Source organism: Panthera leo, chromosome A1, assembly GCF_018350215.1.
Source record: "Panthera leo isolate Ple1 chromosome A1, P.leo_Ple1_pat1.1, whole genome shotgun sequence".
Lineage (NCBI taxonomy): Eukaryota > Metazoa > Chordata > Mammalia > Carnivora > Felidae > Panthera > Panthera leo.
Genome location: NC_056679.1, coordinates 206,035,011 through 206,179,189, shown reverse-complemented (window position 1 = coordinate 206,179,189; position 144,179 = coordinate 206,035,011). Strand labels below are relative to the sequence as shown.

The 144,179-nt window shown below is 39.1% G+C and overlaps 4 protein-coding genes, 1 long non-coding RNA gene and 1 other non-coding gene across 20 annotated transcripts; 2 read left to right on the top strand and 4 right to left on the bottom strand.

The window, feature by feature from the left end:
• Positions 1-9,254: 9,254 nt before the first annotated feature.
• Positions 9,255-22,722, top strand: PTGER4 (prostaglandin E receptor 4). Its single transcript, XM_042951456.1, has 3 exons — positions 9,255-9,868; positions 10,326-11,247; positions 21,108-22,722. The coding sequence occupies exons 2-3, from the start codon at positions 10,369-10,371 to the stop codon at positions 21,696-21,698; spliced, it is 1,470 nt and encodes a 489-aa protein (XP_042807390.1). The 5' UTR covers positions 9,255-9,868; positions 10,326-10,368; the 3' UTR covers positions 21,699-22,722.
• Positions 22,723-35,511: 12,789 nt separating this feature from the next.
• TTC33 (tetratricopeptide repeat domain 33) lies at positions 35,512-75,101 on the bottom strand. 6 transcript variants are annotated; one of them, XM_042951403.1, is made up of 5 exons: positions 74,744-75,101; positions 70,038-70,259; positions 43,184-43,265; positions 41,601-41,732; positions 35,512-37,525 (listed from the first exon to the last, which is right to left on the bottom strand). In XM_042951403.1, exons 2-5 carry the CDS (start codon positions 70,256-70,258, stop codon positions 37,172-37,174), a joined length of 789 nt encoding a protein of 262 aa, XP_042807337.1. In that variant the 5' UTR covers position 70,259; positions 74,744-75,101; the 3' UTR covers positions 35,512-37,171. The 6 variants fall into 6 exon arrangements, with proteins under 6 accessions (XP_042807337.1, XP_042807344.1, XP_042807332.1 ...); XM_042951410.1 differs by having other exon boundaries at positions 74,948-75,100; XM_042951398.1 differs by having other exon boundaries at positions 74,720-75,098.
• Positions 75,102-75,160: 59 nt separating this feature from the next.
• Positions 75,161-95,609, top strand: LOC122227152. The gene is made up of 3 exons (XR_006205911.1): positions 75,161-75,300; positions 80,874-80,923; positions 95,497-95,609. It is a non-coding gene; the product is annotated as an uncharacterized LOC122227152 (long non-coding RNA).
• PRKAA1 (protein kinase AMP-activated catalytic subunit alpha 1) lies at positions 78,121-123,986 on the bottom strand. 10 transcript variants are annotated; one of them, XM_042951336.1, is made up of 11 exons: positions 123,842-123,986; positions 113,167-113,298; positions 112,787-112,877; positions 97,185-97,326; positions 95,481-95,574; positions 91,397-91,541; positions 89,037-89,124; positions 87,226-87,450; positions 85,434-85,920; positions 85,195-85,321; positions 78,121-81,053 (listed from the first exon to the last, which is right to left on the bottom strand). In XM_042951336.1, the coding sequence occupies exons 3-11, from the start codon at positions 112,797-112,799 to the stop codon at positions 80,809-80,811; spliced, it is 1,566 nt and encodes a 521-aa protein (XP_042807270.1). In that variant the 5' UTR covers positions 112,800-112,877; positions 113,167-113,298; positions 123,842-123,986; the 3' UTR covers positions 78,121-80,808. The 10 variants fall into 10 exon arrangements, with proteins under 10 accessions (XP_042807270.1, XP_042807260.1, XP_042807287.1 ...); XM_042951326.1 differs by having other exon boundaries at positions 113,175-113,298; XM_042951353.1 differs by lacking the exon at positions 112,787-112,877.
• A 15,320-nt stretch (positions 123,987-139,306) lies between these two features.
• On the bottom strand, positions 139,307-142,916 carry RPL37 (ribosomal protein L37). The gene is made up of 5 exons (XM_042903093.1): positions 142,884-142,916; positions 141,841-142,161; positions 141,070-141,205; positions 140,744-140,828; positions 139,307-139,422 (listed from the first exon to the last, which is right to left on the bottom strand). The coding sequence occupies exons 1-5, from the start codon at positions 142,914-142,916 to the stop codon at positions 139,353-139,355; spliced, it is 645 nt and encodes a 214-aa protein (XP_042759027.1). The 3' UTR covers positions 139,307-139,352.
• LOC122203013 lies at positions 139,504-139,583 on the bottom strand. Its single transcript, XR_006195017.1, has one exon. It is a non-coding gene; the product is annotated as a small nucleolar RNA SNORD72 (small nucleolar RNA).
• Positions 142,917-144,179: the final 1,263 nt, after the last annotated feature.

Below are 144,179 nucleotides of genomic sequence, written 5' to 3'. Positions count from 1 at the left end.
ATATAGTCTTCCTCCACACCTTATAGGGGTTATCAACTTACAGAGTGAATTTTTATTCTATAGAATGTGTTTTGTTCTCTTGTTCAAAAATATTTATTAACTAGAAAGCTGTATTCTTCTGAGGTTCCCCACCAAACACCGGATGTCAGGGAAACATTCAGGAAGATGATTCAGCTCTTGTAAGTGACCATACTTAAGACTGATGCACTGCAACATAATCAGCTTGAATAAGCTCAATTCTCTGGAATTTAAGGTAGGTAGAAACTGAGACTAAAAATGGAGTTTTCTCCTCTCTCTGGTTCTAAAATTAATTGTGCACCGTACTACACTTATAATGAGTAAATAAACAGCATTTCACCCATTTGGTAAAGGAGGTAAACAAGAGTTCAACTTGTATAAATACGATTAAAACTATGTACTCTACTTGATACAAGTGAGAATTGTTAAAATACACCAAGAGTAAAAGATAAAATAGATATAACTAATAAATGTTTGATCCTTTAGGGAAACATTCCCCCAAAGGGCTCTAGTATTTTAGCAAACTTCTATGCATAGGTTTTAAATGATTTAATTTTTCAAATATTCATTTTTGTGTACATTTAAACATCACAATACCAACTGAATAATGTAAAGTTAGGTTTTAATGATCGCAATTCATCTTTTTTTCAATCATTTACTCCTTACTTGGGTCCCAAAATTCTATTTGAGTTATTGGAAGATTTAGCTAGTTGGAGCTGAAAACATTAAGATATAAATGCTGGTTTGACCCAAGAACAAGCTGTTCCTGACTCTTCAATTTGTCTCCTGCTGCTCCCTGACTTGCAAATGTGGGTATTTTGCATAAAGTCATTTATTATACTATGAGACACATTCCAGACATTCTTAAAGCATCTAATAGGTGCTTTGCACATATGCTGCTTTGCAAGACCCTCTATCCTGAGATTTGTTTTTCTAGTTACGTATTTAATGATGATGATCGCTCTCCTGCTGTACCCACTTCACATTCTCTTCATACAAAGTTTGCCCTCCAAAGCAAAAAGTCCTGATAAAAGATTTTCATAGCCCTTCCATAACCTCCTAGGCAAAAAGGACCACAAACACATATCATCACAAATTTACAAAAGCACCATCTATTAGGGTCTCTTCAAACCAACTCTGTACACGTCATATGTTAGATCAAGCATGACAAAGGAGTTTCATTTCTTGTGCCATTGCTAGTAAATCAGTGGCGGACCCTTGAAGGAAAGAGTGATGTTATTAGCAATGTTTGCAATGAGTATAGAAAAATAAAAAGGGGTAGATGATGTATTTCTCCTTCCACCACCATCCCTGAGTTTATGTTTACTTTCTTGATTATGCCCATTCCCACACCATTTCCCCTAAAAGAGATATGCCAAATGAATGCAGATTTTTCGAGCTGACTTTACACCCTGACAGACCTGCAGGTGCAATAATGCCAACTCCCTTGAAGAATTACCATAAACTTATCAAAGATAAATATAAAGGGTTTAGTATAAGCCAAGTTATAAACTATAGCACACAGTTTATACTCGATTGATGCTTTTTCATGTCATTGACAGCACTCTCCACCTATAGGCTCAACCTAAGCAGGAAAGTTGATTTTCACTGTGTGTCTGTGAACAAAATAAGCCAGAGCTTCATAAGGAAGTATTCGATCATTTAAATGTCATAGAAACTGTTAACGATCCCCTTGGTAGTTGCAGAAGTTGTTACCTACTCCACATAAAATTGAAAGTTAAAATAAGTGGCTATAAACTCAAATCAGAAACACTGTGCATTTTCTACTTCTTATTTTGCACCTGCTTCCTAGGGGCACAGGGATAGGTGGTGGGTGTCTAGACTGAATATATCATTATTATTCAGAGAAGTTTTGCCTGTATCCTTTATTAAAATGTAGCGGCCTTGTTTCCTTTTGCTTTTTTAAGGGATAGGCTGAGGTGTTTAGGAGTGGGCCCCTGCTCAGTGCTGGGGAAGGAGACTCTGTAATTCTGTGGTCAGTAACTTGCATGCTCTGTCACAGCATTTACGAGCTCTGTGACCCTGAAAAAATTACTCAACTTCTCTCTGCCTCAATATCCTAATTTGTAACAAACGGCAAAAAAAAATTCACCCAAAGCATGATGCACATTGCCTGGTACATGGTAACTACTTAATAAATGTTAGTTATTGATATCGCTGATACAGAAATGGAAAGGGTGAGGAGAAAAAGAAAGAGGGGAGATGTGTGTGGCTTTGCTTCGTAAGTAATTTTACAAGGTGTCTGGAATCCTGTTTGTCTAGACCCAAGGGTTTGTGGACTTAAAGCTCAACAGGTCTGCCATTCTAGAGAAGAGTGGTGGGGACCCATTGTTGCAGAGCAGGGACAGGGTGTGGAAAGGGAAGTTCTCAATAATGAGGCTTAATGTGAATGATAGGAAAGCTTTTATCATTATTATGGATGGAAGGGGGAAATGAGATATTAGCATTTGCCCAAAGTTTAAAATGCCACTACAATTAACACATTAGCTCAGGGATTACAGAGTTGATGCTGGCTCTGTAAGGGAAATGATTCCCTCAGATTTCTAAAAATAAACAAGAGCCCCACAAAGCTCCACACGGCAATGCAGGGGTTACTTGGGCAGAACTGATAAATTCCTGAAACAAGAATTTCGGATAAACACAGCTTTTATAAAGCTACAGATCTCAGGCCCCTTTCTCCAAAAGTGGTGTTTGTGGGAAATCTCTAAAACAGTAGATGCAAGCCTCTAACTCTCTTGTACAGAGCCCATCTTAGAAAAACACAGGAGAAAAAGTCAATGCAAAAACACACTTTTGTCAAAGTCCTAGGAGAGTACACTAATCCTTAAAAAAAAATAGCAAAGAGACATTTTTGAAAAATACAAATCACGGTTTAAAATATACTTTTAAATCATTCTTAGGACTTGCCTTTGGCAAAAGCAAAACCATTTGATTTGGGGTTAAAAGCTGAATCATCTGCCATCTAAGCCAAAAGGAGAGACCCCTGGACTTCCTTCGACAACCTAGGATTTATGGACACTTCATAAAATGGGCATTTCTAGCACCACGCCTATAAGAACCCAAAGCAGTCTGTAAACAGGATCTCCAAAATTATGGGAGTCCAGGGAAAATCGTATGTAGCATATGTCTTCCTCCTCAAGAGGAAAATATATTTTATTTTTATTCTTTTGGGAGGATTTTTTTAAAGTGTTCAATTTGGGAAACAAAAGAGGAGCTGCACGCCAGGAAAAGGAAGACAAAACTAAATAATACTTTTTCTTTTTATGATTTGCTTGGCTGTAAAAAAAAGCAAAAAAACAAAAAAACATTTTAATCAACAGGTAGAATACTCAGGTAATAAGTAACTGCTATCAAAGTTTAAATTAGGGGCGCCTGGCTGGCTCTGTCTGTAGAACATGCAACTCTTGATCTCATGGTTCTGAGTTCGAGTCCCACATTGGGTATAGAGATTACTTAAAAATAAAATCTTTATTATTTTTTTTAAGTTTATTTATTTATTTTGAGAGAGACAGAGACAGCACAAGTAGGGGACGGGCAGAGAGAGAAGGAGAGAATCCCAAGCAGGCTCCGCACTGCCAGCACAGTGCCTGACACGGGGCTCAAACCCACGAAACCATGAGATCATGCATGCCCTGAGCCAAAATGGAGTCGGACGCTCAACTGACTCACCCACTCAGGCACCCCAAAAATAAAATTTTCAAATAAAAAAAAGTTAGAGGCACCTGAGTGGTTCAATCAGTTGAGCATCTGACTCTTGATTTTGGCTCCGGTCATGATCCCAGGGTCGTGGGATCAAGCCCCTGGTTGGGCTCTTCAGTGAGCAGGAAGCCTGCTTGGGATTCTCAGTCTCCCTCTCTCTCTACACCTCCCCCACTCAGACTTTCTTTCTCTCTCAAAAATAAATAAATAAGTAAATTTAAAAGAAAAAAATGATTCTCCCTCTGCCCCCTCCCCTGCTCTCTCTCTCTAAAATAAAAAAAAAAAAAAGTTAAAAACTAAAGTTTAACTTAAATATATATAGTTTAGAGTTAGTTGCATTTTAGACAATGCACTGCCAATATATCTTTTAAAAACACCACAGCACTGTTGTAATATGATCAGAGATGCAGACAACTCATTAACACAGCAAGACAATTTTGAAAAGTGTATTCTGCTTTTTCAGCTACTAAAATTTCACAATTTTTTTTTTTTTACTTCTTAACAGTTGACACCTTATACTAATTCAAGATTCAGAGAAGAAAAAAATCCATATTTGATACTCAGCCCTCATATTAGACATCCTCAAAATGTACTTGCTTTTCCTTTACTAGATTAGATGAATGAATGTTTCCACCAAAATGCTTTATGTATATTTTATAGCTCTTTTTAACACATAATCTATTATCTTATAGGAAAATACTCTAAATAACTTGGTATCAGAAAGTCATACTTAAAATTGCTGTTTACATGAAAAATCAAATCTCATTTCTTGTTAGATCCAGCAGTGTAGCTATTTAAAAAATTAAAATAAAGGGGCGCCTGGGTGGCTCAGTCGGTTGGGTGGCCGACTTCGGCTCAGGTCATGATCTCGCTGTTTGTGAGTTCGAGCCCCGCGTCGGGCTCTGTGCTGACCGTGCAGAGCCTGGAGCCTGTTTCGGATTCTGTGTCTCCCTCTCTCTCTGACCCTCCCCAGTTCATGCTCTGTCTCTCTCTGTCTCAAAAATAAATAAACGTTAAAAAAAAAAATAATTAAAAAAAATAAAAATAAAAAATAAAAATAAAAATAAAAAGATTAAGTTTTCCTATAAAATTAGCTGTCCATCTGGTTCATTTACTCTGAAGGAACTGACCTACCTCAGACTTCCATATCTTTAGACCTTCATAAACTACAGCAGAGGTTCAACTTGTAACTTTAGTGTGCTTTGCGATCAATACCCATTACGCTGGAGGTTAAGGAGCATGTCAGGGAAGAGATGAATTTTTGGATTGGATTTCAACAAATGGCAATCTACTTCATCTCTCCCTCTGCTCCCCAACGAAGAGCTTCAAACTTCTGTTGCAGGGGTTCACTAAGCATCACACGTAGCCGAATGACCGATTCTCTCAAGTCGTAAGTTCCTCCTTTCAGTTGGCCTAGACTTTGTCTAATGCCAGAGAGATAGGTGGGTGTGAGAAGAACCTGACATATAGTCCGAATGTCTGTCTTCCTAGAAAAGAGACTCCTGAACTAGTAAGGCCTCCCTCTCTACCACACCTTCAAAGTGGACAACAAGAGGGGAAAAATTAAAAGGGCAGAAAGCTATCACTTTGAGGGGTAAAACTGCTGGACAAGGAAGTAACCTGAAGTTTCAGTTGGTGGCAACCAGCCTCCACAGCAGTCAATTTATCATCATATGAAGATGTTGGGGACTTAATCACAGTACTAACATGTGTACAAACTCTAGGCACTAGACTCAACATAAAATTCACCCTCAGAAAATGATAATAATTGGGAGACCACACATTTGAAATGCACCACTAAAAAGGGAGGGCAATCATTTGACGGCCAAAGCCACAATTGTGGACCTCGCCTCATGCCCACGGTCAGGTTAACGCCACATTTTATGATCCACCGAACCACTGGGTGAATGCGTGGAAAGCAAATGCATCCAAGAGCACTGGGTTATTTACACCAGCTAGATGCCTTTTTCACTGTTTTTAGCATCCGCATGGCCTGTCATGAAAGACGGAGAGCAAACACAACTTACTCAGGCTTGCTACATGAATGTTAGTGCTTTAGGAATGCTCTAAGGTCTGGCCAGGTTAGGCTCTGCAAAGGGTCCAGACCAGATCTGTTTCATCTTGCTGTCTTCCTCCCAAGAATTATCCTCTTTCTTACCCATCCCTTCGATCCAAGGAAGATTCAACTTAGTCAAGGGGAATGTGGTTGATAACCTCCAAGCAGCCTTTGCTTTTGAACAGGTTCCCACCTTCAGGTGTTTACTCAAAAAAAGTTGTCAAATAACTAGCTAAAGCAGAGCAATCAAACTGATCAGTCAGGCAGTTCTTGGACTAGGTCAAACCTTCAAAGACGATTTAACAACAGTTCTAAAGAACTGAACCCAGTTCTTCCAGTGCAGAGAAGTAGGGATTGAAGTGAAAACTGCAAGGGAGGATACAAAACAATGTTTAGAATAAAAACCTTTTCATTGAAATATACAAATAATGACAAGAACTGTCCATATGCTCATGGCAATTCTTCATTTCCTTTTGCAATGTAGATTCCTAGCAGAGTGTGAGGGAAATTGAACTACACCATCCCGGTTTTTCAAACTGAGAAAGTAAAATAATTGTTTCCCTAACCTTCAGATTCTACTTCTAAAAGCTAAACTTAAGTTGTTTTGTTTTAATGTTTATTTTTATTTTTGAGAGAGAAAGAAAGCATGAGTGGGGAGGGGCAGATAGAGACATAAACAGAGTGTCTGAAGTGGGCTCTGCGCTGACAGCAGACAGCCTGATGTGGGACTTGAACCCATGAACCATGAGATCATGACCTGAGCTGACTGAGCCATCCAGGCACCCCTAAACTTAAGCTTTTAGAAACATACACCAAAAGAGGGTACAGGTAAACCTTATTAAAATTTTTTAATCGTATGTCCTGGTTTCTCACTTATGTCAATCTTCCTAAAGCTACTGTGATGATAAATATTTAAAGGACCAGTAAGAAAAGATAGCTCTAGGGGTGCCTGGGTGGCTCAGTTGGTTAAGCATCCAACTTCGACTTGGGTCATGATCCTATGGTTCATGGGTTCAAGGCCTGCGTCGGGCTTTGTGCTGACAACTCAGAGCCTGGAACCTGCTTCAGATTCTGTCTCCCTCTCTCTGTCCCCCCCCGAATCTCAAAAATAAGTAAACATTAAAAAAAACTGGGGAGGCGGCTGGGTGGCTCAGTCAGTTAAACATCTGACTTCGACTCAGGTTATGACCTCATGGTCTGTGAGTTGGAGCCCTGTGAGCCCCGTGTCAGGCTCTGTGCTGCCGGCTCACAGCCTGGAGCCTGCTTCAGATTCTGTGTCTTCCTCTCTCTGCCCCTCCCCAGCTCGCGTTCTCTCTCTCTCTCTCTCAAAAATAAAAGTAAACATTAAAAAAATTTTTTTAAAAAGCTCCATTAATAACAAGCCCAGTTCATCAATGACGTGCGAAATCCTGCAACACTCACTAATTACTTCAGCAGTGTGCCTCAACTGTTACATTTAATATACTCTTCATCCTTAAAAATTTAACAGGTACTCAGCCTAACTGTTTTCCATGTGAGGAACTTCAAATGGAAAGAAAACTAGAAAAACTATTTTTACTAACATAAAATGAGTCTAAGTGGAACTTCCCACCTCCCCTTGGTGTGTTTACTGATAACCACCTGACAGGGTGACAGTGATGCAATTCAGTTAGGGAAGGATGGGGGTAGAATGTGCTGTTTCCTTTTTCTAGTGCCAACTTGTTTTCAATGCTAACACAACCCTAGAGGTTACTACTCAAAGAAAGCATAGACAACAGACGTGGTTATTATGGTGATAAAGGGAAAACTGAGAAACTGACCAATTGCCATCAGTTATTTTTACAGATTCCTTCTGAATCCCTGATATTCATGAGGAAATAGCATAAACAAGAGAATGTTATACTAATATATCCATATGGAATCTTTAATTATCTTTAATTTATCAGTAATTAGTTAAGTCTGGGATGCTCTGTTTCTCCTATTACTCATTTGTTGCTGTGCCATTTCACAATAACAGGAGAACCGGATCAATTCTTAGGAGGTTTATTCATAAAATCGCATTTTAAGGAATGAATGAATACCTGCTCCTCATATAAAAGAATCGAGTTATTTGCTTAATCTACGATGAGATGCAATATGTTAAAATGCATGTATCCCGCACATGGAAACAGATTTTTCTAGGAATTTAAAAGGCCCACACAATCCTACTTCATGGTTTAAAACAAAAAAATGGTGAAGCAGTTAAAACACCATGGAGTTTTGCAATCGTTTCTTTTTAGTTTTCAGTCCCGATTTTAGGAACCAGAGCACAAAGAAGTTAAATAATGCGTTTGCAAAAAAAACTACTTCCACCACAAAGTAAGTCCAACTGTAATTTAAAGAAAAAAAGAGCGACTAGGCCGATCCAAGAGTAAATCACGGAGGTAATGACTGGAGAACTCCTTGACTCCAATAACTTTCAAATCCCCGTCGCACCCTCCATCAGCCCGCCGACCAAAGGATTCGTGGTCAAAGTGTCCAAAGTGAATATAACAGGGCCGAGCCACGAAGCTCAAGACTACCGTTCTTCCTGGGAGGAGTAGTTCCCCGGAGGAGTTGAAAGATCTCCGCGGTTACACACCCCTCCCACCCTAACACTCCCACGAGGTACCTGCGGGTCACCTCCTTCCACAGCCGCAAGGCTCCGCCACCAGCGCCGGGAGAGGCTGCGGTCTCTCTCTCTCTCTCTTTTTTTTTTTTTTTTTTTTTTTTTTTAGCCTGGGGATGCCCAACGGGGCGCAGCCCACAGCCTGGGCACTGCCAACCAACTACCTTCATGGATGGATTGTAATTCCTTTCAAAGGGCAGATTCTTCGTCGTTCCCCCGCCCGCACCCGCCGGCCCAACCACCCGCCCCGTCCGATGCGCGCTCCTGACTTCGAGCCCGGGGCCGCGCGCGCGCACAACGCGAGCCTCGCCACCCTACGTCCCGCGGGGCCACGCGCGCGCGCACACACACACCTCGGCCGCTCCAAGGTGCAGTTCTAGAGCAGTTGACCTCCCTGCCTAGCGCCCAGGTGTTGCGATCCACGTGTGGAAGGTGCGAGAAACAGCCCACTCGGAGCAGGAGGCAACTAGGGAGAAGGGATGCTGGTTTCAGAGTTAGCCCCCTCTGAGTGGCTAAGAGGGTTCCCGGGAGAACACCACGGCTTCCGAGGCTCCGCGCCGACGGCGGCACTCGGCACACAAGCCTGAGGCGCGCGGCCATGTCCTTGCGACCCCAACCCGGCCGGGGCCGGGAACTCAGGGAGGAGAGGGCCCAGGCAGGGCGCGAGGGCCCGCGCAGCTCGGAGCCCCGCCCCCCCCGCCCCCCCTCCCCCCCCCCCCAGGCCGGTGCACCGCCTCTCGGCGCAGAGCACTGAGGACACGCCCCGCCCCCTTCCCGTCCGGCCAATGGGCGCCCGGGCCGCGCACTGTGTGTCCCCGCCTCCGCCGGGGAAACTTGGAGCTGGAGAAAAGTTTGTACAGAGGCTGGAAGGGCGAGAGCGGAGCTCGGAACCCTGTAGCCAAGAGGAAAAAGATGAAAGGTCCCAGGTCAGAGCCTCAGGCCGAGTGGACCTCAAGCCGCCCCCAGGGCGCCGGAAGCAGCCTCAGTGGCAGCCGCCAGCCCCGATAGCCGCCGGTGCTGCCCTGGGCTTCCGAGGGGGGGGCGACCTGATTCCGGGAGTGAGGCTCCGCGCCACCTGCGCGCGCGGCCCCCACATCTGACTGCTGTCCGCCCGGGAACGGGACCTGCGGGCTCCGAAAAGTTTGGTCCCGTCTTTGAAGGAACGAGGGAAAAAAGAAGCAGAAGAGGAAAGAAAGAAAGAAATCCAAGATCAGACTTCACTGACCCACCCGCTACCCTTCTGGTTCTCCCAAGTTTTTTGAAAGCTGGCCATTCCGACCCCAGTTCCGGAAAATTGGCAGCCGCGGAGACCCGGCTCTGAGAAGGCAAAGACTTGGCAGGCTCCACACTGAGCTGGGCGAGACTTAGGGCAGGTTGGAGGCTTATCCTGGACATCTGAGTGTTGACCCTGGGGGCTTACGCGGCTGCCACCGCCGCGGCAACCACAGGTGAGATGAGGCTTTGAGGGCAGCGGGCGGAGAGCGATGGGCGGGCGCTCCTCGAGCGGAGCCCGGGAGGAGCGAGCGCGCTTTCCAAATTGCCTTCCGTAACTTGTTTTCGGTGAGGATTTTATTGACTCAGAATCTGTCGGGAATAAGAGCGAACCACTCGCTTTTCCCTTGAGATAGGCCTTGTTCAACTTGGCAGTGGAGTGAGTTGGGCTGGAGGGGGCAGGGAGGAGGAGAGAATGGAAGTATCAACTAGCAAATATTAATGACAGCAGAGTGGGGGGCTGCTGGCAGGAGGTATCCTGAGCCTGACGATTTCGGTAGCCGAAGTTGGTAAATGGCTAGATGCAGGCGGGATCCAGTTGTTGGTCTTGTCTCATCAGCATATTTCTTGGGAGCGGGTCTGACAAGTGGTAATTTCATCTCACCGCGCCTTTGTCTCTCCTACCATCCCCAGGCCCAGCTTCGAAGGCCAAGGCTGTGTACCGCGGGCCACCACCATGTCCACCCCTGGGGTCAATGCGTCTGCCTCCTCTACCCCCGACCGTCCCAACAGCCCGGTGACCATCCCGGCGGTGATGTTCATCTTCGGGGTGGTGGGCAACCTGGTGGCCATTGTGGTGCTGTGCAAGTCGCGCAAGGAGCAGAAGGAGACGACCTTTTATACGTTGGTTTGCGGACTGGCCGTCACCGACCTGCTGGGCACGTTGCTGGTAAGCCCGGTGACCATCGCCACATACATGAAGGGCCAGTGGCCCGGAGGCGAAGCGCTCTGCGAGTACAGCACCTTCATCCTGCTCTTCTTCGGCCTGTCGGGCCTCAGCATCATCTGTGCCATGAGTATCGAGCGCTACCTGGCCATCAACCACGCCTACTTCTACAGCCACTACGTGGACAAGCGGCTGGCGGGCCTCACGCTCGTCGCGGTCTATGCGTCCAACGTGCTCTTCTGCGCGCTGCCCAACATGGGCCTGGGCAGCTCGCGGCTGCAGTACCCGGACACCTGGTGTTTCATCGACTGGACCACCAACGTGACGGCGCACGCCGCCTTCTCCTACATGTACGCGGGCTTCAGCTCCTTCCTCATTCTCGCCACGGTGCTCTGCAACGTGCTCGTGTGCGGCGCGCTGCTCCGCATGCACCGCCAGTTCATGCGCCGCACCTCGCTGGGCACCGAGCAGCACCACGCGGCAGGTCCCTTGGCCGTGCCCTGGGCCCCCTGCCGGGGCAACCCGGCCGCCGCCTCCCCCGCCCTGCCGCGCCTCAGCGACTTTCGCCGCCGCCGGAGTTTCCGCCGCATCGCGGGTGCCGAGATCCAGATGGTCATCTTACTCATCGCCACCTCCCTGGTGGTGCTCATCTGCTCCATCCCTCTCGTGGTGAGTGGCCGGGAACGGGGCCCTTCTGGGCCCTTTCCTCGCATGCACCTCCCTCCTCCGTCTAACGCTTCCTCCTTGCCCTCTCCTGCCTCGGCAGTGAACTTGTCCTCCAGCTCCAGCCTGGAATCTTGACCCTCGGCTACTCAGACCAGGCCCAACCTCCTCTTCGGCCGCATCCCTCATGAGATGTAGTAGGTGATTTTCTCCTACATCCCCGAGTTGCTTTCTCCGAAAGCCTGGTTTCCTTTCTCTCCCGGGACAGCCCCTACCCCTTGCTGCCTGACATTGGCCTTGAGCTTTCCGGGAACACCTGCCACTCCTTCAGATGTGGAGGGGAAACCGCTGTAGGGTGACTTAGCCCTGTCCTCCACAGTGAACCGCAGAAGCCCGAAACTTCGGGGGTGGTGATTTCTTTGTTCTCCCCGATTCCTTAGGGGCAGCGCGGGTTTGGTGCTTTGATTTTTGTACGGATTTGTTTTTTGCTTTTGTTTTGGGTTTTGGTTTTGGTTTTTTTGCTTGCTTGTTTTGGTAGATTATGTAGAAGTTTAGAGCTAGAGAGACTGGATGTCTTTTGGTCTAATCTAATCACCCTCACTTTACATAGGGCTTGACTTGCTTAAAATAATCGAGCAGAACCACACTGTCAGGTGAGATTCCCTGCTTCTTCCCAGGCTGTGCCCTGGGAGAATATCTCCTTGCGCATGTGGGTCACCATTCCTACCCAGGCATGGCCTAGGGTCAGGTTCCTTCATTCTTTCTTGGAACCAAGAAAGCCAGGTTTCTCAGGGGGGCCTATTAAGTTCAGACTGATGTACATGGATGACTGAATTTGAATTCTCAACAACCCTGAGAGGTACAGTGTCATTCTAAAGAAAGGAAGCTTTAGAGATGGTCATCTAATTATTGCCAAGCCCAAACCCTGCAGCTTGTGATGAACCTCAGACCCACCTGACTCCAAACCCTGTTCATATAATATTACATCACGTCTCACTCCTAGAACATTTCTAATTTTGGCCTTCGTACAGTGTGTGCATTTGAGTTTTGGCACACTTCACTTTCAGGACACCGCCTTCTTAAAATTGCCCTTGGATTAACCTTGTTATAAGCAGAAAGGTGGAAAACGTACCTAGTTCTCTACTTTGCCTGTCATTAAAACGGAGTGCACCAGAAACTGCTGGGTTCACACGCATAATACTTTATCTAGAGTTTCTACTGAAAGCAACAGGTTCTGAATTCTTTTGTCTCTCAAAACACTGCATTTCTGGAAATTCTAAACTACCAACTCAAAAAGAAATGACTTCTCTGTCTTATGCTGATTGGGAGCAAGAGAAAATAAATGTAATGAGCCATTATTCCTTTCTCTTATTAATACTGTCCAGGGATATTTAATATAAAAATATTATATCTCTGGTAAAAGTGAGTGTAAATGGAAGGAACTTAGATGTGGCTGAGAGCCAGCTTACAGTAGCTTCTTGACAATTTGTATAAACAGAAATAAATATAATTGGCCAGAAGGGCCTTTAAACCATTCCAGGACCCAATATAACTTACCAAGTTAAGTCACACTTGAGCCACATAAATATATTTTACTGTCTGTAATGGCAACTCAATACAGTGAGATTTGGAAGAAACAAATCTGCTCCAGCTGGGACTCCCTTCTTTAGCTTCTGCCTTATGTTTTACAGAACAGTAAATGACAAAGTGAGTGATTGTTATGTACAGAACATCCACTTTAAGGAGCTGAGGAATTAGAGCTAGAAGTTTAGCAACATGCACATACTTTTAAAATATGAAGGTAAGGATATGAGCTGTTGATGACTGCATAGTCACAGATGAATTGTTTTCTTGGAGCATCTAGAGATGCATTAAAAACTTCATTCATTTCATGGGCAGAAGTGGTGGACCCGACCCCTATGGTACAGGGCCATTTAGCACAAAATGTTTGAAGTTATTTGAGAAGCTAGAGGCAAGAAATTATAGGAGCTATATTTGTAGTTTGCAAAAGAGCTACATTTTAACTAACAACTACTATCCACTCTATTATATAAAGTCAGGAACGTGCAGTAGATAGTAAGTAATTTTACTCTGAAAATTGGAACTGGCTCAACTAAGAAGTAATCACATAGTGATGTACTCACATGCCTTTGAGTAATAAAGAATAACAGTAATAAAGAGTAACAGTAGCTTCAGTTTTTAGCCTTTAGTTCTGGCTACTAACCTCTTAACTTCAGATTCAATTTAATTGTAAATTAATGATAAGCAATGAGGTCATTACACTACTCACCCACCCACAGTTTGGCTGTTACTGAAAGAGTTAAAAGGGGAATTTACCCATAACTGTCGTCTTCCTTGGTTTCCTTTCGCAACTTTCATGTATTTTCATGTTTCTCATATTGAGATTGTAATTTAAGTTTAAAGCTTCTGAACTCTGACATTTGAAGCAGTCGGACCTGTCTTCAGTTCCAAGGAAACTAATGAAGCACCTTTTTTTACTTACATCAAATCAAGTTGGTGGCTAATCCTACTTGAGGAAAATCAAATCCTTCAAAACACTTAAAATGCTTTGGAAAGGCTAATAGAGCAAATATAGTTTACTTGGAATTTCAAAAAGCTTGACATAGTATATGAGGTTAACAGTCACTTGAAAGGCAAATTTTGTCTCTTGGACACTAGGGAAGAAAAAAACTACAGTGTCTCTTAGAGGGCAGTTGATATTGAGTTTTATAGAAAAAGTGAATTTTAATTTGTTTTCCAAAACATATGTCTCACAAATAGAGCTTGGAATGGAAATTGAGAAAGCTTAGGGAATTAATCGTGGATATAAGAAACTGGGCTAGACTTGAGAAACTTTCTCAAATGAGTCATAATCAACAAATAGAGAAGGTGTAAGTACACTTGACAAGGAACATTACATGACAAGATTTGGTGGTTCCTGTCATTTTGTCTATTCTATTTAAAACCAGTCTCTGTTTTTTTTTAAACCCAGAAAAAGCTGAAGAAATGAAAGAGTCTATGCTTAAATAAAAGGGACTGAATTCTTCAGAAACATGCAAGCAAGACAGGTTTCTAAGGTCCCATGTTACATGCTATAGCTGTATTAACATCTGGTGCCCAATTTTTGCAGTTACTAATGTTAAGATAACAATTAAAATCAAATCTTTTGCCGCAGGACTAAACAGCTAGACTGTAAGATTTTTGGAAAGGCATTTTCCCCCATGCATAGGCAAGCCGAGGCATATTAATAGCTTACTTGTTTCTTTCATTTTCTTTCTTCTTACTCTGAAGTAACAAGTATTCATCTCTGTTAGGGGTAGAATGGCCAATTTGATTCATCTTCTGCCTTGGACAGGTAAAACAGATGGTTAGGAAAATAGCTTCCTGTGAGTGTTTATTTGACTGTTTACTAATAAACCAGTTGTCTTGATCAAGGAAGATTTATTATAGCAGAGGAAGCTGTAAATAGTTACACTTTTGTTTACTGTAGGCAAACTGAAGTAGAGTCACAGAACAACTGATGGGATTTCAGATGAGTACAAATCACATTTAAAGGTGTAAGAGTAATGCCATAAATTTGAGTGCCATTACAGCAGAACCTGAAGGATTTAATTAGTTTTTCAAATAAATTTGGCTAAGTTAAAAATGGCAGTTCCTGGGGTGCCTGGGTGACTCAGTCTGTTAAGCCTTGGACTCTTGATTTCTGCCCAGATCATGAACCCAGGGACGTGGGATCAATCCCTGCTTGGGGGCTCCATGCTGAGCATGGACTCGCTCTGCCCCTCCTCTGCGTGAGTGTTCTCTCCTCTCTCTCTCTCTCTCTTTCTCTCTCTAAAAAAATTAGCAGTTCCTGAAAGCAGTGTTTTAGTCATAACCATGGAATTGGTAGAAACTTGAAGACTGCAGAGTAGCACATAAAAGGGATTCCCACGTACAGCATCTCATCTGAGTCTTGAAAGCTCTAGGAAGAACCCAGGGCTGGCCAGTATTTTCATTCTGCTCCTCAGTTTTCTCACCTGCAGTTGAGGAATTTATATCCTTCTGCAACTTGCTGGGGGGAGTCCCAGTCTAACAGACTGTCACCACGCTTGGCTGACCTGTCAAGCCTTGGTTTTATGGAACATCTACTAACAAGATTTTTTTCTCCCCAGAGATGAAGTGATTCTTGTAATCTCCTATTAGAATATTGAAAATTAGAGTTAAAAAAAAAAAACCTTTAGAAATAAATGTTCAACGTAGAGACTGACCTGTAGTGATTAAATAATTTACCTGTAGTAAATGGTGACCCAGAAGGAGGGAGAACTCTCTTACATCACCACACTCAAGAACTCTTTCCACTATCCTTTACTTAAAGATTTTTTTTTTTGTCACTAAAAAAAAAGTGGTAAAAATTTCTAGTAACAGCTGTGTCAATTTTGGATTCTTCACAGGGCAGTTAGATAACCGAGCACACACAGATAATTCCTTCTATATTCTTGGAACAGAACACATAGCACACACAAATTCAGCTGTAGGACCGTGTCGTTTATTGGAAAACATTTGTACTTTGACAGTCAATTACTAAATCGGTCTTATCAAAATTTCAACATTCTTTTTCAATTAGACATTCCCTGCCAACAGGTTTTTCTCACATAGGAAGTAAATGTCTTTTGACACCAAAGCTACCTCTGAGCTGTGGTTTTGGAATTATTCACACATTCCACAGTAGCCGAAATACCATGTATGGGTTACCAAAAAAGCAAGGGCAGCAGATATTTATGTTACGTGCTAGGCATTGAATGAAGCACTCTCATAATTTGTACATTAATTAGAAGGAGCAGAGCCAGGATTTGAAGAGAGGTTTGTTTCATTCCAAAGCTTGTGCATGGACCTCTACAACATACAGCCTCCCTTACAGCTCTCCTATCATCACACCTTTTGAATTTATCATATTATCTCCAAGTTCTGTTCCAATGCTCCCGAATCCTAATTTGTAGTCATCCTCTCAAGAAGCTTAGAATATTGTAACATATGCCAATATTCTAAGCTCCTTGATTCACTTTTAAAATTGCAAGAGAGTATATATGTTGTTTGCGTTGAATGAACTTTTTAAGCTGTCTTTTTCCCCTGACACAGAGATTCTGTTTTATCAGCAGCACACTCTTCCAACACTGAAAACTGCCTGAACATGTGTATTTCTGAAGCATATTAAGGACAGGAATTCCAGAAAAGTGCTTTCACCGCCCACCCCACATGACATTGGAGTACTGCTGTGGATATTCCCATATTCATCTGGACTTTCCCCTGCTATGGGGAGAGCAAACCAAGTAGCCTTTAAAGTGAGGCAGAGACAGGGGCGCCTGGGTGGCTCAGTCGGTTAAGCGTCCCACTTTGGCTCAGGTCATGATCTCATGGTTTGCGAGCTCGAGCCCCATGTGGGGTTTTGTGCAGACAGCTCAGAGATTGGAGCCTGCTTCAGATTCATTTTTTTTTAATAATTTGAGAATGTTTTTATCTGAAGTTTTAAATGTTGCTTTTCATTCTCCTCTTTATTGCTACCTTGTGAGCTCCCCTTTGCTGAAATGACATTAAATAACCAGGCTTAGTGGCTTGTATTAATTGTAAGCCTGTCCCCCCTCCATGGAACTCTAAAATAGGGCTTCCTTCATTCCCTTGGATGCTAGTCAAAATCACTCAAAACTGTGGAGGAAGTGAGACACGGAGTGATGTGATCTTTCCTTGCTTCTCATCACCTTTGATTATGAAATCTCATTAATTTTTTTTACAACACTCTAGCTTTTCTGAAAGGTCACAAAAATTTTAAAATAAAATGCTAAGTCCTAATACATTCCAGTAAATAGATACAAATTTCATTCCTTTTATATCCATTTCAACTGTTCAAAAATGTTCCTCCTTTCAGTACTAACCGTGTTTCCTTTGAGGTGGGAGAGGCAACCAGCAACAAGAGATTTCAATGTTAAAAATCTCAAAAATGCAAAGTCCAGACTTTACCAAGATTCTGTTCTGAAAGAGGGTCTTAGAGATGGCTAAGCAAACCGCTTCTTAGGGAGAACCTGTGGACCAAAAACTTCCAGGTGGAGCAACACCGCCACCTAGAGGCTATAAGTCTCCAGTCCTCACAGACCCTGTCTCAGTTTTGTTTTTTTGTTTTTTTTTTTCTAAAGACTATGTACAGGGAAGGCCTGATACTAACACATTTTAGTCCCATGTTTCTTTTACTCTTGGGAACATAGTATGTGATGTGAGTAAAATACAGACCTCATACGTTTTACCAATGATTCCATTGTCAGGAAATAATTCTTAAGCAGAAAGCCAGCCAACCTGGTAGAACAGAAAAAGGGACATGGAAGTCACCAGAAGACCTGGGGCCCACACCAGAATGAGCCACCAACAAGGTGGCTTGATAAGTTCCTCAAAACCTTCAGGTCTCAGTAACATTTCATCTGAGAAAAGGCCCGTAGACCTGAGGGCATCTCTCAGTGCCCAAATACAGCTATGGCAAGAAGAAACCAAAGTGCTTTATGTCACTAGTTTTTAGAAAATGGAAAATCAATCATGCTTTGTCTTGATAATATCATTTATCCAAGCACAGTTTCTAAAGGTATTTTAAGTCATCATATACTTCTGTTTATTCTAGTTCAGTTTTTATTTAGCTGTCTGCCAGAGATCAAGGTATTAATTTCATGCTAGTTAGAGCCATTTGGCCATTTTATTTTATTCTGTGAGATTTACAGGACAATAACCTGATTCAAAACATTTAGGGCCAGATGTGTTTTAGAATTCAGAATTTCTTGGCTTTTAGAATTTTAGTAATAGGTAATATTACATATTAACCATATGTAATATTCCCATCAAAATTGGGACAATACCTCCAAAGCAAAACCCAGGAATACTTATACTAAGTAGAATAAACGAACTATAAATAGCCTCACAGTCTAGTTCGGTTCCAGTTTTACTGCCGAAATAACTTTAGGTCAGGTTTTGCAATCAAAAACAAAACAAAACAAATGAATAACAACAAAGGAACAGCAACTGAAAACCAATAATTTCTTAACAAGGGACTATAGACCTGTATAGATCACAGTCTGAATTCCAGCTAAGGAAGAAATAGAAATACAGCTACATCTCACTAATCTAGGCTCATCTAGAGATAAGTTTCTCATGAATTGAGTTTTACAGATTAATGCACTTATTTCCTTAAACATTTTAAACTTATTTTATCCAAATTGTTATAAATCTTTCTAAACTATCCCTTCTTTCATGGTGATTCATAGACCATGAATATTAATTATTATACTGTATAATAAAGTAGCAGTATCCTCCAGTCTTGTTAAAGTTCGATATTTGCCCCTACATGGCTCCAGCTCTGCTTTTGTGGGTTCTTTCTCCTTTTTATGGTTTTTGTGCATCCTCCTTGGCTGAGACTTGCCTCTTACTTCTCCCTTATGAAAATAATTACTAAAGGCAAGTAATAATTATTAAGTAATTACTAAAGATAGAGATCATGTACCTTTTTTTAAGTTTATTTATTTATTTTGAGAGAGCAGGAGCACAAGCAGGGGAGGGGCAGAGAGAGAGAATCCCAAGCAGGCTCCATGCTGTCATTGCAGAGCCTGATGCAGAGTTCCAACTCATGAACCATAAGATCTTGACCTGAGCTGAAACCAAGAGTTGACGATTAACCGACTGAACCACCCAGGCACCCCAAGACAGAGATCACTTTTAAAGCCCCTTTTTCTATGAGGTGAGTTTTTTACATACAAGATCCTATTGGAGGGGTGTCTGAGTGGCTCAGTCTGTTGAGCATCCAACTCTTGATTTCGGCTCAGGTCATGGTCTCACTGTCCTGAGACTCAGCCCCAAGTTGGGCTCTGTGCTGGGTATGGAGCCTGCTTAAGATTCTCTCTCTTCATCTCCCTCTGCCCCTGCCCTGTTCTGTCTCTCAAAAAGAAAAAACAAAAACAAAAACAAAAACAAAATCACACCTCCTAGTGGAATTAGAAGATTTAGACAATAATAACAGTAATACTCCAAGAATAAATATAAGAGTGTACATTTAGCAAGTGCTTTCTCCTCTAAGGAATAAAATATAGTCTTCCTTAAGTTTGCATAAATTCATACTCTCTTCATTGAATCATTTGAAATTCCCAGAAGTCACTTACAATGACTTTACACAGGGAATGACCTCTATTTGAAATGTTATGTCCTTCCTTCTAAATTTAGCAAATTCCCACTCACCCATCAAAAACTCCCTGCAAGATTCCTCTTCTGCAGGAGGCATCCACTGATGCCCTCCCCTCCAGATCTGGATTAGTTGTGCCCCCATATATACCTCTCCCATTTAATTTAATCACCCTGCAGTCAGAGTTGATCTTCCTTCCTATGTTCTGTGCTGTAGGTTACTCTCTGCCTTCAAGAAGTTTGTGGTATTCAGTGGTGCCTGGGTGGCTCAGTCAGTTAAGCCTCCGACTTCAGCTCAGGTCATGATCTTGTGGTTTGTGGGTTCGAGCCCCACATCGTGATCTGTGCTGACAGCTCAGAGCTTGGAGCCTGCTTCTGATTCTGTCCCTGTCTCTCTCTCTCAAAAATAGAATAAAAACATTTAAAAAAAATTTGTGGTATTCTAAATGCAGCTTTTTGTGGCCAGACTTATCACAATGCCTAATACACAGTAAGTACTTACTATTAAATGATTAAATGCATGAAAAAATGAAAGTAATTATAGGAAGAGCAAAATTTTTGAACCGCCAAAAATAAGACCCCAAAATAGCAAACAGGTTGTTAGGGTCTCCTTCTGTTTACTTCATTTATGCCTGCCCATCCCATGGTGGGCTGGCAGATGTGCCCTTTGCCTCAAATAGCTCAAAGAGCAGTAGAATGAATTGTCTTCCCCACTGGTCTGTGCAGAGTGTGCTTTCAGCACTTGGCTTCTTTACCGGCTCTAATGCTCTATAGACACAAAGGAGGGATTGATTCTGACTGGAGTTTCAGGATGGATTCACCAAGTGGCAGTCATTGAGCCAAACTACAGTTTGCAAGCAGCAGGGGGCCACTGAATGTTTAGGGATTGAGCAGCACAATCAGATCTACTTTCTAGAAGCAATCCTCTCGTGGCAGTTTGGAGGCTGGATTGGAGAGGACAGAAACTACAGGTGGGAAAGCTACTTTGGTGGCTGATGCAATAATCCAGGTGAGGAATTCAGTGAAAGGGCAAAGATTGGAAGAGGTTTTTGAGGGAAGAGTCGTTAACACTAGATGATTCTTATAACTGGGGAACAGACTCCATAGAAAAAATAGAAACTATTCACCGGTCATTCTGGATGACAGGAGATTCAGGCATTGGTTTAAAAGTTTCCAGTATATTCTTACTGGACTCTATAATTAAAGGGATCTCTGGGCTTTTCTGTGATGATTGGTTAGTTGACTTAAAAAATGAATTTCATTTAAATATATAAAAAAAAAGCAACTGGAATAAGGGAAATCAGTGGCTATCTGGAGGGAAAAAGATACCTCATTAGAATCACAAAAACTTAAAAGCACTCACAAAAATGAATAAAATGTTTCCCAAAGAAACTTCATGCTTCTGTCTGTCGCCTGTACATACATTGCATTTTTGTATACCATCTTTGATCTAAGGAAGATATTCATAGGATAGTTACAAAAATTTTAAAGTTACACTAACTCAAAACAAACGTAATTGCACAATCGCTGGTTTTCCTGAGGCTTATCATGTAAGTTGCTCTTTCTTGGCAGTTATTAACAGAAAATAAGGCAGCTAGCTAATGTTACTAGGTTAGACATTGCGGGTAAATATTTCCCTAGTTGATTAATGGTAAAATCTAAACGTGGGCGTCTCGTTTATGCAGGTACGGGTGTTCATCAACCAGTTATATCAGCCACGTTTGGTGCCAGAAATCAGCAAAAACCCAGATTTGCAGGCCATCCGAATTGCTGCTGTGAACCCCATCCTGGACCCCTGGATATATATCCTTCTGCGGAAGACCGTGCTCAGCAAAGCAATTGAGAAGATTAAATGCCTCTTCTGCCGCATCGGCGGGTCCCGCAGAGACCGTTCCGGACAGCACTGCTCAGACAGCAGAAGGACATCTTCCGCCATGTCTGCTCACTCTCGCTCCTTCCTCTCGCGAGAGCTGAAGGAGATCAGCAGCACATCTCAGACCCTCCTTTACATGCCGGACCTCAGTGAAAATGGTCTCGGTGGCAGGAATCTGCTTCCGGGTGTACCCGGCATGGGCCTGGCCCAAACAGACACCACCTCACTGAGGACTTTGCGAATATCGGAGACTTCGGACTCCTCCCAGGGGCAGGATTCAGAGAGTGTTTTACTGGTGGACGAGGTCAGTGGGAGTAGCAGGTCTGGCCCTGCCCCAAAGGGGAACTCTCTGCAAGTCACATTTCCCAATGAAACGCTGAACTTATCAGAAAAATGTATATAGTAGCTACAGAAAGAAACACAGCACTAGTTCTGGAAGAACATAAAAATCCTGTGCAATAGACACATAAATGAAGTGTTTAGCTGTGCTCAGAAGGGCTGTTCGGGCCCTTCAACTCACATTAAAGAATATTTGGCCTTTTTAGCACTTTTCAAGCAATCAAGGTGATTCCTGCAGGACCCGATGTCTGAAGCACATTGGTTGTCACTTCACTAGGACACAGGATTTCTATCACCACTCGATGGCTGGCAAGATCTACCCTCAGTTTTTCTACTTGATAGGAGGATGGCATAAGTTTTGCTATTTTCATAACACCCAGAGCTTTATACCCGGCGTACAGCAGAAGGCCAGGTACAGAAGGGCTCTATTCCAATAAACTATGAGGACTATCTTATGACTTAAGTGTTTCACTAAAGCATGAAATGTGAATTTTATTGTTGTAAATATGATTTAAGGTATTTAAAGTATTTTCTTCTCTGTGAGAAGGTTTATTGTTAATACAAGGTATAATGAAATTATGGTAATTCCTCTCTTCCCAGTATAACCAGCTCAAGTTGCAGAAGTTATGCATTTTTTTTCATAAACAAGTTCAGGCCAAGGTGTTGAAAATCACAGTGAGACTCAGAGCTATTTAAAAAAGATACAAATTTTTAAAAGAAAGAGTTTAGGATTATAAAAGGAGTCAAGCAAAATGCTATTTTAAGACATGAATATTAGCCCAAAATGTTAAAGTTCTTTCCAAGCTAATACATGGTGAAAATTTTTAGTGATGCTACATGTATTTATCCAGAAAATGGTGATTTCAGGAGAGGCTAACCTGCTGGTAAATATTTTCTATTTTTGTCCCCTCTGATACTTTTTAAAATATAAAATTTTTAAAGTCTCACTAAATAACCCATAATTGAAGTGTATAATATAAAAGAAGTCCAAGCAACTTGTTTCCCTCTTAAAGTGTTCATAGTTTTACTTTCCTAAGGAATGATCTAGAGTATCCTTTAAAATTTAAGAGGAAGGCAGATCGTACCATGAAGGCCTTTATTTTGAGATGTGGAAGGATCACAGATTTTGTGAGTTCAACAACATAAGGGGTACAGAAGTTGGACACATGAGGGTGCCCTTCTAGTGGTTTTGTGAATTACCCAGTGATGCTGTACACATTTGAAGGACCTTTCTCAAGGAAATACTAAGCATGTTTTGTTGCTTAAAAGTGTTTTTGTGAATCGCTTGGTTATAACTAAATTCTGAGCCTGATAGTGATGTGGTTTTGAGAAGCGGTTGTACCAACTGAAATTATTTTGGAGATTATAATAAATAAATACACTCAGTCTGAGTTCCATATCATCAGTTTTGGAAAACTTGTGTGATTATTGTTTGTTTCGGGTGATCGTCTATGTCCTTTTAAATTGGAATAAATTGTTTTATTTTGAAGTAATGTCAAATTTAGAAAAAAAGTTGCAACAGTGCAAAGCCTTGGATCCACTTACTGGAGAATGATCCTTAGAAACTAAGATCTGGGTGTAAGGTGTACTCAAAGTCACATTTGTCTATGGAGAGTTTGTGGTGGAGAGTGTGGCAGAGACAGTCTAATGCCTAACTTGCTGCATGTGAAGAACCCACATATTTATTACAAAAAAATTACCATAAGCTTATGGCCCTTCCTACTTGTAAATTCTCTGAATCAGGGCTTCTCAAACTTTATCATGCATCAGAACATCTGGAGAGCTCATGAGAATGGTTTCTGATTTAGTAGGTCTGGGGTGTGTATACATTTCTGAAAGAAAACTCCCCGGTGATTCTCGTGGTGCCCTTGGAGTAGAAGTAATACCCAGGAGTGTGGTTGTGATTTGCTATTTGCAAGTTAAAAAAATATTTTTGGATGATGTCAGAAAAATAGGACTGTCATCTTCACAGACCTGAAGGCACAGTGATTCTCAGCTGAGGTCAGAATAGCTTAGAAAAGGAGGATCTGGCTCAAGCCTGAGATGTTCTATTTCACCATGCTAACCACAACTAAGAAAACAATGATTTCAGAAATATTTTACCTGTGAAAGAGGCTTTCATTTTTCTCCCATGTATGTGGACAATGAGACAACCCCCAGATTTGTATACAAATGAAATATATTTATTACTATATATATATATGTATATATACATATATATATATATATATACACATATATATATGTTTATATATCACCTGTGTTTAGGGAGGAAAAACAAAAGCCTCATTCACAAGTTAGCATTACTAATAATATTTAGAGCATAATCTCACTCATTCTTCACTTCAGGTTCACCACCCAGAATACTGATTCTAGCTTATTCTTTTTTAATTCAAATACAATTCACAGATTATGAAGCTTGCCCCATATTTTATTATGTTCACACAATGCAACCATCACTGCTGATTCCAGAACATATATATTATCCCAAAAAGAAACCCATCTACAGTTACTCCCCATTTGCCTCTTTCCTTAGCTTTCCTGGCTGTATTTCCACGGATTCTCTGATTCTGGACATAAATGGAATCATACAATATATGGCCTTTACTATCAGGCTTTTTTCACTTAGCGTAATATTTTCAAGGTCCATCCATGTTGTAGCATGAATCAGTACTTCATTTCCTTTTTCTGGCTGAATAATATTTCTGTATTACTGATAGCAGCATCTGTATACAAGGTTTTATGTGAACATGTTTTCAATTCTCTATATACCTGGGAATAACATTGCTGGGTCATATGTTAACTGTATGTTTAATTTTTTGAGGAACTGCCAAACTGTTTCCCAAGTGGCTGTACCATTTTACATTCCCACCACCAATGTACAAGGGTTTGGATTTCTCCATATCCTCTTCCATACTCATTATTGTCTTTTTCAGTTATAGCCATCCTAATGAATATGAAGCGGTACCTCACAGTTTTGATTTGCATATTCCTAATGATTAATGATGTTGAGAATCTTTGCATATACTTATGGGTCATTTGTAGATCTTCTCCAGAGAAATGTCTATTCAAATCCTTTGTGCATTTTTAAATTGGGTTATATGTCCGTATTAAGTTTGTTAGGGTTGCCGTAACAAAATACCACACAGACTGCATGGCTTTAAACAGACAGTTTTCTCACAGTTCTGGGGGCTAGGGGTCCAAGATCAAGGTGCTGGCAGGCTTGGCTTATCCTTGCCTTGCAGAGGGCCATCTTATTGCTGTGCTGTCACATGGCCTTCTCTCTGTACACATGCTTCCCTGATATCTCTTCTTATAAGGACACTACTCATATTGGATTAGGGTCCACCCTTATGACCTTGTTTAACCTGAATTATCTCTTTAAAGGCCCTACCTCCAAATAGTTACATAGTCAGGTTGGGGGGAGGGTGGCAAGGAGGATAGGGCTTCATCAATGAATTCAAGGAGATACAATTCAGTCCATGACAGTGTCTTTTGTTTGTTGAGCCTGGCTTATTAAAAGAACAACCAAAGGGGTGCCAGGTGGCTCAGTTGGATAAGCGTCCGACTTCGGCTCAGGTCATGATCTTGCAGTTTGTGTGTTCGAGCCCCGCATCAGACTCTTGTGCTGACAGCTCACAGTCTGGATCCTGCTGGGGATTCTCTCTCTCTCTCACTCTCTCTGACCCTCTCCTGCTTGTACTCTCTCTCTCTCTCTCTCTCTCTCTCTCAAAAATAAACATTAAAAAAAAAAAAAAGAAAATTAAAGAAGAAAAAAGAGAACCAAAGAAGAAAAACCAGCATTATTCATCATTTGTTCTACATCTATTTATAAAACTTACCAGCTATGTTATATGAAGACAGTTTCTTGTGGGAAACCTGTTCCTGATCATTAAGAGCTTCAAACTTTCTATGCAAGAAAGTTCTGATAGTCTAACTGGCTGGTATTATTAAATTCTACCTGGCCCCAATGGGTCATAGCTGACAAATAATTTTAGCTCCACCTCATAATCTTTAAGCCAATCTAGCCAACCAGGTCATGTGTATTAGGAAAGACTGTGAGATTCATACAGCTGTTAAAATGGCACTTTGATGAGAAGACATGGAATACCTAAGGACAAAAGTCCTTTCCCAAAGTACGGTCACCCTCTCCGTGAGTTTCTTATTGGGGTCATACACACAAAGGTCCATGGGAAAACCAAGACATAGTACTATTTACTGTTAGCTATGCCTTTGGCCTTAAACCTTAAAGACAGAAATAGCTGCATTATTTCTGTAATAATACAGAATTTCTGTAATAATGTAATAGTAAACTCCAACCATCCCCTACTTTCCCAAAGTTTGCATTACACCACTCCCCTTTTACAAAAGGTCTACGTTTCACCAACCAAAAAACTCTGAAGAAGATTTTTGCTTTTACCAAAAAAGGTGAAAAGCAAAAATAGCATTCAATGTTGGCTTTGGATCGAGCCATTCCAGAAGCAGCACAGCCCTGAGCAGCAACAGAGGCCCCGCCACGCTCCTGCCCCAGAACTACACTCAGCATCTCAGCATCAAGCTGCCAGAGCTTGAACTGTGTCTGTATCTGTGCTTTATCTGGATTTATTTTGTGCATTTTTTTTTTTGGCAAAATGTGTCCTAAGGTATCAAAAAAGTCTAAGAGAGGTTTTTGGGGTTTGAGAAAGCTCAAATTTTTTTCCTTATAAATTAATGGTAATTGCTACTTCACTTTACACCATTTCAACCAATGAAAGGTCCAACAGGAATGCTCTACTTTTGGCTAGCAGTGAACCTGTACTGGTAATAGTTTCAGAAGAAAACCAACCATGAAATGTGCTTTCTTCCACTGCTCTCCCCACCACATGCCTTTCCTACCACCACCAGATCCGAGTCTGAGATGCTGCAGGTATGATCCCAAGATTGCTCTCCAGATACACAAGAACTGGAACCAGAGAAAAGGAGACTCCTAGCAAAGAATATGTCACCCTATTGTTTAGCATGGAGCTGTCCTGGGCCACACCTGGGGCTTTAGCTGCGGGCTGGAAGCACTTTGGGAAAAAAGCAAAGAGAAAGATAGTTGGGCCTCTTATCCTCACATCAATATCAATGTCTCTACCGTTCATTCATTACCCTATCTTCACCTGTCCAGATCATCCACCGCGTTCCACACCATAGAACAGAAGAGTACACCAGACATTCAAGTCCTAAAAACTTTTAACCATGGCAAGCCCACCCGCTAAAATCTGAACAATTAGGTCAATATTTCTTTTTGGAAAGGGATGAAACAAGATTCAGTGCAAAGGAGAAGCAAAGAGAACTCCAAGAACAATAAATAATGGAAGAGCTCAAGACAACAGCTCTGTAGCAGGCTAACAGGATGTGCAACCAGACTGAGGCAGGAAAGGGGGCTGTAGAATGTCTCTAAGGTTTAAAAAATTTTTTTGACAGATTATTTCACATTTGGCAATATTGAGAGTAGTATTATATTTCTATTAGACGATCAAGGGAAAAATTCGTAATACATACATGGAAAACTAAAGAATAGCAATAAAAAAGCAATTATTGACTTCATGAGAAACAAAGAGAAGTACAAAATAGGTAAAATAATAATATACTAGGTGAGATTAACTATGTGTAATAATTACACAGTCCTATTAAATAATAAATGTAGACTGAAGCCAAAATTATAGTCAATTTTATTGGGAATGGAGTCAGAAGTAGTAAATAAATATACTGGGGAAATGCAGGAGAGCTAAACCATATTCATCTATAGTAAGAAATCAAGTTCATGTCATAGATGTCTAAAAATGAACAAGCGGTGAAATCACAAATGAAGAGGCTGCTTTTAGGCAACATGCTTGAGCAAAGGAAACCTGAGCAAGGCAAAAGGGCCCACAGGGACCACCGACCTGACAGAGGCTCATTAAGCCCCTAACTGATAAAAGGGCTACTTACAACCAGGCATAGTTCTTAAGATTACCAAAAAAGGGAAAATTCCATATGTCCCCCATACTTCCTCATTCCACCAGGTAACTATGGCCCCTCACCACCACCACCCTGTGGCAGTCTCTCCTTTGCTGTGCCGCCCACTACTCCCTTGTAGTGTATTCAATAAACTTCTCTTTTGTTCTGCCACAGGTGAATTATTCCCCGCCCCCCATGCCAAAAGCCTCCACCCAATCAGGATGCTCCACAACAAAGATATACAGCAATCATATTTGTAAAAACTTTATAGTCTGAAAACACCAAGTATGCTTTTGAAATTCTCATACTGTTGGTGGGATATAAAATTGATATATAACCATCTTGAAAAAATAAATTTGGCATTATCTTCTGAAGTTCAGATGTACACACTACCAACATAAATAATACTGTAGGAATTGAAATATATCAAATATGACTTCATAATGATACCAAAATAAGATGAAATACCTCACTAGTCACCTTTGAAGGATGCTAAGGGAACCAACCTCTTATTTGAGAAGTGCTAAATAAATGGAAAGAACAAAACCTCCACTAAAAAAACTGCCTTTATTACATAAATTGTTTTCCTGGCCACAAAATAAGGGTGTTTTTTTTTTAAGAGGTGTTGTTGTTGTTGTTGTTGTTGTTGTTGTTGTTGTTGTTTTAGCACAAAAAGACTAACAGTATTTTGTAGATGCTAATAAAATAATAGATCTAGGCAATGATAGTCAATGGCTACTGATACTACAAAAAGAGACAGCCAGAAATATTTTATTTCTGGTCTAAGCACTGAAAGCCACCTAAGCTATATTCTTGCTAAAGAGTTCAATGAACCTGATCAATTTATAAGAAAAGTAAATATAAAAGAACATTAATGACATTAGGTGGGATGCAATAAACAAAACATAAAATCTGAGAAATTCTAAAGGACATTCAGTTCCTTGAAAAATAAATTGCAAGGAAAAATAGGAAGGGAACCTATATTATAAAAGATTAAGAGGAGCATCTGGGTGGCTCAGTCGGTTAAGTGTCCAAGTCTTGATTTCGGCTCAGGTCATGATCTCACAGTTCATGGGATTGAGCCCCTCATTGAGCTCTGCACTACTTGGGACAGCCTACATGGGATTCTCTCTCTCCTCACTCGTTGTCTCTGCCCCCCCCCCCCCCCCCCCCCCCGCAAGTACTTTCTCTGTCTCAAAATAAATAAACATTAAAAAGAAAAAAAGATTAAGAGACATATCAACAGATGCAATGAATGGACTTTTCTTGGATCCTAATTTAATCAGACCATGCTATCACTCAATGTGACATAATTGACAAGACTACAGTGTGCTATTTTAAAACCGCACTTATAATTTAAAACCCTCCCTCAAAGAAAACACTAAGCCTAGGTGACTTCACTTGTTAGTTCTATTAAACACTATTGAAAGAAATTCCAAATCTACAGAAACATTTTAAGACAAGAGTAGGTGGAAATACTAAACTTTTTAAAAATTGAGGTCAGCATTATCCTGATTAAAGAACTACAAAAAAACTACAGACCAATATTCTTCATGAAGATAGATATAAAAATCCTTAATATTACCAAATTGAATGAAGAAAGATCTAAAATGGATAATCCAGCATGAATAAGTAAGGTTTATCCCAGAAATGCTGTTGATTTGCCATTTGAAAAATAAAGACAATTCATCATATTAACAGGCTAACAAGAAAAATTATAAGATCTTCTGATACATACAGAAAACACATTTAAGAAAATTTATTTACCCAGGAACTTCATCAATTGAATAAAGCGCGCACACGCACACACACACACACGCACACACACACACACACACATATAAAACAAAACTACAGGTGCCATTATACTTGATGGTGAAAGACCAAAAGATTATAACAAGGCAAGAATGTCCTTTCTCACAGCTTCTATTTAATACTATACTGGAGGTTCTAGCCATTGCAATAAGACAGATGGAAATAAAAGGCATATAGTTTGAAAAGGAAGAAGAAAAACTGTCCTTATTCACAAAAACATGATAATATAGGTACAATATTGTAAAAAATGTACAAAAAAGCTAATTCAACTAATAAATGAACTATCAAGGTGGTAGGCCACAAGGTCAACATACAAAAAATCGATTATATGTCTATATAATAGCATCAAATTAGAATATAAAAATTTAAAAACACTTTTAATAGCATCAAAAATATGACATACTTAGGGATAAACAAGGTCAAGACCTATTCACAGAAAACCATAAAACACCATTAAGAGAAATTAAAGATCTAAAAGACAGTTATGCCACAATCATGAATTCAAAGATAGGATGTTGTTAAGATGGTAATTCTTCCCAAATTGACTTGTAAATCCAATGAGATTCCAAACAAAATCCTAGCAGACTTATAGACAAGTTGATTTTAAAATGTATTATGAAGACAAAAAGAAAATAAAATTTTAAAAAATTGAAAAAAATATATATGCAAATGGAAAGAAACTAGAACAGCTAAACAATTATGGGGGATGAGGAAGGACAAAATTGGAAAAATCACAATGGTTTTTAAGACTACAATTTTTAAGCCATAGTAATCAAGACAGTGTGGAATTGGTATAAGAATAAACATATGAATCAGTATAACAGAATACGGAACTAAGACCCACAAAGACATGATGAATGGATTTTCAAGATGCCAAGGTATTTCAAAGGGAAAGAACAGTTTTTCAACAGTGTTTGAGTAAGGGGACATCAAAAAATGAACCTCAACCTTAATTATAAAAGCTAAAACTATAAAACTTCCAGCAGAAAACACAGAACATCTTCCTGATCTTGGAGTAAGTACAGATTTCTCAGCACACAAAAAGCAAAACCATAAATATAAATATAAATATAAATATAAATATAAATATAAATATAAATATAAATATAAATATAAATATATAGTGTGCATATATATAAATTGGACTTCATCAAAAATTTAAAATTCTGCTCTTCGAAAAATATCATTAAGAAAACAAAAGGGCAGAGCACCTCGTGCCTCAGACGGGTTAAGTGGCCAACTGTTGATCTCAGCTCAGGTCATGATCTCACAGTTCATGAGACTGAGCCTTGCATGGAGCCCAGCTAACAGCTGAACCATCAGTGCAGAGCCTGCTTGGGATTCTCTCTCTCCCTCTCTCTCTGCCCCTCTCCCACTCACGTTCTCTCTCAAAATAAACAAACTTAAAAAAAAAAAAATGAAAAAAGAAAACCAAAGGCAAACCATAGATAGGGACAAATTATTCACAATACAAATATCTCATAAAGAGTTTTTGTCCAGAATATAGAAGAAATCCTTACAACTCAATAATTAGATAACCCAAATGAAAAACTGGCAAAATACTTGAACAGGCCCTTCCCAGAAGAAGATACACAAATGTCAAATAAGCATATGAAGAAACATTTAACATTACCAGAGAAATGCATATTAAAACTACAATGAGGGGAGCCTGGGTGGCTCAGTTGGTTGAGCATCCGACTGTTCATTTCAGCTCAGGTCATGATGCCAGGGTTGTGGGATTGAACCCTGTGTTGGGCTCTGCGCTGAGTGTGGAGCTTGCTTAAGATTCTCTTTCCTTCTGCCCATCTCTGCCACTCATGCTCTCTCTCTAAAACAAAAAAAAATGTTTAAAAATGAGATATACTATATATACATCCACTAGTTAAAAAACAATGACAATATCAAGCTTTGACAAGGATATAGAGCAACTGAAACCTTTAAATACACTGTTTGTCAGAATGCAAAATGGCACAGATACTATGGGAAAGTTTCAGTTTCCTGTAAAGTTACACATAACTTACCATAAGACGCAACAATCCTACCTCCAGGTATTACCTCCAGGTATTTAACCAAGAGAAATGAAAACACATATCCACACACAGACCTGCAACATATGTACACAGCAGCTTTATTCATAAGAGACCACAACTTAGATGTTTATCAACAACCTAGATGTCCATCAACATATATGAATAGCTACAAATTGTGGTGTATCCATACAACAGAATACTCAGCAATAAAAATAAAACATATTGCCAATATACAAAATAGCATAGATGAATCCCAACATGAGTGGATTTCAAAAGTATGCTGAACAAAAAGTGTCAGACACAGAGTAAATATTGTATGGTTTATTTGAAGTTCTACAAAAATCAAATCTAATTTACAGTCACAGGAAGTATAGTAGTTGAACAGTACTGGTTGTTGGAGTGGAGAAGAACTGACTGCAAATGAGCATTAGAGAACTTTTTGGGTGATGTAAATATTCTATCTCTTGATGGTATTGGGGATTCTGTGGTTGTTCACATTTGTTAAAACTCCACAAACTGTAGGGACACCTGAGTGGCTCAGGTGGTTCAGTGACTAACTCTTGATTTCAGTTCAGGTCATGAACTCACGGTTTGTGGGATCGAGCCCCACATCAGGTTCCACACCAGCAACGTGGAGCCTGCTTGGGATTTTCTCTCTCAAAAAATAAATATTAAAAAAAAAACCAAAAAACTCTTAACTGTAGACTTATAACATAGGGTGCATTTTATTATATGTATATTACACTTTTAAGAAAGTTGACAGGGTAGGCAGAGAATTTGATTTATTTTACATTCTTTCATTCTAATTAAAGTGAGTCAATGGGGCACCTGGGTGGCTCAGTCAGTTAAGTGTCCAACTTCAGCTCAGGTCACGATCTCACAGTTCGCGAGTTCAAGCCCCATGCCAGGCTCTGTGCTGACAGCTCAGAATGCTTCAAATTCTGTGTGTGTGTCTCTCTCTCTGCCCTTCCCTGCTCACACTCTCTCTCAAAAATAAACATTAAAAATTTTTTTAATGTTTAAAAAATATTTTATTTATTTTTGAGAGAGAGAAAGAGTGTGAGTGGGGGAGGGGCAGAGAGAGAGGGAGACTCAGAATCTGAAGCAGGCTCCAGGCTCCGAGCTGTCGGCACAGGGCCTGACATGGGGCTGGAACTCATGAACTGTAAGATCATGACCTGAGCTAAAGTCAGACTCTTAGACCCACTGAGTCACCCAGGTGCCACCCCCCCCCCACTTTTTTTTTTTAAATCAAGTCAATATTGTGGTCTATGACAATTCCAAGTGAGTAGATCTTTTAAATATTCTGAAAATGTTTACATATTACCTTGCAATTAACATTACCTTAAAATTAACATTCCAATAACATAGAATTACCATGATTAAAAAAAATAATAAAATTAGAAAAAAATTCCCAATTTGGTTTTTAATTTATCTCATGCTTTGAAATATAATTTTCATAGGGTGCCTGAGTGGCTCAGTTGGTTAAGTGTCCAACTCTTGGTTTTCGCTCAGATCATGATCTCACAGTTCCATGAGATTAAGCCCCGTGTCAGGCTCCTCGAAGATAGCACAGAACCTGCTTTGGATTCTCTCTCTCCCTCTCTCTGCCCCTCCTCTGATTGCTCTCCCTCTCTAAAAATAAATAAATAAACTTAAAAAAAAGACTAAACAAATTTATTTCTAAAAAAAATGAAATATAATTTTCACCAATTTTTGTTGGAGTTTGAGGAAATCATAAAATACCCTTTGTCCCCTCCTGTCTTCTGAGCCACTTGAGAGACCAAGTCAGGCAAATGGAGATTCAGTATGTCAGATTAATTGCTGAAAGATCTAGGTTAAAGGATGTAATTTAGGTTTGTGCCGAAAATGGCCACCTAATAGCTAACCCAGAATTAGACAGACCTGCTCACCAAAGCATGGGCAATCCTACACAACCACAGAGCAGAGAGCCTTCACTGCAAAGTTTACATGTCTGGCAAGAGAACACAACATAGGCTCCACAAACATGATAAATCCCAAAAAAGGGGTTTGTGTGTCCAGTTCTTTATCCCAAACGCTCTTTCCCAGGGAGGCGGGAGGGATAAGGGAAGGGAGCAATTGCTTGCTTAATGGATGTCCAAAGAAGCACCATGAAAGGAGGCTACCTCTGCCCTCTGACTTCCCCACAAAGGGTAGATCAACATTTCTCCACCTTGACACACACAGCAAGTTCACATACAACACTCACAAAGGCACAGTTCATGGTACACCAGCCATAAGGCTATCCAGGGCTACCCCTTCCCTTCCATTCAAGGGGGCATATTTAATTGCAAGTGACTAAAGTGACATATTTCAGGGGTGCCTGGGTGGCTCAGTCGGTTAAGCGTCCGACTTGGGCTCAGGTCATGATCTCGTGGTTCATGAGTTCGAGCCCCATGTCGGGCTCTGTGCCAACAGCTCAGAGCCTGGAGCCTGCTTCAAATTCTATGTCTCCCTCTCTCTCTGCCCCTTCCCTGTTCACACTCTCTCTCTTTCACAAAAATAAATAAACATTAAAAAAAATTTTTTAAGTGACATATTTCATTTTAATTTACTTTGATAATGAGTAAATCACAAATTTCTGTATTTTATTACTGGTATTAAAAAAAAAACAAAACCCTTACTTTCTCCATCCTAAAATGTCATCAGTTACAAAGTACACACCACAGGCTCGATAAAAATCTCTCAGAAAAAAACACATCTAATATACCCATTGATTTAAAGATAATTATGGAACTATAGTTCTTGTGTCAACTCATAACTCACTTAGATACACATATGTCATGAAATCAAAGCTCAGAATGGCTGGTCCAGAGTCAAATTAGAAAGGTATATATATATATGGGGTGTGTATATATATATATATATATATATATATATATATATATATATATGTGTGTGTGTGTGTGTGTGTGTGTGTGTGTGTTTTCAGGCTTTGTGAAAAGGCCTCTATACACACGCATACAAACTTTTCTTACTGCTGGGAACGGTAGTGACAAGCTTTTGATGTCATTACATAAAACATAATTTTCAAACTGAAGAGGCTATCCTGGTCAGTTATAAGCATGAAAACTCTTAGCTTTCTCAGACAAAGCTTCTTTAGTTAAGTCTTCATTATAGTTTTACCAAATAACATCAATTTAAAAGTCTTTATGCTAAGACTACTACCATAAAATTTTGCACCGAGGTCCCAATTACAGATCTGGGTTCTGTGATTTATACCTTGCATGATTTTTCAACGCGTATGTAGTATTTATTAGCACATTTAGGATAAATACTCTATAATCTAAAATTCTGTCATCTACAGAATAATATATGGATTCTCAAATTATCAGGCATGACCTGGATGTGTGGTGTTCTGACTAATGAGTATCTACGCCATACAATTTTCAAACAAGAATAATATAAATTATGTTCAATACAGTGTTTAGTGTTATTTCAGAAGGTATATTAAACATCTTAAATTACATCACTGTAGCATCAACTATTTTTCTTTCAGACTCAAAATTATTTGTTAGTGAAGTTAACAGGTTTAGCAAATGTCTGTAGATCACTATTCACATCTTTACAAAATGATATATGCATTTTTCTCCTCATGCATAGAAGATACTAGCTGAGAATCTTTTGGAGCATGGATAAATGAGCTGCCTTCCCTCTCCATAATACAGAAAAAACACTAGGTTCTGTTAACAGAATTTAGTGGTTACATGCCTTCCATCCTGGGTCTTGCCTCTTTTGGGGCTGAGGCACAGATTTGATGCCAAGAACAATCCCCCCTGTTATGCCAAGAACTGATAACCATCTGTCCTATAATACTAAAAGTAGTGACTTCTCACTTTCTGATAAAGATTACAAAGTTCTCCTACCTTCCTAAAATCAGAAGAAACTGAGGTTAAATATCTCCATACTAATTCAAGTTCTTCATAGAAATAGCTAACATTTACTGAGTATTTCCTATGCAAGATACAAGGTGCTTTACATATTTTATTTTCACATAAGAAAAATTAAATAAATCAAATTTTTCAAAAGCTAACACAGAGGCAAATCTTTAAAGTGCAGAAAAAACTATTTATTCACAAATTACACGATAAACAAAAACCCACTTCTCAAAACCACATACCAAAGGGTGAATGCTCACTTCTGTATATACTCAAGTATCTACCCTGTGAGAATATCCTTTATTAAACAAAATAAAATGTAACTAATATTTGTGTTTTTCAATTACTCTAAAACTAACCTAACCACAGCTAATTTCTGATGTAACTTTGAGGGAAAATATAACACTCTGAAAAAAAAAAAAAAGAGGTAAGCATTCCACTAAAGGAAACATTTTTTAAATCATCTCAGAAAAATGTAGACCATTACTTACATGCTCCAACAGGTTAAGGTAAGATTCTTTAAAACAGCTTACTTTCATCTCTGACAAGGAAAAAATTAATTTTACAGCAAAAATAGCTTCCTGAGTGTCAGAAGTAACAGGACCCAGTAGTTCTATATAATTGTACTATAATATATGTGGTATAAAAATAACTCATATTAGCAATGACAGTATTGATTTGTGAATGCGATCGTGGCCTTTCAACGAAATATTTCTTTAAATATATTCTTCTCCACTCATGGGATTGTACTGTTAAGTCATGTTTCAGTTCCTATGTATGTCATGCCCAAGATATATACATTCACTGACACTCATAAACATCCCTACTTTTTTAGAAAGACATAATTTAGCTATTTAAAATTGTAATTTAATTGAGTAGTTCCAAAAAAGTTATCTAGAAAAAGAATTCCAAACCATCAGCTGGAACGTTAAAAGCAAAAGGTAAGTTTTTTTCAGAGTTTTTAAGCTTTTAAAAATAAGGAGAAGAAAATACTACTTTCGACTGGGCCAGTGCAGCAGTACAATTTGATTATGACATATCTATAAAAGCATTTTTCAAAAATGCACATCTTAAACATGACTCACTTGTGGTAAGGAATACTCTATCTACTTTTACAACTAAAACAATAAAACCATCATTGTGACATTGATCAGTATTTCACATATCTAATACTGAAGAAGGCAACTACCATTGTTGTAATAATTTTGAAGTCAAAATATAAGCACAAATCAGAATGAAGAGAAAGTCCAGAAAATGTTTAGAATGTACACAGTTGCATGCATTTTCAGCCAAACTTTCAAAGATTCCAAAAATAACCAAATGACAACTTTGAATCAAAATAAATGTCAAAAAATATTTGAGCTTTGGGAGACTTCCTCTAATGCAACCAGAAAAACAGAATGAATAGTAAGTAACAGGAATATTAGGAGGGAAAGAAATCACCAACTTCCTTTATCGTGAAACAAAAGCCAACGAGTCAACATTTTAATAACACTGGCCATCAAGTTATTCACTATTAGAGAATTCACTTTTCAAGTTGTGTCTTTAAAATGCGTTCACTTACATTTTTGGATTATTTTTTTAAGTTTATTAATCAAAACTCTGTACTCACTGTACTCACAATTCTAATCTTAAGAAGTTTAAATCGTAACTTATCAAAGCACAGCCCAAACACTATACAATAATTCTACCATTTAGTTTTTATATGCCTCATCTGCAGAACTCATTTTACAAACAGGAGTTTTATTCTGTCTCTCCACAGTAGATGTCCCTAGGCCTCAAACTTTAAGAGCAATCAAAAAGCCAGATTCAAAGGGTTCCTGCTACTTTTATCGGGCTTTGATAAAAACAGAGCCATCTGGTGGTGTAGCACCATCTTCCTTCTCAGTGACCGTCTCTACAGTCCCAGAGGCCGAAACAATAACCATTGTCTTATTTGCTGAAACTGTCTTCTGTTTCTCCGCAATTGCTGCACAAACAGCAACAATCTCATCACTTTCAAAGTCATAGTCGGGGATTGACTTTGGTGAGAAATGTGTCATTTCCGCTGACGCGTCACACTTCTTAATCTTCTGTGCTACCTTCTGCTGCTCCTGGAGTGTTCTTGCCCAAGAAAGGTCTTCTTTCCATATTTCAGGGTTCATTGGATAGATGTGAAGGGCTACCTGAAAACTTCGAATTGCCTAAGGGAGATAAAAAAAAAAATCAGAGTTTTTCCTTTGCTTTATTTTAAAAAATGAGTGGATTTAATAGAATCCACAATATCTCCATCTATATCTTTTTTTTACTATGTATGTATATATATGATATAATATATAATATATATTAATATGTATATATATGTATGTATGCATATAAGATATATACATATATATCTGTTTAAAAAACATATTAGAATGCAAGGACAGACATTTAGGCTGTACCCTTAACACTGCATGATGATTATGATGAAAAAAAAAAAGTTAAAGAAGTGTGAAAGAAAGTGACTGACACATCACTGCTGAGGAGTAAAAGTCCACTGAAGTACAATTAAGGATATGGTTTAAGACAGAGCGAATGCATTGTTCAGCTTCTGCAGACCAGCAAATATAAGAATCTAGGGATTTCTTGACTAAACCACGATCAGGAAGGTACCAAGAATGCCTACCTCTGAAGCCAAGAGCTTAGCTCCGCATAATGCTAACATGTATTGACTGTCACAAGAGACAAAGGATATTAAAGAATGATAAAAGGGTCAATTGGCCCAGAATATATAACAATTATAAATATATATGCATCCCAACATCAGAACACCTAAATATATAAAGTAAACACTGACAAAAGTGAAGGGTGAAATAGCAATAAAGTAATAGCAGGAGACTGCAATACCCAAATCCCAGTAATGAATACAGACAGCATCCAGAAGGAAGAGCAATACGGGAACAGAGAGCCTGAACAACACTATAAATCAAAGGGACTGAACAGACATATACAAAACATTCCACCCAACAGCACCAGAATACACACTGTTCTCAAGGACAAACAACATTTTCTAGGAAAGATCACATGATAAGTGGATAGCATCACATGTTAGGTCACAAAACAAGTCTTCTTAACAAATTTAAGGTGACTAAGATCATACCAAGTATGTCATCTTTTCTTCTTTTTGAGAGAGTGAGTGAGTACAGGAGAGTGAGTGGGGGAGGGGCAGAGAGACAGAGGGAGAGAATCTTAAGCAGGCTTCACACTCAGCTTGGAGCCTGACTCGGGGCTTGATCTTACGACCCTGAAATCATGATCTGAGCTGAAATCAAGAGTCAGACGCTTAACCAACTGAGCCACCCAGGAGCCCCGTTTTCTGACGACAACAGAATAAAACTAGAAATCAACAGAAGAAAAACTGGGAAATTCACAAACAAGTAGAAACTACACAACACAATCTTGAACAACCAATGGGTCAAAGAAATCAAAAGGGAAAAACATCTTGAGACCAATGAGAATGAAAATATAACACATTAACATTTATGGGATAGAGCAAAAGTAGAACTAAAAGGGAATTTTATAGAGATAATTGCCTGCATTAAAAAAGAATAAAGATGGGACGCTTTGGTGGTTCAATTGGTTAAGCGTCTGACTTTGGCTCAGGTCATGGTCTCAAGGTTCGTGGGTTTAGGCCCTATATCAGGCTCTGTGCTGAGAGTTCAGAGTCTGGAGCTTGCTTCAGATTCTGTGTCTCCCTCTCTCTTTGCCCCTCCCCTGCTTTCTCTTTCTCTCTCTCTCTCTCAAAAATAAATAAATAAAAACATTAAAAAAATTTTAAAAAATATCTCGATTGGTAAGTTAAATTTACATTTCAATTAGAAAATGAAGAACAAACTAAGTCATAATCATTTTCCAACAGCCAACTTTTTGTTTTGTTTTGTTTTTAATTTTTTTAACATTTATTTATTATTGAGGGACAGAGAGAGACAGAGCATGAGCAGGGGAGGGGCAGAGAGAGAGGGAGACACAGAATCTGAAGCAGGTTCCAGGCTCTGAGCTGTCAGCACAGAGCCCAATGTGGGGCTCGAACTCACAGACCGGGAGACCTGAGCCGAAGTTGGACGCTTAACCGACTGAGCCACCCAGGCGTGTTTTGTTTTTTAGTTTCAAGTTATTTAAATTCCAGTTAGTTAACATACAGTGTAATATTAGTTTCAGGTGAAGAACTTAGTGACTGATAACTTCCAATACTCAACTCTATGTAAAAACCTAAATAATTACTATTGGGGCTATCCCCAACTATTGACTTTTAACTTACTACCTGATCTATTTATGTAAGTATTTTCTTGTGTTTTTGTCCAAATATATACATATATAGGAATAATGGTTAGATGTTACAGTTTTTAGCATGTTTTCAATATATTTCTCATAGTGACCCTTCCTTTATGACATTTTAAGTATAGTCATTTTTTTCTTACCATTCTAGTCTTTCAAAAGAATCTCTTAAGTTGACATAAAAATTACACTCCGATTTTTCCAAGTAGAGCTCTAAAAAATTACATTAACTGAGGGAAAAAAAATAACACTTTTAATCCCTCTAAGAATTTCACAATTTTAATCGGCAGAACCATATCAACAGGAAAAAAAATAAGAGTTGAACAACTGGTTCCCTTATTCAAAACAACTTAAAATATTAAGCAATTTTACTTTTACCGACTGGTTGAAAGCATCTCTACTGTGTCACCTGCAAGAGTGTCTTTCTCTATTGGGCAGTCTTTGCTAAACATTACATCCTAGAGATTTTTTTCCACATTACCATAGACACTTAACAAGCAAAAGTGATAATGCTTTGTAAGTTTTTAAATAAAGGAGAAATGGGGGGAAAGTATTGTGTAATAAGCTCCATTTGTTTTCCTGTTAACCTATAGAAAACAAAATACCATGAATTTCTTTTCTCCAACTCTGGTATGATTTAAGTCTTCAGGTAGAAAAAAAAAAAAAAAAAAGGAAAATGGACTTCGGTTAAACTGGTTTCCATCAGTGTGAACCTCATTTTGGATTATCATATTTAAGTTACTTGAAACCAATTATTCTCTCATCAAAATTCCATATTTATGATTTCTGAGAATTTGACACCTTTTGGTAAATAGAAATAATATTTACAAGAGTACCAGAAAAATCTAAGTTATCTATAACTTACTAAAGCCATTGTTAGTAAAGTTAAATTCAGGTTTTACCAGTAATTCCCTTAGCCTTTAAAGAAACCATTTTTAATTTTTTATTTGTTGTTTTACTTCTACCTGTAAAAGGCAAATAGAGCCTTGAAACAATCTTAGTTAATGACAAACAAAATCTGCCAGTACTAGATTAGATTTGCAAACACTCTTGAGGAAGTCAGCTGCCAGGTATATGTAGCCCTGCCGAAACAAAAACAAAAACAGGATAATTGTCTTAACCACCTCTCATCTATTTAGCCTGTGCTTCCTACAAGTTATGGTCCAGACAAGTTGAGAAATGCATTACGTACCAATTAATAACAAAACAACACAATAAGTATTCCACTTTCATAAGCTTCTATCCTGCCCCATTTTCCCCTCACTAAGCCTGACTGACAACTTTTCCGTCTAAATATTTATCATCATTACTCTCCCATACTCTACTTTCTTCCTTCCCTTACATAATCTATTAGGGGTTTTGTCTCCATGTGCTACTGGCATCACTTTATAAGTGGAGACCTTAATGTTGCAAAAAACTAACCTAAGAGTTGCTTATTTTATATGTATTTCAGTAAGGTTTACCAAATGCCATTTTTAAAAAATTTTCATGATGTCTAATACTTGAAAAAATATTCTGACTCTAATATAATTGATGTTTAAAATGGAAAAGATGGGGGCGCCTGGGTGGCTCAGTTGGTTAGGCGTCCGACTTCAGCTCAGGTCACAATCTCTCGGTCCATGAGTTCGAGCCCCGCGTCGGGCTCTGGGCTGATGGCTCAGAGCCTGGAGCCTACTTTGGATTCTGTGTCTCCCTCTCTCTCTGCCCCTCCCCCATTCATGCTCTGTCTCTCTCTGTCTCAAAAATAAATAAACGTTAAAAAATAAAAAATAAATAAATAAATAAAATGGAAAAGATGTTCAGTAATAACTTTTATCTGTGTTTATGGATTAATACCTTTAAGAGGTAATTTGCTATTTACTCTCTGCATAGACATGATAAATAGCTATTTACTTTTTGGTTCAGCTAATCAAAAACACAACAAAACAAAATTTCATCATTATAATAACCTGACTTCATTACCAGGACTATCTCTCCTAATCCAAGCTGAGCACGTCCCAAAGTTTGCCAAGACTCCCATGAATGTGGGTTTCTCTGCACGGCCATTTCAGCTGCATGTACCGCAGGGAACATTTCATGAAGAGACATTAGGACCTATAACCAAAAAGAAGAAATAAAACCTGTCAGCAATTTTCATAAACTAGCAAACTACTAATGAATAACCATATGCAAACAAATCTTTTCATTTAAAAAAAAATATTTTTAGTCTGGTAAATATAGCACTTCAGTAGTTTTGACCCACTCCTCTGCCCATCAGGGTCAGAAACAAATATTCTTCTTCCTATTCCTAAAATAACTATGAAAATGTAAAACATCTCCTTTTCAGTCACTGAACCCTGTTGTCCATCTGGTCAAAATAAGGTGGTCATACTCTAGCCATGGTGGCTCAGAGCTATTTGAACTCTTAATTCCACTTCTGATTGTTCTATTTATGATGTGGTTGTCAGGAGATCCCAGGTCTCATTGTTAAATGAGACAAATTCAAATTTGTTCAACCACCACCCTATAAACATCTTCCTGCTACAAAAATCACTTAAACATTCCACAGGCCTCCCCACAACTGGGTTCTCCAAACCATACAAAGCAGAAAAATAGGGAGTTCTAGAACCTTCCACTTCAATCTATGGGAAAAGACTAGATTTTAACTATCATTTTGGGGACCATTCGCATTTCATAAGATTTGTAACACAACTATCATTATCAGGTTCCAAGTTAAACAATCTATTTCATACAGTTCACCACAAATACTGCCTTTAATATATATCTAGTCAAGACTGAAAATTAAAGACTTAACCAAATGAAGGTCTTCGCAGTACTTCATCCAGTGGACATAATTTGTTTGGGGTTTTCTTGGCTGATCTAAAATCAAAGTTGATAAAGAATGTGCCCTATGTTTGAAATCATTACCTGAAAGATACCTGTAAGGTGTGTAGATCAAGGCTGAAGCGCGACTACTCCCTGCCAAAAATATGTTTGATGCTCTATTAGAGACTTTTTACGTCTTTTGGATAACTTAATCCAGTTGCTCAGAGATTTTCTTTACAGACTTTCCCACAAAATATTAGAAATGTATTTTTAAAATTCAAATGTTATTTTTAAAAATAAATTGAGTCTATTCTGACCTTTTGCTAAGGACTAGGCCATTTTTAGAGACATATCATCCGGAGTCCAATCCACCCTCATTCTGAAGAAATGAAGTTATTGGTCAGTCCACTATAATTAATTTCCAAGGAAAGCAAACACATTTCATTTATTTAAGAAATCACCAGTGACTTCCTAAAAGATAGCCATCTGTTCATATCTTACCATAGGCTGAAATAAGTTAACTTCGTTGTGAAAAGAAATGAATTTCTAATGTTGTGCAAGAGGCAGAGCAATAAATATGGTGACATGTTTTCTATAAAGGAAATATTGAAAAAAATTTAAAAAGACATATTTGAGAAAGAAAATGGAAAGAAATGCTATTTTGGTTCATTTCTATTCACCAAACAAATATAAACATAGTACAATTTCATAGTGGAAGTGAAATTCTTCATAACCATTACCTGTGATTTCATCTCGTACAGGGTAGCATCATCTGGGGTTAACTGCAGTGCTTCGTCCCATTTTTGAATCGCCTCTCGATACCTGTGGTTGTGAAGTTACATTAGTATCTTATCTTCACTAAATCCTTGAGAGTACATGACCAGATGTTAAAATCAGGTACTAAGGAATAACTGTGTATCAAGAAATAGCTCTATTCAAGAACTGATGACAATAATAACAATGGTACAAAAGCAAGAAAATTAAGAGATAAAGGAAAGGGTGGCAAAAGAAAAAAAGACAAACATAAATTAAATAAAAGGTATCTTAGAAGTCTTTTTCCAATTTTATTTTCTGGGCTGAGAAATCACCACCAAAATTTCCCTCTTTTTCATCAACCTCAACGTGCAAATGTTGTCATGCATGTTAGATGTATTGCAAAGGACTTTAATGAGGAATTTATAATCCAGTTGTAATCCTGGGCTCGGCTGAGCAATCTAGGCACAGAACAATTTAAGAAGTTGTCTGGTAATTGCGTAAGGATTCTTCAGATTTAAGCTTCCTTGTCCGTAAATTCCAGGAACTCGGGGACTAGTAACGCACGGTAAGCTTATAACAAAAGGGGTCAAATGAATGATAAACAGTACAGGGATGGTGGTTTCCACCACCACCTTTTCACCGACGTTCTTCTAGTCAGGTTTCTCTTGTGAGTTCCAGAGCTGTGTGGTCAACTCACATCTCCACAAAGACGTGCCACAGACACCTCAGGCTCCCTCTGCCCAAAGCTGGTCTTAGCACGCCACCTGCCAAATCTGTGGAAGCACCGCAGCACTTCCTTTTGTAAATAAAATGAAGGCACTACTGAGTCCTTCGTGTTATCCAAAGCAGTCATTCTCACGGCATCCTTCACAAGTGATTAACTCTTGTATCCTTGAATACTGTAGGAGGAGAAAGTTCTATTTACCAGAATATTTTCCATTATGAGCTGAAACTTTCTATCTTGTACCTTTCCCCCAGTGCTACTAATTCTGCTTTCTGGCACTAAACAGAAAATATATAATCCACTAGTTTTAATTCTTGGCTACATACAGAATGATCTAGGGAGATTCTGGAGGGGAAGAAATACACAACACGACACACACACACACACACACACACACACACACACACCACACAGCTGGCCCCTGCCTCAATCAACTAAAACAGATATTCTCAGAATAGGACCCAGGCATCTATATTTTTTAAACCAGGTAATGCTAATAAACACCAAGGTTGTGAACCATGGAAAATATCTTTCATAGCATAGTAAGCCCTATCCATGTGCTGCCTTCTCTTGAATCACTCATTATTACCTGTTTTCCAGACCCTTATTTCCTCTGTATGTGTTCTTCTCCACAATTTCCTACTGGAAATGTGAAGGTCCAAACCAAACATAACGACCAAAATATGGGCTAATATGCACTGATTATTATTTAAACAGAGGGCGGCGAAATAAAGAAATAAAGGCAAAATTTGGTAGAAAATACAAAGGTGAAGAACATAAAAAAGTACGTTCTGTTTTCACCTTGCTATAGAGTTCCTTTACTAGTAGTACAAACGGACAACGTCACATCCAGGGGTCTTACGCCAGCCTGACAAATGACAAATGGGCTACCGACACCTTAAAATAAGTTTGCCACAGAGCCAACCCCATGGCCAGCAGCAGGGGTGAGGGCGGACATGATGGGAGTGTGCTTTACAAAGCCTGCCTTAGCTGCCATGATAGGTTGTAGCAGTGGCTACTGCTATTTTGTAGTAGCCGGCTATATATAACTATAAGCTGAAGATTCATCCCACAGGGCACCTGGGTCGCTCAGTCAGTTAAGTGTTCAATTCCTGACACTGGCTCAGGTCATGACCTTGTGGTGGTGAGATTGAGCCCCACGTTGGGCTCTGTGCTGAACATGGAGCCTGCTTGGGATTCTCTCTCTCCTCTCTGCCCCTCCCCCACTCAGCTTGCTTTCTCTCACTCAAAATAAATAAATAAACTTTAAAAAATTAAAACAGAAAAAGATTCACCCCGCAAAAGCTGGTAGTCTTTGTTTCCAAGCAAACCAAATGTGAACATGCAGAGAGGCTATCACAACTACTGCCTGGACCATGGTTAGTATCTTCTTCAGGGGCTCTTGCTGAGCACTGAAGAAATACCTGTTTGAAAACTGTTGAACTCTGGGTGAAAGACTACTGGAAGTTTAGGAACAGTGTGGCCATTATTCACCTCATTTTTATGACCTGCTGCCCCAATGGTCTATGTTTCTCTCTGCCTCTGCCTGCATCGCAATATTGTGTCACAAATCAAACCTCTGAGAGCTCCGTTAATTGAGAATTATTTCTTTATTAGGGATTTTCCCAAATTCAAGCATGTATCTAGAGCCAGGGTCCCCAAAGTTGAAACAGGCAGTGTCACTGGCTGCTGTTTGTCAATGCTCTTCCTTCATCTCACTCTGAGATCCCTCTGGAGTGCCCATACGTCTCTGCTTTCCACATATTCAGACACTTCTGCACGGTGTCAGGCTATGCCCGTAAGCGTGGCCGGCACAGGTGTTAAATGGCTGCCACATGACTTTCCTATAAACTCTGTGCTCAGCAGGTGATGGACACGGGTTGGTTAAACAGCAGTGTCCCACTGCTGGCTCCTAGTTACCCTGAATGGGAATCTGAGACTCACAGATATTTTTAGATAATTCATACGTTAATGTTAGCTTAGAAACTGCCCACTGAACTTCAAAGTAAGGCATTTAATGTATCTTTTCAGGTACCATTAAAATTTCTTATTTATGAATTCTCCTCTTACTAAAACACCATCAACTATCAGAATTAATTAACTAGCTGCTTCTGTAGGGTCACCACCTATCAGATCACACTGCTTGGATTCATGTGCTAACCTCTCAAGTATGCCGTTCTTATAGTCCTTCCTTTCCCAGCCCCCCAGATAAAGTAGCCTCCTTTAAGCAAAACATACTTTTAAAAAAGAATGATGGCAGAGAAGAGATGCATGGGCCTCACCTGGTACTCAAGCTAGGAAAGGAGAAGATGAAAAGGGATCTACAAAGAAGAAATGAGAAAGCCTGAACTTCACTGGTGGACTCTTAAGGGGATAAAAACAACAGCTTGTGGATAAGAGAGAAAGGGAAGGAGGAGGAAGCCATGATCCCAGCGGACCTCTTCCTTCTTTGATCCGCACACGCACATCTAGCATGGTGGCCCGGGACTCCAAACCTATGCTGGCAGCTAAAACATGTGGTTGGTTCACACAAAGCATTTGATTTTTTTTTTTTTTTTTTAACACAAAATGTTCTTAAATCTGGCCTTCCTTATATTCTATACCTGAGTAAATGACGACAGTTTTGACATAATTGTTTTGATAGAAAAAATTGCTTCCCAAACACACGAATAGAGAAGAACCAGAAAGGAAACTGCACACGTGCGTGCGCACACACACACGCGCACACACACACAGAAATTAAAGACACTCATAATTTCACCAAAAGATGACAACCATAGTTAACATTTTTATTGTATACTCTTCCAAGTGTTTTAATGTATATCATACATATGAAACATTATTTTGTCTTTAAATTATCAAACGCTTCTCTCTATAGCATAATGCTTAGTAACTGATTACTACTATTTCAATGCAAAATTCATTCAAATAAATCCTCTACTGTTAGACATTACACTTAAAGAGCTGCTAAGAGTAAATCTTAAATGCTCTTACCACAAAAAAAAAAAAAAAAGGAATTATATGAGATAACAGATGTGTCAACTTATCTTTTACTGTGGTAATTATTTTGCAATATATATGTTCATGAAATAATCACATTCTCCACTTGAAACTTACACAATGTTATACATCAATTATATCTCAGTAAAACTGGAAAAAATTACCCTTTGGCCATTACAATGATCTTTTGGAAGGAAGTGGGCCAGGAATAATTATTGAAGAAAATTGTATTTTGGAGATCAAATATACTACACACATTATGTTTGATGTAAAACTGACTGGAAATGAGATCACCTTAGAAGGAAGGTCAGTCTAACTTAAGATAGCATTTTCATTGATTTCCTTTAATTAACAAAAAGCCAATGAGGGAAGAAATAAACACTATATTTCCTTGTCTGTACTACTCCCCTTCCAATTTTCTATTGATATGACCTGCCAGCTTTACAGGAAACATAACTTCAGTTGCCAGTTGGTTTGGTTCTTAAAATTAGCCATCTTTATGCTAATCAAAAATTCAAATGGCACTAATACTCTTTGATAAGATTATGTACACCTAAAATACAAATCATATTTAAGCTGTTCAATCCTCAAAAACTAGCTTACCTGTTTAACAACTAGAATGATACTTTTAAAATATTTACTTTAGGTCTTACAGAAAAGGGGGAAAATCCTTACAATGAAACACAAATAAGCAACCCTCTCGTGTCCTCTTCTCAATCTAGCCTTCAAAACGCATGCACATAAATGAATACACTTAAAAAGCTCCACTTCAAATGAACAATGACTTTCAATTTGCACTGTGTAAACAATAAAAGAACATGTACATGAACACTATTCTCAAAACCTCTGTGAGGGACAAAGACAACTTTTTTCTCTCAAAAACTTACAAATAAAAATAACAAACCTCTAAACAAAGGCCAGTAAGGAAATGTTCTTTACAGTGGGAAAAATCAGCTCATGTGCACATGCCCCCTAAAACCCATCTGTTACTTACTTGGTTAACAATATACTCCAAGAAAAAAGGGGAGGGCTTGGGAGGGGGGAAAATGCCTTTTTAAATGCACATCCTGTTTGACCCAGCAATTCCATTTCTATAAACCTTTCTTTCGAGCTGACCTGGATGTATGCACACTTCTATCTCTGAAAGGCCAGTCACTATATCATTCATAAAAATTAAAGATGAAAACATCCTTTCTCAAAAAAGAGATGGCAAGATACATTTTAATACATCATGCAATGAAATACAAATACCCCATCATATCCAAATCTTTCTGGTTTGGTTTCTGGTTTTAGATAGAGTCTAGTTGTAGACTCTGGTTTTAGAGTCTGGATGGTTAAGGGATAGTATATGGCCTTTTTTTTTTTTTTTTTTTTTTTTTTTAAAGGCAGTTCTATACAAAATAATCTCTAAGATATATTAAGTAAAAAAGGCAAGGGAGAGAATGGTGTATATATTTAGAATATCAACATTTATGATGTTTTAAAAGATATATACATACACATGCTTATAAATCTAAAGATTATCTTTGGCAAGATATCAAAGAACTAGTAACTGGTTTCCTGTGGGAAAGTGAACTAAGAGACCAGAGGACAGGAGTAAGGGCAAGATTTAGTCTTCATTGTATAGCCTTTGTTGGTATTCATTTGCTTTTTTTAAAATCATGTACATATGTTACTGTCTTTTTCTTTTCATTACAAATTATACAAATACATTAAACAAACCATGGATTGGTTAAGTTCATACAGAGAGAGAGTAAATGAGAAAGAGAAAAGATACCAGGGCTCAAGTTTTCAAAATTCAGAGGTCAAGCAGAGAAGGAAGGGCTAGCAAAGATGACTGAGAAGTTGAGAAAGAAAGGAAGAAATTCAGGAGTGTGTGTGATTTCAAAGAAACCAAAGAGAAGCCTGTCACAGAGAGAGTGCCGGGTTGTACCTAAGAGAGATGCAGCAGCATGTCAATCATTGGTGACACTGACCAAACAGCATTCCTGGAAGGGCAGGAGTGGACGCCAGACCGCTGAGCAAAGTGGGAGTAAGAAGTAGGAACAACGAATGCTGGCAACTCATTGGGGAAGTCTGTGAATACCAAAAAGGGAAATGAAAAGATAACTAACTAGGAATGTAAAATCCAGAGAAGGTTGACACAGATCTCTAACACACGTCCAGACCGGACTTATCATCACCTCCCACTCCAGACTTACTCTATGCTTGCAACCATGGCTTAGAGAACAGCACCACCGAGTCACTGAGACAGACTCCCGGAGTCAGCCTTGACTACACTTGCCCTGCCCTAGGTTACATGAGTCGTCAGTTCTCTAACTCATCCTTTAACTCACTGTCACTGCTCCTATTTAGTGTAAGTCCTCAGCCTTCCTTGCTGGGATGATCAAAAATTCAAGTAATGATTTTTAAAAATTTTTTCAATGTTTATTTATCTGTGAGACAGAGCAAGAGCAAGGGAAGGACAGAGAGAGGGAGACACAGAATCCAAAGCAGGCCCAAACTCACAAGCTGTGAGATCATGACCTGAGCCCAAGTCAGTCGGACGCTTAACTGACTGAGCCACCCAGGCGCCCCAAGTAATGACTTTCGTTGGCCTCCTTTCGGCTGGAACACTGTTCGGCCTGTTCTTCAGCTAATTCCAATGTGTCTTTCCTGACTCTGCCCTGATGCCCTCTCCTCCCAAAAATCATCTCAAATACTCTTTAATGCTTCTATTTCCCCATTTAGTTAAATGCCCTTCTTTTAGATCATCCAAAGAACTCTCTAAATAGTCCTCTTTACTACATATCGAAACAGTTTCTGTGTATCACCCACAAAAGATGTTTATTTAATATTTTCTTTGTGGCATCCATGCTTAACAAAAATCACCGAATACGTTTTCAGTGAGTAAAAAATATACATATATAAGAAATTAATATGCCAGACTAATTTGGGTGAGGAGAGTAGAATATAAAACAACAAATGTCAAATGATGTTGAATATAATTTTATCTTTGCCAAATCAGAAAGACTTTTTAAAAAAATTTTTAGAAAGACTTCCAGACTTTACACAGCTTTAAATTTTAATTTAAAATTTAATTCGATTAGATTTTTGATAAATTGATTTAGATTTTGATAAACTTTTTAAAAAAATTTTTAGAAAGACTTCCAGACTTTACACAGCTTTAAATTTTAATTTAAAATTTAATTCGATTAGATTTTTGATAAAAAGAAAAGCTGCATATATTAAAATGTAATGTAACTCATTAGCTGTCTTCCAGATATAGTTGATTCTCATTCTTGTAGTTATGTTCTATAAAGCTGCTGTAAAGACTGAATTAGTGAATACTGAATCACGGCTCATAGGGGAATACAGGGTTAAGTTTCTGCAAGCCTCTGGTCATATTTGTATCAACTGGTTAATATATAGCCTTGTTTTATGTGCTCCTGTTTAAAGACATCTTATTTAATAAATATTGCTGATTCATTAACATTGATCTCACAGCCCACAGCACTGTAACTCATGCCTGGACGAAGCTTACTGGACAAAGCTTACTGAATGAACACATGTAGTTTCTCTGTAAGGCACATCACAGCCTTCTTGTCTTTAGGAACACTAGACAGCACTTCTGAACTATACTTCGGAGGCGTTTTAAACAGCAAAATCACCAACAAAGGGCACAAAAATGTGGAAAATATAACACTAGACAGACCCGCAAAAGGGACACTTGTTTATACAGTGTGAGAGCTGAAACAAGAAGGCAGAGCACCTGCCGTGTTGGACTCAGCTGGGAATACACACAGGAGGCACTCAGATTCTCTCAGCTCTGCCGATGTCCACTAACAACTGTGAAAGCACCGTGAGCACTGATTTGGGGGTTACCAATATATTTGTGAGTGGGTAAACTCATAAATGAGGAAGCCATGAATGAGGTTTCACTGTATTTAAGAAGAAATGTTATAGCACTTTTTCTATGTCAAATAAAATATAGCTACAAAGGAGTATCACTTTCACTAATATCATGACAGATTTCTAATTGATTTCTATCAATTTTACATCCTTATGTGGAAACATCAAAATAAATTTAAAAGCTATTTCCATACAGCTACATTTTTATCAAATCCCTAGTGAATATTAAGATTCCTCATTATTATATATTATCATTAAATAATTTTATTTCCTCCTTAAAACCTATGTCATCAAGAACTTTAAAGTTTTCACCTTATTTTATATTGTGTTTCTAATAATATTTACAGTAATTGTGCCCCATGGGCACCTGGGTGAGTCAGTCCAGTTAAGCATGACTTTGGCTCAGGTCATGATCTCATGGTTTGTGAGTTCAAGGCTCCCATGGGGGGTGGGGGGGGTGCAGAACAGACCCACTTTGGATACATTCTCTCTGGCCCTCCCCCACTCATCTCCCCCTCAAAAATAAACAAACATTTAAAAAATAATAATAATTGTACCCCAAAATGATAGAAATGACTTCTCTGGCTGAATTTATATTTTCATATTGGAAGTGGTTTTCTTTTGTTCAGGATATATTTGAAATTAAAAGTTTAGTTTGCTTCCTTGATTTTATAAACACTTTCATATAGACGTTATAATGATATAGAAAGTAGTTTTAGACAGGTTTGAGTGAAAGTTGTGTGATTTCCAATGTAGGTAAATCAGGTTCCAACTTTTAGACAATGATAAATTTTCTGAATTAAACAAAAAAATTCCTCAAGTTATTTTGAGGTTTTTCTGTCTAGAATTTGGAGTAGCATTCTGAAGAAAGCAAGGACAAAATAATGTGTAGCTAATACAACGAACATTCTAATAAGGAACCTAATTTCCATAGCTCAGAAAGAAAGAAAAAAGGATCTGCAAGAGGCAATAAAAGAGAAAAAACATAATTATTGCATATCTTCTCAAGACATACATATTTAGTGAAAGGAGGGCTGGATTGGAAAGAAGTGCTGAGATAATGCTCAGAGTAGAGTTCCTGGGTGGTTTTATTAGGCAAGGGAAAGATATAAATATACTTTAAATTCCAAACTGCTCCGAGTTTTAGTCACTATCACTTATTAAAATTACGTGGACTCAGGATTAGGCTGAATCATAAAGCCCACTTTCAGTAATAATTTAAACTATTTACTTACACAAAAGAACAAACACATCTTAAAAGTTTTTAATTTTTTATTATAGACAAGAACAAACAATTCAGAGCAGATCAACTGCCTCTGGAAACAGTAGGAAGGAGCTCTGAAATTACATAAAGATGTATGCACACTGAATAAAGGTCATTTTCCAAAGCAAATTAAAACAATGATGCCAACTTCTACGTGGTACAGGATGTTCCCTAGTTGTTCCTGTATTGAAAGCAATTGCCCTGGTCTACTCGTTGCCATACTAGACAATGAGTTTTCTGAAACAAGTAAAAAGTCACAATTTTAACCTCCCAATTTCTACTTCAGATATAGAGATCATTTAAAATTATTTTATCACCTAGGGGTGCCTGGGTGGCTCAGTCCATTAAACATCTGGCTCTCAAATTTGGCTCAAGTCAGGATCTTGCAGTTCGTGAGATGGGAGCCCCAGGTCAGGCTCTGCACTGTTGGTGTGGAGCCTGCTTGCGATTCTCTCTCTTTTCCTCTCACTCTGCCCCTCCCTCTCCCTCTCTCTCTCTCTCTCAAAACAATTAAATAAATTTTAAAAATAAAATTATTTACCCCCAGATTATTCACTCATTGAGCATACACACAAATGTCATAAAGTAATATTCACTAGAGGGGCACTTGGGTGGCTCAGTCAGTTAAACATCTGACTTCAGCTCAGGTCATGATCTCACAGTTTGAGAGTTCAAGCCCCACATCAGGCTCCGCGCTGACAGCTCAGAACCTGGAGCCTGCTTCGGATTCTGTGTGTGTGTGTGTGTGTGTGTGTGTGTGTGTGTGTGTGTGTCTGTCCCTCCCCCTCTTGTGCTCTCTCTCTCTCTCTCTCTAAAAAAAGTAAATAAATAAACAAATAAATTTCACTAGAAATTAATTCCAGTATCATAGAAGAATTTGGATCAAATTAAAACATGTAAGTAAGTGGGCAGGACTATAATAAGTGCCTTATTTTAATGATAAATATATGATAAAATCATGAAGTCTGCAAAAGGCAAAACAATAAATAGGACTCCCTTCCCCTAGCTAAACCAAATCACCCTGCTTTCCTGCTTCCTCAGACAGGCTCACTGTGACTCCCTGTTTACATTTACTTCTGTGTTTGTTTAAAAGCTCTATGCAGGGGCACTTGGGTGGCTCAGTCGGTTAAGCATCCGACTTTGGCTCAGGTCACGATCTCACGGTTCGTGGGTTCGAGCCCTGCATCAGGCTCTGTGCTGACAGCTCAGAGCCTGGAGGCTGTTTCAGATTCTGTGTCTCCCTCTCTCTGACCCTCCCCCGTTCATGCTCTGTCTTCCTCTGTCTCAAACATAAATAAACATTAAAAAAAAAATAAAAAAAAAAAAATAAAAGCTCTATGCAGACCAAGGTAAATGCAGCTAACACAATAGGACCTAACATATATCAATAATTTCTAAAGGAATAAGGCAGACACAAGTGGTCTACAGTCTTTGTGGGGTAAAGGAGGACAATATGGCCTGAACCAGAAAACAGTTGCCACTGCCTAAGCCAAAGTTTTAAATACCACAGCTAAAGATGTAGTCTTAAGCCTCCTAATGTATTTCAGTATATTTGGATAACCTAGCAATAAAAATAAAGAATGCTTTTGTCCTCAAAAAGATACACTATCTGAAAAAAGAGAATCCTAATCATCACTCCAGACTTTCTAGTCCATAAGATAAAAATCCTAAATAAAGAATAAATTAAATCCAGCAACTTATTAAAAAGTATGAAGTCCACATGACCATGTAGAAAATACCTCAGAGAAGCATTAGAGAAACGTCATATGTAACTGATAATGGAGGGAAAAAGGTACATGACACTCAACAATACTTAATACCCATTTTGACTATTTATAACTATGTCACCTAAAGAGAAAGTGTACTTCTTTATGGGTGATTTCAAGCTTAATCTCTAAATATTTCCAAATGTTATTACAGACACAACATGAAAAACTTTGGAAATTTGCTATGTTCTTCTGTCTCTGAAAAATTGACTTACTCCTTCATAATAATCCTCCTACTCGTAATACTCTAAGAAATGTAGTAGTAGCAAATTCTGCAGGACTTGATACTAGTGAGTATATTTTTTCCAGTATTAGCTTATCAGTCCAATCTGTTTTCTATGATGCCCCATCCCCACCTTTGCTCCCTGCTGGCTGCACATTCGCCCATTCCCTACCCACGTATCATGTTCCTGTTCATGTGGGCTGAGCAGTACACAAACATAAGCACATCTAGGATTTCATTCCTCCTCCTCTTCACTTATTCAAAGGCTCTCTCTCTCCAAGACCAAATTAAAATTCTGTTTATCATGAGGACCATGAGTACCACTTACATGACCACAGAGTAACACTTTTATTCCCATAGTATTTGTTTTACAAAGTACTTTCTGTACAATCACTTAAACAACTATTCTCACGAAAAGTTCATTCACTTCGTGCTCATAAGATTGGCATCGCTTGTTCTCGTTTTACTGATGAGGAAACAAAGGTAGAGAGCAGCTACAGGACAAATGGTATTAACCCTGTAAAAGCCATGATCTGAAGCTAGTTCAATTACAAGACTAATACTTTTCCAACTACCCCATTGTTGTCTTCCATTGAATTTTTCTCTAATTCTTCCATGCATTTTTATCTTCTCTTCACTAATGAGTTCAGGGACCAAAAGGTAGATTCACTTGTATCTACAACACCCAGAACATGGCCAGGCACACAGAAGGTGCTAATATTCCAGATTCTATCTACCTCATTTGTCTTACCTTCTCCAAAAGAAGTCTTAAAAGACAGCAAAGAAAAGCATGAAAGACATGAAAAGAGGAGACAAGAGCTACTATGATGAAAATACCTCAGAAAAAAAATGGAAAGAAATACAAACAAATTTTACCTTACAACAAAAGCAGAAAATAGTTTAATTCTTACTTTGTTCCATCTTACCACTCCAGATACAGAAATCACAAGAAATCCCAAGACAAGGGAAATGGGAATATGGGTAGAAAGAACCAAGAGATTAAAATTCTAGGTAGAGGGGCACCTGGGTGGCTCAGTCGATTAAGTGTCCAACTTTGGCTCAAGTCATGATCTTGCAGTTCATGAGCTCAAGCCCCACATCAGGCTCTGTGTTGACAGATCAGAGCCCAGAGCCTGTTTCATATTCTGTTACCCTCTCTCTCTGCCCCTCCTCTGCTCACGCTGTCTGTCTGTCTCTCTCTCTCTCAAAAATAAATAAACATTAGGTTTTTGTTTTTAATTCTAGGTAGAGGACTTTAAAGCCCCGGGATGTGTGAGGTTTCAGGAGTCTTTGTGGCTTTTGAGGAAGCAGCTGGTCCAGAGACCAAGGTCAGCACAGCAAAGGTCCATGAGTATTTTAGGTTTTGTGGACCATACAGTCTCCTTCACAGCTGCTCAATTCTGCTGTAGCACAAAAATCAGCCACAGAACGTCATCATACACATCATCATCTTACACAAATGTGCATGTCTGCATCCAATAAAACTTTATAAAAACAGGCTGTGGTTTGCCAACCCCTGCACTACTTGGTCCAACCACTGTTTCTGTCACATTTATCAAATATCCTTTTTACTTTCAGTCCTATTTTCTGCCTAACTCAACCAGGAACATTTATCACCCCAAGGTAGGCATTTATATCAATTTATGGAGGCATTTTTGGTTGTCACTGGAGGCCTAGTGACAAGGGTTCAGGGATGTTAACATCTGGCAAGGCAGAGGGCCACCCTGACCGACAAACACCAAACGCCTGTTGTGCCCAAAATGCTAACAGCACTACTGCTGAGAAACAGGGTGGCTTACCCCACCCCCGCCCTCCAACCCCAAAGCTGCTTACATTATCACAAAGTACAAAGTAAACTAAGAAGTTCGAGGTGACATTGACCACCACTAGTTCTGTTTCCTCTTTTCATTAGGCAGCATGTTGACACAGACACACACATAAACATATACATGTGCAAAAACAGGCACACAGATTTGAGGGGGGAAAATGTCCACTGCACCCCCCCAAACTGTGCTGCTTTTATTTTGAAGCCATTGGCATTGGCGGTAGCAGAGGCACAGCTAAGTGAAAAGTGCCTTCTGCCCACAAAACATGCAAAAGTTTAAAGGAACACGTGAGCTGTTTTCCACTGGCTAGAGAGAAGCAGCAACCGGTGGGCACTTACTTCACTATCATAAGCTTACTGAATTCCCTCTCCACCCTCATTTTTCATTTCTCTCTTTGACAGACTTCCCCTGGCCTACAAATAAAGGGTGGCACTGCCCAGGTCCTCCATTTGGGGATCGCAGGAAGCCTGGCACGTAATAACATCGATGGTCTCTCCTGGCTCCTACAGCATATCTCTTAATTCAACTTCAGTTTGGAACGCACCGAACAGACACAGCCCACTGCGGCTGTTGGATAGGAAGCATTAAGAGATAAAAACTTGGTTTAAAGTCACTATGGTTAATAAATGACCAGAGTCTGACTTGGCCAGTTTAAAGACAACCTTGACAGTGTGCTGGGGAACCAGCCAAGGCAGGAAGCAACTAGAATGGCTGCAGGGCCTGCGTAGGGGCAGGGTGAGACAATACCCTATGCTGAGGTAAGGAACAGCTGGTGAGCAAGCCAAATAAGTTAGCACACTCATTTATCAGACAGAAATGTCAAAGTGTTTAGCTACTTTGCTCCCAATTAGATTTCCAATTTATGACAGCTTCAGGTTTAATGAGCTCTATAGTCATCAGCTTATTCATTTAATAAACATTTATTAAACATCTACTCTGGCCCAGGTAGTATTCTGGGTACTGAGGCTGTAGCACTCAACAAGATATAAAATGACCCTACCATTTTTCTAGATCTTACATTCTAGAATGTTCATAGGCAGGAAGAAGGCAGGGAAAAACAACAAGCCTAAGTTAAAATATGGTAAGTGTGATTAAAAAAAAAACAAACAAGCGGGGGGGGGATGTGAAAGGGAGGTCACTGGATGGCTACTCTGAACATGTGGTCAGAAAAAGTCTCTCTAGGAAGGCATCTGAGCTGCGATCTGACTAACCAAAAGTGGTCAGCTAATTGCAGATCTGGAGAAAGTTCACTCCAGACAAAGGAAGAGCCCAAGCCAAGAGAGGGCCAAACACCCCAAGTTTTGAGGAAATGAAAGGAAACCGGCATGGCTATGGAGGAGGAGGAAGGGGAATGGGAGGTGTAGACCCAAAGCCCCGGCTCTAACTGTACGTGTGATGAGGAGTCTGCAGAGTTTTTGTGCAACAAACATACAGACTTGCTTTACATCTTGAAAAAATCAGTGAGGCCCAGAGAGAGTGGTCTGTAGGGGTGTAAGAAGGAGCACAGGGAGAGCAGTTAGGAGACTACTTGAATGATGCAGGTAAGAGATGACAGGGGATTAGATTAGGAGGACAGCCACGAAAACAGAGGAGAGGATAAAAAAGATTTAAAATATGTTTAAAAAATAAAGTCACTCTAACTTGGACTGGATATGAAGAGTAAAAAAAAAAGAAAGGAAATCCAGGATGATGTCTCAGCTTGAGTTCCCAGGGAAATAGAGCCCGGGGGCCTAAGCTTCTACTTTGTGGGGGTAGGATCCCAGGGAAGCAAGAGTGAGGGGAAAAAGAAGTGAGGCCGGAAGGAGGGAGAATAAATACAAGGCATCTGCTAGGCTGGCAACAGCTTAAAAAACAAACAGATGACTGCTAATCTTGTAAAACTTCTTCAGAAGCTTGTATAAAACCTGTGTGCCTTGGAAACTGTCCAGTGAGGGGAAGAAGGGAAAAGAATTTATCTGCAGGCTCCCTCCCATACCCTGTTTCCCATCCGTCAAATTCTACCCCACAGAGTCGTAACCCGGTCCCATCTGAGCATCTATGGGTCCAAGCTGGCCAGTGTCAAGGTGTGATGGATGGTCTTTGATTGTCAGTTAGCACCACGAACGGGGGCTGTTGGTCTGTAACAACAGCAGCCGCCGCCCAGGCTTTATGGCCATAAGAACAGCATGAAGGGCAGGGAGCTGGAGGTGACTGGGGTTGATTAGCTCTGTAATGGCACATGCACAGCAGAGTTGACCCCTGGCTTTTGGGCATAAGTAACTGGGTAAACAGTGATGCCTTTTACTGACATGGGGAAGACTAAAAAAGACCAGATATTTGTGTGTGTGTGTGTGTGTGTGTGTGTGTAGTGGGGGAATCGGGGAATCAAGACCTCTGCTTAGGACATGTTAAGTTTCAGACACTAATTAGATATCCAAGTGGGTATAAAGTAAGCACTGGAGACTTAAGAGTCTGGAATTCAGGTGGGAAGATAGCACTGCAGACATATTTGGCAGTCATCAGTATAGAGACGGCACACTGAAAGCAGGAGACTATATAAGTTTAAGAAGGGAAAAAATGGACATAGAAAAGAGAAGTACTTTCTAAATACTGTGGTCCACCAATATTTAGAAAATGAAGACAAGAAAACAGGAAGCAAAGAAGATTAAGAAGTGGGCAGTGAAACAAGAAAAACCATCAGTGTGGTGTTCTGTAGATGAGAGAGCAGCGTATTTAGGAAGACAGTGGTCAACTATGCTGAACGACGAGAGGCACAGTAATAAATGAGAACAGAGACATGATGACTGGATTTGACAACACGAAGGTCATATAACCTTTACAAGAGTGGCTTCAGGGGACCAGTGGGAACAGAAACCTGACTGGAATGGACCCAGAGGATGATTCATCAAGAAACGGAGTTGGTGGCTCAGTGGGTTGAGCCACCGACTTCAGCTCAGGTCATGATCTCACAGCTCGTGAGTTCGAGCCCCACATCGGGCTCCGTGCTGACAGCTCGGAGACTGGAGCCTGCTTCCGACTCTGTGTCTCCCTCTCTCTCTGCCCCTAACTCACTCTCATTCTGTCTCTGTCTCTGTCAAAAATAAACATAAAAAAAAGAATGGAGTTTATGGTGAAAGGGGAGCAAAGAAATGGTAGGAGTCAAGGAAAGCTTTTGGGTATGTTTGTATACCAGTGAGAAGAAACCAAAGAGAGGAACAGATGACATTAAAATGAAGATCAGTCATTAGATTCATGCGGACGCCAGTAAAATGCTTATCACAAGGCCAGATCGCCCTCATGTTCGTTTTGGTAGGTATACTTTTCTAGACAAGAGACAAAATTCATGGTAAATTCTAATGATATCTCTGCTTCACACACATACACACTAATTCCCACAGAGAAAAATCGAACTTAGCTACATAATCAAATATCACCATCTAGTGGCTGAAACCTTAAAAGCCAACATTTCAAAGTTGGGACTCACCCTGCGACTCTTGAAAAGGTGCATATCCCAGTTGGTAACAATTCTAGAAAATGACATCTGAACAAAATAACTCATAAAAAGTCTTAATATTACATGAAATGTGCCAATCACATACAAAATCCTAAAATATAATATCTGAAGTACATTTATTGAATGTTTCCTAGATGCTAGGTGCCATGTTAATCTCCTTTACATTAACTTGCCTTTTAATCCCCCAAATAGTCTATGAGAGAAGGCTCACCATTTTACATATGAGGAAATTAATACTTAAAAAGTTAATAATCTGCCAAAGGTTATATAGATAGAAATGATAAAGCTAGGATCTGAAGGGAGGTAAAATGACTTCAAACTCCACACTCTTAACCACTATACTCACAATACTGTCTCTGTTAAGCGTCAAAATTACTTACTGGTTAGATAGAAGAATACACCAGATTTTGGTTACAAAGAATCATAAACACTGTAAGGTAGAACTTCAGATCTTAAAACCCATTCTATTGCAAACTGAAGTCTTCCAAGAGTAGTTACAGTTAGTTACTAATGAAGTAAACTGACAGCAGGAGGTTCTGTAATGCTAAAGAACTGTGCTGCCTTTGAAGGAAGGGTGACATTAACATACTTGGATTGTGCTACAGTTCACGTGTTCAACAACCCTTTAAGTGTTAAATAAATGAGAAAATATCAAGCGTAAAAAAGACGAAGGAAGGAAGGACAGACGAGAGAAAGGGAATCACAAGGAAGCAAAAGTTTGTATCCTAGGAAGTAGAAATAGCTTCCTCTTGTTCATCAACCTTCCTCCCTTCCTCTAGAGGCACCCCTACTTCTCCACCACTCTAATGATTAGTACTCATGCTAAGTTCAAGCTCTTCCACATTTTGATGTACTTAATCCATGTCATCATTTTACAAAAAATCCAACCTAAAAACGGCGAGTGGATTTTTTACAACCTTTAAGATGGTAACTTGAGGAGGTGAGATTCCAACCCAACAACTGGGAATACACACAACTGTGAATTGTGTATTCCCCTCCCCGCTTCCAGATTAAGACTGGGGACTTCTGCCACTGCTTCCAGAGCACAGGAGGTAATTAAGAAGGCCAATAGGGTGATAAAATGATCGAGACCCCCATATACACAATATCGAGTCAGAGTCTTACTGAAATTGAAATCATTGTATCAATTTACTTGCAAAATAACAGCAAATACAGAACAAAAATATATCCTGAACATAGAGATAAATGAAACAAATAAAGAATTATTTTACATTTATCAAGCACTCAAGGCTGATTTTTTTAATCAAATTTACTGGAGTATAATTTAGATGACAAAACATGTACCCATTCTAAGCATACTCTTCGAGGAGTTTTTACTAATGTGTATACTTATGTAAATACCACAACCATCATAACAAAGAACGCAAAAGTTCCCTATGCCCTTTCACAGTCAACCCACCCCAATTTCTGGTTCCAGACAACAACTGATATTCTGTCACTATAGATTATATTTGTCTTTAGAAATGTACATAGATGGAATCAGAGAGTATGCCCTCTTCCTGACTTCTTTCTCTGAACATACTGATTTTTGGACGCATTAATCGTTCCTTTTCATCAGTCAATAGGATTGTCACTATAGATTAGATGTGTCTTTAAAGAGATGTACACAGATGAAATTAGATAGTGTGCACTCTTTCCGATTTCCTTCTCCGAGCATAGTAATTTTGGATGCATCAATCATTCCTTTTCATTATTCCATAGGATACTACTGGATGGATACACTAAAAGTTGTTTATCCATTTACCTGTTGATGGACATTTTGACTGTCTCCATTTCATGGCCACTAGGAATAAAACTACTAGGAACATTGTTAGATAAGCCTTTGAGTGAATATATGTTTTCCTTTCTCCTGAATAAATATCTAGGAAGGAGTAGACTGCTGGATTGTATGGTAAGGTGTATGTTTAACTTCACAAAACAGCCAGACTGTTTTCCAAAGTAGTAAAACTATTTCACATTTTCATACGCAATATATGAAACTGAGTTGCTCCACATCCTTGCTTGATATTGCCAGTCTTTTCAATTTTACCATTCCAGTGGTTATGTACTAGTATGCTGTGATTTGAATGTGAAGTTTTCTGGTGATTAATCATGCTGAGAAGTTTTTCATGTGCTTACTGGCTATTCATCTATCTTCTTTTGTAGAGCTTCAGGTCAAATTTTGTATCCACTCTTTAATTGGATAGTGTCTTACCAGTGAGTTGTGAGAGTGCCTTATATAGCCTAGGAAAACGTCTTATGTCAGATATATGTATTATAAATATTTTCTTGCAGTCTGTGGCCTGACTTTCCATTTCCTTAATTATGCCTTTTGATAACCAGAAGCTTTAACTTTGATCAATTCACTGCATAAATGCGAGTCATTTCTGTATTTTATATTCTTTATGATCTGCAGATGTCCATTCTTACACTAAAACTATAAAGGTACAGCATTCAAGAATGTGGTGATGACAGTTCGTGAGAGTGAGACCTGTGGTCTTAAGCACAGAGCCTGCTTGGGATTCTCTCTCTCTGCCCCTCCCCCACTCTGTCTCTCTCAAAATAAATAAATAAGCTTTAAAAAAAGAGAATCTTCTAAAAACAAAAACAAAATAAAAAACATGGTGACAAAATAAAGTAGTGTAAGTTCTCTAAGTCTTTTTTATTATGTAAAATTGTTTTGGCCAGTCTAGATTCTTCACATTTCCACATAAATTTTAGCATAAGCTTGTCAATTACTACAAAATCAAGATTGCTAGGGTTTTGATGGGAACTGCATTGAGTTTACAGCTCAATTTGGGGAGAACTAACATCTTTTTTTTTTTTTAATGTTTATTTATTTTTGAGAGAGACAGAGACAAAATGAGAGTGGCTTAGGGGCAGAGAGAGAGGGAGACACAGAATCCAAAGCAGGCTCCAGGCTCTGAGCTGTCAGCACAGAGCACAACACGGAGCTCAAACTCACAAGCCGTGAGATCATGACCTGAGCCAAAGTCGGATGCTCAACCGACAGAGCCACCCAGGCGCCCCGGGGAGAACTAACATCTTAACAGAACGTCATCTTCTGATTCATGAACTGGGTATATATACATATATATATATACATATATATATGTGTGTGTGTGTGTGTATATATGTGTATGTATAAATATATACATATGTGTATATATGTGTGTGCATAAATATGTACATCTATATGTATGTGTGTAAATAGATGCATGTATGTGTGTATAAATATATACATATGTGTGTATATGTGTATGTGAATAAATATACATATACAATACACATATGTATAGATATACATGTATATATTTACCTCAATGTAGTTCCTTAAATTTTTCTTACCAATGTTCCATAGTTTACCATGTATAGTTCTTATACATATTTTGTTGAATTTTTTTCTAATAATTTTGTTTGGGGATGGTACTGTAAATGGTACTTTTAAAAAATTTCGCTTTCCAATGTTTCATTTTATCTCCACCCTTGGCTTATGACCTTCTTCCTATTATTTTTGGTGGTTGCTCTAGAGTTTAGGTTCAAATAACACTATACTACTTCACATATACTATAAGAGCCTAATAACAATATAATTCCTTTTACCTCTGCCTGCTCAATTACTACTGTTGTCATGTATTTACTTCTGCACATAATAAATCTCTAATATGTTGCCAGTTTATTTTTTTAATTTATTTTTTAAATTTTATTTATTTTTTTAAATTTACATCCAAATTAGTTAGCATATAGAGCAACACTGATTTCAGGAGTAGATTCCTTAGTGCCCCTTACCCATTTAGCCCATCCCCCCTCCCACTACCCCTCCCGTGACCCTCAGTTTGTCATCCATATTTATGAGTCTCTTCTGTTTTGTCCCCCTCCCTGTTTTTATATTATTTTTGTTTCCCTTCCCTTATGTTCATCTGTTTTGTCTCTTAAAGTCCTCATATGAGTGAAGTCATTTGATATTTGTCTTTTTCTGACTAATTTCGCTCAGCATAATACCCTCCAGTTCCATCCACGTAGTTGCAAATGGCAAGATTTCATTCTTTTTTGATTGCTGAGTAATACTCCATTGTGTATATATATACTACATCTTCTTTATCCATTCATCCATCGATGGACATTTGGGATCTTTCCATACTTTGGCTATTGTTGATAGTGCTGCTATAAACATGGGGGTGCATGTGTCCCTTCAAAAGAGCACAGCTGTATCCCTTAGATAAACGCCTAGTAGTGCAATCACTGGGTTGTAGGGTAGTTCTATTTTTAGTTTTTTGAGGAACATGTTGCTAGTTTTTTAAAATCAATTATGCTTTAAAAGAATTCTAAAACTTAAAAAGTCTTCATACTTACCTATGTTTATTTATCATATCTAGCACCCATTATTCTTCTGTTTAAAAAAATTTTTTTAATGTTTATTTATTTTTGAGAGAGACAGAGACAGAATGTGAGCGGGAGAGGGGCAGAGAGAAAGGGAGACAGAATCTGGAGCAGGCTCCAGCTCTGAGCAAGCTGTCAGCACAGAGCCTGACGCAGGGCTCGAACTCACAAACCTCAAGATCATGACCTGAGCCGAAGTTGGACGCTTAACCAACTGAGCCACCCAGGTGCCCCCTTATTGTTCTGTTTAGATACAAATTTCATTTCATACCATTTTCTTCCCCCTGAAGAGTTTCTTTTAATATTTTTTGAAGCGTAGGCTTACTGGCAAGAGTTACTTCAGCTTTTGTTTGTCTGATAAAGTAACTTTGCCTTATTTTAATTTTTTTAAGTTTATTTATTTTGAGAGAGAGGGAGAGAGTGCAAGGGAGGGGCCAAGAGAGAGGGAGAGAGAATCCCTGCTGTCAGGCTCCATGCTGTCAGTGCAGAGCCCTACGTGGAGCTCAATCTCACAAACCGTGAGATCATGACCTGAGCTGAAATCACGAGCTGGACGCTTAACTGACTGAGCTGCCCAGGCGCATTTGCCTTTATTTTTGAAAGATATTTTTTGTGACATATATAATTCTAAGCCGATAATTTTACTTTCTTTCAGAACCTTAAAAATGTCATCCTATTACCTTAACTAGACCTTCACCTCCGCTGCTACCTTTGAAATCCACAGCCCCATCTGCAGCAAGGATGTTTCCCATGGGCTGTTCCCCGCACTGACTGAGAATAGCAGGTGACAGTAAGATGGGCCCATTCGCTGGAGGCCATGGGACTTCCCTTATAGATGACCTGGACTTGCAAGAGTACCCAAGGTCTTGCCTAAGATGCTTCCACTCAAATATCCTTCTTTTTCTCTTTCACTCCGGGTCAGACACCGTGGTCTGATGGCTCTCCCAAAAAACCCAGCTTCCTTCCCATTTTCTTTCACTCAGATGTTTCCGCTAATAAATCTTTGCATACTTAATCTGCTCTTGGCATCTGCTTGTCAAAGGACTCAACTAGCATAGCTGTTAATACCATTAAGTGTATTTTTATTTTGGATACTGTATCTTTCACCTCTAGATGTGCCATTTGTTTATCTTTCATTTCACTCCTGATGAGGTTCATGTTTCCTTTTAAGTATTTGAACAGTTATATCACCACTGTAAAGTCTTCATCTGCTATTTCCATCATCTATCTTATTCCTGAATCTGTTTCTGTCAATTGGTTTTTCTCCTGTTTACAAGTCAATTTTCTCCTCCTCAGCATGTCTAGTAATTTTTCATCAAATGCTATTTGTAAATATTATGCAGCTGACTGGAAATTTTTGACTACTCTGGCAGGCATTTAAATAACTTCTATATGAGTTGAAACCTTTCAAAACCTGTTTTTGAGCTCTGCTAGGGAAGGTCTATCATACCCCTCCCTCCAGGGATAGTATAGTTGTTCTAGTATGGCGTATCTCCTTTGGGGACTTTAGTGAATGTCACCGGTGACCACCAAAGACTCTCCACTCTGTGGATGAAGCGTGAATGTCTCTCTGCTCTGTATGAACTCTGGAATGATTCAGCTTACAACTCCCCAGTCAGTTTGCTGGACTTGTGGAATTTCCCCCATAGCTGAATGGCTTAACGTTCAACAAATACAGGGGACCTCATACAGATTTCTAGAGCACTTCCTCTGAGGAGCTCCCTCTTCTCTGGTACTCTGCTCCACAACTTCTAGCTGCCTCAGCCTCTCTAAAACCCCGTCTCCAGCTCCTGAATTCAGCAAGACACTAGGATCCATCTGGTTTCCCAGAGGATGATATAATAGGGAGAAGTGTGGGTTATGAGGAAAGAAATGAGACTCAGAAAAGAGCAATGATCCTCAAGTGCCATATTCTCATGCAAGAGGAGGGTAGGAAACTTCTAATCCCAAAGGCCCTTTGTGGCTGGGATATGAAATAAAAAATAAAATACTGTCTTCTAATTTGGAGTTTAAAAATGTACGTTCCTATAGCTTGGGTGGCTTAGTCCTTAAGCATCTAACTTGATTTCAGTTCAGAGCATGATCTCAAAGTTCGTGAAATTGAGCCCTACATCGGGCTCTGTGCTGACAGGGATTGGATTCTCTCTCCCTCCTCTCTCTGCCCCTCTCCCCGCTCATGCACATGCTCCCTCTCTCAAAATAAATAAATATTTTTTACAAATGTACATTCCTATAGATACAATTGAACAAATGGTAGTTAAGCCACAAAACACCTATTTGGCCACAATATAGCAAATAAAATGTAGTTTTATAAATATTTAACATATATTGACTGGGGGTCCAGTAGGTGCCACAAATTGTTCTAAGTGCTGAAGATATTGTAGAAAAGTCACACAAAGTCCCTACTGTCCTGGAGCTCACATTCCTACAGAAGAGAAACAGATAACATATGAGCAAATAGCTAAATAAGTGTATAAGGTAACTTCAAAAAGGGAGAAATGCTAACAAAAAAGGTTCATGTGATTAAAGACAAAGGGGACCTGGGGGTACTACTTCCAACTGGATGCCCAGAGAGGGGCTCACAGAGATGAAAACATGTGTGCAGAGATCAGAAGGACAAGAAGACAGACATCAGAAAACAGAAGACAAGAACTTTTCAGACAGAGGTGTCAGGAGACAAAGCTGTATCAGAACTGTGTTCAAAAACCCAAGGAAGGCTGGTGTGACTAAAATGTAGTAAAAATGAGAATGCTTAAAGATTAAGTTGATTCAAAGACAGGGACTGGGGGGGTTGTGGTTATTGTTGTTTAATTTAGCTTCACTGTCCCTCATTTTTTTTTATTCCTCATATTACTTAAATGAAGTTAACATTATCTTATGTATGCTTTTTATCTCAGATATTTTTAAAGTATTATTTTTATTTAGTTTTGGCATAGAGTAGCCAAACCATTCAATTCCACTAGATTCTTTTTATTCTGTTTAGTTCTCTCCTAAGCTGTGTATGTATACTCCAAAACAAATGCTAACCAGCAAAAAACTTAATCATCTCACCGTGTTCTCCATTCAAAATAAAGCATCCAACCCAGCTGATTTTGGTGAAATGACTCAATGTTTTGACATGCAGGCAGAAAACAAGAGTTATTTTGTTTATCTACACAGTGGATAGCTCTCCTCTACCACAGGAAATTCACAGGGACTCCCATGGCAATAACTGAATAGCTTTTCCCTTCTGCACTAGTGTGGTCTAGAGAAAAAGGCAAAAACAAAGTTAATGAACTTTTAACAGGCATTTACAGGAATTTCTAAAGATGTTTTATGGATGTTCTGCAAATGATTTCATAAATGTGGAAAATTTATAGTTGGTTTCTTCTGACTAAGACAGAATGGTCAATCTTGCAAAGTTCTACAAAAGAAAAAGTTTTTATGGCTAAAATACCACAAATGAGAATTCACAAAGTAACACTAGACTGTTAAGCTGTTAATTGTCCTTGACTGTTATTTATTTTCTATCTCATTTCCAATTTGAGGTGCTAACATACTATAGTTTAGGCACCTTTTGATATCTTCTATTAAAATATAGTAATAAAAGATTACTCCAAGAATCTAAAATAAAAACAGACCTAGACACTAAAATGCTGCTTCCTCAACTCTGACTCATTCATGACAAAAAGGATTAACAAGGGGGTGCCTGGGTGGCTCAGTCGGTTAAGCGTCCGACTTCGGCTCAGGTCACGATCTCGCAGTACGTGAGTTCGAGCCCCACAGCGGACTCTGTGCTGGCAGCTCGGAGCCTGGAGCCTACTTCAGATTCCGTGTCTCCCTCTCTCTCTCTGCCCCTCCCCTGCTCATGCTCTCTCTCACTCTCAAAAACGAATAGATGTTAAAAAATATTTTTTAAAAAATGATTAACAAGGAATCTTATAACCACCCTGACAAAATTTAATTAAGAAAGAAGAAAAAAAGAGCAAAGAAAAGAAAATTGCTTTTTGCTCAGTACTACTTCTTTTAATTTCCCAAATTCTTCTTTATCACATGGAAGATACCAAAGGCACACAAACCTGACTTTAGATCTCTGGATGATCTGAAGAATATTCTGTCCTAAACAAAGACCTATTCAGATACTACTGCTGACCATACATCTTCTCAAAATCATATCCATAGTGCAAATAAAACAACAGTCCTCATGCTGATTAATTCTCTTAATACGATTTATTTCCTTCACTAAGGATAAATGTTTCAAAATTTTATAAAAATACGACTTTCAGCAGAAATTAAACACAGCAAACTGACTGACACAGGCATGATGTCTTTCAAACAGCCGCATTGCTAACAACCTGCTGTTATTTATCTCCCAATATGATGCAATAGAAAGCACAAACATAACTCTTAAGTATTCTTGCCAAAAAGGTTACTCAGAATCTAAATCAAACCTCCACACCTCAGTTTACAAGAAACATGTGAGAAAGAGAAACAAGCTAAATGACATCCATAAGGGAACAATCAAATAGAAAATTGGTCTAGACTCTTCAAAAAGTCATTATCATGGGGGATACAGTAGAGGACCTACATAAACACTAAAGAGATATAATCGCCAAATGAAACGTATGAACTCTGATTGGATCCTGGTTTTTAAAAAATATTGTAAAAGACGTTTCAGTGAAAATTAGAAAAAACTAAATATGGGCTGCATATTAGTTTATAGGAATGTTAACATTCATAGAGTTAACAGTTATTGTGTTTAATAAAAGAATTTCCTTATTCTTTCTTGAAGTAGTCTCCATGCCCAGTGTGGGGCTTGAACTCATGACCAAGATCAAGATAAAGAGCAACATGCTCCACCAAGGGAGCCAGCCAGGAGCCCCAAGCATATCCTTATTCTTATAAGAAGCATGCTAAATTAGGAGAGAGGTGTCATTATGTTTACAACTTATTTTCAAATAGATCACCAAAAAAACTGGAAATATAAAACTATGTATGTCAGTGTGTGCATATTTACGTACAGAAAGATAACTAAATAAAGCAATTATTGGAAATTTTGAGTCTAGATAAGAGGAAATACGGGGCGGGGGGGGGGGGGGGTTGAGCTTCTTTCGACTCTAATATAGAACTGAAATTAAAAAAAGAAAAAATGTTGTGGGGCACCTGGGTGGCACAGTTGGTTAAGCGTCCAACTCTTGATCTCAGTTCAAGTCATGATCTCACAGTTCGTGAGTTCAAGTCCTGCATCAGGTTCTGTGCTGGTGGCGAGGAACCTGCTTGGGATTCTGTCTCTCCTCTCTGTTCCTCTCCTGCCTGTGCATGCACACATGCTCTCTCTCATTCTAACTAACTAACTAACTAAATAAATAAATAAATAAACTTCAAAAAAAAAAAAAAAAAAGTCCTTTCCTGCCTCTAGGTTATAAAGCTACCCTTCTATATTTTCTTTCATTAACTGTGTAGTTTTACATTTCACATTGAGATTTTCTATCCCTCTAGAGTCCATCTTTGTATGTGGTATTAGATACATTTTTTATATATATTTTGTTTTCCTATGTATTTTATTTTCCTATATATAGAATTGTGTTTTCCCATATATAAACTTCTAGCTTTTTCTACACAATCTACTAACCAATGGGTCCTCTCCCCACTGATTTGTGAAAGAATGATTTTTGGTCCCACTGAAAGACCTAAGCAGAGGCAGGGGAAAAGGAATAAGAGAATAGGAAAAAGAGGAAAGGGAAAAAAGGAAAAAAGAAAAGGGTAAAGGGTAAACAGAAAAGTATAAGAGCTTAGCTGAGGATAGGGCTGAGGATAAATGAAACTACTGTCAAATTCCTGTGCACCAACCATATTTACTGAAGTATATAAAAGCCAATGGCAAAGGATAACTGAACATCTATTTAAAAGAAACAAAAAAGTACATGTCCTCAAAACCCTTCAAGAAACATCTAATATATCTGGTATATAATAACACAAAGAGAAAGATTCCAGAAATTAAACTATCTCCTATCAAGCAATAATTTGCATTACATTTCATTTAACATATACCCTTATTTAGACAGAACAAAAATGATGGCAAAAGCAGACATTACAAGTATCTTGAAGACTCTTCTACAAACTTTCAGATTCCATGGGAATGCTAAATATGTCTTTAAAACTTATTTATTTGATGAATTTAGCACCTAGATCAGATTTTTAAAACAAAAATTTATAGAATTCTAACTCTTCATCTCATTACTGGCAGTCAGAAATGTAAACTGTTCTCTGTAAGAAAACTCCAAAAACATACCTTTTATTTTCAACCAAACTGGCTCCTTCATCCTTCAGCTGCTTACTTTTCTCAACACAGCCCTCGAGAAGACTTTCTTTCCTGCGTTTAACCGCATGAAGCCAGCTCCCTTCTTCATTCTCAACTACATCCTTCTCATCAGCAGCTTCGGCTTCAAACTGCTGTGAAGTGACCTTTGAGACCTTCTCCCCAATTCTTCTCTTCCATCCAAAGGAAGCCATTCTGGAAAATTACAAACAAACAACTTTAAAATTCAAATTTGGCCTTTAGAGAAGTATTACAAATGATAGGTGAAGACAGATAAGAGAATCAGACTGTCACCAGTTTTTTTGTTGTTGTTTTGGTTTGTTTTGTTTTGAGAGAGAGAGCACACAGCAGGGGACGGGGAAAGGGAGAAAGAGAATTCCAAGCAGGCAGGATTCGATCTCACACCTTGATCTCACAACTGACTGTGAGATCCTGACCTGAGCTGAAATCAAGAGTCAAACACTTGGGGAGCCTGGGTGGCTCAGTCAGCCAAGCGTCCAACTTGGGCTCAGGTCAGGATTTCACCATTCATGAGTTCGAACCCGTCATTGGGCTCTCTGCTATTAGTTCAGAGCCCACTCTGGATCCTCTATCGCCCTCTCTCTCTGCCCCTCTCCTGCTCACACTTGCTCTCTCTCAAAAAGAAAAATAAAACATTAAAAGAAAAAAAAGAGTCAGATGCTTAACTGTCACTTTTTAAACTCTTAATTAAATAATGGATCAAGGCAATAATCAACAAAGGGTGCTAACATCACAAAGGAACACAACTGGTCAGTAAGTATCTCCTGTTGGAAGTGGCATACTACCCATGAAGTATCCTTGCCAAAAATTAATCCTGAATCAGATCAAGTCTAACAAACTCTACCAGTTTACAGAAAATACGGAATGCAGATGAGCGTGCTAAATAACATGCCAGAGATGCAGACAGCAAATAACAAAAACTAAAAAATAAAACTGGTTTCTTCCGGAAATAAACTTCCAGGAAAGCAGACAGAGAGAGAGACAGAGAGACAGAGAGAGAGAGACAGAGAAAGATGGAGGTAAAAAGAGACTTCAAAGATTTAATAACCAAATATAATGCATGGGTTTTGTTTAGCTCTGGATTCAAGCAAGCCAATTGGGAGGAAACGTTTAGGAAATAATAGGGAAAATCGGAACACTGATTTGATACTTGATGGTATTAAAAAATTATTGCTATTTTTTTAAGGTCTGATAATAGTACTGTAATTATGTTTATAACAAAAAGATAAGCATTCTTGCTATAAACATAATTACAGTACTATTATCTTTTAGGAATGTATACTAAAATATTTCACATGGAATTCTATGATATCTAGAAATTGTTTCAAAGTGATCACCAGAGGGAGCAGGGTACAACACAGGAGAAATACAGATGAAAACATTGCTCTGAGTTGATAATAGATACAGTTAGGTGATATGCACATAGGATTCCTTGTACTTTCCTCTCTCATACATGTTTGAAATTTTTCACAACAAAAAGTTTTAAGAGTCAAACTTGGTATATAACTTCATTCACAGAACTATTGGGTAAATCTAAAAAATCACAAATGTTAGGGGCACCTGGATGGCTCAGTCAGTTGAGCACCTGACTTTAGCTCAGGTCATAATCTCACGGTTCGTGGGTTCGAGCCCCACTCTGGGCCCTGTGCTGACAGCTCAGAGCCTAGAGCCTGCTTCAGATTGTTGTCTCCCTCTCTCTCTGCCTCTTCCCCTCTGGCCCTCTGGCCCTCTCTCTCTCTCTCTCTCTCAAAAATAAATGAAACATTAAAAAAAATTTTTAAATAACAAATGTTAAACTGTTTTGTATATCAGCAATGATACACAAATGTAAAGGATAAGAAAGGACAATTGATGGAACAAAATTAAAGAAAACCATAAAAGCATTCAACAAGTATTTATTTAGAGAAGGAATTTATGATGAGATCCAAGAACTCTTACTAATTATATGGATGAGCTTAAAGATACTGAGAAACTCCTGGAAAGGCATATGAATTTCTGTTATGTCTGTGTGTTTTCTGGAGAAGAGTGTCTAAACTTTCATTCCATTCTCAAGGGACTCCATAACTCCAAAGAGATTATGATCAACTGAGTAATCAACCAGGGGGATAAAGAAAAGCAATGAAGCAGATGTTTTTATAAAATTATCAAATAATGGGCATTCGAGGAGTAAAGGAAGAAGGGAAACGAAATAGTGAATAAGTTCTACCAGGTGTCAAGGTCTTCATCACTGAGGCACATGGCTGAAATGAAATATAAGTAATCAATAGAAGGGAGGGGACAAAAAAGTAAAGGTGACTATGAGGTTATTCACATGGAAAGGCCTAAGATAATGGCAGAACTTGTAGGGATGAGAAGATTATAGGTCATGTGCCTAAGTTTCTAATGAATACTAGGAAGTCTCAATAAATTATTGCGATCAAGAAATGCACAAGCAGATATGGGTGAACCACATATTCTCCCCTGGAGCAGGGATTATTTAAAAAAAAAAAAAACAAAAAACAACCCAGAGTAGTAATGTATTATAAGCTATACTAGGAAATCAAGATAATACCAGACTCTCTACCCAGACCCTTTATAATAGAGAAGAATGAGTTTCCTATGTTTGAAGATGACTATAAGTAACTTAGGGGAAGAACCAAGAAATGGCTGAAAATGAAGTGTGGTTACTATGGAAAAGAAGGCCAGAGGCACAGAATGAAAACAACGTCAGAAAATAAATCATTAGGAAGGTCTCATAAGACATCAGGATATCAAGAAGAACTCTTGTATTTATGACTGTCCCTAAAAGTGACAAGAATGAGGATGACTACATTTCCTGCCTTCAAGTTTCCAAATGAACTCTGTTCCTAAAGCAGCAATGTGAGGAACCAGGTACTGTGGGAACCCTGTTAACAGAGGAAAGTCTGGTGTATTTACTAATGTCAAATTACATTAGAAATCATCAGTCAGGTCTATATATTATTGGAAGCAGGGTTTAAGGTGGCGAGGAAAGGAAAAAGGAACAGAGAGACCCAAATATATTTTTTAAAAATTAATGGGTAATCAGACTCCCATTACCATCCCCTATCTCCAACCTGAACCATTGTTCTAAACGTCAAACATAGGTATAGGCTAAGTCCCCAGATGGTGGTTCTCAAGCATGTGTGAAAAGCCATGCACAACACCGCCTCAGGTGTTTCTGCCATTTTCCTCCACAAATGCTTTAAGCTCTTCTAGAGACCAGAGGCTGTGGAGATCAGGAGAGAATGAGGTTACAGGGTATAAAAGGCCTGATGACTGCTAGTAACTGACAAGTTTAGCCTTGAAGAGAGTGAAAAGAATACATTCCTCTCAGACAAGAGTTCATACTGAGTGAAAAGTACAGACAAGTTCAGGGGTAGAGGGAAAAGACAATGAAGGATTTCATACCCCAAGCTTCAAATTTCCCAGAGAAATAGGTGGCTAGTCATTGGCTCCAAGTAAAGGGAAAAGAAACAGATCTGAGTACTTGAGAAGAAAAGTTCTGAGTCACTAGAGAGAATGGGAAGATAGGAAAATCAACAATAAGGGATCAATAAAGATACCAAACAGTATCAAGGGCCACTGAGGTTAAAATCCACTGAATCTGTTACCAAGGGCCATTAGCACAGTTTTGTATTTTCTTCAACTGTCTGGAGACAAGGGTATAGTCAATCCACTCCAGGATAAGTGCTATTGGAGAGTAAACAAAAAAGGATACTATGACTTCAGTGGAGACTCTTGAGGCTTCCTGGAGGGGAGGCTGACAGGTTTTCAAAAATAAAAGTCGGGTTAGTCCTAGGACACATGCAAAACAGTTTCTATCCTGAAAAACTTAATACTCAGGTATTAAGGTATCTTAATTAGTACTAGTTTGCTGTTCCTCTAAGGATATCTGAACATGAAATTAAAGCTTCTTATAAATAAGGTTTTCCTGAATCTATAGTTAGATGCACAAGGCGCCAACATCTTAGCCTTTACGTTTTTTCACCCGGATAAGAAACCATATGGGTAAACCATAATCACAGAGGTTTCACGTTAAACTCATGAAACATAAATTCATTTTACATAGAATCATAGTTAATGAATGCCATGAAACTCTAAACAACAATGTTGTGTTCTAAATTCTTTTGCTGGTGCAATGATCTCTACAGTAGGCATTCAGTTACTGTTGTCGGCTGGACAGTTTATCCAACCACAAACCGAGAATGCCTGTCTTCACTGCATAGGAGGAGGCAGCACCTAAGGCGAGAAACCACTAGGTGAACACCATTAGGAAATCAAAACAGGATCCTTCGGGTATCGGGATGTAGTCAGAGGTGAGAGATTCAAGAAGCAATTTACCCGAAAATGTCACCGCGCGAGAGAAACTTGTATTACTAAGTTCCTCTCGTTTCCAAAACAATAAAGATATGCGAAGCTCATAAAGGCTGCCCTGGACGTCCCCCGCGAGTCCACCAGGCCGCCAGCAGCTGCAGACACGCTCAACCAGAGGTGGGAAGCAAGCTCGGTTCCGCTCCTCCCACCGTTAAGGGAAGGTCAAAGCCGCACCCGCCGCCGTGGAAACGCGGAAGCCGCTCCTGCCTTGGTGTAACGGGGGGCCCGACCCCTAGAAATGCTCGTCCCTAAAGACCAACCTTAGCGTCCCGGCTCTGCCGTACCTCCGTCGCGTCTCAACTCCGACTTCTGAAGGTCCTTTCTCCCCTAACCACAAGACCCACCAGCCTCGTTTTCCTCCTCTTCCTGGGCTTCCACCACGGTCAGCGTACCCTCAGTTACCTAATGACCACTCCCCTGGTCCCGTGTTTACATTGTGCTTGCCCTTTACCGACAGGAAGCGGAAACTAACATGCCCGACCTCCTACCTGCCTGCCTTTGATGCCAGGTCTCTCAAGAAACTGGCCTGGCCGACCCGAGGCGTCGGAACCGCTCAGAGAAGCGGGTAGGGAAGAGGCGACTCTCAAAGCCCTTAAGGTCGGCCAGTCCCTTTGCCGGGACCACAAATCCCAGAAGTCGCTGCGGTAGCCTCCACCCCCGTTACCCTCTGGGATCTGTAGTCCGGGCCACCCGGACCCGGAGCGCCCTCTAGCAGCAGTCGGGGGCGTCAGGCGCGCGGACGACGGCAGTGCCGGAGCGCGGGAAACTGCGGCTGCGCCGGTTGAGGTGCGCGCAGTCAAAATCAGGCCCCGTGAGACTGCGGGACTCGTTCCGTCGCGAGGTAAAACAAACCGGGGTTGGGGAGAAGGACTTGGGCGGGAATTCATAGCATTAAAATGGGATCCTGCCTTAAAGGAGTTTACAGTCCAGCTGAGAGGCCAGCCTAGACGCAAAGGACTAAGGGAAAACTCCATTGAAAAAGGGTTCAGGGGAGCAGATGAAGCAGATCAAGGAGGCCCTTGGTTCAACTGTAGGCTTCACGTCGGAAAACATAAGTAAATTGGGCCCAGAAGAATTAAAACCTAAACGTAGGTGTAGTTTATGTCTTGAAAATAATTAAGTGGGGAAACGTAACCCAGGGGACTGTTTAGGAAATTGAAAAGATTGTTAATTTATCGACGTGGCTATCTTGTGCAAGGGAAGACCAATTTTGTAGACCATGCTTTTCCAACCTCAGCGTTGTTTGTCAAACTGCATAATCTTTGTTGGAGAAATGGAGTCTCCTGTGCCCCGCAGGGTGTTTGGCTGCATCTCTGGAATCTACCCACTAGATGCCGTTAGCATCCACTACCACCACCATTTTACCTCCAGTTGTGACAATCAAAAACGTCTCCAGTCATTGCCAAATGTTCCTGGAAGAAAAATTGTTCACCCACCCCTGCCGCATTGAGAACTGCTCTTGTACAACAATGATTCTCCAAGGTGATCCTCAGACCCCTGAGGGTTGCCAAGGCTTTTTCAAACGATTTTTATGCTCATATGAAGACCTCGTTGGCCTTTTTCACCATGTTAACTTTGCACTGATAATGGAAAAGCAGTGATGGGTAAAACTGCTGACAGCTCAGCTGGTATTAAGGCAATGATACCAAACTGTGCTAGTTGTCATTGCAGTTTCACCACCACACTCATACTACCAAAAACACAAAACAAAAACACTCAAGAATGTCCTTTAGGAAGCGGTAAAAATTATTAAAATGACCCTGGAGGAATTTTTAATCTGTATCACAAAATGGGAAGTACTCATTAAGTACTTTTGCCGTGTATTGAAGTATGATGTCACCAGTAAAAGCAATTGTGAGATCGCATTATAAACTGAGGTATACACTTTTTTTGTGTGGGATGCAACTCTTATTTAGAAAACAGCCAGCAGTCCAGCTGGTTATTCAGGATTGGGTATGTGACAGGCCTTATGAAAATGAACGAAAGGAGCCTGTTACTTCAGGAAAACAATGGACAGTGTTGCCAATTATACTGTCCTATCATAGAAGTGTTATCATTTGCAGTATATAACTTCTGACATTAATTATAAAAGATACAAAGGTAGTAGAATGTTTCTTAAGAAGGGTAGAGGTTTACATGACTGTGTTCACTGCAAACCTAAATCAGTGACAATTCATCAAGTCAAATATTTATGATTTGCACACTTTTCTGTAATGCTTCTTTAAGCCTTTAAAACACATGTGTCTCTCGGACAAGACATTAAGCAGGATTTATGCCTTTATAGTCACATTCTTAGTGCTTGGTTCATAGTAGCTATATGAGGGGATATAATTTGTAGAGTGAATAATTAAGCGGTGCTTAAAGCTGTACTCCTTTCTAGGGGTCTTTCCCAAATCTCCCAAATAACTTTACTCTGATAAAGGCTACCTCCAACACTGAGTTTTCACACTTCACCCACCACTTCCCTACTGACTTTGTCCTATGAACTTGATGTACTTATTAATATATTTAATACATTTCTCAGGCTACTTATTGACAATATGATCTTCCAAGTTGCTAGAAATCCTCTAAATTTATCAGACTTAACATTTATTGGCATTCACAATAAATAGAACAGTCTATTTACCTACAATAGAACAGTTCAATAAATATTGATTTTTCAAACAAGAGCATTTATTGTACAGTTTTATACAGTCAGGGTAAATATCTAGAGCAATTTATAAGTTCCCTAAAGAACAATCTTATGTGCTATTCATAACATTCTTTAGTACTGTTTTCTTTTGTTACAATTATCAACCTATTTTAACGATTTGGAATGCCAACAATCTGGCACAAGGCCTAACAGTGCCATACGGGATATAAGATTTCATTACAGTTGAATTCTAACAGTAGTGGAATTCTAACCAAATCTAATGTTAGCGACCAAGGAAAACTGGTAACCACTTTGGCTTTTATCGTATATATCTTAATATTTTGTTCAGGTGGTTAACTTTTAGATGAAATCAAAACTCAGTAATTTAGTTGACACAAAAATCACACGTCTGAGTGTTAAAATTTGTTTAAGCACTATATTTTATATTTAGGCACACTGTCAAAAAGGTGCACACATGGTCAGCTAGGAATAAGTGCTTTTTATTTAATTTTTCCGAAAGTTAAAAATTTAAGCACACTGTAACAGGAAAAATTATGTTTTCATCATCCACTTTCTAAATCAAAGTATTTTAAATTATATACCTAAATATACCCTGGTCGAAACATATGCGAACACATCTCAGAAATACTGTACCACAAAGATTGATCTCTACCCTATTACCAATTTATAGTTATGTTGTATGTGGAATTTCATTCATCTTGTCAGGAGAATTCACAATGAAAATAAGACTTCTGCTGTGTATGGAGGAGATGGACAAGAATTAAGGGGAAAAGATTTAAACAGCACACCATTTGTTTTTCATTCCAAGGATGCCAGTCCAAGCATAGATGCATGGAGTCCTACATCTAGCCACAGTCCACCAAGCATTCATTGAGTGTGAATGGTAAAACTACAAGGTCAAAAAGCAGGGATTGGAGGGGGGATGGGGAAGGTGAAAGCACAGGACTTTTTATATAAAATCATTTAAAACTCTGAAAAACTACAAAAGCATCTCAAGAGAAAATATAATCAAAGTAAAAGCAATGGAATTTATTTCAGTGAAATTATTTTAAATTAGATATATTAAGCTCCCATATCCCCCAACCTGGTAGAAAATTTCCTCTTGGTGAGAAATCATTTATTTTAATGGCAAAATTTTTACATATCAGTAAAATCTGTTATATTTAAAACTATGTATACAGTACATTTCTGGCAAAAACCTTATACATCTTTCAGTTGTCAAGACAAAGTAAAAATATGGTTGCATAAATCACAAAAAATATAAATTGCTGAAAAGATAATAAAAAAAGATTAAAAATCATTTGCATTGACTCCCTTACATCTTTAGTTAGTAAGAATTTGCAAACTACAATAAATTTTTGAAAATTCTGATGCAGCCTCGACATATTCAACCAAAAGTTGTCATTTCAAATATCCCAGCTTAAAAAAGAATCTGCTGCAATAATCTGTGCGTTTATCATACTATTTGTACAAGTGCAATATTTAAATATCTTCAAAATAAAACTCAGTAACTAAAAGGAATCACAATAACTTAACAAGCAGCAAAGTTTACAAAATTAACAATTTTTAGAAGGTCCTATTTAATTGGTTCCTCCTTTCAATCCCCCCCCCCCCCACTGCCCCACCACCTCCCCACAACAGCTTATAGAGACATTCTGACAATGTCTTAGTTCTATGTACAAATCTGTAACTTTTCAAAAATACAGTCTTCTGTTCTTAACATCAGGAACATAATGCTGCATTTAGAGACCCTACATTAAATCAATATCCCAAAAATGCAGGGCCACATACAAGTTATACAGTTTTGAACTTAGTATTTAAGTTGCACTCCTATTATTTTATACAGCTTTCAGATTCTAAGTTGAATAGATAAGTCCTGGACATAAGCAAGATTTTTCTTTTGAATTCACTGCATATTTCTAGGGGTACTGGAACCAAATCTACAACTATAGTTAACTGTGCAAGCTATCAAGACACTTGAGTATATTACTGTCTGGTTACAAAGGTGTTCACTGTATTTGCCAAAAATAGTCCTATAATACAAAATATTAAATGAGAAGTAAGATAGCTCTTCTGCAATGGAAAAATGATTGATACCAAAGAAAATCAATACCTTGAAGTTAAAATAGTATAAGGCAATTATGGGTGATATAGTACTTTTTATTTTTTATTAGCATACACAGGACACCAATTTTAACTGAAGTGACTTTAAATCTTCATTTACAACTATTATGGAATGCTACTAGGAAAAAGGAAGGATCAAGGAAAAGAAAGTATAGAGATCTTACAAAGATTAATTAAGCATCTTTAGGCAGTTCCCATAATGCTACTTTTTAAAAAATGATTAAAATCTAAAACAAATGTGACCATTTAGAAGCACTAACTGATTCGTTCCATTATTTTATTGAAGTAATAATGTCATACCTGGCAATGTCTAAATTTTCACTGAATCCTAGTTTGAAATAGCTATAAAAGAAATTTGGAAGACAACTGGGGAAACCTAAATATGCATGATTAGATGACTTTAGGGAATTACTAATCTGATAATAGTATTATTTTTTTTAGGAAAATGTTATTTTTTTTTAGGAGATGCTTGAAATGTTGAGGGTGATAAGTATGTCAGCAACATCCAAACGGTTCAAGGAGAAAAAAACATATATATCTATATACACGTACATATGTACACTATGTCTATATACATACATAGATATAAAGCAAATGTGGCAAAATGTTAACCAGTGTTGAATCTAAGTGGTAGATACACATGTGATCACCCTATAGCCTTTTTATTTTTGTTTTTAAAAATGGTCACGATAAAATTTGGGAGAAAAAGTCTTATCTGAGCATTTAAATGGTAGGAAATATTCTGTGTGCTAAATCAATTTAAAAGATACATAATTGAATGACTAGAAATTTTTGTATACATTCAATACTGACGGACATGAGCAGCGGAATTTGTGAGATTGACAAAAACATGATTTATTTATAGCATATGCAACTCAGCTCTTGGGACAAAAAGAGAAATTTATGTACAGAATATAGTGAGACAAATTTTAAGATTTAACTTAGTGCCTAGAGTATCTGAATATGTAAGTTCTGTGTGTTTTTGGATTTATCAAGCTAAAGAAAAAATTTTAATTATGTCTAATTTAATCTTTGATATGCTTACCGTATACTAAAGAATATTAAGGGAAGAGATATGGAAGAGTTGTCCAGCCTGTCACTACTGGAAAATACCTGCTATGTAAGAAGTTCAGGATCCCCCCAAAACAAATCACCTATAAAGGTCTCTGGGGATTCTAGGCAAATATTTATTGAATAAATTTATGAAGCAATTATAGAACATATCAACTTGTAATAATACATGAAGGCCTTTATGGTAAATTAATATTCTACAAAGCCCTGTATACATTAAATATAAAACAGCCAAAAATCAAGTGAGCCTGAGAGACCTATAATTCATTGTGAAAATTACATTATGCTATATGCCTACTGAACAATGAACAAAATTATCTTAATTCATTTTTGCACATTAGGCTTTTAACTATTAATCATGTTCCAATTCCTGTGCAAATTGCATTCCAAAAGGCCAATCCTCAGTTATAATTATGTATAACTTGATTATAAATGGAAGCATTTGGCTATGATTTTTTATGCATGCTTATTGCTATCAAAGAAATAAGCAAAGTTTTAGGTTTACTGTGCAAGAATTTTAATTAGATTCGCACACATTTCAAAAAATTCTATCGTGTGACTTCCAGGTCTTGGAGTTAAGTCAACAGGAGAAGAGTCAAGTGAGGTCACAGATGAGGTAAGTGAAGCTTCTGAGGATTTTCCTTGAGCATCAGCATCTGAATCATTCCTTTGGCAAGATCGATAGTTGCTAACTGATCCTGATCTCTGTGGAGTAGCAGTCCCTGATTTGGCTTCAGTAATTTCATCTGGGTAAAAAAAAATTTCAATTTATTATAATCCATTACACCCCATAATTTTTATTCTTTTAAGTTTTGTTTATTTTGAGAGAGAGCGCGCGCACGCATGAGGGAGGGGAGGAGGGGCAGAGAGAGAGGGAGAGAGAATCCCAAGCAGGCCCCATGCTGCCAGTGCAGACACAGCCCAACACAGGGCTCAATCTCACAAACCGTGAGATCATGACCTGAGCAGAAATCAAGAGTTGGATGCTTAACCGACTGATCCACCCAGGTGCGCTCCCACCCGCCAACAAAAGTTGAATAGTATTTAATTTGCTTCTTTGAGTGAGACCACTGACCACCTATCAAGAGCACATTTATTTTGAAAACGTTCTAAAATAGAGGTGATGAATCTGTGTTAAACCATTTGTCTTCTTTACATACAGTACGCATTCTCCTCATGCCTAATCAACATTGGGTATAGCACATAGCTACTCATCAGTATGTAGCTACTCATCAGACTTACACTCCAAAATTAATAGCCCAATAAACTAATAACATGGGGCTCAATAAACATCCTTCCCTAGCAATAAAAATTCATTTCTCTATATTAAAATCATAGAATAAATGCACTTAAAATTTGGGAGAAATCTTGGAAACCACCTCATCCAATGTTCATTCTATTGATAAGAAAACATAAACCTCAAAAAGGGTAGTGACTTGCCATAGGTAATAAAGAGGTAAATCTAGAACCTCCTTTGCCTGTCATCTCACTGCTTTTCATTCTCCCACTTTCTCTTTGTATTTAAGATCTCATGAAATGATTCCAATAAACAAATTAAGGAAAAACTAAAGTTGAAAATACAGTACACAAAAACAGTAAATGTTCATTCAACTGGCAAACCCAGGGGCTAATAAACCTAAGGTTATAAATTTGAGGCCAGTACATTACCACTCAAACCTGTGCCTTTCTGACACTAAGTAGGTACTATTCTTTTGTTTATGAAGAAGACAAAAAATTCATAGGTAAATCTAATAATTCCATAGGATCTTAGATACACAAAAGTGGTAACAGATCTTAATGGAGATGGCCAATGAAGAACTGCTAAAAACTTGTACTTAATTAAAGGCTCTGTTTATGAGAAAACATTTATATATACAGTTATACTCTTGAAATGCTAGGATAGAGTATTTACTTGATATTATGAGTCAAGTGTGCTCTGTCAGGCTTTTTAATAGATAGTGTTAAATTCGTTTTGAGAGTGTATGCATATGGGAAATCTGAATTAATATAAATTTCAAACCATGTTATAGTATCATATCATTTACTAAAAGCCTATTATAGTCTACTCATACAAACATTGGCATAAAGATATTTTTCCCATTTAAAAATAAAAATAAAGTAATCCCTATCAAAATAGCACACTACTGTTCACTGAACTAGAACAAACAATCCTAAAATTTGTATGGAACCACAAAAGACCCCAAGTAGCCAAAGCAGTCCTGAAAAAGAAAACCAAAGCTGGAAACATCACAATTCTGGACTTCAAGCTATATTACAAAGCTATAATCTTCAAGACAGTATGGTATTGGCACAAGATCATTGGAACAGAATAGAGAACCCAGAAATGGACCCACAAACATATGGCCAACTAATCTTTGACAAAGCAGGAAAGAATATCCAATGGAAAAAAGACAGTCTCTTCAGCAAATGGTGTTGGGAAAACTGGACAGCAACATGCAGAAGAATGAACCTGAACCACTTTCTTATACCATACACAAAAATAAACTCAAAATGGATGAAAGACCTAAACATAAGACAGGAAGCTATCAAAATACTAGAGAAAACAGGCAACAACCTCTTTGACCTGAGCCACAACAACTTCTTACTTGACCTGTCTCCCAAAGCAAGGGAAACAAAAGCAAAAATGAACTACTGAGACCTCATCAAGATAAAAACCTTCTGCACTGCAAAGGAAATAATCAACAAAACTAAAAGGCAACTGATGGAATGGGAGAAGACATTTGCAAATGACATATCAGATAAAGGGTTAGTATCCAAAATCTATAAGGAACTTATCAAACTCAACACCCAAAAAACAAATAATCCAGTGAAGAAATGGGCAAAAGACATGAACAGACACTTTTCCAAAGAAGACATCCAGATGGCTAGGAGACACATAAAAAGATGCTCAACATCACTCATCATCAGAAAAATACAAATCAAAAACAACAATGAGATACCATCTCTCACCTGTCAGAATGGTTAAAATTAACAACGCAGGAAGCAACAGATGTTGATGAGGATGCAGAGAAAAGGGAACCCTTTTGCACTGCTGGTGGGAATGCAAACTGATGCAGCCACTCAGGAAAACAGTATGCAAGTGCCTCAAAAAACAGAACTACCCTATGACCCAGCAATTGCACTACTAGGTACTTATGCAAGGGATACAAGAGTGCTGATTCGAAGGGGCACATGCACCCCAAAGTTTATAGTACCACTCTTGGCTATAGCCAAAGTATGGAAAGAGCCCAGTGTCCATTGACTGATGAATAAAGAAGATGTGGGGTGTGAGTGTGTATGTACACACACACACACACACACACACACACACACACACACACACTGGAATATTACTCGGCATTCAAAAAGGATGAAATCTTGCCATTTGCAACAATGTGGATGGAACTAGAATGTATTATGCTAAGCGAAGTAAGTCAGAGAAAGACAAGTATCATATGATTTCGTTCATATGTGGAATTTAAGACAAAACAGAAGAACATAAGGGAAGGGAAGCAAAAATAATATAAAAACAGAAAAAGAGACAAACCATAAGAGACTCTTAAATGCAGAAAACAAACAGAGGGTTGGTGGTGGGGTGTTAGGTGGGAGGGAGGGCTAAAAACGGGTGAGAGGCATTAAGGAAGACATTTCGGATGAGCACTGGGTGCTCATGTTATATGTAAGTGATAAATCACTAAATCCTATTCCTGGAATTATTATTACACTGTATGTTAACTAACTTGGATTTAAATTTAATAAACAAACAATAACAAAAATGTCTGCTTTCTGCAATTAATAATTTACCTCAACTTAATCAATATAAATAGTTAAGATATTCTGGCAAACTATACATAATGGTAATCAGAGATATATTTTCTAAGTATAGGTTTTCACTTTCTAACTATTAAAACAGTAAACCAATACTTATCATAATTTAACATTTCTTTAAAAATATTCAAGGAGGTACTTTTAAGATTTTATACTGAAGTAAATCATTATTTTGATGACCAATTAAAATACACCTAACTTAAAAAGTCTGAATATTTCAATTTGATCATCAGGCTGCCTCTGATTGTTTATGACTGTAGGTAAATAGAAATGCACAGCAATCTAAAATTAAGGTTAACAACGTCACTTTTAACGAATTATGATCATTATCTTGAACATTATCTTTAGTCCCAGGAATCCCTATATCATGCTTTCATACAAAAGTGGTCTATTATTTAAGAACACTTTATTAAGAGATAAAATTGGAATCATGTAACTCACAAAACTAATACAGGATGCATACCTCTGATATGTCTCTAGTGTCAGGCTGGGAGCAAAAGGCTGGATGAGAGGACAAAACTAATCATTAAGTCCCTTACCTATCCAAAACATTTCTCTCTCAGTCCCCTGTAAGAAACCTTACTTGACAAATGATTTCTTGTCCTATGAGCTACTAATCAAATCTATTCACACTGCCTTATCAATCAACTCTAAAAGGTAATAACTGTACTCTAATTCTTAAATGAAAAAAAAAATTTATTAAATATCAGATATAAAAAAATTTAATAAAAAGTCAACATTTATTTCTAAATAAAACATTTTATCTTACCAAAATGAACCACACCAAAAAACAGAAATGTGGCAGAAACTATCATTTTAGGATCGGACTGCATCTGGCTTTAAGGTAATCATAAAAGGACAATACACTGTAAGATTACAGCAAACCTAAGATTCACAAATGCTGACATCACAGAGGCACCAAATCTCACATTTAATGTTCTTTTGCTATTGAATTACTAGGAACAGTTCAAGAAGCTTCGAAAGAATCAAAGACTAAAAAGCCAAGTTAGGTCACAAAGTCTAGTTTGTCAACTAAGTTGTTTTGTGGAAGGTACATACCATCAATACTACGGAAATCCAGTAAGTACGTTCTACTATCCACTTGGTATAACTGTAGACTCATTTTGGAGTATGTACTTGTTACAGGATTCTTCCTTCGAACACGCAAATAATATGGGTTTACAACCTAGTGTGTGGTATGGACAAAAAGAAAGTCAAAAGCAGTTCTTCTATAAAACATTTTATAGACTACAGGTTTAGCAAATGTGCTTAAAGTCAGAATGCCCTTTCTTTTTTACCTTCCATTCGTAATCCAGTTGTTTAATTGCTCTACAAACTTCTGCCATGATATCATTCGGTCGACTTTGACTTCTAATTCCCAAATGCCATTTTGCTTTCCTTACACCTTGGTGTTTTGATTTCTGTGGGTTTAATTCATCGAGGGTGTGGCGTGCCCTTGGCGTTTCAGCAACCAAGAATGGTACTCTTTCAGGATGGGGCCGAGTCAAATGATGATCATCGAGAAAAGAATCAGGTGGGCTTGTTGCCAAGTAAAAATCTTTGGCCTCATTCATTATCCTCCTGTTATCTATTATGAGGTGATAGGCAACTGCCAACGGGTCCTGGTGATTTCTATTATAAAGGCAGCTGAGAACCTCCTCTTCTGAGCATTCAAATTTTTCACACACTTCTTTTAAGGCTTCATCATCAATCATGGTTGAACTATATGATGGATCCTCAGGAAAGAGATATTTTGGAAGATCTTGTTTAAACCATTCATGCTCCCTGAGACAAAGTTAGGAGGTGAGACTGTAAGTAACAGTTTGGGGGATTTAGGATATGAATTCATTTCTATTTATACACATAGGGTATTTTCATCTTTTTTAAACTGAGACTTTCTTCTGGCTCACATTTCATTGTATATATTGGGGGAAATGCTCCAACCTCCCTCAGATTTTAAGAGGGAAAAAGCAGTGCTGCACTAACTGGAAAAGAAATGTCTTCACTTTTATTTAAAGTTTTGGCACAAATGACAATGACAAATGACCAAGACCAGCTTATTTCCAGTTCAGAAAAAAGAATATATTCTGTGGCTTCATTATTATAATATTCTTGATACAATGTTAGGTGAAAAAAACAACAAAAACAGACAACTATCATTCACTGAACGCTTACTCTGTGGTAGATTTTAGGCTAAATACTTCGTATACATTATCTCACCTTATAAAACAACTCTATGAAGATAACAACTCTTCAAATATAAAAGGATATGTTTGACCTAAACTATGTCAAAAACTGCTAAAACTAAAAACATCATGAAAGGAAAAGAACAACGATTATCTTCTGGGTGATGGAATTAAAGATCATTTTCTGGTGTTTTTTTTTTTATTTTGGTTTTGTTTTGTTTTGTTTTTGGTGTTTTCTAAGTCTTCTAATTGTCACATATTGCATTTAAATTGGAAAAAAAACCATGTAAAACACAAATAAAAGCACCTTTCACTTAGATATTTTAAATTTTAAAGAATGATTTATCCTTTCCCACTGGTGGTAAAAGCATGCCCTTCCATATGAAACTTACAAATCAGTAATTCCACGTGTGATTCAATGTATAGTACCCAAAAAACAAAAGCATGTCATTGATTAAATTAAAAATTCCTCATTACTTGAGATGAACAAAAGGAAAAAAAGGAGTAATTTATGAGATAGAACTCAAATAGTAACACACAAATTTACTCCTACTGAAAAGCATTAATCCTAATGAGAATGCATAAAAGTCAAATACGAAGCATACCACAGAAAATCTTAAAGAGCCACTACAAAATTTAACATCCCACCAGGGTCTATTTTTATTTTCTTTCAAAAGAAAGACGTGTAAGTGAAAAGTAAAAGCCCTCCCTCCTACTAATCTTCCTTCCCTAAGGTAACCAGTTTACTGTGTATTTTTAAATACGAAAACAAATGTGCCTATATACTGTATTTTTTAACATACAAATGACATGACATTATACATACTGTCCTGCAACTCTTTCTTTCACTTAATTTAAATCATTGAAGCTATTAGATCTGATAATCTCCAAGTTGCATTATTACCTGATATCTTTGATTGTGGCCCTCTTCATGGGATCCACCTGTAGCATATGTTTCAAAAGGCTAATCACAGATGGATTTAAATACTGAGGGGTATAAAAGATCCCATCACATATCTTCTTAAAAAGAGTTGGCACATGATCATCATCAAACGGAAGGGTTCCACATAATAAAGCATAGAGAATAACCCCACTGCTCCATATGTCTACTTCTGGGCCTGCATACAATCTGTAACAGGAAATACCAATTGGATTAAATAATCATTAGTAACTTGAGAGTCAATTAATCAAAAGTTTTAAATATGGATACTTTACAAAGAATTATTAGAGTATGGTTTCTATAGTCATTGCTTTACACTATACAGAAAGATTCTATATAATTCTATCATCATTATCTTTGAAAACAAAAGTTAAGAATTTTTTTAGGTTAGACTATAGCTATAATTCTGTTCTTACTCCTTTACTTTGTTCCTCATGATATCAATTAAGAATGTTCTCTAGTGATGAACCCTAAACCCACTCTCCCCCCAAAACCCAAGACTTCCTACCAAGGTAAAAGGGGCCTGAGGCTGTGAAAGAAAGCCAAGCTGACTGGTTCACAAAGAAGATCCTAAACTGGTATTTACAATACACTGTAGCCAACTGACTTAACTACTGCAGACTGTTAGCACAAAGTCTGGCTTTGGGGAAAGGATGTCTGTAAACTGATCAAATAAACTGTTGAACTAATCCATAAATAGTGCTTTGAATACAAGTTCCCACTCATCCAGGGCTCACAGAAAAACCTTTCCAAACTGGAAAATTAGACTTCAGAAATGGCCCATGCATATATGCATATTTCCATTTCTTTCTTTTATTTTTTTTTAAATTAACATTGCCCCCAGAATTGTTTTTTTCCAAAAGAATTTAGATGGCACAAATGAAATAATTTAAAAACATTCTTTGAACATTAAGCTGATCTAAAAAAATAATGATGAAGCTTGATAAATCTAAAATTAGGTACTTCTGCCTTAATCATAGCCATGACTTTACCCAAATATAATTTCTCTGAGCAGGCCAGGCAAGCAAGGTTATGAAAACAGAGAGAAAATACTATACTATTTCTGCATTCTGAATTAGGATATGACACATTCAAACAAAGAAACATGGTTTGAGTGAAACGTTATTAAAAGGTAATTATAAAGACTAGTAACAAACTTAGCCATCTGTTTTCAATTTCAGTAGTACAGTGAAAAACAATTACTCTTTAAAAATTAAATTTTCCTGTCATCTAATCTATTCAAAAAGCTGCACTGTATAAAGATCCTCATGTTCTCAATGCCGGTGGTCAGTAAATTGAGAGATTAGAATTCTTATAATACTGCAGTCTCCAGAAAATAAATGAAGTCTAAAGATTTTATCATACTTCAGTCCAATCCCCCAATCACCTTATCATAAAACAAAAAGCTACTACAAAATGTCTTCTATCTGAAAAATTAAAGGTACACATTATACTTTTAACCCTTCATCTAAGTAAACCATTTCTAAATAGTAGGTATTCCTGTATAATGCAAGTTTTTAATGTCTGACCTACCTTTAAAACTTGCTAGTTTTAAACCTTCAATTTCTTCCACCACGGGGAAAAAAGAATTCTCTTCTATAAATGGAATCCTTAATTCTTATGTTTTATCCCTAAAATATAACACTTTCTGGATAAGAAAAGAATAAGCCCTAAATGTCTTTCCTTTCACTACAATATGACACCACAGACAGACAAAATCTAGGGAAAAAAAGATAATTACAAATGTATTAGTGTGGGAGGGTGTCAAATACTACCTTCCTGAAATTACTTCTGGTGCAGCATAGTTGGGTGAGCCACAGCTTGTTCTTAAAAATTCACCATCTGACATCATGTTTGAAAGACCTGAAAATGTACAAAAAATCAACTATTCAAGATTTCCCAAGGAAATAAAAACAAAACTCCATTAAACAATAAAATTGGCTTTGCATTAAAGTGATAAATCATCACTATATTCTTTGCTTAAACAAATCCTAGTCTTTACTGTTCCCAAATATTTTGTCATTATGCCCTAAAATTTGTAATCTATTTCAGCATTTAAGGTTAGTGCATTATTTGGGGGCAGCTGAGTGGCTCAGTCACTTAAGTATCCAACTCTTGATTTTGGCTCAGGTCATAATCTCACAGTGAGATCCAGCCCTGAGTTGGGCTCTGTGCTGGCAGCTAGGAGCCTGCTTGGGATTCTCTGTCTCCCTCTCTCTGCCCCTCCTCTGACTTGTTCTTTCTCGCTCTCTCCCTCCCTCTCCCTCTTCCTCTCCCTCTCTCTCTCCCCCCAACCTGCCCTCAAAAATAAACAAACATTAGGAAAATTAAGTTAGTGTACTACTGGAAGTTAATGAGTATATATTAAGCTATTTGTTGTTCTGTTTATTAGAATAAACTCGGCATGTTTAAATTTATTAATAAAGAAATTACTAGAAAAAATGTAGATGAGTAGAAAAATTAAAATTCAAAGATTCTATGACCCTGTTCTGATTCTTTTTTTTTTTTTTTTAATTTTTTTTTTTAACGTTTATTTATTTTTGAGACAGAGAGAGACAGAGCATGAACGGGGGAGGGTCAGAGAGAGAGGGACACACAGAATCTGAAACAGGCTCCAGGCTCTGAGCTGTCAGCACAGAGCCCGACGCGGGGCTCGAACTCACGGACCGCGAGATCATGACCTGAGCCGAAGTCAGACACTTAACCGACTGAGCCACCCAGGCGCCCCCCTGTTCTGATTCTTTAAAAAACAAAACAGTAACTCTGAATATCAAAGCTCCCTCCCGCATAGTTTTACTCCAAAAAGAAACCTCTGCCTTCTCAAAAATGTACTAGATAAAAATAATCATGAAAGGAGTGCCTCGCTGGCTCAGTTGCCAGCATGCAGCTCTTGATCTCAGGGTTGTGAGTTTGAGCCCCATGTTGGGTATAGAGATTACTTAAAAATAAAATCTTAAAAAAATAATCATGACAATTAAGGAATAAGGAAGTCAAATAATTTAGTCAGTTACAACAACAACAATAGCAAATCAGTAGCTCAGAGTTGACTGGCACTGCTTAGTGAATCTCTATAGATTAAAATACATATATTCAAATCTGAGAAAAATACTTATGAAATCACTTCTGATTAGAACTTAAGCTAAGCAAAATTGAGTTGCAGAGATTAATTTTTCTTAAATTTAATAAAATAATATCAATGGCAATTTATATAGAACATAAAAGGAAAATAAATTCATTTTTGACAATGTTCTTCCCAAGGTGAAATTATGCTTTTCTATCATGTAAAATATTTTACTAGTTTTTTTTTAAATAATTCTGTTCATGGGGCACCTGGGTGGCTCAGTCGGTTAGGCATCTGACTCTTGATTTCAGTCCAGGTCATGATCTTACAGTGGCATGATTGAGAGCGCCGGGCTCCAAGCTGAGCATGCAGCCTGCTTAAGATTCTCGCTCTCTCTCTGCCTCTCCCCAACTTGAGTGCGTGCACTCTCTCTCTCCAAATAAAGAAATAAACTTCTTAAAAATAAATGAATGAATGACTGATTTTGTTCATACAGTTTACCTTCTGGCTTTCAGAGTTTGTATAACTCCATTCAGTCTCTTTCATCTTGCTCCATACTTGATCAAAAGAACATACTGGAGGGGAACCTAGGTGGTTTCATTGGTTACGCATGACTCTGGATTTGGGTTCAGGTCATGAGTTCAAGCCTCAGGGCGGGCTCTGCACTGGCATCTCAGAGCCTGCTTATAATTCATTTTCATTCTCTCCCTCTCTCTCTCTGCCCCCCACCCCCCACTTATGCTCTCTCTCTCTCAAAATAAACTTTAAGAAAAAAAAAAAAAAAACTGGAAATAAAGTTGCTAACTTCTCCTTCACAAATAATAGTCTCTATTCAAATGATGTCTCTAATGCTGCCAATTTATTTACCTATTGTCCTAAAACTAAATTTTAAAGACATAAAGTTAAGAAGAGAATTCATCACTTCTTCTCCTTTCTGTATGCTCATAGGCAAAATGGTGAGGATACACTATTTTGGGATACTTTAGTCCATTGCATAGAAGTAAAACTTATCTGAAGAATGCTTTGATGTTCATTAAACATAATGAATATTTGAAACTATAAAAATCTCCTTACCAAAATCAGCTATCTTTGCATTCATGTGTGCATCAAGCAGGACATTTTCAGGTTTCAAATCTCTATGGACCACCATATGCCTGTGACAGTAATCCACACCAGAAAGGATTTGTTGAAACAGACGCCGACTTTCTTTTTCATCCAGCTACGAAAAGTAGAGAGGCATTTTAAAGGTGTGCTTTTCAGAAGAAATTTTTCTACCTACAACTCTCCAACCTATAAAACCATCAAAACGCATGAAACCTTCCAAATGAAACTCATCCTGAGATACTTTTGAAATGGGGAGATGGGTACAATCAGCACAAAGCCAAAATGCTAAGAGGATCTTGGAACTCAACTTTCTGTTACCACTCTTGTGACTACATTGCTTTCCCCTGTATTTCATGAGCTATTTCAAATAGTTTCAACTTCTCCTTGAAACTAGGTATGTTTTCTCCTATACACTGGAAACATTTAATCCTTCATTCCTTTAACAAATATTTATTGAACATCTTTAGTGTGCCAAGCAGTTCTAGGCACTCAAGATACAGCAATGAATAAAACAAAGGCTCTTAATCTAGTTGATGAAAATAGACAATAAAGAAATAAAGAGACCATTAAGGAGTATTTTAAGAAAAATAAAGCAGAATAAGGGCACAGAATTATGTTGGGGTGGGTGATACTATTTTAGACTATATGAGGAAGTAACATTCAAGACTGTTAATGAATTAGCAAGCAATCAAGTTATATGTCCTGAAATAAAGACTTTTTAGTTTTAACAAAAGAAAAACCTTAATTCATTTGTTTTATAAAATATAAAAACATGTATCTTTAGTCTGTTTTCTTAAAAAATTATCTTATGCAGGAACTAACATTTTAAAAAATATTCTTTAAGAACTTCCATTTATCCATTTATCCATATTGTCTTGTTTTAGGATTTTTTTCCCCAAAGCTATAACCATTATTTGGATGAGCCTGTACCCATGAAGTCATATTTAATAAATAGCCTATTAATTCTCTATAATATGCAATTTTCTAACAGAGGTCACAAATTAGCATTCTGAAGCCAGACTTCTACACTTTAAATGGCATGGACAATCTGGGAGAAAAGGTGAACTAGTAATTTCTTTTGAAAGCAAAATTAAAACTAATGAAGTACAATGAGACACCCTTCCTCTAGAGAAAATAACCTGCTAATAATCTAACACATTTATTTCTAGAAGAAATGTAGGTTCACTTTTTTTAACACAACTTTATATTAAATATACTAAATGAAAAAAAGAATGTGTTCTAAATGTGAAATAAAACTTAATTGATTAAACAAAATATAATAGGTAAATTAACTAAACAGACTACAAAAATGAAAATTATACCATATTAACAATAAATACAGTACAAAAGATGAAAAAGGAGAAGTCTCCAAAGGAAAGTTAGAAAAGTTAAAGCATATTTGCAGTTAAACATGGTAGACTGAATCTTTTGTCTCCACACCTTCAAACATCACTAAAAGGACATTAGCATAAAAAGACGAAAAGAGCAAGAAAAGTGACAACAGTAAAATCAGAAGGAGTCACCAAGCTATAGAGTGGATGAACGATGAAGACTTGACCAAACAGAGAAAGCGGAAACCTTAAGCCTGCAGGGTGGAAACCAATAATAAACTAGCCTGCACACAGAACTCTGGAAAAGCTTAGAAATTAGAAACCTTGGAAATTCGTGAAGGGAGAAATGAGAGGTGGACCGAAAGCAGGACAATTGGTTGAAGTTTTAAATTCACCCCTACGGGGGAATAAGACCCATGATTTGCTCTTGAGTAAGACCAAACCAGCTCTGTTCTCAAGGACACCAAGGCAGGCATGAGGCGCCCGAAGGAAAACACAGGGATTAAGTGAAAGTCAACATACTAACTACAGAGACTTGCAGGCCTCTTCCCAATTCAGCTCTCAGAGAACTGCAAGCTAAGCTAATACCCTCAAGGAAATTGGAACATTGCTTCCAGAGCAACCCTCTGATCTAAGGAAAACTATTTGAAATTACTGGTATTTGGTGCACCCTAACAAAATGGACAGATCCCTACCTATTCCACCTATGGGAAGGCTCACCAATCATTAAGTTCCACCTACATGAGCTTGGCATTTAGTACCTCACTAAAATATAAGTGGACAACCAAGAATCACCAGATATCTGAGGAAGGGACTTTACAAAAGACAGAGACCAATAAAATGAACAGGAAAAAAAAAAAAAAAAAAAAGAACAGGGAGCACAAAAGGTACAGTAACAATGCAGGGAACAGAGGAAAACTTAAATAATAAATAAATAAATAAATAAATAAATAAATAAATAAATAAGTAAGTAAGTAACTAAGTAAGTAAGTAAGTAACAACTGTTGACTCTTAGCTACAGAGAACAAACTGATGGTTACCAGAGGTGGGAGGAATGGGTGAAAGTGTGATGGGGATTAAGAGTACACTTATGTTGAGCACTGATTAAGTAAGGTACAGAATTGTTGAATCACTGTATTTTACACCTGAAACAAATATAACACTGCATGTTAACTACATTGGAATTAAAATTAAAACCTTAAAAAAAAACAACTAATTATTATCCTTAGACAGATAAGGTTATTATATCTGTGGAGCAGAACTGGCTATTTAAAAAAGAAAATTTCAGAGGCGCCTAGATGGCTCAGTCAGTTAAGCGTCCAAGTCTTGATTTCAGCTCAGGTCAAGATCTCACTCATCAGGCTCCATGAAACCTGCTTAGGATTCTCTCTCTCCCTCTCTCTCTCTGCCCCTCCCACATGTGCATACCTGCACACTTGCTCTCTCTCTCAAAATAAATAAATAAACTTTAAAAAAAAATCTAAAGAAAAAAGAAAATTTCAGAAAACAAGATCTTTGAAATAGAAAATATGACAGCTGAAATTTAAAATTTTTTAAATGTTTATTTATTTTTGAGAGAGAGGCAGAGACACAGCGTGAGTGGGGGAGGGGCAGAGAGAGACACAATCAGAAGCAGGCTCCAGGCTCTGAGCTATCAGCACAGAGTCCGATGTGGGGCTCAAACTAACCAGCTACAAGACCATGACCTGAGCCAAAGTCGGACACAACTGACTGAGCCACTCAGGCACCCCAACAGCTGAAATTTTAATATACCACAGAAGAAAAATGACCAAGAAATGACAAATGGAAAAGATAAGAAAACAAGATACCAATCCAACTTGTGCCTGTTTCCATTTTTCCAGGCATAGCATAGCATGGGGGGAGGGGGTACACTGTATAGAGAAGTGGAATACCTGCAAATTGAAATGAACCATGTTAAAAAATGGTAAAATCAAAATTAACTTGGTTAATGAGTTTGATTTTGATGAAAGTAAATAGATATGCTACATAGAACAAATGAGTGAATGATATAAAGAACTTTAGATTGAGAGGGAAAAAAAATGGCTTCTCACTGCTAGACACAGCTCTTCTAGAAAGAGGTTTTAGCCATACCACATAACCTGGGTATGAGAAAAACATGGGCAGGAGGGGCAGTGTTTACTTTTTATGTCCGTAACTTAAGAAACTGTTCAAAATATCTTCTAAAGTTCCTTCCAACTCTAAATTCTTTAAGTCTAATTCCTACCTCCTTCATGGAGCCTGTTCTTACTACTCCAGGTACATAAGATTTCTGAAACCAAAAAATGAATGCAATTTAAATGTGGCTAGGGTTGACTAGCAAGGCCTAGATCTTTAATATGTTTTGTAAGGATTAAATATATACTTCAAGATATATATTACAAGTATTTGTATACCCCAAAAGCATGAGTTGGAGGATCATGAGTTCTGGGGTCTCAATCCAATTCTGTCATTAATAAATCATGTGACCTTGAGTAAATCTATAAATCGTGAGTCTCAGCTTCCACTTCCATGTAAGTAGACTAAGGAAATAGTCTTTAAGGTCTTTTCTAACTCTAAATCGTCTATGATTCTAGACAAATATATGACTAAGGAAACTGGTTATTAAGTAGACCTCTTAACAAAATTGCTCTCTGACATCTTGAAGCTAGTAAGGAATAAGGGGAGTTACAAAATATATACAGGATTAAATCAGAACTGCTTACCCTTCCATTTTTACAGATATAATCAAATAGCTCTCCTCCTGAGACATATTCCATCACCATGAAAATATCAGATGGTGTACTGATGACCTGGTACCTGGTGAGAGAAAACATTTATCTACCAATATTAAAACATGTATATTCATCATTCAGTAAATATTTACTAAGTGCCTATAATATAGCAGGCACTGTGCTAGAATCCGGGAAAAGCTGCAGGGAACAAAACAAATTCTCTGCCTTCATGGAGTTCATGTTCCAGGAGCCAGGAAACAGACACTAAATAAAAAAGCAATATCTCAGGTGGTAGAACTTGCTATGAAGAGAAATAAAACAAACTACGAGGAACCTCTCACACAGGGCATTTAAGGAAGGACTACTGTCCAATAAAGTAACATTTGAGCAGAACCTGATGGAAGGGAGCAAACCATACCACAATCTAGGAAGAAGGTGAGCCAGCAAGTGCAAAGGCCCCGAGGTACAAGTCTGTCTGGCATGTTTGAGGAATGGTAAGAAGGCTAGAGCAGAGTGAGCTGGCAGAAAGAAATAGGATGTGGACTCAAAAAGCTAACTGGAGACCAGAGGACAGAACCTTACAAACCACGATGAGGCCTGACTTCTACTCTAAGGGAGATGCAAAGCTATTAAAGGTTTTAAGCAAAGTAGTCATGTGATCTGATCTCTTAAAAAGGAAACTTTAATTTATGGCAACAACATGAAGAACTGATGGGATGGCAAACGTGGAAGCAATAGTCTACTGCAGGAGTCTGTGACAGAGATGACAGTGGCTCAAACTAGGCTGATGGTAATGAAGGAATTGAGGAACACTCGGATTCTAGATAGATTTTGAAGAAAGAAATGGAATGGATGACAGGAAGTTCAGGATGGTTCCTAAGTCTCTGCCCTAAGGAACTGGATATTCACAGAGGGTGACAGCTGTGGGAAGAGCAGGCTTGGTGGAGGGTAACAGAAAGTTCAGCTCTAGCATCCCCATGGGGATGTGAAGTACGCAGTGAGTGAGGGATCTGGAGTTAGGGGAAGAGGTAACAAAGCAGGAGATGTGTATGGAGAATCATCAGCATATGGACAGCACTTAAAACTACAGCACCTCAGCAAATGAGAAGAGAGGAGAGTGAAACAAATTTTGAGTCAGCTCATTCAGTACAAAAGCTAAGCAGTTGTCACTGACAGCCCGCATGAGAAAACTGAGCAATAAGTAAATTATATGGAGACCCTACAATTGGCCACTGTAAAACAACCATAATATCACTGCCCTTCTGAAATACTGGAGTCCTAAAATTTTATCGGTCATTATTTGTTTTCTCAGATATAAGCAGTACAGGGGAACACCCTTTCTACTGGCTAAGTGACATCATGTGGAAATTTGGATGTCAAGAGTTTTTACTAGCAAATCATTGTTGGTTCTACAGCAACAGGGACACAGAAAGTTATCTATCAGAAAGGCATGTCCAGAAGACAAGAAAGAATGAGAAAGGTAACAGCTGATAAGCACAAGGGCAAAACATGAACACAGGCTTAGGTGACCAAGAACAGGGTTAGATATAGATAAATACATGAACAGGCAAAAATCTTTAAATCTTGAGGGAAGATTCAAGAAATGTCAGTCATCCTTCTCACTTGTCAGAGTAAGTTGGTTAACAAAAATTATTTTAAAATGATATGACTACATTTCATACAATCAGTTCTTACAGTTTAATTATATGAGGATGCCTGAAAAGCTTGAGGTTCTGAATTTCTCTGCGGATTTTTCCTACCACATCAAGGCTTCGAATCTTCTGTCGATTGAGTATCTTCACAGCAACTTTGTGCCCAGTCAATTCATGTTTGCCAACTGTAGGAGAAATAATTTTACCAGTTAGTGCCAGGCTTGATTAATAACATATTTACATGTATTCGAAGAGTTTGCACTCTCAGAAAATACTGAGCAAATTTAAGTTCCTTTCAATTCTACCTGATTTGCCTCTAAATGTTGTTTACATGTTCAAGAGTGATTAAGTGGGAGAATACATAAGAAACTGGCAACAGTGGTTTCTTCCAGAAAGGAAAACTGGAAAGCTAACACAGAGAGAAAGAAGAGACTTCCTTTTTGCTATATACTTTTTTGCACTTTTAAATTCTGATTTTTTAATTCTTAAGCTATCATACATACAACTTGAACTTTAAAAAAAAAAAAAAAACTGAACTTTTTGCTTTTGGTGAACAGTTCTATGAAGTTGAACATATAGTAACTGGTAAAGCCACCATTAGAATCAAATACAGAATAGTTCTACCATCCCCCAAAATGCCCTCATGCCACAAACACACTCCCCCTCCCTCTCCATAACCCCTTGAACCATTCAAATTTCAGTTCATGAGCATGCCATTTCTATTTTTAAGAATAAAATTTAAAAAAAATGTTAATGTTTTTATTTTTGAGAGAGAGAGAAAGTGTGCACAGGGGCGGGGCAGAGAGAGAGAGGGAGACACAGAATTTGAAGCAGGCTCCAGGCTCAGAGCTGTCCGCACAGAGCCCAACACAGGGCTCAAACTCATAAACCATGAGATCATGACCTGAGCCAAAGTTGGACGCTTAACCAACTGAGCTACCCAAGTGCCCCAAGAATAAAAAATTTCAGTGATTTTCTTTCAATTCTGAATGCTATGCCCAGATAATCAATGGTAATAATAGGATTTAGTCTCCAAAATTTTAGCTTTTATTTACCCTTTCCCTAGAACCTACTAGAGAATATATATTCTATCAAAATTAGGAAGAAAATGAAGAAAGATAATATCCACTAAAGAAGGGATCAAATATAGGAGAAAAACTAAGAGATCTCCAATATGGTAATGAAGCAAAGTCCTAGGTAACAGATGTGTAGAAGGCCTAGAGGCAACAAATCCAGACAGAAATGTGACAGAGGAGCCAAGATTGGGGGGGGGGGGGGGGGGGGGGGGGAGGGGAGGGGGCAGATAAATTATTTTATAGGTTTGAAAGTTTGGAATGCTGTATTGAGAGAGATTTTACAAAAGCATTTGAAGATACAGGAAATTTAGCCTCAGGTTTAAAGAAAACTAAGAAAATGGACAAACCAAGGTTAACTTAATAACTCCAGGAAAAATGAAAAGTAATGTAAGAAAATATAGTCACAGGGCACCTGGGTGGCTCAGTTGAGCATCCAACTCTTGATATCAGCTCAGGTCATGACCTTGGGGTCATAAGATCAAGCCCCACAATGGACTCCACACCGAGCATGAAAACTGCTTGGGATTCTCTGTCTCCCTCTCTCTCTCTCTACCAGCCCCCTCTCAAAATAAATGAACATTTAAAAAATATATATAGTCACAGTATTGCCTTGGCAATAGTTTTTACACAGTCACAATTATGAAATGCTAAATGTAGGGTTTTTTAATTATGATATAATTTTTACACAGTTTTTACACAGTCACAATTATGAAATGCTAAATGTAGGGTTTTTTAACTATGATATAATTATTAGGAGAATGAGGGTGTAGAGGAAAAGGTGTAAGAGAACTGAAATCCATATCTACTCTAACAGAAACTCAACAACAACAATAAAAATCTGACAAGAATTAAGAAATAGTTTGTACACATGCATGGATCAATTTGAAATATGGAGGTTTAAAAAAAAACAACAACCTAGAGATAAATACAAGAAAAAACAGCTAAGAGTTGAGAGTGTGGGTAAGGAATTGTTTTATAAATACACCTCTTAGCACTATTTGACTTTTTGAAATATACATGTATCAATTTTTTTTTTAATAAGTGGTTTAGGGTTTTAGCTTTTTAGGAAGAAAATGCTGTCTTCTAAAGTAGAACATAGTTTGTAAGACCAAGACCAATAGCTGAGAGCTTTCCCTGGTGATCTTGGTAATTACCAACTGAAAGGCAAAGGTAATGATAAATAAGAAATTCCTTCTTAGTTATTTATGTATGTTATGTGCTGAATTGTGTCTCCCCCCGAAATTCATGTTGGAACCCTCCCTCTCAGAATGTGACAGTACGTGGAAATAGGGCCTGTAAAAAAGTGACTGTTGAAATAGATCAGGTAGGTCTGAATACCCCCTGACTGGTGTATCTTTATAAGAGTAAATCTGTACACAGAGAGAGAGAGAGAGAGAGAGCAGGGGTTCACACGGGAAACCCTGGGAGGACACAGGGAAGAGGCAGCCATCTGCAAGCTAAGGAGAAAGCCTCAGAAGGCATCAACCCTTCTGAAACCTTGATCTCCAATGTTTAGCCTCCAGACTGTAAGAAAATAAACTGCTGTTCAAGCCATTCTGGCTGAGGTATTTTGTTATGGCAGCCCTTAGCAGGTAATTATGATACTTTTTATCATTTCCAAGTTGAAAACTCAATATTGATAATTTAAACTTCTTGTGTTTAGGGGTGCCTGGGTGGCAGTCGGTCAAACATCTGACTCTCGATTTCAGCTCAGGTTGTGATCTCAAGATCGTGGGATCGAGCCCCACCTTGGGTTCTGCACTGACAGCATGGAGCCTGCTTGGGATTCTCTCTCTCCCTCTCTCTCTCTGCCTCTCCCCTGCTCATGCATGCACACATGAGCGTGTGTTCTCTCTCTCAAACTAAATAAGTTTTTTTAAAAAAGATTTAAACTTCTTGTGTTTAAAACATTATTTTAAACAAAGACTTTTTCTCACTATTCCAATCTAAATAGGCTTTCCTGCTTGATCTGGGATTTGGGATGGAGTTGAGCTTGCCCACCCTTTAGAAACCCTCAAGGATTATGAACCACTGCATGTTTTTAAGCAGGGGAGCAACAAGATAATTAAATTAGCTTTCTAAAGACAAAACTCACTGATTGCTCCTCACTTAATAGGTGCTCTTGGTGACTTAACAATAAAATTTTAGAACTAAAGAGAACTTTACAGATCATCTAGTCCAATGGTTTTCAATAATTCAACATCTTCCCCCCACCAGGCCAACCAAGACAATGAGTGATGGGCTTCTCTGCCCCCCACGCTCCCTTCAGTTGAGAAGGTCAGGGGATGGGGTAGTTTCTAATTACTTCGAATTTTTTTAAGCATTTGCTATTTTCCTTAAATGTTTTAATTAATAATATTAAATCCAAGGTAAGTTATACAGGTATTTCACACTTGCAGAAAAAAGCATTAAGACTCCAAGAAAACTGTTTAAGTCACAGTAAGTCTCAATCCTTCTCAAAAATACAATTTATCACCTAAATTCACCTCCTACTTTGTCCAGATTCTTTAACCTGCACAATACCTCTGGAATGTACATCTTCCCAGCAAGTGAACAAATATACAACTGCAACATAGTCTACCCTAACCCAAAGCATTATCACAGAATCAAAAATGCCAGTTTCAAACTACTACAATGTAAATGGAATCTCTAAATTTTCTTATAACCACCATTTGTATAGCTTGACTAATCTCAAAACCACCCACGGCTAAGAAAATATAGAACTTTCCTGAAAGATGGTAGAATAGGAATACACTGGACATACTTCCATCAAAAACTAATTAAAATACACATGAAATCAGTAACAAAGAAAAACCTATAATCACAGCTGAAATGGGACTGAAAATTGGAAGCACATTCTAATTTTGGATAAGGCTTTCTCCAATCTCCTACACCAATCAGATGTGATTAAGTGCAGTCAAATTGACTGTTAAACCCTAATTCAGGAAGTATCTTAGTTTGTTGAGACCTAGTTTATTGATACCTGAAGTAGTAATCTCATCTGTCTGAACTACCCCCAAAATCTCCAAGCAATGGCTTAGTAGAAACTCTCTCCCATTAACTGCATAGCTGAAACAGGACTGGGAAATAGCCACAATACTGGATACTACTGGCAGACTCTGAATCAGAAGGAATGTTAAAGCAGAATCCATTTGGGACTGAACTCCCAATTCATCACAAATCAACCAGTCTCCTCTCATAGGATACCCTGCTCAACTTAATCTCAACCCAGATTAACTATGCAACAACAGAGTCTTTTTTTTTTTTTTTTTTTTTTTTTTAAAAGAGAGCATGCACAAAGTAGAGGGGCTGAGGAAGACAGGGAGAGAATCTTAAGCAGACTTCACACTCAGTATGGAACCTGACGCAAGGCTTGATCCCATGTCAGGGATCCCATGACCCTGGGATCATGACCTGAGCCAAAATCAAGAGTAGGTCACTCAACCAACTGAGCCACCCAGGCACCCAAAAAACAATGGGTCTTATCAAAACTCCAGATGTGCATTCTATCATTAAAGAAGGAACTGCAATAGAGACTCAAAGTATTCTTTCAAATTCATTTCATGTACTGAACATCTGCTACATACCAGTTAACATTGCCACAGAAAACAGAACTGACCAAAAGCAACCTGGGTCCCTGGGACCTTCCTGGCCTCTGAAGATGACCAAAATAACTGTAAGGTAGGAAAAACCAAAAAGTTTTTTAAAGTACAAAAGAATAAAGCAAGAAGAACAGACATTAATTAAAACATGAACATTTAAAACATGAACCCAAGAATACATGAATGTTGTAGAAAAAATGAACTATCACAAGGTGATAAGAAATACAGAAGTTACAGAGCATCTGGCTGGCTCAGTCAGTAGAGCATGCGCCTCTTGATCTCAGGGTTGTAAGTTCGAACCCACATTGGGTGTAGAAATTACTCAAACATTTATGTTTACATTATTTTAAAAGATTTTAATCTTTTAAGGAGTGCCTGGGTGGCTCAGTCAGTTAAGCGTCCTACTCTCCATCTCAGATCAGGTCTTGATCTCAGGGTTTTAAGTTCAAGCCCTGCACTGGGCTCTGCACTGGGCGTTAAGCCCATTTAAAAAAAATAAAAATAAAGGGGCACCTAGGTGGCTCAGTCAGTTAAGCGTCTTACTTCAGCTCAGGTCATGATCTCACAGTTTGCAGGTTGGAACTCCACCTTGGGCTCTGTGCTGACAGCTCAGAGCCTGGAGCCTGCTTCAGACTGTGTCTCCCTCTCTCTCTGTTCCTCCACCGAGACATTCTGTCTCTCTATCTCTCAAAAACAAATATTTTTAAAAATTTTTAATAAATAAAATAAAATATTTTAAACAAAAAAGGAAATATAAAAGGAAGAGCAGAGCAAGATGAATTTTACAACAATTAGAAAGCAGTAAGTTGTAAAAATATGAGAAAATTTTATTGTAAACATACCAAAAATTAGGAAGAAATCAAAATTAGCACTCAAAGGATGGATGCTGATAGACAAAGAACAGGAAATCAAGTGAAATTCAACTCATGAGTAATAGCGAGTAGAGAATAAATACTATTCCACCTATGAATAATAGAAGTCCCTCCCCAGTAAAAGAAGAGTAAGTAAACAGAACGAAATCAATAACCAAAGTACGACTAAAGACATTGTTCTAATACCTGAGCATTTCATCAAATTAGAGATTACTTAGAAGAAATAGAGGCATATCTTCATTTCTGAAACAACAGAAATCACAGAAGTATGACTGTACAAATAGTATTCAAACAAAAATTGAACAGTAACAGGGAGGAGAAAGGTGTCGTAACAGCCACTGTAGAGATCAAATTCAACCTCTCAGTCTCTCTCTCTCTCTCACACACACACACAGCTAAGTAAATAAGCAGGGTACATGATCAGTTTGTTTTTTTAAGGGAAAATTAGTGCACTAATTCCTTTTTCATGGCTGGCAAACCAATAGAAACATTTCAGGGGAAGAAAAAGACAGCTGATATACTAGACCGCATTAAGAGTGATTTTGGGGCACCTGGGTGGCTCAGTTGGTTAAGCGTCCGAGTTTGGCTCAGGTCATGATCTCACAGTTTGTGGGTCTGAGCCCTGCGTCAGGCTCTATGCTGATAACTCAGAACCTGGAGCCTGCTTGGGATTCTGGGTCTCCCTCTCTCTCTGCCCCTCCCCCACTCATGCTCTATCTCAAGAATGAACATTTAAAAAAAAATTTTTTTTTTAATTTTTTTTTCAACGTTTTTTATTTATTATTGGGACAGAGAGAGACAGAGCATGAACGGGGGAGGGGCAGAGAGAGAGGGAGACACAGAATCGGAAACAGGCTCCAGGCTCCGAGCCATCAGCCCAGAGCCTGACGCGGGGCTCGAACTCACGGACCACGAGATCGTGACCTGGCTGAAGTCGGACGCTTAACCGACTGCGCCACCCAGGCGCCCCTAAAAAAAATTTTTTAAGAGAAAGAGTGATATATATTTTTTATATAGTTCCTCGGAATTTAACTTAGAATTAAGTATATTTTAACATGTACATAATTATTTTTATTATAGTGTTTTATTTAAGAAAAGACTAAATGACCAATTTTAGAGAACAGTTTAATACATTGTTATTCCAACTCTCTCTCAGAGGAAGACTATAGAAAATGTTCTTATAATCATGAAAAGAGCAAACAAAAACATATGTATTCTACATTGTCTACCTATACCAAAAATATTTCTATGAAAATGACAATGTGCCTGGAAATGCAAGCTGGTGCAGCCACTCTGGAAAACAGTATGGAGGTTCCTCAAAAAATTAAAAATAGAACTACCCTACGACCCAGCAATTGCACTACTAGGCATTTATCCAAGGGATACAGGTATGCTGTTTTGAAGGGGCATGTGCACCCCAATGTTTACAGCAGCACTACCAACAATAGCCAAAGTATGGAAAGAGCCCAAATGGCCATCGATGGATGAATGGATAAAGAAGATGTGGTATATATACACAATGGAGGATTACTCGGCAACCAAAAAAATGAAATCTTGCCATTTGCAACTACGTGGATGGAACTGGAGGGTATGATGCTAAGTGAAATTAGTCAGTCAGAGAAAGACAAAAATCATATGACTTCACTCATATGAGGACTTTAAGAGACAAAACAGATGGACACAAGGGAAGGGAAACAAAAATAATATAAAAACAGGGAGGGGGACAAAACATAAGAGACTCTTAAATATGGAGAACAAACTGAGGCTTACTGGAGGGGTTGTGGGAGGCAGGGGTGGGCTAAATGGGTAGGGGGCATTAAGGAAGCTACTCCTGAAATCACTGTTTCACTATATGCTAACTAATTTGGATGTACATTTTAAAAAATAAAAAAGAAAATTTAAAAAAAAGAAAATGATAATGTACCAAAATTAAAAGTTATTCTAAAAAAAAAATTAAAAAAAAAAAAAAGTTATTCTATAGTGGTTTTTTTTTCATATTTTACGTACTGTTTTATATTCTTTACAATTCAAAAATCCCAAAGGGAAGAAAAAAAAGAAAAAACGATGGGTGTTAGATTCACATTTTTCAGTAACAGGTTGAATGCCCCATTCTCCTTTCACATAAGAAGGCAGTCTGTGTACAAAGCATAGACTTTGTAGTCACGCAGACCTGGGTTCTGTGTATGAAGGTATTTACTAAATGTTTGACCTGGGAAAGTTAAGTAACTTCAACCTTCTATTCAGTTGTCTGTAAAAATAAGAATACCACATACACAAGGGTGACTATAAGGAATACATGAGGTAGGGTTTGTAAAGCACTTTCCATAGTGTCCAGCACAGTAAATGCTTGATGAATAAATGGTGGCTATTACCATTTAGGGCTACTTATTTTCAATCGCTCCCAGACCTGCCCCCTCTACCTATCTAATCAGCTCTAAATTTTCTGGTTTAATCCACACGGCCAATTATCTCAGCTCTTTGATTTGTGCCCCTTATCCACTTAGAGTCAGTAGCATCCCTTTAAGCACGTAAGTGCTAAATAATTAATAGCTATGATTTCTATCCATCTAGCTCCCATCTTCATAAGCTTCAATTCCACCAACCTGCTCCATCCTTCCCCCTTCCATCAACCATCAATCCTGAGATTTCTAGCTTCCAAAGTTCGACCCTTTCCTGACTTTGGTTAATTTTCAACATATTAGTGCTAGACATATACACTTGGCACCAAGTCCTTGACGGTGATTTCACCTAATACCTAAAAACTATAGGAACGCTTATTCAGTCATAGAAGAGCGCAGAGTAATTTGACTCAGCTTAAATCACATTTTTGTAAACAAATACTATTTTTAAATATAAATCTAATTGATTTGCAACACATAACAATTTAATTAAGATACACAACTTAGTAATTAATAGGCATGATGACACAGCCACTTTGTGTCCAAACCTACTGACCCTCTAACTCTAACCAACTCTGGAAGACTGATACTATTAGCAACACTTGACAGGTAACTGAGGCACAGGAAGATGAAATAACTTGCCCAAAGGCCTATAGCTGGTGGTTAGTAAAATCAAAACATGAACCCAGATCTAGCTCAAAAACTTGTGCTTTCCCCAAAACAGTAAGTGAAATGTGATAACTTTTTAATTTTTTTATAAAGCTATTTTTAAATTTTTTAAAAATGTTTATGTATTGTTGAGAGACAGACAGAAAGACAGACTGTGAGCTGGGGAGGAACAGAGAGGGAGGGAGACACAGAATATGAAGCAGGCTCCAAGCTCTGAGCTGTGAGCACAGAGCCCGACGTGGGGCTCGAATCCAGGAACCGTCAGATCATGACCTGAGCCGAAGTCGGACACTTAACCAACTGAGCCATCCAGGTACCCCATGATAACTTTTTTAAAAAGATAATCCTTTTTTTAAATTTATTGTTTTATTTATTTTTGAGAGAGAGAGAGCGAGCATGAGCAGGGGAGGGGCAGAGAGAGAGAGGGAGGAAGACACAGAATCCTAAGCAGGCTCCAGGCTCTGAGCTGTCAGCACAGAGCCCGACGCAGGCTGGAATTCACAGACTGCAAGATCATGACCTGAGCTGAAGTCGGACGCTTAACCAACTGACCCACCCAAGCACCCCTAAAAAGATAATCCTAAAAGGGCATTACATAGTATAATAATACAGATACAGATATCCTTTTAATAAAGGATAAGTCTAAGAAGTGGAACATATCAGAGGAATCCTTAATTTATAGGCTCACAGTTTTGAAAAGAATAATAGACTGAATTCTCACATGCCAATAAGAGTTATTCTAAAACTTTGTTCATTAAGAAATAGTTGAGTACCACTCAACATGTCTCTGGAGGCAAGGGAAACAAAAGCAAAAATGAACTATTGGGACCTCATTAAAATAAAAAGCTTCTGCACAGCGAAGGAAACAATCAGCAAAACTAAAAGGCAACCAACGGAATGGGAGAAGACATTTCAAACGACATATCAGATGAAGGGTTAGTATCCAAAATCTGTAAAGAACTTCTCAAACTCAACACCCAAAAAACAAATAATCCAGTGAAGAAATGGGCAGAAGACATGAATAGACACTTCTATACAGAAGACATCCAGATGGCCAGCCAACACAAGAAAAAATGCTCAACATCACTCATCATCAGGGAAACACAAATCAAAACCACAATGAGATACCACCTCACACCAGTCAGAATGGCTAACATTAACAACTCAGTCAACAACAGATGTTGGCAAGGATGCAGAGAAAGAGGATCTCTTTTGCACTGCTGGTGGGAATGAAAACTGGTGCAACTACTCTGGAAAACAGTATGGAGGTTCCTCAAAAAATTAAAAATAGAACTACCCTACGACCCAGCAATTGCACTACTAGGTATTTATCCAAGGGATACAGATATGCTGTTTCGAAGGGACACGTGCACCCCCATGTTTATAGCAGCACTATCAACAAGAGCCAAAGTATGGAAAGAGCCCAAATGGCCATCGATGGATGAATGGATAAAGAAGATGTGGTATATTTGTACAATGGAGTATTACTCAGCAATCAGAAAGAATGAAATCTTGCCATTTGCAACTACGTAGATGGAACTGGAGGGTATTATGCTAAGGGAAATTAGTCAGTCAGAGAAAGACAAAAATCGTATGACCTCACTCATCTGAGAACTTTAAGAGACAAAACAGATGAACGTAAGGGAAGGGAAGCAAAAATAATATAAAAACAGGGAAGGGGACAAAAACATAAGAGACTCATAAATACGGAGAACAAACTAAGGGTTGTGGGAGGGGGGATGGGCTAAATGGGTAAGGGGCATTAAGGAATCTACTCCTGAAATCATTGTTGCACTATATGATAACTAACTTGGAGGTAAATTTAAAAAATAAATAAAAAATTAAAAAAAGAAGAAATAGTTGAGTACCTGCACCTACTATGTGTCTGGCACCGCTCCTGTGATCTTTTTCCTGTACTAGAAAATTAATTCAGTCTACCAAAAACCTGCCTCATCAATTTCAACATTTTAAGACAAGATACCAAGAACACACTTTATTCATTCTAGCAAACCAATTGAAAGTTTCTCAAAAACTGAGGCACCTGGGTGGCTCAGTCAGTTAAGCGTCCAACTCTTGATTTTGGCTCAGGTCATGATCTCAGTTTGTAACATCAAGCCCCATGTTGGGCTCTGTGCTGACAGCATGGAGCCTGCTTGGGATTCTTTCTGCCCCTCCCCTGCTCACAAGAGCACACGAACACGTGTGTGCTCGCTCACACGCGCACTCTCTCTCTCTCTCTCAAAATAAATAAATAAACATTGTTTTCAAAAAGTTTTAAAAAGTCTCTCAAACATTAAAGTATTATAAGGGAGAAACCAAGATCATAAAACCAAAAGCATATAAAATGGCAAGTGTAGTGGGTTGAATAGTGCCCCTACAGCCCAGAATGTGATCTTATGTGGAAATAGGGTATTTGCAAATGTAATCAGGTGTGGATCTCAAAATGAAATCATCCTAGCTTTAGAGTGGGTTCTGTATTTAATGAATGTTGTCCTAAATAAGAAGAGAGAACACAGACACACCTACAGGAGGCCACTGGAAGACAAAGGCAGAGACTACAGTTTTGCTACCACAAGCTAAGAAACACCAGGAGCCACCAAAAGCTGGAAAAGGCAAGGAAAAGGTTCTCACCAAGAGCCTTCAGAAGGAGTATAACCCTACAAACCCCTTAATTTCGGACTTTAGGCCTCCAGAACTATGAAAGAATAAATTTCTGTTGTTCTAAACCACTCAGTTTGTGGTACTTTGTTACTGCAGCCCTAGGAAACGAATAGTTTTTTCTCATATTTGAAATTCACCATTAAAATTAACAAGTTAACAAAAGTAATCTTTTCTGAAAACAGGTTTTCTAATCTGTACTACACATGCCCAGAATTCTTAAATGGGATACACTGTACAAAATGAATGGGAACCAAGCAAACGTTCACCTTGTATGAGCGTCATTTACTCCCCTGTGCCTTCACACAGTGACATCTGTGGGAGTTAGCAGGATAGGACTTCTTACTCCTAGGCTATTTGTTCCAGCTCCATGGTTTTCTGCATTTTGAAGTTGTGTCCTCCCCTTCACAGCCTATCAGGAGTCAACTCTTACAGCCCCCTCTCCAATGTTCTAATTTGGGAATTTGAATTTTCTATAGGCTAGAAAAATCATAAAACTAAAATTATCACAATGAATTTTATGAAGTATGCCCTACAATATACTAGGACAGAAGACACATTTGGGACAGGATGTATGTTCTCCCTTTTGGGAAAGCACTATGAATATTAACACAATAATGGCTCTGAAGCACCGGGTAGAGAAACCAGTTAAACATTTTTAATCTGTCTTCTTTGGATACAGGCTTTTCCCTCTGAGGTTTTCAAATAATGTCCCAACACTGATGACTCAAATATTTTCTCTTTTAGAGTAGGCAATAGCCCTTCTGAATATTGTCTTTCTTCCTCTTTCTTCCCAGCAAAAGCTTGGTAATTTAAAGCTATGATACGGTAATCTGTTCTTTTCCTTAATTATGGGAACAAATACTTGCCTTGAACCCAATTACCAACAAACTTCAATATTAGAACTTCAGTAGCATAAAACTTTTGAAAATATAGTATATAACAGCTTAGGAAAAAAACACATTATCACATTTGAGCCTCACAACAAACCTATGATACAGGTAATTAGGAGGCTCTGAGCGATTATGTAATTCGATGAAGTAAAGCTATTATATGATCAAGTTGGGATAGGTCTTCTGACTCCGAGTCTTAAGACCTATGTATTCTACCATCTATCTCTGCAGAACTGGGAAAAAGGTTTGGCACGGTATCAAACTCTGAACTGCTTTCTCAAAACTAAGCAAAAGATTCTGCATTGACTAAACTCAGTTGCAGCCAAATTAACTGCTGCTACACAGTCAGTCAACAGTAACAAGCGGACCCTATTGTCGGCAAAATAGGCATCAAGTCAACCACACCCCCCTCCCAAAGCTCAAAATTTGCTCTTGAGACTGTCACTGCTTTCCAGTAGTGCTAAGATACCGTTTTTGAACAAAATGGAAACGGGTATTTCTGCCATGGAAGGCTTGTAGGCTCCCAGAATTCACATCTCCCTCACACGAACAGCAGATTCGTCAACGATTAGCTACCAACTCTAAAATTCTAAGAGTCAGAAAATCTCGTATCTTAAAGCAGAAGGGAAATAATCCTAGAGAGGAGTGAGTTTTAAAAAGTGGAAATGTGAGAAAGGTAGGTTTTCTTAACAAAACACTTCAAGCATCCCAAACGGCAAACCAGATGTCCACCATGTGCCACCCACCACCAGTCGGCCAACACAACACTGCAAAAATGCAAATGCAGGAGAAGCTCTGAACGCCTCCTCCTAGATCCCTTGCTCCTCTCCCCCTTCCCAGAGGTAACCACTACCTTGAATGTTTGTCTGCTCCACATACAGGAACACATAAACAATATTTTAACAATGTTTTCCCTATGTTTATTTCTACAAATTTTATACATTCTTTTCAAAACGTAATACCTGCACCAGACCATTAAACACTACAAAAGGATATACAGTGAAATGTCCCCCTGCTACCTAATGTAGCTGTTTTATGTGTATCTAATATAATGTAACTGACCAACTAATGTAACTGTTTTACCTGTATCTTTAAAGGAACACCCCACACATATGCAAGTAGTTACACTTAAATACCTTTTGGCTCCTGTTTTTTTATACACAAATGGTAGGTATACTATACACATTTGTTTGACTAGCCGTATTTCTCCCCCTAAAAATACACCTTAGAAATTGTTCCCGAAATTATATAAAGTCTCCTGCTTTTGTTTTTAACGTTTGCAGGATGTATCACTGCACAGCTAACCATAATTTAACTACTATCCTATTAGAAAAGTTACTTTCAACCTCTTGTATCTATAAACAATATATCAATGAATAACTCATTATTTCACACAGGAGTGTATCTATAAGATAAATTCCTAGAAGTTGAATTGGTGGGTTAACTTTAATAAACACTGTACCAATTTACTCGCATTAGGAATGTCTGAGTGTTTTTGCATGACTTTAAAATTTATATGGGGAGCCTGAGTGGCTCAGTCGGTAGAGCATCCAACTTAGGCTCAGGTCATGATCTCACAGTTCGTGGGTTCAAGCCCCAAGTCAGGCTCTGTGCTGACAGCTAGGAGCCTGGAGCCTGCTTCGGATTCTGTGTCTCCCTCTCTGCCCCTCCTCTGCTCGTGCTCTCTCTCTCTCAAAAATAAACAAATACCCCCCAAAAAAGAATTTAAAAAAATTATATAAACAGCATGACTGTACATGTTCTTCTACTTCTTTGTTTTTTGTGGCCTACCCTTATAAACTTGAGATCTACCGATGCTGGGGTGTGTGTGTGTGTGTGTGTGTGTGTGTGTGTATATGTTCTTTGTCCTTAAAGATTTTTTTTTTAGTAAGCTCCATACCAATGTAGGGCCTTAAACTCATGACCCCAAGATTAAGAGTTACAGCAGACACACCCTCCTTAAATTTTTAAATAACTTCTACTGTGATTCATTCACAAAGTGAACAGTGGCCTATTTACCTGAAACTGCAGTTTTATGTAGAAAAATACCAACTTAATTAATAGATTATATGTATAAACAACTCATTTGCTAGAGACCACCTACACCACTAAAAAGACCATCTTCTCTTCTCTTGGAAAACTTAACAGAAAGTGCCATTTTAATTTACTGCAACAATAACATGACTGTGCTCATCTGTGCTTTTATAATGGTTGTACCTGGGGAAAAGTGAGTGGACTCTGTGCGGGAATGGAGACTAACACCTTGACAACCAGGAAAAAGAAAGAAAAAAAAGAGAACTTGGAAATAAAAAAGATAATTCAAGCGTAATCCCAAACCAACCCGAGTTGTCTGTTTAAACCTTCCCCTCAAAACACTGGCATTAAGTTACCAAAGGACTTTTTTAGACTGTAATAAGAAACAAAATAATCACTGCAAATTCACAGTCCCTCTAAGCATGAAATATCATATCAGGAATTTTTCTGCATATCAGTATCACATCTTCTATTACATTCCTTTTCTATGTTAAATTTACCAAAGTGTATAACTAATTTTAAAAGCTGCATATACTCTGAATTAACTCCATTGAAATATATGGCTAATTGTAGCAGTCATAAAAATTCTTGTCAAATTAAGGCTAGTGAAAGTTGCCAACATCGCCACTGTCATAGGTTATTTCTGCCTGCTCCCTGAGCATCTAGGCCCCCTTTTCTTTCTCCTAACAATTAATACCCATTTCTGTGTAAAGTATTTATTCTGTCTCCCAATAAGTACTTCAGAAGAAGATAAGAAGATGCCCCCACCAAACACACACACACACACACACACACACACACACACATATCTAACAGTGGGCCACGGTCCTCCCAAGAGTAATGCTATCTCCCTTGCTGGTACCTACTTAGGAACACAAGCACCTGGCATCCCCGACCCCAGGGACTGTATGAGCCAATGAGACTCATGAGAGGTAGGCTGAGGTTTCCTTGCTTTGGAGAGAGAACACAGAAAGAGAGTGGCTCAGTCAGTTAAGCATCTGATTTCAGCTCAGATCATCATGATCTTATGGTTCGCGAGTTCGAGTCCTGCAATGCGTGAGCTTGAGCCCTGCTTCAGGTGCCCCGCTTTGGGTAAAAAAAAAAATCACAGGCCCACTTCGGATGAGTCCTGCTTCTCTCTCTCTCTCTCTCTCTCTCTCCCCTCCTTTCTCTGCCCATCACTCATTTATGCCCACTCTCTCTCTTAAAAAAAAAAAAAAAAAAAAAAAAGAAAAAAGCACTGGTTGAAGATTTTGACTAATATCAACTTATATATTTATGAACAAATTTAACCCTATCTATGAGACATGTGATTGTTTGACTAATACTGGCCTTTCTACATTTGGCCAATATTAGTCCATTTGGAGAGGCTGACTTTGACAGTATTTTGTACTCCAAGACAGGCACATGTGAGAGAGTGAAGGATAAAGAACAGCACTCACTGGAGGGATTCATGTTACAGCCACATCACAGATCAAATCCAGAACATGAACATTTTCCTCTTGCTTTCCTATCTGCCATGCCAAAAGCCATCTAGCAAATAAGAAAATGAGAACTGACGTTGCACAGTTCTACATTAGAATGATGAGCATCCTAATCCAAGCAGAGTACTGGGAGGAGTGAGGGTATCAAGACTATTTTGGGGCATTAATGACCATGTCTTACAAATACTTGAAAAGGAAAAGCAGTTTGCGATTGCTAACAAGTAAAGAAACAGCATAGCCCAAAATAAGTAACTTCAAGGGCACAGAGACATCTTACTGGCCTAATACAGACCCACCCTGATGGCTGTTGTTACCCTATTCTGGCATTTGCTTCTTACTTTCTTACATTGTTGGCCTTGCTGATTTTCATAAGAAGACTTAGGCAGTTGCTTCCCTGTGGGCTATACAGCAATTTTCCAGTTCTATGACTCAGAAAGGGCAAGAGAAGGAAGGGTTCTCCTCTTCCATCCCTAGATAAAATCAGAAAATGTTTATTTTAGCTCCGGTAAAGCAAGGCTCAGTTAGTTAATTCACTGCACAGACTTTCACAACTTTTTTTTTCTTTCAACTCAAATATTTACCAAGAGCTCAGTATATGCAAGTCACAGGTTATTATCTATCCAAAGCCAATGCATGAATTATATTTATCAGTTCCATGCTTTCTTCCTCTACCTCCCTAATAACAAAGTCAAATATTTTAAAGAAAAAAAAACTTATGTCTCACAAGGTTTGCAATTAAACTTTTTGTGCCATGGGCACCTGGGTGGCTCCATCAGTTAAGGGACTCACTCTTGATTTCCACCTCAGGTCATGATGTCAGGTTTGCATGGAGCACGTGGCTCTGTACTGACAGCGTGGAGCCGGCTTAGGATTCTTTCTCTCCCCATCTCTCTCTCTCTCTCTCTCTCTCTCTGCCCCTCAAAATAAATAAATAAACTTAAAAAGAAAAAACAAAACAAAACACTTTTTGTGCCAGAATTGGTGGGTTGGAGATCAAGTTTGTTATTTCCAGAATATTGTGGTGAAACACAAGGATAAGAGATTCCACTTTCCTTAAAAAAGTTCAAATGATGTGCACTAAGTTGTTAAAAATATCCTGTGCAAATAAATGGAAACGAACTACATTAATGAGCTAATAAATACTATCTGCAGGCAACATCTGCACTACCTACCAGGTTTGGCACACAGAGACTGCAAAACTGATAAATCAGAAACACTAAAGGCACGGAGTCTGCATTCAAAACATAAACCATGCATCGCAAATACAGGACCAGTTTATATTCATTAACTGCTTCGAAAAAAATTAGTCATCCTTCCGGACGAGATGGCCCTCTTTTTTGAATTCCTTAAGCTAAGCCCAAAGCAAGCTTAGCTGGGAGGGGGCGGGGGCGGAGGAAGGCGGGGAACGACACATTTCACACTTGAGAATCAGCCGGGGCAGGTAAGTCGAGAACCTCCTAAAGAGGACGGAAATACGGACAATACTGAGGACTCCCGGGGAAACGATGGGCCGGCCCTGAGCCCGGGGAGCACAGCCCCAGCGAACAGGAGGCCCTCTCGCCCGGGCTCGGCGCCGAGACCCCGGCGCCTGCACCCAGCGCCAGACTGCCCCACCTGGGAAAGTTCGCACCTCCGCATCCCCGCCCCTCGCACGGGCGAGCCCCTCCGGCCGCGGCGCCGTCGCCATGGCGACCGGTCCCCTCCCCACCCCCACCCCGCCGGGGAGGGTCGCGCCGCAGTCCCGCGGCGGGGCCGCGGGCTCCGCTCCCGCTGGAGCCCGGACGGGGGCTGCCGAGCCCGGCAGAGGAGGAACGCCGGGGCGGGGGGAGGATGAAGAGGCGAGGAAGGCGGAAGTGGCCCGGATCGCGGGCCGGGGCCCGCCCTTGCCGCGGGGGTCCTCACCCTTCACTTTGCCGAAGGTGCCGACCCCCAGCGTGTCCCCCAGGATGTAGTGGCCGATCTTCACCCGCCCGTCGTGTTTCTGCTTCTCGGCTGTCGCCATCTTTCTCCAGGAACTGAGTCTGCGCATGGCGCCGCGGGAGGGGGCGGAGGGGGCGGGCAGGGCCGCGCCGGGGGCGGGCGGGGCGGGGGGTGGGGACGCGGGAGGGCAGCCGCGCCGTGGGGCCGCCGCCCAGCGCCGCCCGCCGGGTCCCCGCCGCCGGCCGTCGGGCACAGACGCTCCCCCTGGCGGGGCGGGCGGGGGTCGCTGCGAGGGCCGCCGGGACCCCCTGCCTCGCGCGGCTTCGTTTGGGCCTGGGGCGCCCGCCCACCTGCGCGCGGGCGAGGGCCTCCTGAGCTGCAGGGGCGGGCGGCAGCCCCTCGGCTCCGCGGCGGAGTTTGTGCCGGCAGCGGTCTCCCCCGGTCGTTCCTCCTGGGCAGGGGGACCGATCTCCTCGTGATTCCGAGGGGAGAGTTGGGCGCTGAGGAAGCCCGCCCTGGTGAAGCAGTTGCGTGGCTCGTTACTAGCGCAGCGTGAATTGAAACATGGCAGGGGACACCGCCCTGCCACTGCTTTCTAACCTTTTCATTTTTCCTGTTCGGATGGAATCTAAAAGCCGCTGGGAGTTGTCAGTTGCATCTTTGATGGAGTTTCCCGTTTCTCCACCCACCTCCCCTTGCTCTTTGTTGTTGTTGTTGTTGTTACTTTAAACCAGTAAGTTGTTACTGGGCACCTCGACAGCTCAAGTAGCGTTGTTGGTCTTTCCTCCTTCTGGATGCTTTTTCTGAAATTTCCTTCCCCAAAGCAAGCTCTGTTGGAAGGGATTAGGTTGCGAATATTGTGAATGTGTGTTTGCTCAGCAATGGGATGTTACAGACATAGGAATTAATATTTTTCGGGTGTCGGTAAAATGTAGACTCTGAACTGAAAAAAGGCTTACAGTTGCATCAACCAGATCAGTCGACAAATATGTATTGTACCTGCAATGAGTAAAATTTACTCTATTATCTATACAGACGTGATCGTGCCATATCACAGAGGAAGTAGAGAAAGTATGCTTATTCATATTAAAATTGTTAAGCCAGTTCACTACTCAGTTGTATTCTGCTGACACGGGCAAAATCAAATGTCTAAAAAAACAAGATATCTCAATTTTGCAGAGTCATAGCATTTGGGCCAGTGTCAGTGGGCAAAGAGTTGAGCTCTTCAAGAAAATAATATAAAAAAGTAAGACTAAAAATGTTATCCTTTTTCTTCCTAACCAAAGCTACCCGGTTCCTCAGATTTTTATATGCTATTTATGAAATCAAAGTAACATGCATTAAGCACGGCTTTGTTCCAACCGAGGCACCGCATAAGAAGCAAAAGCTTAAGCTTAGATCAGATAAACAGAATAGTTAACAACTAGCCTTGGATAAATTTTTATGGACAGTACATATTCTGAAGGACCAGAAACTTAAGAAGAAGTCTTTGACTATGACATATTTGTGGGGTGGGCAGTGGTCACAGTTGTAATTTTTGCTGTCTGGTTTCTTCACCTTTACTTGTTTGCCTTGTGAGTTTCTGCAGCTCAGACATTTTGGATCTTTACAAAGCAGAAATAGTTTGCTGGATTCTCTCAGGGAAAACACACACACACACACACACACACACACACACACCAAAAAACTTTAATCCCCTACCCTGAAATATCATCTTAAATTACTTTAAATTTGCATCATGTCTAGAATTCAGCCTAGCAAAATTCTGTTATTTCTTTTAACCTAAAAGAAAAAAATCACAAAGTACTTCAGCCCTTTGTGGTTAAGCCACAGAGGATCTTACAAGGGAGCAAACTGAAGCTGAATTTTGCAAACCAATTGTCAATCTCCACAAAACTATGAAAACCCAATTAAAAAAGTAATACAAACTTTTTTTTAACAGAAAAATCAGTTTGTTTCTGCTATAATGTTTTAGATTATAATTTTATTTAATAAATATTCATTAAATGCCACTGTTTACTCAAAAGCATTGTTGGGGAAAAAAAAACCTAACATCTTAGATCAAAGAATCGAATAGGAACTTAGAGGTCGCCTTATTTGGTCTCCCATAGTCTCTGTTTAAGCAGCTTTTATTGCTGGGTTGTTGGTTTTTTGTTTTTTTTTTTCTTTCCTTATGTTGAGTTAAACACTGAATTCAGTTAAGTTTCTAAGAAAGTAAATAATAAGTCTCCTTTAATCCTTTGGCTTTTCTCTTTCCTTCATTCCTTTTAAAAAGTTTTTTGTCACCTTTTCTTCCACCCTCTCTTCCTTTGATTCTCCCATTGATCCATCCACAAACCCTCCTCCTTTCTTTCTTCAAGCACTGCCACACGGTGGATAAATACAAAATGAAAATCCGTGGCCCCTACCCTTGAGCTCATAGTCTAGGGTGACAGTTCTCTATATTTCTCCCACCCAAGACAGATAATATTCACATGCTCAATCAACATTGTCACAGGGTAGAAGTGAAGATAAGGCAAACTGTGGCTCACCCCCAGTTTCCAAACCCATCAGTTGTAACTCTGCCCCAATTGTCAGCAGAGTATATCGGAATATAAGTGGACAGGAGTGACTTTACAGGAGCAACCTTGATTCCGCACTAGTTTAAGAGGGAGGGAAAAGTAAATTGTTTTCCGATTTCAGTACTTCAGCTTTTATTAGTACAAACAAGTTGCATACATCTCGGCACTGATGAAGACACACCACAATGACCCAACACCACGGTGGAGAACCGCTGGTATAAGGAAGCTAAGTAATTGTCGACTGTTTCCTTTTTGGCACTTTGGAGAGTCTAAGGGAGCTGTGCATTCTCTTGGTCTTTTCTTAAGGCCATCACAGTGTTAGTAAACCATACACTGTCAGGTGGATATTACACTTCTTCAATCTCTTTCTCTAAATATGGTGGCCAGGGGGGGCCTGGGTGGCTCAGTCAGTTAAGCATCTGACTTCGGCTTAGGTCATGATCTCACGGTTCGTGGGTTCAAGCCCCACATCGGGCTCTGTGCTGCCGGCCCAGAACCTGGATCCTGCTTCAGAGTCTATGTCTCCCTCTCTCTTGCCCCTCCCCTGCGCACGCTCTCTCTTTCTCTCAAAATAAACAAATAAGCAAACAAACAAACATTAAAATTAATTAAAATTAAAAATTAAAAAGTGAATATGATAGCCAGAAATAAAAATTCTAAGACCGCACTTCTATTAATGCAGCCTAATATGTCCTTAGTTTACTTGTAGTTATACTGTAACTAATATTCAATAACAACTAGGTATTAGTTTGCTAAACTCTGAGGACTCAAAAAACAAAGGAACACTGTACTGCCTTCAACAAGGCAATGTGATAGGTGCTATAATAAAAACACATACATATATTTCTTTTTTAAAAAGGTTTTTTTGGGGTTATTTTGAGAGAGAGCGTGTATGTGCACACGCAAACGGGGAAGGAGCAGAGGGAGAGAGGGAGAAAGAGAATCTTAAGCAGGCCCCACCCTCAACACAGAGCCTGATGCGGGGCTCTGTCTCTTGGCTGTGAGATTGTGACCTGAGCTGAAATCAAGAGTCAGTCATTTAACCAACTGAGCCACCCAGGCACCCCAAAGATTTTATTTTTAAGTAATCTCTACACCCAACATAGAGCTTAAACTCACAACCCCAAGATCAAGAGTCGCTCCACCAACTGAGCCAGCCAGGTGCCCCTGTATATGGTCCTTTCAAAAGAGTTTCATCAAGGGAAGGCATACATAACCTTTATCTTTGCAGGTTCACAAAGGCTTCAGCCTGAATATAGCTAGGGGAATAGTAAGGGATATTGCACTACACTCAAAGAAGGGTGGCGTTGTGTGGGGGAGCATGGGGATCCCAGGTAGGGGGAAGAGCATAAGTAAAATCACAGACGGAAAGAAGCCTTAGGCTTTTGGAGAAGAACAAAGTAGTTACAGGGGATGAAATCGACATGTACAGAGGGACTTACTAGAAGAAACAAAAGAGAAACAGGAGTAAATCCTGAAAGACCTCATTTGCACTTCTCAATTTGGACATTATGATGAGGCACAGAAGATGTGAAGTAGACGCATTTTAGAATTACTTTCTTTACCAAAGAAATTGATGGCTATCTGTACCTTTGGTAGGAGGGTGACCAAGAAGTCAGGTGTAAGGGGCACCCTTTTCCCTCTGTACCCTTCTCAACTTTTTGTTTTTGAACCTTATGCATACATTACAGAGTCGAAAACTTTAACTGTTAGAAAAAAATTGTAAAGTCTGAATTCAGTGTGGAGGATGGATTGGAAAAGAGCAAGACCAAAGTGGTGATAAAACAGTAGAATTGGTGATTATCTGGTGAAGAAGTGATGAGATAGGCACTATTATGAAAAGGGGAAAACTCCAGACACATGTAGACATGAAATGAGCAATGTACAGAGAGATTGGTGTGGACAGAGAGGATAAGGAAGGAATCTTAGTTACCTCCTAGGCTTCTGGAGGGATTATTAGGGGACTGGGATGTTACAATTCTATTTGTAACATTAGGGCATCCAAAGACATTCAGGTAAAGATATCCAGGGTGATACTGGTAATGTATGCCTATTACTGCAAAGAAAGGTCAGTCTAGAGATATAGATGGGGTGTCATCACTAAACAAATGGCAGATGAAGTAGGGCAATGAGTATGACAGAGATCTCCCCAGTTTGTAGAATTAAGAGATCTAAGGACAGAAGACTTACTAAGATAGAATATAGATAATTACAAGGCTCCAGAAGCAATATAAGCCTATGGGAGAGACAGAAAGAAGAGCAGTCAATTTATATTAGAAGCTCCCAAGAAGTTACAGTGATTAAAATTAGTTTGTGGATAATTATCCCATTTATGTAGGGTAGATGATTCCTAACTCCTAGTTAGAAACTTTTTAGGCAAAAATGTCTCTCTCATGAGAAATTTTAAGCTTCAGTTACCCTTGTAGATAAAGGCCCAGAACAGTTTTCTAGGGAAAATCTTGGTACTCTTTGCAAGGACTCACTTGGCCCATCTCTATGTACAGGTGGTTGGTTGATCCTTGTTGGATTACTTACTATTAATGAGAAAACATCAGCCCTGCCCACCTCCAAGTTGATTCTCTTGAGTACCAGGCGTGTGGATCTATTCATGATCAGCAGCATAAAGTGCATTCATTCACCAAAAAATGTAACTCCAAACTTTGTTGCCCTATTCTTATCAGTTAAGGGAAATAATATCCTTGGGAATATTAGGGAGAGAGAAAGAGATAATTGGACTGTCCTGTTTTTGGTCACTATTAGACTTGTTTTTACTCAATTTGCTAATACAAGGAGCTGATAAACACTTGGATATCTTGAATGGGCTAATAATTTGGCTCTCCATTCAGACTACTCATTTGGTTCCCCTCAAAACGATATTCTTTAAAAATATATTTGACATTGGGGCACCTAGCTGGCTCAGTCAGAAAAGCGTGCCACTCTTGATCTTGGAATTGTGAGCTCCAGCCCCATGATGGATGTAGAGATTACTTAAAAAAATAATAAAATCTTAAAAAAATTTTTTTTTGTTGAACATTCACCTAAGTGGAAGGGTACAAAATAGAAGATTGCTGGAACAATGTTCCAGGGAGCAAAGACACTGCCGTTCCCAGACCCTCACTTCTTAGCAGTCAACAGACCGACCAAGCACACATTCTGTAGGGTGGGGGTCTTCTCCCACCCCAAGTAATTTATCAAAGTAGTTCTTTTTCACCATCCCTTTCCAAGAAGCGCTCAGATAGACAAAAGTTTGAGTGATGTCTTGGCACCCCAGAGATGTGCAGTATCCCTTACAGACTGAGTCCTGTGCAGCTGCCCAGCTTAGATCCCTCTAATCTTGTGCTACCAACCTGTCCTCAGTGCAGATGTAGTGTAAGAACATAAGGGATGCGATAAGAAGCAGACATACAAAGCCTCTTCACTTCTGCTTGTCCAGATTTACAGCCTGCCTCTAACAAAGATAGTTACTAAAAGTGTGCACTTTAGCGTTCTAACCTCATACCTGGGCTTGTCATATTTGTCATATGTCATAACACATATTTCCCCTGTGTGCCTTATTCTTCGGTTATTTATTCTTTACTTTCAGGGAAATATTACTCTTTAGGCTCCCCAGATGCTTTTTTTAGATTTTTTTTTAAGCTATAAAATGTGGTTGATAGAATCTTATTTTTTTTTAAATTTATTTATTTAAATTCAGGTTAGTTGACATACAGTGTAGTCTTGGCTTCAGAAGTAGAATCCAGTGATTCACCACTTACATATAAGACCCAGGGCTCATCCCAACAAGTGCCCTCCTTAATGCCCATCATCCATTTAGCCCCTCCCCCCCACCCATCTCCCCTCCAGGAGCCCTCAGTTTGTTCTCTGTATTTAAGAGTCTCTTATGGTTTGCTTCCCTCTGCTTTTATCTTATTTTTCCTTCCCTGCCCCTATGTTCATCTGGTATGTTTCTTAAATTCCACATGAGTGAAATCATGTGATACTTGTCTTTCTCTGATTTATTTTGCATAGCATAATACACTCTAGTTCCATCCACATTGTTGCAAATAGCAAGATTTCTTTCTTTTTGATTGCCAAGTAATATTCCATTGCATATATATATATATATATATATATATATATATATATATATATACCACATCTTCTTTATCCATTCATCCATCGATGGACATTTGAGTTCTTTCCATAGTTTGGCTATTGTTGATAGCACTGCTATAAACATTGGGGTACATGTGCCCCTTTGAATCAGCACTCCTGTATCCTTTGGATAAATTCCAAATAGTACAATTGCTGGGTCATAGGGTAGTTCTATTTTTAATTTTTTGAAGAACCTCCATACTATCTTCCAGAGTGGCTGCATCAGTTTGCATTCCCACAAACAGTGCAAGAGTGTTCCCTTTTCTCTGCATCGTTACCAACATCTGTTGTTTCCTGAGTTGTTAATTTTAACCATTCTGACAGGTGTGAGATGGTATCTCATTGTCGTTTTTGATTTGTATTTCCCTGATGATGAGTGATGTGGAGCATCTTTTCATGTGTCTGTTAGCCATCTGGATGTCTTCTTTGGAAAAGTATTCATGTCTTCTGCCCATTTCTTCACTAAATAATTTTTTTTTGGGCGTTGACTTTGACAAGTTCTTTATAGATTTTGGATACTAACCCTTTATCCAATATGTCATTTGCAAATATCTTCTCCCATTCTGTTGGTTGCCTTTTAGTTTTGTTGATTGTTTCCTTTGGTGTGCAGAAGTTTTTACCTTGATGAGGTCCCAGTAGTTCATTTTTGCTTTTATTTTCCTTGCCTCCAGAGACATGAGTAGTTTTTAAACAAAAAATTTTTTAAGTTTATTTAAGTAATCTCTACACCCAATGTGGGGCTCAAACTCAGTACCCTGAAATGAAGAGCTCTACACTCCTCTGACTGAGCCAGTCACGTGCCTCTAGTAGATTTTATTTATTTATTTACTTATATATTTATTTGCGAGAGAGAGTGCACATGCATGTGAGACAGGGAGAGGGGCAGAGGGAGAGAAATGTTAAGTAGGCCCATGGCCAGCGTGGAGCTGTGGGGTTTGATCCTATGGCTCTGGGATCATGACCTGAGCCCAAATCAAGAGTCAGATGCTGAACTGACTGAGCCAGCCAGGTGCCCTAGTAGACTTTATTTTTTAGAACAGCTTTAACATTTACAGAAAATATGTAAAGATAGTACAGAGTTTTCATAAACTCCACAGTGAGTTTCTACTATTACCAACACCTTACATTTGTAACAATTAATGAACCAATGCTGATATGTTATCGTTAACTTAAGTCCACAATTTCCTTAATTTTTACCTAATGCTCTTTTTCTGTTCCAAAATCCAGAATACCACATTACATTTAATTATCATGTCCGCTTCGGCTTCTCTTGGCCGTGACAAGTATTTCTGGTTTTCTCAGGTATTCCGGGTTTTGATGACCTTGACATTATTGAGGTGTATTAGTCAGACATTTTGTAGAATTTGTGGAATTTGGTGTTTTCCTTATGGCTAGACTGGTGTTATGGGTTTGGGAGGAAGAACAAAGACAATGGTCCATTTTAATCACAGTATATCAAGTGTTCATACTATCCACATGATTTGTTCATCATTGTTGATGTTGACTTTAATTACCTGCCAAAGGTTGTATTTGTCAGGTTTCTCTAGAGTTACTCTCTTTTCCCTCCTTTCCATACTGTACTCCTTTCTGTATTCTTTGGAAGGAAATCACTAACCACATCCCACATTTAAGGGTTGGAGAGTTATGCTTCCACTCCTTCACGGTATGCTATCTACATAAATTATTTGGAATTCTCCGCAGGAGATTTCCCTCTTGTCTCCCATTCATTCATTCATTCATTCACTCATTTATTCAATAATTTATTTATAGCAGTGTAGACTCGTGAATATTTATTTAATAACTGGGTTATAATCCAATACTCCTTCATTTTATTGCTCAAATTGTTCCAGCTTTGGTCAGTGGGTGCTTTTTCAGTTGGCTCCTGTGTCCTTTTGACATACCTCCATCAATGTAGCCTTTATTGCTTTTTTTGTTTACTACTTTCTTACTTTCTGGCACTACAAGATGCTGCAGGCTCATCTTGTATATTTCCCGCCCCAGTGCTAGGATCAGCCATTTCTCCAAGGTGTCCTGATTACCTTTTTTGGAAAGTGGTATTAGAACACAAGATTTGGTGTGTGGTGTGTCATTGCTTCTAGAACCTCTCAGCTGACAGAGCAAGGAAATATATGTGTATATACTAACCAATAAATATACCCATATCTCTAAATAATTCTATATGTAGAACTGCCCCTCTCCGTAATAAGCTAACCATGATTTCATACAACCAACTCTAATTCGTTACTGCATAGGTTATCCTATCTTCTTCCCTTTGCTTACCTATAAATTCCTGCTCTAACAGTGAGAACCTAGCTTCCATTACTTAACATCCATTTACTTAATTGCTCAGCTGGAGTAGCATATATATTTATGGAAGTATCAGAATTGTTAACCTTACCCCTGTGGATAACAACTGTATCAACTTGAGTCCAGTGCTTGTGTGCAGTTCCTTTTGTCTTTAGTCGTATAGACTCCCTTCATTTCCAAGTCCTAGTCTGGACTCCACCATTTCCTTAGGTAAGCACCTTTTCCCTCCACCCCCTTCAGTGAGGTCATTTCATACATGCATAATATCAGGAGATTATGTTGTCACAATTTGCATTCCTTCCTGGGACGCTCTGGCCTTTGTTTTAATCTCCTATGCACCATGTTGGGGTTGGAGAAATTCCCTCCTTTGGGTTATGGAGATGGCCAAACACACAACACCCAACACAAGACAGATGTGTCAACAGCAGTCTATTGGTCACTTGTATGCACAGCCTAGCGGAGGGGGGCACCACATACCATTTGGGCCACACAGAGGTTGCACTCAGGAACAGAATGAACAACCAGTGGCTTCAGAAGGCAGTCCTTATAGTATCACGAGGGTGGGGTGCCTCCTGGTTCCTATGAAGAATGTGATTAGTTGTTTGAATAATTCTACAAGCTGACAGGGAACTGAACCCACTAGTCAGGGATTAGCACTAACTGTGCCTGGCCTCTTGGTAACGAGGGTTGTTTGGCTACAGAAACTTCTCTGTGGGAGAATGGAGAGGGGAACTTAGAGCTGGGCCATTTGAGGCCCTCTCAATATTACCGGATGTCAAAGCAACATATAATATTGAGACTTAATATTTGGCCTTACACCACAACCTTGCAAGTGACTTTTTAAAATTTGCATACATTAAGGTTCACTTCCAGCTATAGAGTTCTGTGGGTTTGGGTTCAATGCCATGTATCCCAATATTAAGGTATCAGAATATTTTCACCATACTTGAGGTGCGTGGTTGGCTCAATCTGTTAAGTGTCTGACTTTGGCTCAGGTCATGATCCTGCAGTTCATGGAGTTGAACCGTGTGTCGGGCTCTGTGCTGACAGTTCAGAGCCGGAAGCCTGCTTCAGATTCTGTGTCTCCCTCTTTCTCTGCCCCTCCCCTACTCATGCTCTGTCTCTCTCTCTATCAAAAATAAACAAAACAAAACAAGAAAAAGGATATTTTCACCACCCTAAAAATCCCTCGTGCTTCCTGTATTCAACTCTGTCCACTTTTTCCTGTTTCTTTTTTTTAAAAAATTTTTTTTTTCAACGTTTTTTATTTATTTTTGGGACAGAGAGAGACAGAGCATGAACGGGGGAGGGGCAGAGAGAGAGGGAGACACAGAATCGGAAACAGGCTCCAGGCTCCGAGCCATCAGCCCAGAGCCTGACGCGGGGCTCGAACTCACGGACCGCGAGATCGTGACCTGGCTGAAGTCGGACGCTTAACCGACTGCGCCACCCAGGCGCCCCCACTTTTTCCTGTTTCTATCATTTCGCCCTTTTCAGAATGTCGTCTAATTGCAATCATATAGCATGGGGTCTTTCCAGACTTGGCTTCTTTCACTTAGCAATAACCATATGAGTTTTATTTCTATCTTTTCTGTCACCCTTAAATGCTTTTGAAGTAAGGAAAATATAAAATGGTTAAAAATCTAAGATAGGTCTCCATTCTAAAATATTTTCTTCAGATATTTAAAATATCTTATACTTTTTAAAAGAATCTTACAATGGTACAGCTTTGCTAAAAGTTATGGTGAATGTATCAAGAGGAGATTAGATAGGTAGATAGATGCACGCTGTTATTTAGCTTTGGTGGTTTCCTCAGTAACTATGGAGGAAAGAAAAGAGTTCAAGACCTGATTTTTTTCCTGTTTTAGTAAGGAATATTATTCCTTATATATGTAATCAGTACATGGTATTACTAATTTAATTCTCATATTCTTTATATATATTATTTTTCTTATATAAAGTAAAGCACAGATTCAAGTACATTACAAAATGTGTGGAGGGGCACCTGGGTGGCTTAGTAGACTTAGCATCCAACTCTTGATTTCGGCTCAAGTCATGATCTCACAGTCCTGAGATCAAGCCCAACATTGGGCTCTGTGCTGGGTGTGGAGCCTGCTTAAGATTCTCTCTCCCTTGGGACACCTGGGGGGCTTAGTCGGTTGGGCATCCTACATCGGCTCAGGTCATGATCTCATGGTTTGTGAGTTTGAGCCCCCACACTGGGCTTTGTGCTGACAACCCAAAACCTGCTTTGAGTTCTATGTCTCCCTCTCTCTGCCCCTCCTCCTGCTTACACTCTGTCTCTCTCAAAAATAAATAAACATTAAAAAAAAAAAAAAAAAAAAAAAAAAGATTCTCCCTCTCGCTCTGCCCCTGCACGCGCTCATGCTTTCTCTCTCTCTCAAAAAGGAAAAATGTGTAGAACTTTTAATTTCAGAAATTAAGATGGTTTTATGTGGGAATTTTGTTCTGTTTGTGTTAGGCATTTGGTCTAAATCTAGCATGTTTTATTTTTACTGAAATGGTTCTAGATTACTTGACTTTATGAAATTCTTCCTTGGAGAATCTTCTAGGTGTCTTATTTGATTACAGACCTTTAGTAGAAGACTGTTTTGTCTGGAACTAATATTTTGTCATGTTTTTTTCTTGGTTAGATTTCTATATATTATCATAAATTCAACCCAAACTCTCTACCAATTGTCTAAAATATTTTCTCAGGACATTAAAATGCATGAAGTGGGGGCACTGTGTGGCTCAGTTGGTTAAGCGCCCGACTTCGGCTCAGGTCCTGATCTAACGGCTCGTGGGTTCGAGCCCCGCATCGGGCTCTGTGCTGACAGCTCAGAGCCTGAAGCCTGCTTCAGATTCTGTGAGTGTGTGTCTCTCTCTCTGCCCCTCTCCCACTCACCCTTTGTCTCTCTGTCTCTCAAAAATAAATATTAAAAAAATTTTTTTAAATAATATGCATGAAGTGTATGACATGCAGAAAGTATTAATTAATGCTTTGTCATGTTTTTTACTTGCTTAGTTTTCTATGTACTTATCAATTCAACCCCATTCCAATTGCCTAAAATCTCTTAAGACATTAAAACATGTGTGATATATATTATTAGTTTGATCTTCTTGAACACAACTCTCCTAGACAGAGCTTTCTTACCTTATTTGCCTTCTACACATGTGTCAGAATTATCACCCAAGAATCCCCCTTCACCATCTTCCTAGAGAGTCCCTTTACCTTTGTCCTGTGTTGGACTTAAATTGTTTCATGTATACAAAACAATGGTTTCCTTTTTTTTTTTTTTTTCGCCTGTTTTTGTTTCTGTTTTCCCTGGTTTGTGTGAAATCTATTCCACCAGTATCTTTAAGAAAAAGGCACAGGGAAGTAAATTTTTCTGAGAGCTTATGTATTTGAAAATGCCTTTATTCTACCTTCACACTTGGTAGTTTGATTGGATATAGGGTTTTAACTTTGAGAGTTTCCTTGAGAATTTTGAAGATACTGCTCCATTGTCTTCTGACCTTCCTTCTTTTTATTTTTAAACACGTTTATTCAAGTATGATTGGCATTTAATAAAATTCACCTTTTTGTAGGTGTAGAAATCAATGAGTTTTGAAAAAAATATATATACAGTAACCACCACCACCGTTAAAATATAGAATACCTCCACCACCCCCTAAAATTCCTTCATGCCCTTTTGATTTCTGGCCACATAATTTTGCCTTTCCCAGAATGCCATACAAAGAAAATCATACAATATATAGACTTTTGCATCCAGCTTCTTTCACTTAGCATAACCCTTTGGAGATTTATCCAGGTTGTGTCATGTGTCAGTAGCTTATTGCTACTTATTACTTAATAGTATCCCATTATGTGCATATAGCAAAATGTATTTACCTATTCTCCAGTCGTGCTGTTCTGTTTGCGTTGTTTCAGTTCGGAGAGCAGGAATAGCCTGCTATGCACATTAGCATACAATACTCAAGAGTCAGATTGCTGGGGTTGCACGGTAGGTATATGTGTAACTTTATAAGAAGCAGCCAGATTGTTTTCCAAAATGGCTATACCATTTTTCAATTCCACCAGCAACGTACAAGCATTTATTAGCACTTGATATTATCATTTTTTATTTATTTGCTTTTCATTTTAGCCACTCTAGTAGATATGTGGTGCTATGTCATTGTGGTTTTAATGTGCATCTCCCTGATGACTAATGGTGTTGAGCATCTTTTCGTGTGTTTATTTGTCATACTTAATTATTCTTTGGTGAACTGTCTGATTCTTTTGCCCATTTTAAAAAATGGGAAATTTATTTTTTTAATTACTCACTTCTTCTAAATACAAGTCATTTGTCATATATGTTTTGCATATATTTTCTTCAAGCTCGTGTCTGGTCTTTTTATTTATTTTTTAATTACTTCTTTTGGAGAACAGGAATGTTTAGTTTTGATGAAGTCCAATTTACCAGTTTTTTGTTTTGTAGGTTGTGCTCTTTATGTCATATCTAAGGAATTTTTGCCTAACCCAAGTTCACAAAGATCTTCTCCTGGTGTTTTTTCATAGTATTGGGTAGTTTTAGGTTTTACATATGATCCATCTTGATTTCATAGTATAAGGTATGGCTTGAGATTCTTTTTATTTAAAAAAAAATTTTGGCATATGGACGTCCAATTGTTCCATGACCATTTGCTGAAAAGACTATTCTTTCTCCGTTGAATTACCTTGGCACCTCTTTTAAAAATCAATTTACCATATATGTGTGGGCCTATTTGTGGACTCTGATATGTTCTACTTATTTATATCTGTTCTTATACGAGTACTACACTACTTTGACTACTGTAGCTTTATAGTGAGGCCTTGTGTGTGTGTGTGTTTAACAATTGCATTACTATTCCATTGTAAGAATGTACTCTAATTTATTTAACTCAACCTCTACTTAGGGGACTTAGGTTTTTAAAGTATATATTATAAATAATGCAATAATAAATGCCCGTGGGCATAGAACTTTGTGCCCTTGTGATAGTGCTTGGGTAGTATACATGTTTAGAACTGGGAATGTTGGATCAGTGTTTCCTCACACTTTTCCCTAGTAATTGCGTCTGCTTTCAGGTCCAGACCCACTTGGGTTGGCCTTAGAGTGGAATGAATTAGACTATCTTGGCTGTGTTCCAAGGCCCTGCATCTGATCTTAAACCATGTCTTTCAGCCTACTAGCTCTTTGTTAAAACAAGGATTTCCTGCTTTCTTCTTTGGTCAGTTCATGGAAGCTATGGAAAGGTGCTTTCTCAAGAACAGAAAGATAAGAATGCTCTTTCAGAGTTGAAGAAAGTGTTTGTTGAGACTTCCAGAGCATTCTACCCTTTTGACAGTTATATTTTTGATAAGTTGGCAAACCAATTTTCAAACAATTTTGCTGATTAACCATGAAGGCAGGTGAAGTGCATGGTGTGGTGGAGAAATTGAGTAAATGGTGAATGTATGACCTTGAGATTGAACCTGAGCTCATGTAGTAGATATCTCGGGATCATGCCTTGTCTGCTCCCTCTGCCTTTCAACTGCATCTTCGCCAAATAGCTGATCCTTAATCAGAAATAATTCCCAAATGGCTAACCTACCCCTACCTAGATAATAAGAGTTGATGGTCATTTTGTTTTAAACATGACTTAGGCTTATCCATGACCATTTTCCTGCCTTCCCCTCTTGGTTCACTGATATATCCCCAATGCCTAGATCAGCGTCTGGCACAAAGACAGTTTTCAGTTTACTTTTGTAGACAGAAGGTTAAAAACAAGTTTGTTGGATATATGGTCATCTTGGTTACTTGGTTAATATGAGCTTCACCTGAGAGATAAGCCATGCTCATTGTTCTGATCAAATCATATTTCTGAGCCTACAGTGCTATAGAGTCTAATATAGCATAGATCATTGACTGTAGTAGATTCACCTAGATACATGTTGTCTTTATAGGGTTCTTTCTGACTTTCTGCTATTATCAAAGTGATATCCCTTATCCAGGAATGATACCTAGATAGTAATAATAATGACCACTAACATTTATCAAACTTTTACCAGGCACTGGGCTGATAACTTCTATGTACTATCTCATTTTGTTCTCATAGCAACACTTTGCAACAACAACATGATTAGGTAGGCACAACATTTTATTTATTTATCTATTTACTTACTTACTTATTTATTTTTACCAATTTACAGGTAAAAAGCTGGGCTTAATTGACCTAAAAGGTAGTAACTTTTGAATGTTTTGATTTTACCTATAGATTTACATGGTGAATGCAGCACCATTTTTTTTAAGTTTATTTATTTTGAGAGAAAGAGAGAGAGTGGAGGAGGGGCAGAGTGAAAGGGAGAGAGAATCCCAAGCAGGCTCTCGCTGTCAGCATGGAGCCCAATGTGGGGTTCAAACTCACAAACCGTGAGATCATGACCTGAGCCAAAATGAAGAGTCGGATGCTTAACTGCTAAGCCACCAGGTGCCCCCAACACTATTTCTGATTCAGACAGCTTCAATGATCACTCAACCTCAAAATGCTAAACTTGATGTCAAGGTTCATGCTACCCGATAGGGTAACCACTAGCCACACATAGCAATTGAACGTTTGAAATGTGACATCTGAACTGAGATGTGTTGGAACTATAGAATACAGACTGTATTTTGAAGACTTGGTATGAAAAAAGAATGAAAAATATCTCCAGTTTTGTACTAATTACATGGTAAATGATGTTAGACATACTGTTAAAAAATATTAAAATCTCTCTCCCTCTCTCTGCCCCTTCCTTGCTTGCTCACTCTCTCAAAATAAACGTAAAAAAATATATATAATAAAATTAGTTTCACCTTTTTTTACATTAAAAAAAAGTTTATTTATGTATTCTGAGAGAGAGAGAGAGAGCGTGGGTGGGGGAGAGACAGAGAAAGAATTCTAAGCAGGCTCCATGCTGAGCATGGACACAGGGCTTGAATCCACGAACTGTGAGATCATGACCTGAGCCTAAATCAAGGGTCAGGTGCTTAACCAATTGAGGCACCCAGGCACCTCTTTTTACATTTTTTTAAAGTAATCTCACACCCAACATGAGGCTCAAACTCATGATTATGAGATCAGGAGTCACATGCTCTATCGACTGAGCCAGGCAGGCACCCTGTTTTCTTCCATTTTTAAATGTGGCTGCTAGAAAATTTAAAACTACATACGTGGTTTGCATTTGTGGCTCACATTATATTTCTAAATTAGACAATGACTGTCTAGCATATTTTACAGACATTTATATTGGCCAAGTCAGCACAAATTTTACTTAGATTAAATCTGACAAAGAACTCTAAGCTGTATTAAAATGATTCTTGGGGTGGGAAGGCACCTGGGTGGCTCAGTCGGTTAAGTGCCCAACTCTTGAATTTGCCTCAGGTCATGATCCCAGGGTCATGGGATCGAGCCTGGCATCAGAGTCCACTGTGGAGCCTGTATCTTCAGATTCTCTCTCTCTCTCTCTCTCTCTCTCTCTCTCTCTCTCTCTCTCCCTCTGCCCCTACCCCCACTCCACCACTTGTGCGCATTAACAGAAAAAAAATAAATAAAATTATTCTTGGGGTGCCTGGCTGGCTCAGTTGGCAGAGTATGTGACTCTTGATCTCGGGGTTGTGAAGTTTGAGCCCCATATTGGGTGTGGAGATTACTTAAAATCTTTAAAAATAAAATGATTCTTGGTAAACTTGGGAAAGAGGCCTACGATTTTTCCAGAGCCAGGCTCCTGCAATGGCCACAGGTGCCTAAATGACCAGAAGCTTCCCTCAGAGCCCCTTCAGGCAGTTTCACAGCAGAAGGCTATTGGGCAGCACGCCTCCCTGTAAATGGCTTCTCCATCAACATCCCACTGGGCTTCCCAGCTAAGTCCCAGCAGCAAGACACTCCAATACCCAATGAGCTATGCTCTACTTTCTGAATCTCAGTTCCAGGGGTGAGGCCTTTTCCTTTGGTGCCTTATCTCTGCTTCTAGGGGTAGTGCCTGCTCCTTTATTTCTGCTCTTGCTATATTCTGTAGAGTTCTCTTTCATTTTTGTATTCAATTCTACATTACCTCAATCCCTTACCTTATAGGATTCCTGTTCAGATTATTGTGTGATTTCTGTCTCATTGAACCCTGATATACCAACTATTTTTGCTGGATGTTTGTATTTTACACTCTACATGTTACCTCTGGCATTTATGTGGTAAACTACCATGTTTTGATACAGTAAGTGGCTTCCTTATTTTGCAAATACCAAATGCCTGTCTGTGCTTGCATCTACACAGATTTTAGCATAAACTCAAGACATTGAAAAAACCCAGAAGGGAGAATGTGCGTGATGCTGTCTTTAAATCTACCTATAATTAGTCTATTTAGACTTTAAAAGTTCTCTCTTTAATGAATATGAAATTTATTCAAAGATTTTAAACTGTTCAAAATTTAACTGTTGAGGATTTTACTCTATAATATATTCTGTCACAGGACTTTTTGAGAGGGAGTAGATCAGAAAAGAGCAGATTTGCTCTGATCAGGATTACTGGAAAATGGTTTCTTCTTACCTTTTAAACAAGTTAACCCAATGCTGAAATTATGTATGTGCATGGTATCTTGGATCTGTACTTTATCACATATGATTAGTATGATTAGCACAGTGGTTCCACATCCAGGCCATGGATGAGTAAGGGTTCTACTAATGAAGACAAATTTGCTAAAGGCTCACATTGTGCAATGTCTTCATTAAAGGAATGCATTCCAACAACACTCACTGCTGTCAAATTTTTATTACCAAAGAAAGTATGTGCCTTTAACAAGTAATCTATGCCCTTTTCTCCTCTCCACAATAAAGGAGTCCTTTCACACCGTCTCAAGTTTCCTGAAACTGTAAAAGCACCGCGCAATGCTGTGCTACCTCACAGGAGATGTTCCCAGAGGTGTCTCTCCCAGGAGCCGTCCCTAATTGGACAGTACTTCTCTCTGAGGCTTTCCGCTTCCTGTGTCCTCGCCTGGGGAAGTCTTCTCTGAGGGCTGCTCCTCTGGGACACAGGAAGCATCGACAGTTTCTGCCCTGACTATGCCTTGTCCATTCTGAGGTGGCTGGATCATATGCCACCCCTCCATTCCTCCCATTTGCCCAAGATAATTATGTTCCTGAAATAATACCGTTTGCCGCCTGGCACAGTATCGTTTGCTTCCTCTTCAGCCACCTCTACTACCTCTATCCTAACTTGGGGAAGCTGGACTTTTCTCTGATACCATTTTACCAGTTGTTGTTTTTCAAGACCTTTCCTCTCCAGGACTTACCTTCTCTATAGACCACGTGGGAGTTCAAATCATTTTAAACATTTTTAAAGGCAAACCAAATACTTTTTTACATTGCTAGATGTTTATGGTGCAGAGCTATATAAATGTAACACTTTACCAGAATAGGACTTTTCTTGCTTTAGGAAACTACCAAAATTAGACACACATTCTCACCCCCCCCCGCCCCCAAGAAAATATATCCAAAAACCTGGTCACAGCTTTTAGAATCCTTGGATCAATGATATAAAAGGGGTACAAGGGAGAGATTGGCAAAGAAAAACCTTTGAAGAGTTTTAAGTATTTAATCCAACCTTGGAAACAAGGGTTGCTACCTTCTAGTCCTAAATATGGTGAAGGGAACTTCAAAGGGACCACTCAGAGCTTTGAAATGTGTTTCCTGCAACTGTTTTGGTGGTGTGCCAGGAGAGGCCTGCTGCCGTTATCTCCCTGCACTTCAGAATTTGGTCAGGTCAGGGATGTGGGAATGTTTCCTGTGGACCAAATGTGGGCCACTCAGGAAAGAGACAGCATGGAATAGTTTTGGATCCTGCCAATACAGCCCTGAGAGGTACAGAAAATCCTAGGAGAAAGAAGCTGGATACTATGGGCTAGGAAGAAGTCACAAAAGACTATTCTGAATGGAGATGAGAACTACAGGAGAGGGAAATCAGTAGGAAATCTCCAAGGTAATCCAAGAGCCCAAGAGAGTAAAAGTCAGCTTAATCCTCTGCTGGGTCCAGGGAGGAATAAAATTGCTGTTTACAAGTCCCAGAGTTATACAGAAAGCTGAAACCAGAGCAACCATTCCCCCTTTTCCACTGCTGGCATCCAGCCCAAAGGAAGTCAGGCTGGAAGAACTGAGTTAAGGTTAAGTCATCTTTGAGTTTTGATTTATTACAAAGGATTGGACATTTTACTTATTGAAGTAAAACTGTTTTTACAACTAATCATGGCTGGAAGATCTTTTTTATTATCTGTGAGTGCTCTAAAAATACATGGGTCAGACCAAGTCTTCATCCTGGGGCACTGGAGCATATTCCCACTGTATAAAGAAAGGACACAAAAAGTTAGGTTTTTATCTCAATCCACTTACCATGCTTATTCTACAAACCACTTGCATACACAGGAACCATTTTTTCAATGGAATTTTCCTTGACAAACATCCCTCTCTTAGTGTACAAGGACACTTTTGCTTCAGATTCCATTCTTGATTCCTAAGTTTACTGATAGTCTCTACCCTGTGCTTTTCTTATGATTCAAACTACTTTTGTTTTGAGGAAAAAAAAACCTAAATATAACCCATATGTACTGTGAAAAAGAAAGCTTTCTCTGAAATAAAACAATTCTATAATGCATTACTTTTTAACATTTTTAAAAAGAAGTTTAATTAATTAAGTCATATCTATACCCACGATGGGGCTTGAACTCACAACCCAAAAATAGTTATGTGCCCTACCAACTGAGCCAACCAGACACCCTGTTACTTTGCTTTTCTTACATGAATATACAGTATTACAAAATTTCAGCTAATTATAGCCTAAGCTAAATTTTGCAACCAATCCAGAATTCAAAAAAGGCAGAGTATAATCTCTGCCTGAATGACTGTTCTGGTCTTTGCGGGGGTGGCTCCTTTTCATTTAGCTTAGCCACCTTTTTAAAAAAAAAAAAAAAAGAGAGAGAGAGAGAGAGAGAGAAAGAGAGAAAGAGAGCACTAGTCAGGGAGGGGCAGAGAGAGAGGGAGACACAGAATCTGAAGCAGGCTCCAGGCTCTGAGCTGTCAGCACAGAGCCCAAAGCAGGACTCAAACCCACGAGCCGTGAGATCACGACCTGAGCTGGTCCGATACCTAACCGACTGAGCCACCTAGGCACCCCTCTTAACCACCTTTCTAAGAAGGGTTCTCTACCCCCACCCCCATTCTCTTTCACATCTTTGTCTTCACAGCACTTATCACTACCTGAAATTGCCTACTTGCTAATGGTCAGCCTCCAACACACACACACACAAGCCTAGTCCACACGATTGAAATCTGTCAGAGCAGGGTCCTTTTGTCATTTTCTACATATCTCCTGGACCTGGAACTACTTCTGGCACACAGAGGTCACTAAACAGGTATTTGATATATGAGAAGGGGCACTTTATCATCAACAGAAATGAAGAAAACCACAGAATTTCCAGTATCTTTCCAAAAGCATCTTTTTAAAACTAAACTCTCCATTCCTCATTGCCCATCTTTGCTGAATCCTTAGAAAACTGGCTTTATTCTCAATACTCTACTGAAATAAAGTTTATGGAAAGTAAACACTAACCCAAATTTTGCCATATCTGGAAATCTTTATTTTTAAAATCTTCATTCTCAAAAACACCCCCCCCCCCCCACCACCACTTCATTCTATTTGACCTCAGCCAGGTGATCGAATGGCCTGTCAAATAATCCCCTTTCTTTCTGACTCAACCCTGTCCTAGTTCATGGGTTCATTATTCTGCAAACACTGGAGTTGACTGTCAACTTCAACCACGTTTTTGTTCCCACTGCACCTCTAACATGGAAGGCGCATAGTATGAACATTACTACACAGATTGTATGGTGAACAAATGAATGAACTACTCTCTCTAGTATATGGACATTTCCCCACATCTTTCTTTGAGCCTCTCTAAACCGTCTTTTTTTTTTTTTTTTTGAGTTTGTATCTTTTCAGTTTCAACCATTACTGTCTGAAGGATGGCTACTGAAGTTCCTCAGTCAAGAAATTGCATCCATCATTTCTAAATGGCCACTAGGTCTCACCATCACCTCCCATCTCTGTGGAAATTATCTTCACCATTCTAACCTTTAAAATAGGTCCCCCTCTTTATTTTGAGACAGTGAGTGGGGAGAGGCAGAAGTCCCAAGCAGGCTTTGCACAGCCCCCATGAGGGGCTCAAACCCACAAACAGCAAGATCATGACCTGAGCTGAAATTACGAGTGGGAATCCCCACTGACTGAGCTGCCTAGGCATCCTAAAATATGTTCCCTTTCACAACTCTAAGTTCACTACTTCCACTATAGAGCTCCAGTCTAGCCACCTTTTTAAAAATTTTATTTATTATTGAGAGAGACAGAGTATGAGCATGGGAGGGGCAGAGAGGGAGACACAGAATCTGAAGCAGGCTCCAGGTTCTGAGCTGTCAGCACAGTGCCCGATGCGGGGCTTGAACTCACAAAACTGTGAGATCATGACCTGAGCTGAAGTCGGATGCTTACCCGACTGAGCCACCCAGGCGCCCCTCCAGCCTAGCCTTCTAACTAGAACTGCCACCAGGTTTATTCAATTCCTTCTGAACACTTCATGATGTCCCAGAGGCATTGCAACAAAACCCGAGTTTAGTGTTTCCCCCTCTTGCCTCCATTCTACTCTACTTCCTCAGTGAAATGAACAAATCACCTCTTTGCCATGGCCAGAAAACTGTCATCAAAGATCCCTATCTCCCTGGTAATATTTTTGCATATATGATCTCATGGAATGTTCACACAGCCTGTTACAGAAGGAAATGGGAGGGGGGCTGGAAACTCCCTTTGATTTAGATATTCTCGTTAGAGATCTCCCTAATACAGCCAGTCCTGCCACTACCTTAGCCCACTTCTCATGATTTTCACACCATTTCAGAACCTGCTTCCTGATTTTCCAGCTTCAAGACTCATGACATCCACATCACCACCTTCCACATTTATCTTGATAATGAAAACTAACCTTAGTGCCACGGGGGGGTCCAAAACCTTCAATGACTTCTCATTACATTAGCACTTTAATTACTACTTGAAACTTTTCTTCATCTGCTCACAGCTTACTTACACCTCTAGATTCTTCCCTCTCTTGACAAACCACACTATCTGTGATTAAAGGACCAAGCAAATAATACATGACACAAGGCACTCAGTATTTCTGGTTCTCATTTCAGCCACACGTTGGTGATACTCATCTGGTCCTGAGTAGCCTCTGCCCAAGAAACAAATTCCTCAGCAGTTCAGCAAGGTGATTAGGTGGCTCAGGTGTCCCTTTTACGGTCTCAATAGAATTAAGTGGGGCATCTTTTGTCAGACTGGGACCTACTGCCCAAACCTCAACCAATCCTCAGGATATCATCCAATTCATCAGACATGAACTTCTGCAAACTGACTCAACTGAATACACCTGTTTGCACTCTTCAGAATGTGCCAACCCAGCCCCATCTCTTTCCCACTGCTTCTCCCTGGGCTTTAAAATCACTTTTAATTCATCAGGGCGGTTTCATTTGGTCCATGTGCCTTCCATGGTCTGTGGGGAGAATTACCACGGAGCCAGAGTAGTTTTCAAAACTTACTCTGTGCTAAGGGTCACACGCATTGGCAAATGAAGTAAGCTCACCTTATACTCCAACACACAGGCCTTTGTTAATGCATCCCTGCCCACCAGTCCCCACACCCCCTTCCCCTTTGCACCAATGCTTTTCCTGACCTAGTATTCAGTTAATTCCACAGGTCTTCAGGTCAGTGCTCATTTGCCTCAAAGCCTAGTTATTCTATACTGGCCATTACCTATCTTAATGGGTCCCTCCATCATTCAGGAACCAACTAGCAGTAACACTGGAAGATTTCAGAAAGACTTTGCAATCAAGTCAGATTATTTCAGTTCAGTTCTCTCAAGCCGAAGTATAGCTAAGCCATGAACGATGGAGGGTTAGCATGCAAATGTACCATGCAGTCAAAAATCCACGTGTAAATTCAATTCCCCCCAAACTTAACAATGGACAGGAAGCTTTACTAGTTAACAGTCAACATACATTTTATATATGTATCATACACCATATTCTTACAATCAAGCTAGATATAATGTGAAGAAATCATCAGGAAGATGTCTGTAGTGCTATACTGCATTTATTGAGACAGTTCAAACCTGGTTGTTCAAGGACCACCTATAGGTTTTAGATCAAAAGCAATTTCATAAACTTGAACCTAATTATTTTCAGTTGTCTACTGTAAAAGCACCTTTGCTTAACTATTTGACTGTGCTCACAAACACATGAAAGTTACCATTAGCCTTCTAGTTTACCAGTGAGCAGAGGCACTGAAGTTAGGAAAATCACACTAACAAATGATGACAGCCAAACTCCAGGAACCATACTCTTAATAGATCCCTAAAGTACAGAGCTCTGTCATTTCAGATCTTGTATCAGGAAGCCCAATATCGGTTTCTATCAGCAGGGGCTCCTGTACAATTGAGTGTAAGCTGTGATCTGAAGTATGAGTTAGGAGCTAAAGAGAAAATCAGGAGGGCAAAACTTAGCTAGTATCCTGGCAAAGCATTATAGGGTGCAGTAAAGTAAGGTTAGCGAGGCACTGAAGATCATGAACATCCTCCACAGGTCAAGTTGCAATCAATGAAAGCTGTAAGTTAGACAGTACTTGACCACTCTATTTTATGGTGACTGTTCGAACACTTGTGCTCCACTTAATCTTCTCTGCTGTCACTCCAAGTCGGCCTTGTCACATTTCAAATAACGGACAATAAACCACCAGAGCTGGGAAAGCATGGTAAAAAATTTCAGAGCACTTTAACACAGAAAGATCAATGATCATTTGAGGGTTACAAAAATTCTCCTGGGGACCTTATTTATCATTGCCTTTTGTCCACAAATCTACGTTTACATATTTCGCTTTCCTTTACTTTCTATTCAATCCACTGTGTTTGCATATGGCCCTACAGACTTTCTCTTAACCCACCCAAGTGTTTTGGACTCCCACCTAGCAAGTAGCTTCAGGTATTCACTCAGCTGGCCACCTTAAATAACACATAAGCCTGTATACTAGACACCAACCAACCGTTTTGGAGATTCTATGAGCTAACATCACCTTTCCAAAACTCATTCAACACCTGTCCTTCACGTTCTCACTGGTACTCCAAATCCTATCACATAGGATTAATGACCACTCTCCAATCATTAGACTATAGCAGATAAAGGCTACTAAAAGCACTTACGCTTTCTCATTTACTCTAACATTTTAAATATCCATGTATGTCACATGAGCTCTGCTGTACTCATACTTTCTTTCCATTATCTTCCAGTGTTGTCTGCTTGAAGACAACCCAGGTCAAAACTAGTGCCCCAGAACAGTAACTTAACAAGTAACTCTAATATTAAGTTGTCCTATCCCCAATCCTACAGTAATTCACTGATACTACAAGGCAATTAAAAATACCTTAGCACACCACACATTTTTTAAAACCAGAACATTTATTGTGTGACTAATCCTTGAAATCCTTAAGATGAACTGGATGCTGCAACAGCTGCCCTCTTGGGTTTAGGCGTTGTTCCTTCACGGAATCCATGCCTGCGTAATGTTAAAAACAAAACCATTACTTCAGCAACTCCAATATTTACATTTCAACTTTTACTAATACAGATTTAAATGAGCTTATCTCAGTTGAATGCTGAAATCAGTATTAAATTCATATGTTCAGACATTTATTTTTACAACATCACAGATAAGCTGCAACATTTTATTTACTACTTCTGCATCAAATCACCCATTTTAAGCATATATTTAACTGCAACTGGAAAAAAGGTCAACAATTTATTTGGTTGTACTGATCACTGGGCCAGTACTTCTCTCCAGATTAAGAGCCCTAAGGTTATTTGTGAAAATGTGTCCCTAGGCTATTAGGCAGTATCCTTTAACCAAGGCAAAAAAAGGAGCAGGTTTAATGGCGGATATTTTCTAAACTGCTTAACTATGCTTTACATTTTTAACTTTTAATATGCATACACACTAAGGCAATTAAAAATACCTTAGCACACCACATATTTTTTAAAACCAGAACATTTATTGTGTGACTAATCGTTGAAATCCTTAAGATGAACTGGATGCTGCAACAGCTGTAGTTATCCCCCTTTTAAAGACTTCTGATCAGTTCATGCTCTTAAACGGACATTAAACTAGCAGACCACTCAATGCTAAGCCCACACTACTGTACAATGCTTTTAAGGGCAAAGAAAGGTCATCTCAGCACATGAACACAAACACATGTAAGTGTGTAGTGTTTACAAAGCCTCAAAATTCCTTGTTATCTTTTAAAATTAGAAAATCTGGAATTGAGGGGGCAAAGGCCAGGGATTCCCCAACAAAGAATGATCTTAGTTGAGACCTAAGACACCTTAAAAGATGCCGTTAAAATGCAGTTTCTCTGAAAGTCCAGGTTGGAGCTGAAATTCTGCATTCTAACTCTAAAGCCTGGCTTTGACAAGACAGAAAGGTATCTTTCATTCTATACTAATGCAATAACTATGACAGTTTTCTATAGCAGATTTGCTCAAAGCCACAGAAGTGAAGGCCTGACCCCAGCCTCATTCACCACTACTGTCCTGACAAATTTTGGTGAGAAAGATGTAGATTATCCCTGGTATTATTACATTTGAGGGAGTCTAGCTCAAATCACTCTCCATGTTTATAGCTTATACTATTGCTCACTGAAAGATTAACAAAATGCAGATTAACTGATCTGAAGTTTACAGTGGCAGCAAAAAAACAAACAAAAAAAACCTTCCAATGAGTCATTCCCACCAACCAGGGTAGTATCCCTAGTTTACAGTAGATAAAGAGGTTCTTGTTTAAGCTCACAGAACCAATTAGGATAGAAACACAAAAACTGTACCTGAATCTGCGGTATACAATTTTTAGGTGCCTCATTCGACCGGTCCCAGTGGTATTTCTTCTTTTAGCCTTGGCACTCCAGTTATCTAAAACATAAATTCAGGTCAGGTTCTAACTGGTTTTTCCTACACACGTTGTACGCACTGTCGGTCAATATACTTAAAAAGTGCCTTGTTTTTTAAATCCACTTCGTCCACATACAGATGCACTTTTACGTTAAGTACCAAGTACTGCCCAAAGCCATGCCCACTTAGGTACAACGCAAACAGACTATTAACATCCCTTCCAACAGCTAACACAGTTGTGTTGAAACATCAATCAACTTACACTTTCTCTTTCGCTTGGCAGGATAGCCACATTTGCCACAGGTCGACTTCTGAAGGTGGTAGGCCTTCGAGCCACAGCGGCGGCACAACGTGTGCGTCTTATTGCGACGCTTTCCAAACGATGACGTCCCCTTCGTCTGCAAAGGGGATGAACGATTCGTTGATCTAATAATTTCTATATGAATTCCGATGTTTTCAAGATAAGAAAATTAACTCTTTAAGATTTTTAAAGACAATCTACGGCTGAAACTGCAGCGGAAGCTTCTAACTTTTTAAACGCTAAATTAACTACCAGCATTTCACGTTACCTAAAGCCTTCTGCAAGAGTTGCTGTATTTTGAAATCAGCTACGTTTTTTTTTTTTTTTTTAAGAGAAAAAAAAACGCAAGTCGCAAGACGAAATAAGGTGGTGGTTTTCCTACATATTCCGACCCCCAAAATCTAAGAGCTCCTGCCAGGTCTCCCCTTCAATGAATTCCTTTGCTTATAGAGCCAAACACTCCCAAAACATGCTTCTTTTTCCAGTTCTCATCCGAGGACAGGGCTGTGGGAGTTCCCCCAAAATCAAAGGGAGCAAGGGACCGAGACTGGCGCCTGCTCCACGGCTGCAGATTGAGTACCCCAGTTACAGTTAGGAGCCATTCTACTGGCCCCGTTGCTGCCCACCCGCTCCCCTTATCAGGAACCTTGCCGACCCCCTAAGGATGGCAAGGAGGACAACGCAGAGGATGAGGATGGAAGGCGATTCCAGAAACCCTTGAAAGAAACTCACCATCTTGTTTCCGCAACCGAGACCAAAGAGGCCGGAAAAGAAGGCACTTCCGCTATATGGTGGCTCAGAAGCTTCCGCCCAGGCAAGTACTTCCGGCGGGACCGGTGCACCGTTCTCAAACGCCCGTAGCGCAGTGTGGGTGGGTCTAGAGGAGGATCCAGAGCCAGGCGGAGCCAATAAGGGTTTCAGGGCCGGGTGGCGGGAGGGCTCACAGCTTCCTGGTGTCCGAATGGGCGTGACTTCGGTGGACCCGCCTTGGCCGAGAGCAACGTTCACGCCAGAGCTGCGTTCTTTGTGCGCCTGCTCGTTTTCTTCCACCTTCTTGAGTTCTCAGAGTTGTGGCCACACCGCAGATTTCAGTGGGGAATCTAGGGGTGCCCGTGCTGACCCTGCGCTACCGACGTGAGGTGTTGGGTTCGGGATGGGACTGGAATCCCCAGCTGGGAGAAACTAGCGCTTCTGGCTAGACGCTCTTGGCTGAGCCGGTTCTTCCCTAGAGGTCGTCAGCGGTATGGAGAACACCGACCGGCCTCTGAAGAGCTGGGTTCTGAATCTAAAAACAAAGGCGAATCATGTTTTTTTCTGGCTGTAGTAATTTAGTGGCAAGTATTTTGATCTAAAATTATATTGTGTCCAGGGAACCTGTAGATGTAGTTTCCTGCACCCTGATGTGAGGAAATCTGATTTGGCCCCTTTAGGTAGGGCCTGGCAGTCTGTACTTAAGCACTTTTATTATTTAAAAAAAAAAAAATTTAAGAGAGCACGTGAGGGTGGGGGAGAGGGGCAGAGGCAGGGAGAGAGACAATCCCCAGCAGGATCAGCTCAGGGCCCAACCTGGAGCGTGGTCCCACTACTCTGGGATCATGACCTTAACCGAAATCAGTATTTTGTTGCTCAACAGACAGAGCCATTCAGGCACCACTAATTTGTTTCGTTTTAAGCCTCTTGAGTTTGTAGGAACTTACTAGAACCGTAGTAAGAAACAGCACCTAATGCAGAAAGTTCCTGGAATTGCAGTTTAGTCTGGGCACTTAAATGTTGACCTCCTCTTTATCCCTTAGCTGCTGACCCCTCATCCCCGACCTGCCACTATCTCGAGGACAGAGACTGCCCTGTGAACATTTTTGTTCCCAGCCCCTAGAAAAGAGTCTAGTACTTAAACAGCAACTGTTAACATGTTCAAATTAAATGTCTGATTTCTAGAGTTCATTTTGTTCTGCTAGCAGTTATTCCATTACCTTTGCTAATATCTCACAAGTGACAGCCACTGAGGTGGCTCTAATGCCGTGGGGACCTACGTAAGCAAACAAATCTAAGCCTGTAAATGCCTCCACGTTGGGAAACCAAAACATTAAGGAGACGGTGCCTGGTAGTCAGAGCACCCGACTCTTGGTCTCAGGGTCTTGAGTGGGGCGTAGAGAGGACTTAAAAAAACAACGAACCAAACAAAAAACAAACACAAAACCACTAAGGACAACCAATTAAAACTAACTAGGCTTAAAGTTACACCCAATCAAGTCCTTGCCTTTCTTTGCTTCTGCACTTTCTGTTTTCCCAGGCTCTTGAAGTCTGAGACTCCTAACCACTTCTGGTTTGACACTGCCCTATTAGAATGGCTCAAACAAAACTCTTCAAAATTTAAATATGCCTCGGTTTATCTTTTAACAGCCCCTTGTGATTACATTGGCCCCACCAGATAACTTCCTTAGCTCAAGATCAGCTGATTAGCAACCTTAATTACATCTGCAACCTTAATTGTCCTTTACCATGTAACCTAACATATTTATAGGTTGTGTTAATAAGGACATAGACAGGGGGGTGGGGGGGTGGCATTCTGCCTAGCACAGGTGTCCGAATAAGTGAGATTAGAAAAGGTAGGGCAGGTGGCAACCACTGAGGAACCAAAGCAGTATGACTGGCACTGTGTGAGATTCTTTTTTTTGCTCTCCCAGTTGTAGACAGGGAAAGTGAAATATTTTTCCTCTTTGATGTAAAGTAGTTGTTTTTGGTATGCTTGATTCCATGCTATCTCGGTCCTAGTCAGGTTAACCCTTAGCTCTGCAAAGCCAATTCAGAACCTCCAGGTTCCAGTCCAAATGCCATGTTTAGGTCAGGAGTAAATGAACTTCTGAAACATGATATATGCTGCTACCTAGGTATTTGCTCTATGACATGTTGCCTTTCAGCAGAGAATGATGGAGACTACGTAAACACTGCATCCATGATTCTGATACAATCCAAGGCTCTTGACCACCAGAACTTGGCACTAGCCCTCCTTTTCCCCCCACCTGTAGTAAATGAAATTACTGCTGACTTTTCTTTTTATGTTTTTTAAAAAT

Bases quoted from the DNA above. Each gene is read 5' to 3' on its own strand.
- PTGER4 (XM_042951456.1), top strand. From the start codon at position 10,369: ATGTCCACCCCTGGGGTCAATGCGTCTGCCTCCTCTACCCCCGACCGT. The intron at 11,248-21,107 runs GTGAGTGGCCGG...TCGTTTATGCAG, and splicing joins TCTGCTCCATCCCTCTCGTG to GTACGGGTGTTCATCAACCA.
- TTC33 (XM_042951403.1), bottom strand. From the start codon at position 70,258: ATGGCTTCCTTTGGATGGAAGAGAAGAATTGGGGAGAAGGTCTCAAAG. The intron at 41,733-43,183 runs GTAATGGTTATG...TTTTGGTTATAG, and splicing joins TGTACGAGATGAAATCACAG to GTCCTAATGTCTCTTCATGA. The intron at 37,526-41,600 runs GTAATGAAGTCA...TATCTCCCTTAG, and splicing joins GATTAGGAGAGATAGTCCTG to GCAATTCGAAGTTTTCAGGT.
- PRKAA1 (XM_042951378.1), bottom strand. From the start codon at position 114,857: ATGCGCAGACTCAGTTCCTGGAGAAAGATGGCGACAGCCGAGAAGCAG. The intron at 97,327-114,730 runs GTGAGGACCCCC...TTTCTCCTACAG, and splicing joins CACCTTCGGCAAAGTGAAGG to TTGGCAAACATGAATTGACT. The intron at 89,125-91,396 runs GTAAGGAGATTT...GTACATTTTCAG, and splicing joins TGCAAAGATAGCTGATTTTG to GTCTTTCAAACATGATGTCA.
- RPL37 (XM_042903093.1), bottom strand. From the start codon at position 142,916: ATGAGGGGTCAGCAGCTAAGGGATAAAGAGGAG. The intron at 141,206-141,840 runs GTGAGTTTCTTT...TCCCCTTTGCAG, and splicing joins TCGGTTGCGGAAACAAGATG to ACGAAGGGGACGTCATCGTT. The intron at 140,829-141,069 runs GTAAGTTGATTG...TTTATGTTTTAG, and splicing joins TGCCAAGCGAAAGAGAAAGT to ATAACTGGAGTGCCAAGGCT.